The sequence below is a fragment of the Melospiza melodia genome, chromosome 5 (assembly GCF_035770615.1).
Source record: "Melospiza melodia melodia isolate bMelMel2 chromosome 5, bMelMel2.pri, whole genome shotgun sequence".
Lineage (NCBI taxonomy): Eukaryota > Metazoa > Chordata > Aves > Passeriformes > Passerellidae > Melospiza > Melospiza melodia.
The window spans coordinates 18871981-18989497 of NC_086198.1; the positions used below are offsets into that span (position 1 = coordinate 18871981).

General features: G+C 40.5%; 7 protein-coding genes across 9 annotated transcripts; 4 read left to right on the top strand and 3 right to left on the bottom strand.

Annotated features, from left to right (window-relative positions):
* Positions 1–508: 508 nt before the first annotated feature.
* On the top strand, positions 509–42856 carry MCUB (mitochondrial calcium uniporter dominant negative subunit beta). 2 transcript variants are annotated; one of them, XM_063156475.1, is made up of 8 exons: positions 509–553; positions 35159–35234; positions 35497–35667; positions 38861–38965; positions 39155–39315; positions 40007–40210; positions 41574–41690; positions 42656–42856. In XM_063156475.1, the coding sequence occupies exons 1-8, from the start codon at positions 512–514 to the stop codon at positions 42731–42733; spliced, it is 954 nt and encodes a 317-aa protein (XP_063012545.1). In that variant the 5' UTR covers positions 509–511; the 3' UTR covers positions 42734–42856. The 2 variants fall into 2 exon arrangements, with proteins under 2 accessions (XP_063012545.1, XP_063012544.1); XM_063156474.1 differs by lacking the exon at positions 509–553 and adding an exon at positions 1239–1337.
* Positions 42857–43034: 178 nt separating this feature from the next.
* Positions 43035–53404, bottom strand: CASP6 (caspase 6). 2 transcript variants are annotated; one of them, XM_063156478.1, is made up of 8 exons: positions 53302–53404; positions 51511–51552; positions 50718–50760; positions 48883–49029; positions 48378–48454; positions 47763–47938; positions 45500–45653; positions 43035–44896 (listed from the first exon to the last, which is right to left on the bottom strand). In XM_063156478.1, exons 1-8 carry the CDS (start codon positions 53330–53332, stop codon positions 44670–44672), a joined length of 897 nt encoding a protein of 298 aa, XP_063012548.1. In that variant the 5' UTR covers positions 53333–53404; the 3' UTR covers positions 43035–44669. The 2 variants fall into 2 exon arrangements, with proteins under 2 accessions (XP_063012548.1, XP_063012547.1); XM_063156477.1 differs by having other exon boundaries at positions 48883–49032.
* A 3241-nt stretch (positions 53405–56645) lies between these two features.
* PLA2G12A (phospholipase A2 group XIIA) lies at positions 56646–62556 on the bottom strand. The gene is made up of 4 exons (XM_063156479.1): positions 62334–62556; positions 60633–60709; positions 59176–59341; positions 56646–58127 (listed from the first exon to the last, which is right to left on the bottom strand). Exons 1-4 carry the CDS (start codon positions 62554–62556, stop codon positions 58009–58011), a joined length of 585 nt encoding a protein of 194 aa, XP_063012549.1. The 3' UTR covers positions 56646–58008.
* A 2337-nt stretch (positions 62557–64893) lies between these two features.
* CFI (complement factor I) lies at positions 64894–79376 on the bottom strand. Its single transcript, XM_063156480.1, has 12 exons — positions 78991–79376; positions 77036–77315; positions 76254–76398; positions 74754–74932; positions 73627–73737; positions 71945–72061; positions 70688–70726; positions 70103–70206; positions 69392–69507; positions 68414–68691; positions 67229–67330; positions 64894–65337 (listed from the first exon to the last, which is right to left on the bottom strand). The coding sequence occupies exons 1-12, from the start codon at positions 79048–79050 to the stop codon at positions 65120–65122; spliced, it is 1749 nt and encodes a 582-aa protein (XP_063012550.1). The 5' UTR covers positions 79051–79376; the 3' UTR covers positions 64894–65119.
* A 155-nt stretch (positions 79377–79531) lies between these two features.
* Positions 79532–84441, top strand: GAR1 (GAR1 ribonucleoprotein). The gene is made up of 7 exons (XM_063156481.1): positions 79532–79612; positions 80843–81036; positions 81120–81274; positions 82099–82158; positions 82565–82700; positions 83432–83551; positions 83935–84441. Exons 2-7 carry the CDS (start codon positions 80856–80858, stop codon positions 83946–83948), a joined length of 666 nt encoding a protein of 221 aa, XP_063012551.1. The 5' UTR covers positions 79532–79612; positions 80843–80855; the 3' UTR covers positions 83949–84441.
* Positions 84442–84587: 146 nt separating this feature from the next.
* On the top strand, positions 84588–101312 carry RRH (retinal pigment epithelium-derived rhodopsin homolog). Its single transcript, XM_063156482.1, has 7 exons — positions 84588–90153; positions 93499–93689; positions 95266–95365; positions 96042–96195; positions 96557–96725; positions 98739–98917; positions 99807–101312. Exons 1-7 carry the CDS (start codon positions 90048–90050, stop codon positions 99934–99936), a joined length of 1029 nt encoding a protein of 342 aa, XP_063012552.1. The 5' UTR covers positions 84588–90047; the 3' UTR covers positions 99937–101312.
* Positions 101313–101345: 33 nt separating this feature from the next.
* On the top strand, positions 101346–113112 carry LRIT3 (leucine rich repeat, Ig-like and transmembrane domains 3). Its single transcript, XM_063157999.1, has 4 exons — positions 101346–101461; positions 102729–103207; positions 110736–111041; positions 112049–113112. The coding sequence occupies exons 1-4, from the start codon at positions 101346–101348 to the stop codon at positions 113110–113112; spliced, it is 1965 nt and encodes a 654-aa protein (XP_063014069.1).
* Positions 113113–117517: the final 4405 nt, after the last annotated feature.

The following is a 117517-nucleotide window of genomic DNA, read 5'->3' on the forward strand; positions in this document are numbered from 1 at the left end:
AATATAGCTAACCATTTAATCCTTATTTCACCTTTGGGAACTTTATGGATCCTAATATAAATTATGCAATAAGGTACATAAGGTTGAGAAATTAACTCTTAGTTTTGTAAAGGGAAATTACTAAAAAAATTCAGAGAATTTTTGCTACAGTAAATACCAATAGTGATTGTACCACAAATTGATGCCTTTGGGAGTCACTGCCTGCTAACAGCACAGCTGCTCTTCCACTGTTTCCTGGGATCACATTCATTTTAACAGATCACAGTGGCCATGAAATGTGAGTGAATGTCTGCGTGACCTCAGGTCTGAGCTGCTGGAAGTTTCCGTTCCAGAGCTCAGAAGATGAACGCAAGTGGGGACTTATTTAGTCCTCTTGAGCCATCAAGTGTGCAGTTGCAGACTTTTTCTGCGACAGTGGCACTTTCAGCTCTACAGCAGCCCATTTTCTAAGATCCTTTCCTCATCCTCAGGGAAGGTTTTGTTTTGTGCAGCATTGCTTTGGAGGAACACCATGAAGGGTGGAGAAAGCAGAGGAACACAACAAAGCTTCCCGGTACGTTTCCCTGATGCAGTGCCGAGGGTCTTATGTGCTTCAGAGGTTTGTACTGTACATGAAAAGCTGTGTTTGTGAGCATGGAGGTGAGAGCCAACAAATGACTGAACAGGAAAACATTGAGCCTTGCTAATTGCTCTACTGCTGTAAACAAAACTCCGAGCGTGTTCCGTTGCTTTGCTGTTCATTTCTCTGGCACCTGAATGTGTTTATTTCACTGAAACCCAGGAGGAGCAGCGATAGTCCCGTTCCTCCAAAAAAAAAAAAAAAAAGGCAATACTCGGCGACAGAAGAGCCATATGTTCTGGTAAGACAGGCATTAATGCCCATTTCAGTATTTTTTAATGGAAAACCTGTTTCAGTTATAAGAAGAAGAACGACGCGGAGGAGGGGTGCCAGCAGCACCTGTAAGCCAAGGCCGGTGCTCTGGGCACGGCGGGGCGAGGGCAGCAGCGCATCGCCGCCGCCGGGGACCGCCCGAGCCGCGGGACGGAGGGAGCGGCACAGCCCGGCACGGCCCGGCCCCTCCGGCGGCGGGCGGGAAGGGGCCGGGGGAAGGCGCACACAGCGCCCCAGCCGCCGGCGGAGCCGCCCTCCCTCCCTGCGCTCGGTCTCGCCCACGCCCAGCGCGGCACGGCGCTGCCCGGCCCGAGGCGCAGGCCGGAGGGGGCGGAGGTGCGGGACCATGCTGGCGGGGCTGGGCAGGGCGCTGCGCAGCGGCAGGCGGCAGCTCCCGGGGCTGCTGGGCTGGCGGGATGGCTGCCCGCCGCCCTCGGTGCCTCAGGTAAGACGGGGAGCGGGCGAGGATCCCCGCGGGACGGCGGCAGGAAGAGGCGGAATTACCCCTCACGGCTGCTGGCGCCTCGCCCGCCTCTGCCCCGGGGTGCGGCGGGGGCGCAGGGGGACCGAGCTTGGGGCAGGTGTTCCCCCGGCCGGGCTGGGGCCCCACGGGCCGCGGGGCTTCGTCGCTCCCCACGGGCTGCGGGACTCCGGCGCTCCCCTCGCTCGCCCCGGGCCGTGCCCGGCGGGGCGCGGTGACTCACGGGCGGCAGGAGCCGGGGGCTCTGCCCCGGGTGACTCACGGGCTGCTCTGTAAACAGTGAGGAGTAAAACGCCAGTGCTCAAAAAGTTTCTCTTGCGGGCTGTCGCGGTGCTGCTGCTTCTGCCTTGTACGTGAAGTGCTGAAGTCCTCCTGCCTTGAGTTTCTCCGGGCTTTCGGAAGTCCCAGAGGTTCCGTGATTAGGAACAATACAGGCAAACAGACGCACGATGGATTTAAAGATCTGCTGGCGTGTAGGATAGTGTGATATTAAGAGTCCCGAGCGACTCCTAATTGCTGGGAGAGGAGGCAGTTCAGTCCTTTTTTTGAGGTTCTGAACAATAGATACGCCGTGTGTATGCCTGGAGATACTGCTGTGGTGGAGCAGGACAGAGCCCGTCCCTGTGTCCGGGGCCCTCCCACGGCAAGGGAAGTTGCTGGGGTGTGTGCGGTGACAGAAGGAAGTCCAGGGGGATCTGGCGCTTCTTACTGAGCAGCTTCCATAGCCCGTGTCTCGAAACCTGCGGCAGGGTGGAGTAGAGTTGCGCGAAATGAACTTTCTACTTTTCCCCAGTATTTTTTTTTCTCAAACTATTCGAAAAGCCTATTAAAAAATTCCATTGCATTAATTTGCCTCTCATCCCTTAATGCGGATAGCTCTTCTTTGCCTTCTCATGGCTGTATATGAGGACATCTAAGTAGGGAATTTAAGATAAATATTGATTTAGCCTCTTTTATCTTCTGAGGTCTTAGCAGGGGGTGCTGCAAACACCTTTTACTCGCTGAGAGCGTTTGCATTGTCATTCAGCTCACACTGACACCACCTATTCAGTTTGCCACCTCTGACTTCTCCAGGGTACTGCTTTGCAGACAAGCTTCGTGCTTTTCTAAGGCTCTAAATCTAGACTGAAAGCTGATAAAGCTCTAAGAGGAGACACCAAAAATGAGAGGAGAAGGAGGAGGTGGAGGAGGCAAAGCTCTTACTTTGGCACCACTGTCATAATAAGAAAGAGCAAAAAATGATCGTGTCTGTTACTTTGTGGGATGGAACGACGGTGACATGCATTGGGAATTAAATTCCTGCATCAAATAGGTGAAGCAGAGAGATGTGGTAATGGTGAGGAAAAATCTAATTGGGAAAAGTGTTTAATACAAAGATTTGGTTTATTTAATGAGTGGAGATTTTTGGAACAAATTAATATACAATACTTTTTATGGTCTCTGCAGCTTGTTTGATGCTGTGTTTGGTGATGGGAATCAGTCTGCCTTTGTGCCTTTTGGGGCCTTGACTGGAGTTTCCACTCGTAAAGCTGGAGGTGGTATTTCAGTGGCTACCCCAGGTTGTAGGATGTGCACTTGGTCATCACATACTGCAAGTACTCAGGTGTTGATGGGCAGATGTGTGAATGCACAGTGTGTTTGTGTGCTGTGGTTTTGGCTAATAAATACACAGCTGTGGGATAAATGCACCATTATTGCTAATTCAATGTAATTTTTTTCAGGTTTGCAGGAGTACAGCAGGGATTTCTGTCCTAAGGAGATGTGTCATTAATCAGTAGCTTCTCAGCTCCACTTTTAAACAAGAACTACAGCTCTTCCTAAAGCTGTCATTAGCTGCTTTGCCTTTCGGAGGGATGCTTGTACAAATTCTGCATTTTGTAAAATTGAAGGTTTTTTTAGGTGGGTCTTTCTGTATTTAAAGTGATTAGTTGTTAGACAGACTCTAGCTGCCTGGAATGTCCTGGGATTGGTGCTTTGACAAGAATGTGGGAGAAATCTGGACAGCAGGCTATGTGCAAAAGAGAAAAGGGCTTAGCAGCATAGGCAGTTTTTCAAAGTAATTGAAGCATATTATATTGTATTCTTTGGCCAGGCATTCTTATTACACATAATTTCGTTCCCCAAAGGCTGCAGTTCATTTTGCTGGAGTCCCAGATTTGTAATTCTGCAGTTATTTTGCACGTGGTAAAACCTAAAGGTTGTCAACTCTTTTGCTTCCTCTTGACTTGCATGTTTAACTCCTGCAGCTCACGCTGAAAGAAATGCCCTGCTTATACTGTTCTCTGTGAGGAACATCTCCCCTTGCCATATCTCAGTGGAGAATGCATTTGTTAACACAGAATCAAGGTTTTTAATTGCTGGGGGTTTTGTTGTTTGTTTGGGGTGGTTTTTTGTGGTTTTTCTGGTTTTTGTTTCTTGGTTTTATTTAATTCATAAATATTTTAAGCCAGGAAACATTGAAGGGACTGGATTTAATTTATTTTTTTTTTCAGATGGTCCTGGTTAATTTCTCCATAGTGCTGAATCCTTCTGGTCTAAAATTGTGTTTCTTTTTATGGCCATTCACGTAAGTGAAATTTCTAGTTTAGTCTGTGCTATGGAGATCTCTACCAGCATGCCTGCATTGCTCAGGATGGGTGGCAACCATGGAAAATGAAGAAGTCTGGGTTACAGGGTTTTTCTTAGCTTAAAATCAGGTTTCTTTGCAGTCACACAGCCCTGTGTCTTGCTCAAACTGTTTGTATCCTGTGTGAAGGTGCTGGAATCGTGACATTTCCTCTGCAAAAGGCAGCGCTTGCTTTGAGCAAGTATTAGTGAGGGAAGTAAAATGGCAAAATTTGAATTGTTTTCAAAATGTACCTTTATTTAGCATCATTAATTCAGAATGCATTCCATTTCTATGCACAAAATTCTCTTAAAACTGTGCCTCTGGAATATATTGGCAATGGGAAAGATCGTGTGTAAGCTGGCAAGAGCAAATTGCAAAGGTTTCTGTGAAAAACATCATGGATTTATTTTCTTCCTTGATTGGGATATTGCATATGCTTGTTGCTGAGGGGAATTTTCTTCCTAGCTGCAAACTGCAGCCAGTAGGAGAGTCATTGGGTTTATCTGCAGAAAGCAGAGTAGTGAGGGTTTTGTTTTCGGGCTTTTTTTTTTTTGGTCAGTTCCCAACGTCATCCATATCTGTCAAAAAATGTTTTTTTCAGTGCTTTCAGCTGGTAAATTTTTGACTACCCAGTTCCTCAGACTAGCTTAAACTTTTTTCCTGTCCTTCCTGTTAGTTTTTATAGTAATTCTTAGTCTCAAATCACCATAATTCTCCTAGCATTACACCTATCCAGTTTGTCTGTTTTATACAATCTTATAAGCAAGGATCTGAATGGGTCCTTAATAGCCACAGGATGTTCCCATGGAGGTTTTTAATTTTGCCTCTTTCTCTTTTGCATATGACCCATTGCTGGGATTTCTAAGATATTCTGACAGACAGCAACGCCAGGACATCCCAGGCAACTACAGAGAAGCAGATTGTCGTTGAATATCTTATGCAGCCAAATATTTCACATAAATGTGGTTTGAGTCCCTACTTTTTATTTTCAGCCCACTCAAGTCCTTTGGAAATTGATATCTAATTGGAGCCAAGAACTGGGAGTAATTTATGGCTGCTGGGCGTGTTTTCCCTTGTCTTTCCTCCGCTTTGAAAGCCTGGCACAACAAAAGTTAGCTTGTTGATCCAAATCTTCTTTCCTAAACAGAAACCTCCTGCTCATACTGGCATATATCAACAAAAACATACAAACTGCTGAATTGTTTGTTTATGGAAGCACTGTTTATGGAAGTCTTTCAAATACTAATTTCTGAATGTCTTAGAAAAACCTATTTAGAAGATCTCTGGTGCTTCTGCTGCAAAAAATTTTCCCATCTCAGCAAGTTCATTTTTTTGACTTTGCTGTTGTGTCTGTGCCAGAATAGCAGGGTGGCATTGGGAATGGCTGCTAGTCATTTGCTGTTGTCTCTTCTCATCTGGCAGCTGGGAGATGGCTCTATTTTCCCTGATAAATACACTTTCGGGGAGGGATGTGATATGTAGCACAGAAATTAATCTCTATACTTCTGCAGATACTCCCATGAACTGTTTTGCTGTGCCTTCTCTCTCCAGTGCAGATGCTGTAGTTACACAGTGGGCTGTGAGATACTCTTGTGTGTGCACATACAATTACCTGCAAGACACTCATTCCCTTAGAGGTTTGGGAAATTTCTAGAAAACAGCCGCACTCAGGGTTTGAAACACTCATCAACAGTGAGACTTCAAATTCTTGGTGTTGTTTCCCAGTGGGGGAATTGACATAAAAGCAGCTAATTGAAATGTGTAGATCAAATCAGCTTTTCTTTCATAGTGTTGCTTTTTTTTGCCTACTCTGAATGTCAGCAGATGTGTGTCTTTGGTGATTGTGTGAATATGGCAGTTCCTAAGGAAAGGAAATGAAAACCAGCTCTGGGAAGGCTGGAAAGAATGTGGTCATTCTCTTCAGCATCACAAGCCTAAGGAGCTTTTGTGTGCTAAGTCAAGGCTGTGTGATGCTGCAGGAAATGTAAAGAAAACTGAAATGCTGGTCTAACGTTATTGTCCATAGCGAAATCTGTGTAATTTTTAAACAGATTTCTTGAAGAGCTTTCTCATACATGACATAGGAGTGTAGAGTACAGACTGTGCTTCCCAAAGTTTGGGAAGTACATTACTTCAAATATATTCAACAGGTTTGTTGTAAAGGAAAATGAAAATTTATATTACTTCCTGTTGATAGTGACTTTAAAAAAATATTTAATTTAGAATGGGGATAGAAATAGTCATAGGGTGACCCACCTGTATTGGGTGCTCCATGATTAGTAAAACAGATGACAGAAAATGATGCTGTAATTTCATTTGCAGTGTATGCTGTGATCACACAATCAGTGCTGTAATTATAAGTTTTTTGTTGAGATGAAGCTAAGTCTGGCGCTGTTCCTTTTAGCACTCTTAGCAAGTGTGCTGAAAGACTTCACTCACAATCTTTATACCTGCAAAAAAAATAATACTAAACCTCTAGAGGATGTCTGAGAAAATTGCTTTGCAAGTGTCTGAGATGCTCTGAAGATTTACCACAAATCACTGAAGTGCTGAGCACTTCAGGCTGTTGACAAACCGTATTTTAAGAATACGAGTCTCTTCTAATTCTTTTTTTCTTTTTACATTTTGGTGTTTGAGAGCTTATAGGGCAAAAATGTAGACCTTGTCCTAGAGTTTATAATATCCTAATTTCTGAAGGGGTAGGAGAAGAGAGAAAGGGAAATAGAGATGTTTGTGGTTTGGTTTTTGCTTTATTTTGTACTGAGGCTTTCCCCTCTGGAAGTCCTCCTTACACTGTGAGACTTTTGGCATCAGAGAGGAAGCAAACAGCACACCTGTTCTCAACATCTAGTTAAACAGCAAAATTTTCAATTCCCCCTTCCCACTGAGGCAGAATGATCTGAAGGAAAATGAATGGAGTAGCTGTGCTTGAGTTGGGCTTGCTTTCTTTAGGATCGTCTTCATCCTGAAGACGTTCTTAGGAAACAGCATCAAAATGAATTTCTCATTGGGTGGCTCATGGTGGGGAAGTCCCTACATCTGAGAAGGAAGTAAACTCTTCTGAGCCTAGAAGTGCCTCATGGTCACTTCTGTGCCTTTTTATGATATGGTGTTAACTAAGTGTCTGTAAAGGGCATGTATCAGCAGCTCTTGCTCTGGGTTGGTTTCTTATCTCTTTTGCTCTTTTCCAGAAAGATGAAAGGGAGAGGCAGGTTCTCTGTGTTTCTGTCTCATTCTCTGTCTTGCTGTCAAGACACTGAATAATAACCTGGTCATTAGGTTTGCATAGCAAAGAGGTGGCTTTTTATAAGGTCACTTCTGCCATTCATGTGACTACTCACTTGGTTGTTTCTGTATCTCAGAGCAGATCTGAGCAGCCCAGCAATGAATTGAAGTTAACTGTTTGTTCTGTGAACTTGCACAGGGAGGCTGGGAGGGGGACAATTTTCAGGCCTGCAGGTTATTTGTTGTGACATGTTCCATTCTCAGCTCATGCCTGAGTCCCTAGAAATTCCTGCCATCCAGGTGTTGGGAAAGCATGGATCTATCCTCTGAAGATCAGGTCCATTGCTAGGGAAATAAATCCCTCATGTCAGAATGACTGTAGCACAGCAGCTGAAGAAGAGAGGTTAAAGTGAACACTGTTGGGCTGCCTGCCTACTAAGGATGGTGGCTCTTGTCCATGAACTAATTCTCCTTTGTTCAAGTGAGGCTGGGGTGTAGGCAGGCCACTGTCAGCTGTCAGCAGTCAGGGCATGGATAAACAAAAGACTTTGTGCCTGTGTGATGAGGACTGGCAAGCACAACCTCCCCTTAGTGATCAGGAAATACTCAGTACTTCTTCAAATAGAAATGGAAGAAAGATGTTTACTCTATAAATGTGACGTTTATACCTTTAGAAGAGTTGAATTTATCATCGTGAGCACAGGCAGTGCATCTTCAAAGAGACAGAAAAATCGAGTACATTATACACAAGGCAATATATAATTTATTTTTTCCTTCAGATTTTGAACAACTTTGAAAACAGTTTTGAAGCAGTTGTTTTCACATTTACTGTCTCATCATTTTTGATCAAAATTACTTCAGTCCTCACATTCCTGTCAGATGGAGAGAAATAAACTGTCTCCTTTTAAGACTATTTTGTTTATCTGCAAAGTAGGCAGCAATTTCAGCTTCCCAGCATCTTCCATTGTTACCTAAAACTAAAGCGACTACAAATTGATTTAGAGATCACAGAAGCATCCTTAAATGTATTGTATGTTTGCCAGAGTGGAAGAAAAATTACATTGCTTTTCTTCCTGGCAAATCAAACTCCATATATCACGAGGATATCACTTTGGCCAGAGTGCTGTGGTGAGGAAAAGCTCACAGAATGTTAAAGGTTGGAAGGTACCACAGGGGGTCATCTGGTCCAGCCTCCTTGCTCAAGAAGGGACATCTTGAGCACATGGCACAGAATTGCATCCAGATGGTTCTTGAATGTTTCCAGTGAGGGAGAATCCACAGCCTCTGTGGGCAACCTGTTCCAGTGTTCTGCTCCAAGATGAGGGTTATTTGTGCAACGTGGTCACTGGTTCTGCTTGAAATGTTCACAGAACAACATTCCTATGGGTTTGTTTGAGCTTTCTTTCTTCTAGGGCCTCACCTGGCCCTCTCTGCACCTTCTCATGCAGACTGTTATTTATACTCTGTACTGGCTGTTTGTGACTGCACAGCTGTGAGCACCTTCCATTGTGCTATGTGTGGTAGGAATGCTTCTGTAAAACACCTTTATGTGTTTGCTCTAAATAGAAGCATAAAGGTGCCAGGCCCCTGAGGCACAGCAGCATTCACTCTTCTAGGGGCCTTTGTGGCCTCAGCTGCTCCTCAGGCAGCCCCTGGAGGCTGGAGTCCCTCCAGGAGGTCATGGCCACCACAGGGTTCCTGATCCAGGGGCAGACCTGGCACAGGGTGGGTTTGTAGCTGTGGCCCCTGTGGAGGATGCACTGACAGGGATGGAGGGAGGCTGTAGCAGCAGGATAGTCTCCCGGCTGAGCTGGGTGGAGGTGATGATTCATCTGGGAGTGGGGCACAGGTTTTGGCTAGCCTGAGGTATGTGGTTTTAACAAGTTAATTGCAGTAAGATGGGCTGGACTGTCTAAAAGTGTTTTGAGAAGGTGGCAAACCCAATGCATAACCACAATGTAGTTCAGCTTTGTTTCCTACAGATACTGTCTCTGCCCTTCCCTAGACAAGGAAATAAGCTTAAAGAATTCTTTACAAACAAAAATATAAACCAAATAGAAGCTATATATCTGTAATAAAGAAATGCTGTGTGAGAAGTTGAAGTTAGTGGTCTTGCTGACCTGAATGCTGGACCTAAGGCTGGTGATACTGAGCCAGCTAAATGTTGGAAGTCAAGGAGCTTTATCAGTGGCTCAGGTAAATGCTTGACATTTTAAACATAGATAAAACAGTTGGAACTTAAAGGCAGCTGCTTTTCACAGTTGCATTTTAAGAGCTGTGTGTCTGATCTGCATAGCCGATGTGCTTTAGGTAGAAGGGATATTTATGAAATGGCAAAGTGGGGAGCTTATCTTTGCTTCTCAGTGGATACATTTCAATTTACTGGCCCCTCTCCTCCTCTCACTTCAGCTTTTCCGAATTTGAAAATTCCAGATAAAACTACAGGAAGCTGCCAGTTTCTTAAAAGACAGACTCAGTTTTTAAAGTTCATCCTGAGATCAGGACTTCCCGCAGCTCTGTAAATACTTTTCCAGAGCAATACACATGCTAGTATTTTTAACTAAAGGCAGGAAGTCTCCTAAATTTGGGAAGGGAGGGAATTCAGACACAGCAAATAGTGATCTTGAACAATCACTTTTTTCTGCAGCCAGAGGGTATGTCTTTTCCTGCCTTCCCATTTTCATTTGTCTGCTGGATGGCCACAGCTGTGTTGAAACAGGAAAACTGAATCAAGTCCTTGGAGCTCTTTTGTGAGGAGCTTTTGTGCTCAGTAACCAAATACAGTGTAGGGTAGAATCATGTTAGATGGGACTGTTAGATGGGACTTGGCTTCTAGTTCATGCATTCTCTTTTAATCTTAGGTGCTGCTGGCAATATCCTGGGTTCCTACTAGTGCTTTCCCAAAAACTGCTTTCACATGGGTCCTGAACTACTAAGGCGTCAGGTTGCAAATATTTGTGGCACACCTTCTGGCAGTTTGGCAAAAGTTGGTTTTGAAAAGTGTTTTAAAGCCATCATGTGCTTACTGTAATATTGCAAAGCTTAAGCCTTGCTAAGGGTGCCCCACACAGAGGCAGGGAGGGTTGAAAATGGGGAGGTTCCTGGGGATTTTGCCCTCGATAATGACCTGCTGTAGGATGAGTTGAAATTCACTTAAAGAAAATTATAATAAAAATTTTGAGGCAAGATTCCTGCCAGAATATGTTCCCAGGCATTAGTACCACAGCAGCATCTTTTGCAGTCAGTTCTGACTGCTACACTTTCTCAGGTAGCTGCAGTGGATTTCAGTCAAAAGGAATTTTTTGTGAGGCAGGTAACACTCTTATTTTTGCAGAGCTGAGGCTAGTCCAGATTTAATGTGCAGGGACTGAAATTTTCTGTACTGAATTGTCTGTCATTTTTTCCATCTTAATCTCCTGGGTGTGAGATCATTCTTCAGTATTTTTTATTATAGTGATTTTCAGTAACATTATTTATCTGATGCCATAGAGTTTGATAGGCTAAAGGATATGAAAATATAATTTATACTTACATCTGTGTGCTTCTGTCAGAAGCTGAAGGTGTGTACTCAGTGTTTGTAGCCTTTCTGGTAAAATAAAATCAGGCATACTTAGAAGATTGCAGTTGGAAGGCTGATGTTTCAGGCTTGGTCTTGCAGTGCCCTGTGGCTTTAAGCACACTAGAAATACAACTGAGCTGGAGTAATTTAAAGAGATGTCAAATAACCAGGCTCTAAACCTGAGTTTTATATGTATTAAACCATGCATGTTCCTTGGAGTACTGACCCCAAGCTGTTTTGAATGGCAGTGGAAGTGTAAAGTGCATCTATTTTGCTATAGATCAGACCCTGATCCAACTCTAATCTGGGCAAACCCTCACAGTGGTGCCATTCTTCAGCATTTCATAATGCTGCACAATCTGTAGCTTGTTTCCTTGTGAGTTCCTGGTTACTTCTCCTTCTGGAATAGCCATGTCAACTTTTCTCATGAACAGAGATACAACTGTTTTTGGGGATCCCACTGAGGCAGCAGATGAAAACTGTGATCTCACTGGCATTCTAATACAAATACAGCTTTGGGTTGTTGGGAAGTAAGGCCTTGTAACTGGGCTCTCTACTGCTAACAATTACAGCTCTTCTTGTCTCACTTGGCATTAAGTATCAGTAGTTAATTCTTTTCTTGACATATGATAAAAAAGATTTTGTCGGACTTAGGCATACTCGTAACTAATAAAAGAAGTAACTGCATAAAGGTACATAATAAGGTAGAAGCTATCAACAGCTATTAACAGGTTAAAAAAAAAAAGCCCATGTAGAGCATTGATATACTGCTAAAAACTTTGAATGTCATATGACATTTAGAATTCAAGCCCCTAGATACTGCTTTTGACCCTTGTGGTGCCTCTCATTCTAGATTTTGGGTGAGTAATTCCACAGCTCAAGGACTTGAACTCTTTAAATCACACAGCACCCTGTGGCAGCAGTCAGACCTGCAAGACCCACTAGAAGGAACCAGAAGCAATGTGCTGGTTCATAGGCCAGTGCATGCAGCTGTGGCACAAGTTAATCTTACCTGCAAGTGTGCAAGACAATAATAATAATGTATTTCCGTGGCACAAATTTGAAATACTCCATATGCACAAGCAGTGCAAAGTTCTGGGAGCCAGCAGCTATCCTAGGCCTGGAGGTGACAGGGGACCCACCTTATCTGCTGTTCTTTTCTTTTATCTGCAGCCAGAGTCAAAACTGGGCTGGCAGGTCACACATTCTGTTTAAATTAGTTGGCTGCTGGTGTCATAGGCCCTCCCTTGCTGTTGTAGAAGTTAGAGTGTGTGTCATTTAAAATTTAAAAAATCCCTATGCCAGTTTATCACACTCAGCATTGCTGCCCACAGAAACAGGCCAGCGCACTGCAGCTGGCCCTTGGTGTGCCTCCAGCTCCTGCTCCAGGCACACCACTGCTCTTTTATTCCAGGGCAGCTCAAAGCCTTGCTCAGGGGTGAGGGTCACCCCTGCAGTGCTGCTTGCTCAGCCTGTGTTGGGGTCATGGTGTGGCTTTTGGTGTTCTCAAGGGATCCCCTTCAGGGGGAAGCTGCAGTTGGAGGAACTTTGGTTTTGTTCCCTGCTTTCATACTCCTCTCCCTGTCTGCCCTCCACTGATGGAAGCAGAAAAATCCCGTGTGTGTGTGACTTGAGGGAAATATGTTTGAAGCCCAACAGCACATACTCAGAGAGAGAGAAATGTGGAAGAACACTTACTGCAAGGCAGTGGTAAAAGCACGGAATTAATGGACTCTTATGTTTAGCCCAGACTACTAATATTTACTGAGCAGTTCACCTAGGTTTTTGCTGGTTGGTTGTAGCATGCTCTGTCTACAGTAACATGCACTCTGTGGTATTTATAACCCCTGATCAGTGCAGAACTAACCATTCAGAATATCCCTTCTTGTTCAGTATATTTTTGATAGTGTTACTTAATGCCTTTGTTTAAATTTCAGAAGTGTTTGCGTGTTGCCTCAGAGCCTGCAGCAGCAAAAGGTAAACATGGCAATAGGGTTTAAACTGAGTTTCACTCATTCAGAGAGTAAAAGAAAATAAACATAAGGAGGAAACAACCGACAGATACTTATCAGTCTCAAGTGAGGAAAGAGTTTTTTTATAATGTTTACTTATCCATATCAAATCATCTTTCTTGGAACTGGAACACTGAGAAACTATATCCCACTGAAATTCTGTGGTATCAAAGAGACTTTGATTTTCCCTTGTACTTTCTTCCAAGATGACATGTTGCCAAGGTGGTTATGAGTCCCTATTCCTTACTTTTTGTTGATCAGGTATTTTTTCTAATTTTAAACTTTTAATAAGCCACCTAGACAATATTTTTTACTGTGGGAAAATGCTCATAACAAAGGCCTTTAGGACTCAATTTGTTGCTGTACCTTCTGCAGACTGCATTCTTCTCAAGAAGTTTTTTAATGTGAGAAAGATTTATGAGGATCCTTTTACTGTGTTGCTGTGGGGAACTCAGGTCAGCTCCCAATGTCTTTCTTCCTGACAACAAAGTAACAAGACAGTCAGAGAGCCTGGCCAATGCCATTTTCTCCATTTTCTGAGAAGGATGGTGAGATGGAATAGTCCTGGGTATTCTGCTTTTGTATTGCAGATGGTCTTGGATATGCAGATTGGGCTCTGTGGGCACGATTATGCTTTTCACTGTGTCTTGTTCTGAGTGGGCTGCAATATCCAGAAAAAGCTGTCCATATGGGGAGGCTCACTGTGAACCTGGAAGCAGTGTACAGCCTCTCAGTGTGATGGTGCACCTGGACCAGAAACCCTCCTGTGTTGTGTGGGGGGCATGTAGTGTGCACCTATTCACCGGCTGGGAAAGAGAGCAGTGAGCCAGAGCTTGTTTGAGGCTCTTGCCTCAGGATGCAGCTTTTTGTCCAAGTGACAAATTCCCAAGGTAACAGAAACAAAAAAAATTTCTTAACCAAAGCAGGTTATAGGGTACAGAAACCTTTCTCCTCTCTGTATTTCTACCGATGGATGTTGTCCATATCCACTTCAGTCACTCGATGGCAAACAGCTCCTTGAATTTTTTGTGTGTGCGTATTTTTCTTAAATGTCATAACTTCTCAGAAACTTTAGGCACTTATCTGCTAAATAAAATACTGTGGTTCTTTGTACTTGCCGTCCACTGAGATTTGATCCTTTGAGGTCAATTTGAATAGTGGGGTTTTTTCCAAGCTCTTTCACAATCAAAGGATAATACATTCTTTTATAAAAACTGAGATTCTTATCCTGTAAACAACCAATGACAGAAGGGTTTACATAAATAGATTTGGAGTGTGTGTGTGTCAGTGACTTGCCAGTGGATATATTTTACTCTTTGGGATCGGACTTTTTTAATTTGATTTTTTTAACTTGGTCAGCAGTAGTGACCTAAGTTAAAGATTGACTTGGCTGAATGTGAATGGGGTTTTTGCAGAAGGGAATGGGTTTCAGCATCAAATGGATTTTACAACAAAGGAAGTTTGATTATTGCTTTGGTATTTTTTCAGGTATTTTCTGTCAAAGTGTTTCTGGTCTCATTCAAAAATTAAAAATACTTTCCATTTTAGTGTTCAGCCTCTCCTATGTAACAGAAGTCAATAAATTGTACTAGCATGATTTATTATAGATAAAAAAATGTGAAATTTATACCTTTTGAAATATGTAACAAATACTCTAAGTCCTAGATTAGGAAAAAGCCAAGGAACTGGTGTTAATCTTAGTTTGAAGGAAAAACAATCAGTGTAATTATTTACCTGTTTTGTACATATGAACTATTGCTATCCTGAGAGGCTTTGCTGCTATAATCATACTACAAATCTTTTTTGTGGCCACTTTGACAAGCAGGAGACATTATTTGTTTACTTTGAAAATTCTAAGCTTAAAATACTTAGAATAGCATATTATCATCATAGATTCATATAAAGGTTTGGGTTGGAAGGGACCTCAAGGATCATCTGGTTCTGACTCCTGTGACATGGACAGTGACACTTTCCACTTGACCAGGTTGCTCAGAGCCCCATACAGCCTGGCCTTGAACACTTCCAGGGATGGGGCATCCATAACTTCTCTGGGAAACCTATTCCATGTCTATTTGTGGATCATTTTCTGTATTGCTGCTAATGACTCTAATTAATGGGGAAGAAAAGTTTAGTGGATTTTTTAATTAGATACTTCTGTGTGAGTGCCTTATCTATTACTGCTGGCTCAGAAGTGTACCCGTTGTCTTTGCAGAGATGTTTCCTGATGATAGCTATATCAGTAAGTGCTTTTTAATGCTTACAGTGCCTTAGCAGAGCTAATGTGAAAACATTTAAAAAATATGTAACTGCATCTTTAAGTTCTTAATTACAGAGGCAAGAGCTAAATCCAGTGTTCAGCCAGCTGGACAGTAACCACCTCTATTCAGCAATGCTGTGAATCCAGGTGAGCAGCCTGTCAAGAATAGCATGTCAGGTTTTCTTTTGGCAAGTCAAATTGTCTTTTTCTTTTCTAAGGCAGAGGTTAAGAATTCTGATGGGTGCTTAGTGGAAGCCTGAGGTGCTGTCTCTCAAAGAAGAAGGATGCTGCTTCCAGTTAATTGGCACTGTCTTGCCCCTACACGCGGCAGTGGCTCTCAGTTTCTGTTCAGTGCAGAGCTGTGTGTGAGTGAGGAGCTGGGGGCTGATGGGGCCTCTGGATGCACTGGGATGCTGGCCCTGTACCAGCCTGCCAGCCTGGCCTGCAGCACCAGCCCCAGCACTTCTGTTTGCACCAGCACCATGGGGTGCTGATGCCTGCTTTGTAGAGGGGACAGAGGTCAAACTGGAAGCTGTTCTTCCTTGCCCACTGCCAAATGCAACATAATCATCTGTTTTGTTGTTAGCAATGCTAAAGCAAATTTAACTCATGCTCATAAAATGCCTGCCGTGTGAGCCTCATATTTTTAGTGGAACACAGAAATAAAGCAGCTGGTGTAGTAATGAGACCTCCTGCTTGCCATAGATCTGAAGGTATATTTGGGAGTGCAGTCCTGGCATTACTCTTCTTATAATGGTGCTGGTGACAGTTGAACTGGAATTACAGAAATAAATGATCTTTGAAATCCTCTGATTTCAAAATTCCTTTGAAATTAAAAGAACTAAAGCTATCAACTTTTCTCTGCTGAAAACAGTCTAACTAGAGCTTTTTGCTGAAAATCAGAGTTGTGAAAGAAATCTGCTTTGTCCTATGTTGCAGTGGTACACAAAAAGCATAACAAGAAATTGCAGTGTTGCTTGGACCCACAGATGTGTCCAGAAGTGTATTTCCTATCGGCCCTTTGGATCTGATGCCTGTATAGAATTCTAATCCTTATGAATGTAGTCAATTTTCTTAGCAAATAGATTTACCTCTTAGTTAGGACCCTGTGACTCCAGCTTTAGGGGTTTTTTACTGTCTATTTTTTTCTGTGAGCTGCTCCAGTGATCTCCTTTCAGTTTTGAATGCTGATCTGAGTATCAGAGCTTTAGAGGATTCAACTGTCTCTTTTTCCTAAGGGCATCTGGATATGCTAAGTGTAATTCTAACAGGCTGAAGAGATAAAAAAGAGAGAGAGAAGAGGGAGAAGTGATAGATGACAGCCACTCTCTCATTCGAACTCCTTAGAGAAGGAGGTGCCTTGTTCCTGCAGTTCTTGCTGTGTGGAGGAGCTGTGGGCCTGGAACAGACAGCTGGAACAGAGAGTGGCCAGGACTTGTCTTGCATCCTCAGAATGGTGCAAAGGTTAGGGATGCTCTACACTGGATACTTGTCTTTCCTCTAGCTGCTGGGCCCTGGAATTGCCTGATGGCTTTTTCCACACCTTCCTCACCCTGGTCTATGCCTAGCTGGATAACACTTCATCCATAACTGTGAAATGCCATCCCTCTGTCTCCTTCAAACAGTTTCTGAGGCTAAGCACGATTCTCTCCCTCTGTTAACAGTTGGGAAAAGTTTTCTAATCTGTGAAGCTGAAGCTCACAAAGCAACAAGTGTAGAGCGAACATTCAGATGATTCTTTATTTGAAGAGATAAGAGTGACTGAAGTTCATTTCAGAGTAAATGCTGTCGTAATATTTTAGCAGGCTCTGTTGACATCCTTGAGGAGAAAGGTGCTAAATATGGCACACTCTCTGGTTCAGGCCATAAGGGATGAGGAAAGCATGATTCTGAAGTAAATGTAAGGAGAATCATGCTGAGAAGTCTGTTGGCATGGCTCTGGTAGTTAAATATTTACCAGCAGCAGACAGCTCTTAGAGTCTCATTTTTCTTCAGCCATTGTTGTAATGAGGTAATAAACCATGCATGGATCATAGGTTTCCAGGGAAGTGGCTGCAAAGTGTCCTGCTTCTTGAGCAAGGACAGTTAATGTCCAGTTCCTTTAAGAAAGAAACCAGAATACAGTGAGTATTTATTGAGCATCACCAGAAAACAAGTTTCTGATTGAACTGTAGAGTTGGTGTAGCACAGCTGGTTTCATGTGGGGTAGAGATAATTTTCTACACAGTGGCTGGTATAGGGCCAAGTGTTGAATTTGTGTTGATCACTCAGGGCCTCTCTCTGTATCATACATGACTTTTGCAGGTATGGTCCTGAGTTTGATGGCTTAATTTGATATTGTCCTCCTTCCCAGCCCCCCTTATGGTCACTCTGGCTTTTCCCTCTGGACTGCAATCCTGAATGTGCCTGCAGAGGACCAGAATCTGTGTTACATGGAAGGGGAAGAGCAGCAGTGGAGGAACACCTGCTTTGTCTTAACACAGCTGCCAACATCACCCTGCAGCTGCTGCTGCTGAATAGAGAGACTGTGCTTATGTGTACCTTATGTTTTGCATAGGCAGAACACAAGATGATTTCTGAAGTGGCTGATGGTTTTGGTTTTTTTCCAGGCTGTGCTGTCTCACTGGTGCTGAAAACAGAGCCATTTGATAAAAGAGATTAAGAACTGTAAATTCCTTTTGTATCCCACTGAAATCAAATGGCATAGATGTTGAGAGAGATTCTGAAATACACCTAAAATGTGAGATTATTATTTATTGAGATTAACAAATGGTTTATTTTGTAATTTTTGTTGTAATAAATTAAACTTGAAGTCACTTGATACTTCATTTCACTTGGCATTATCTCAGTGCTAGACAAAAAATTGCTGGTCAGAAGAAAGAGGAATGTAAAACCTTTGCTATGCTCTTCCCCATCTCCTTGTGAGGAAACCCACTGAATTTTGGCACTCCTGAATAAAGGTTTTAAATGAGGAATCCCTGTGAATATGCTAGGAAATGTCAATATAGTTGTGTTGCTTGTGTAGGAGGAATTGTTTCAGGGAACAAGAGAAGAAGAGTGTTGGTACTACAGGAGTTGAAATATTATATTAGCGTTCATGTTATAAAGACAGTGGTCTCTGAAGAGAACTCTGAAGCAGTAAATTGGTAGAAGCTGTATAGATTAATTTATGAGGGAAAATGTAAGAATTAAATATGTATAACTTGCCTTAGCAGTGACTGTTGGGGTTCATAAATCTAACAAGCATGAGAGCTATAAGCACATACACCAAAAAAAGAACTCTGCATGTAGTTGGGGCTATGTCTGAAAAGGAAACTTCGAGTATCCTGTGTGTAACTTCCTAGATGGATGTCTAGTAAATATGTAGCAATGAATATCTTGTCTTTTTAGGGTGATTAGAGGTATCTGTTGAGCCTGACTTCATCCCATGACGTTAGTCACATGAGCTGTCAGCGTTATTTGAATCTAGCGTTCATCTAGAGTTAACTGTGCTGTCTTAGGTCCTACAGACAGATGCTGGTATGTAAACCTGACAAACTCCTCACTCTCTTCTCATCCTTGAACACCCAGCTGGGGGAAGGAGTGTCACAATCCTTTTCAGTCTCTCAAATTTACAGGACAATATACTCTATAAACTAAACTTTATTTAATGAGCTTATTGTGAATGAAAGCGAACATATATGTCAAGTGAGCTCAATCCTCTTTGTACAGACTAGTCTAACACGATTTCACTAATTCATCACTTCATTCATCTTTTAAAGCCCTTCCAGCTAATTTGATTATAAGTCTTCCTCAGAGTATAATTGAGCATCTCTGTCTGTGATCCTCAGAACAATTACTTCTTTATGGGCTTTGAAAAACCATAACTGTTTAAATAATCTAAGTTACTTAGAAGTAACATAGGTAAAATTCTCGAGATCTCTCATTTGTAACTTGTGCACCGGTGAGCAAAGTAGTGACCTCACTGGTAGTGCTGATCCTTCCTTCTCCCTCAAAGTGTGGGCATCTTGGTGTCTCCCTGAGATGAACAGAAGCCTCAGCAGTGCAGCTGCTGCTGGATCTGCTCCAAAAGCTTTCTGGGTCAGCTGAGGATATTGGGTCTGTAGCATTTCCTTAGGATTCTGATAAAACTGCCAGGCAATCGTGATGCTAAGGTGGTGGTTGCAGGCGGCAGCGAGCTGCAGATGATAACTTCTCCTCCTTGCCAGGGACTCTTTCACAGACTTTTTCTGCTCTTCCTTGGTGTTCTTCTTTGGGGGTGTGCCAGTTGCATTTTCTGCTGTTTATGGTCCCTGAAGCCTGCAGGAATGACAGGAGTCTGCCTGAAGCAGGCCAGAGTGTGGAGCAGAGCTGGCTTCAGTGTGTGCAGCCCCTCTGTGCTGCATTTGTTGTTTCTGTTTGTTACAGCTGTTTTCTGTGTTTGACAAAATAGCTGAAGCCTATGAAATTAGATCTCCTAAATGCAAGTTGCTGAATGTCTTCAGTACATGTGATCTTTGCAGTGATAGTTGTGAGACCAAGCAGAATCAGAGTGTGGCAGGGATGTCAAGCTGCTGCATTTTGTGATAGCCACTTTAAAGTTATTTGTATTTTGCTCTTTCTGAGTGGAAACCTGTAAAATGGGCTGTGAAAGGGAGTGAAAACATTCTTTCCTTGTTCTCATTCTTCCTTGGGTACCCCTGAGGGATTTTGGTTGTTGAGCTAGCTGAACTGTTGTTGGGCTATTCGGAGGGTTTAAGGGCAGTTCTTGGTTTTGATGTGGTTCTTGTTTCTTCATAGCTGATCTGCTATGCCCTCAAAATACAGGCAGCAGATATTTTGACAACACTTCAAAAAAAACCAGGGGCCCTTGATAAAAAAGAAAATTGTCAACAAAAATATGCACTTACAAAAGAAATGGATTTAGACATCAAAGATTTAAAATTCAAAAGTTATATGTGGATAGTTTAAAATGTGATGTTTGTCTTGGTAGGGGTTTTTTTCTGCTGAGTCTTAAGACGGGGAAGCACACAGCACTCTTTCACATGTGATGCAGAGATGACACTCACACAAACCGGATTTGTTCTTTCCTCTACCTTAAGTTTCTATGTTACCTTTAAGTAGCTTAAATTATTTAAACTGTGTTGGTTTTTGAAAGCCCGTAAATTGTTCTTCGCTGCCTGGAGCACTTGTCTGAGATTCAGAGACAGTCAGTTATACTGTGAAGAGGAGACATACAATCAAATTAGCTGCAAGTTCTGTAAAGATAAGAATATATTTCCTGCCTCCAACCTTCCCCTGTTCTGCTGAGCAGTTTTTTCTAAAACATCTTTTGGCAGGCTCGCTGCTGTGTTGTTGAGCTGCAGATACTGGCAGCTGTTATGTTCTGTGCAGAGGTGCTCTTTGCTGTCTGTGCCTGAACACCCAGCAGTTGCAAATAAAGCAGTGGGAAGGACCAAGATGCCAGGTGCTCGTTCCATCTCATATTTCAGGTGCCAGCTGTGATTGTCACGTAGGGTCAGGCTGTTCAAGCAGAGACATTTCAGAGAATGTGGAGTGAGGAGCTGCAGAGGGTTGTCTTAGGGCACTCCTTTATCATTCCTTGGCAGGTGTCAATCAGCTGCTCTGTGTCACAGGCTGGAAGTGCAGGAGCTACCAGAGCAGCTGCTCCTCAGGCATCGCCTGTGCTGAGACAGGAGCGTGACTTTTTCCATGAGAGGAGCTGAACAGCAACATGAACTAAAGCTAATGGTTTGGTGTAAGGAAGCAACACTCCACGGAGACCTGTAAGAGTTTTTGCTCTTGTTCCAGTTTAATTTTCAGAAAGCTCTTCCTTCCTCTTTTCTACATTTGAGCTGTTTCCTTTTTGTTTAAATGCAGCTCATGAAGTACATTGTTAATTTAGTCAGGTAGTTTACAGTTACTTTATAAAATCCAAATGAATTACAGAGTGGAAAATAAATACAGGTTTTCAGCACTTTGACTCATACAGGTTTGCAGTTAGCTATTGGACCATGGCTAAATCTTCATGCTCCAAGCTGATGGATATTGTTGATAGTTGTTCCAGTTCAGTCATCCATGAAATGTTCACAGATTTATAGTCAACACAGAAGTGAAACTGTCAAAACAACTTACCTGATTACGACAAAGAAATAGCAATCAGAGAACTGGCAGGCAGCTCCTGGGCTGAAGCGTTTCACTTAAGAAATTTCAGTACCATTTGCATTTTGTATCATTTCTGAGAAATGCATAATATACAAAATGAATTTGTGGTTTTTAAAGAATTTTGATATGCCCAAATCTGTTATCTGGCTGTTGCTTTTCATGGTATTTTTCTTTGGAGAAAGAAAAAAAAAGTAAGTAGACTAATTACTTACAACATGTATTATAAAAAATACATGGTGGTGGGTGAATTGCTACAGCTTAACTGCCTGACCCCGTGGTCTGCAGGTTGAATCTCATTTTTTAAAGTTTTCAAAAGAGATTGTCATGTTAATAATAAAATTGAGTAAGTACCAACAACTGGAAACACAGCAGTTGAGGTCAGCTGTTTCCTCTCTGATTTCTTAAACATGGGTCTACTTTTTAGATTAAGAAAGTGAAGTGGTACTATTGCACTTACCTGCTTGGCTTTCATGATCCTGATAGTAGGAACATGATGTGAAAATGGTCTCATCTGGGATAAAAGTATTCTGAGAGAGTGTGGAGAGGTGGAACTATGTTTGTGAGCACCACCAGGTGAACTGAGAGTTGCAGGACTACTGAAGATTGGCAGCAGTGCTCCCAACAGCTTCCTTGAAGCCTTTCTTTTCCTGCCCCAGGCATCTGTCCATCCTGCCCTGCAGAGCTCCAGCAGAAAAGTTGCTTACCCTTATTTCAGAGAGTCTGCCCACCTTGGATTGCTCTTAAGAGTCAGATGTTAAGTCTAGAAACAAAGAAACTAACCCCACAATTTGCAGTTTATTTTTATTGACATCCCAGGCACTGTTAGAGTAAATCCAGGCTGTACAGAGTACCTGTAAAATTTAGGTGATAGCAAAATATAGGTGGGCTCTCTGGGTTATTAAAATGCAAATTGAGAGTGAGAGGGAGGTGTCAGTACAGGAATGGTGTGGAGGCAAGGCTAAGGTACGGAAGGGGCTGTGAAGAGAAAGGCAGCAAGCTGTAGTGCTGTAGGTTGGTGTTGTGATGCTGGTCACGTTTGCCCTGCTGAACTCCCTGTGATAGACTTAAACAGTACAGAAAATCCAAACACCATTGCTGGAACAATGTACCTCAACTTTGTACCTTTAGATCTGTAACATGTTGTGAAGGCTTGAGCCATTTTATAGCTACAGCAACTCTCTTCCCTTCTCTGTCTATCATGCCCTCACTGAAGTGTCGCTTTGTTTTGGGCTGAATTGCTCTGGAACACCAGAAACTGTGGGTCTTGCCTGGTGGGAACTCTCTGTCCTGTGTAAATTTAAGATATGTGCAAAACTGATACAGAGCTAAAAGACCCCTTAACAGCTTTTCTTGATGTTTCTATTCAGGTAGCCTGTAATGGTGTGAGTACAGGTTGCACAGGACAAGCCATCCAAGTCAGATGGCTCACAGACCTGACAAGGCTGTTTCTCTGCAGGTACTCCCCTAGTCACCCTTGCCCACGGGATATGCCTGGTTGAGCTGAGGGTGGGAAGTGTCAGTGGGTCCCCAGATGGTAATGCAAGGACTGCCTGTGTGCCTGCCATCTCTCAAGACTGAGTGGAAATTTGTTTGCAGGTTCAGGAGCTCCAAGGGTTGAGATTGTTTTCTTCCTTTTGTCAATTTAGTGTTTTGATGACCATGGTCAGATGGATTTGGATGAGTGGTGGGATATGTGATGAATATCTCCCAATATGCAGTTGTTCAGCGCCCTGGTAAGTGTGTAAGTGACCTCCTTTAAAGAAAAAACGTAATCTTTAGGGTACTAAAGCCCTTTGGGAGATCCATGAATGTAGCCACAATGTCTGTGTATGTATTCCTGGTTGGTAAGAGTAATGCTGTGTACTTTTGGAAAACAGGATGCCACATTTCCAGGAGTTACAGATTCCAGATAGTGAGGATGCAATGCAAATGTTAATGTTCTGAAAATAACGAGCATGGTTTAGCAGCAAAACAGAAATAGATCAAGTTGAATCAGGCCAAAGTAATATTTTTGTTCCTTACCGTAAGAGAATTCTGAAGTGAACTGGGGAGTTCACTAACCAAAACCCACCTGGTTTTCAGGCTTTTCTAATTTAAGCTATGGACATGAAGGCTATATATATATGTTTATTTATATAGAGATAGATGTAGATCTCCCTATATATATAGGTATGAAATAGCTGTAGAAGTGCCTCTGATATCATTTTCCCATAGCTCAGGGTTTGGATTGGCTTATCTTGGCTCTAGGCAGAACAGGAGCATGAGTCTCTGCAATGTGGCCTGTCATTCACCTTTAACAATGAACATGAAGCTCTGGATAATGATTATAAAGAATGATAAAGAATAAGTATTCTTTGATTTGTTACTTTAATCTTCTAGAGATAACACTGAGCTTTAGACTTTCCCTGCCTTGCCTTGGAAAAATAATTGAGTTGTTAAGTTCTTTGAAGAGAGTAAATGGTTTACTTCTGATTCTCTTCATGTACAGGTGATTATACTGCTTGTACTTGCAGGACATTAATTATGAAACAAAAGTGAGAGTTTATTTTTAAATGATGGTGCTAAAGACATTTTACTGATTAGCTTGGAAATTGCCTGTAGCTGACAGCTTGGTATTTGAAAACAGAAAGAAATTCAGCTATTCACTGTTTGACAAAAGCTGAGTTCTGACTGCTGGACAGTTTTGTAAGGAAATAGGTAATCACACATAATGTAACAGAGGTATGAGATGGCAGGTCAGCTTGACTGTAAGAAAGAAGTGTTTTCTTTCTGACTGCAAGGGATTCTTGAGCAGTCCTTATGTTTTCATGGTGGGAAACCTTTTGCTGTTGTGTCTGTTGCATTTAATCTTTAATTTATATCCTTGAAGCCAGTTGTCCTTGTAAAATTGACTTAAAAGCTGTCTTTCTCCTTTTTGTGAAGGAGTATCTCTGACACTGTGAAAGGTGCAATAATCCATTTCAAATTTTGAAGTTTGACAAACTGGAGGTGGGAGCAAGTAAGGCCTAACTGGGCTCCCAGCATACCAATAACTAACACCTCCTAAAATGTATGTCTTGAATTTGTAAACAGGATGGCACAAAATAAACTGAATGCAGTGATGCCACATGTTTGGTGTGACCATGTAAGAGCTCTTACCTGCCAGTGTTTATGGTTTAGTATCCTCAGTGTCTAGAGCAAAATACAATTACTGGTAAGATATACACATTACCCAAACAATACCAGTTACTTTGCTGATTAATGGAGAGGTCAGTGGTAGGAAACTCTGTGTCCTTGCTGAAATGGAATCCTTTTGCCATATAATATGTAAACGTGAGCAGAAGTTAGGTTAAGTGTCCTTTTTTCCATCTTTGAGGTGCAGTAACATGTGCAAGGTTTTCCAGTAAGCTACCAAACCCAGTAGTGTTGTTTCAAAACAGTTTTTTAAAAAGTAAAAGAAAATTATAGGATGTACAAAATAAGTTCCACCATCTGGAAACAGAGAATGTAAATGATTTGTCCCGTAAAGTGGCCATTGTGAAAGAGGCATGAGGATAGTGAAGGCTGTATTTGAACCCCATTGTAAGGTTGTATTCAAAAGATTTTGGGGCGGGTGAGTATGGAGAGGGTACTGTGAGTTAGGAGTGTTAGTCTCCCAATGTAACATTAGTGAGTCTGGAATTCGGAATGCTGGAAAACTGGAAAGTTTTGAGCTTTCTTTAAAGACACTACAAGAATTGTTTCCAGAGTGAAAAAAAGATATTTTACAACAGAAGCCTGAAGATTACCAGTCTAAGTAGCTTCTTGTAGTCTGCAGGAACCTACAAACAGGAGACATTTCTGAGGCACCTGCATTTAAATGTATCCCAGAGGTGGAGCTGGGTAAGAAGTTCTGCCTTACAATCACTGTTACAGCCATCTGCTTGTGTTGGAAGACAAGATGACTGCATCCAATATATAAATTGGTGTTAATATAGGCTTGAGGAGAAAAACAGCAACAGCTTTGGGCCACTGCCTGCTGGCTCTGTGTGGCGTCCAATTCTTGTTTGCTGTAGTAACATATGGTAAACCGTGCATTCAGAAGATCCAGATTCGTGCCCTGTCCTGAATGCATTAATAGAGGAAGAGGAAATAGAGCAGCTCTTAATTGGCTGGAGTTCAAAGGCTCTGGGTGGAAAGGGAGCAGCTCCCATGCAGTTTTGCTCACTTCCCCCCCGGGAGGCACAGCGGGCACATCGGAACGCAGGTTTTGGTCCATCGGGAGCACACAGAGCCTTTCATCCTCCTGTACTGCTGCTGATTGTTTTTCTTGTGATAGTAACCTTTAGAAAAAAACCACTAGAAATCTCTACAGGAAAACTTCATTTTTGTTTGCTTTGCCTGCTCTGTTGAAAGGGATAAATGTGCAAGCATGTTGTACAGAGTAAAACTGAAGGTCAGACCAATAGCTCAGTGTATCACAACCAGTATTAGTTGTTGATTTCAAAGTTTCATTGCTGTCTATGCTTTATGCTTTTACTTTTGCAGGAAAGGTAAAAATCTGTTTATGATGGATTTGGTGTTGCAAATGAGTTCACTCGGTCACTGGTTCAGCTAAATTATGTTTTTAAAACATTGATGCCAACAGCTGAAACATGGAAGTGAGTAGTATAACCAAAGCCAAAGCCATTTGACCATTTTAGATTAAAAAACTTCTTGAATTGTAGTGGGAGAACATAGATTTCCAAAATTAAAGAAAATTAAAAAATGAAATAATTAAAGAAAATTTAAAAATAGAGCAAAAATGTTTCCATTTTGACATCTGACAACATTTTGGTGTGTCTGTTTGGGAAGGCAATGTTGAGACATCTGTCCACAAGTATTTGGGAGTGATGGGTCCTTAGACACAAGTCATGAAGTGCCAGGAACATACATGGTCGCTGGGACCTTTGCTGAATATTGGGCTAGCGAGGCCTCTGCACTCTTGGCAGCACGTTTGTGTTTTATGCCAGAGTGGTTGGATTTTCTAGATTCCTCTGCTGTGGCAACTTTTCTGTCAGGAGTGCTCTTGAAGCTACTTCTCCCAGCAGAGCTCTCTTTCAAGAAAACAAATAGGTGGTTTTAAGCTTGCCTGCTAGATGAGTTTCGTGGTTTTAAAACTGTTAATGTAGATCTCTGATAAGGGCTTAGAATGAAGTCGTTGTCTTCTGTAAAGTGTTGGTCTTGCTAAACCCAGTTTGTTGTAACTGTTCTGCAAAGTGTGCATGAAGGCTGGAAGCTCTTGAAACTGGTGAGTTTGTAGTTGCCCCTTTGATCTTATTCCTTAGAAACGTTTACTTCCTTTGGTTTTGTCTGATTTTTTAATTTATGTTTCTGCTGTTAGGCTCTGTGGTTTCTGACACCACCTGTTAAAGTTTCTATGAAGTTGTGATGTTAAGTTTGCAGTTGTTTGCTCACTGTGGATGTTCTTACAGTGTCTGCCCTAGACACTTTTAAAAAATATTATTCATTAGAAACTATCAAAAGGGAAAGCATTATGATTCTGTTTACTTCAGTTCTGGTGCCTTTGTTTTCTTGGATTACTTTCTAACAAGGATAAAAAGTGTGTTCTGTACTCCCTGCAAGTAATTTGAGCATCCACAGGAGTGCAGCAGCATATAAAGCTGGAATATAAACTAAGTTCCATTTTGGAATTGCTTCATAACTATCTGTTATAAAAGATACAGATCACTGTATCTACATCCTAATGCCAGCTACTGAGAGAGAAAGAACATTTAATTTGATCTAGTCTGTCAGTTGTTTTGTTGTTCTGCTGCAGCTTTTTCTTTTTTTGTTGTTATATTAGGTAAGAAATCTGAAGAAATATGTGTTTTCCCTTTGGAAAGGTACCTGTTTACAGCTGCCTGCAAAAAACATGAATTCTTAAGTGTTTGGACTAGTCTCATTGCAGACCTTTAAAGAAAAAAAAATATGATGGTTGCTAAAACCATCAATGTATGATATAGACAGCACATTTCTGGAATTGTTGTGGCAGGAGAAGGAGGAGAAACCTCTCTAATAGTGCAACAACAGATAGTCCCAGTATAATTTAGAGCAAATCTAGGTGTGGCTAAGCTAGACATGAACTGTTACTGTCCTCTGTTGTCTTAGATTTGATCCCTAACATTTTCCTCCCCCTCCAAATAATAATTAACAGTCTGCATTGCCAGAAAAAGTTCTGCCTTTGGAGTGATGGTGTTTGGGCAGGAGAAATTGCTAGCTGTGGGAAATGCTCTTCAAGAGAGCAAAGTTTCTCTGCTATTTTACAGAATAGTGCCCTTAAGTTTTCAGGGAGTGGAAGAAAAGCGGTGACACAGTTGAACAGAGGGAGATCTTTCCTTGCCTGGAGCATTTCAGCAGCTGCTCAGCTGGTTCCCTTTCCAAGATCTGTTTAGTGGAGCAATTCTGGAGTGTGTTACCTGCTAGAAAGCTTGCTGAAAATCTGGGTGAAATCCATCCCTGCTGGTAATTCTCACTGAATTTTCACTCACATCTCTCAGATACTAATTCTAAGCCTTGAGTCAGTCAAACTTTCCAAGCAGTCTCTTCTTTTTTAGCCAAGCTATAATGTCCTTAAGGCTTTTGGAATTTGCAATTGAGTAAAGAAAAGCCTGGGGAAAGAATGCCCCTGAAAGAGAAGTACATTCTTGTAGGTATATGAAAACCCAATTCTGTTGAGTTTTGGGGAGGAGGAACAGGGTTATTTATGTTGTAAATAGAAATGTCCATTATAAATGAAAATGTTGATAAGCAGTTCCATTTTCTGAGTTTCATCATCTTTTTCCTGTGTACTACGACCTGCTCAATGCTTTCAATCTGAAGAGTTCTGTGGGAGAAAAGGAAGATTTGGCTGTAACTTTGATAAACATGTAAGTGTATTCATCTGGCTTTGCATCCTTGTGTCTCTTGTTATCTCATTTCAGCTGAAATTTAAACAAGGTTTTCCTTGTCTGGCAATTGGAACAATTAATGTTATTCTTAGAGAACAGTTAGAGCAATTTTTTCTTTCTAAGAAACATGAAAGCAGCTGTGTACATTAAGATACAGTCTTTCTAAGACCTTTGTAAGAAAATGTGCAGAAAGCACATTTTCCTATCTAATAAAATATAAGTGTATTTCTAAAAACAAAGTCACTCTTGTTACTCTTAAAGTTTTCCAGCATTTCCCAGATCAGCTTGCCTTCCCAAAGGGCACAACACAAGAGCAAAGATCTGTTCTGTGGGACAAATTAAAAATCTTGTCTGTGCTGACACATTAATATTTTGACCTAGACTGTTTTGGGGAACAGATGGCACAGCTCTTGAATGTAGGCTTGTTTTTGCTTTTGATAAAGCACAAATACATTTTCATTCTATAATCCCTCCCACTCAAATTCTTAGCCCTGTCTGATTTGCAAACTACCTTTGAAGTGTTGCATCCTATCTTTCCCTCTGAAAATGAAGTAGATTGGGAAGAACAGCAGCTTCAGACAAGCAGACTCATTGAAACCAGATGAAGATGCAATATTTCCAATAATGTAAAACTTTAGACTCAGAAGAGATTGAAGATTTGCTTTTCTTTGTAGAAAGAGAAGAAAAAGTTTTGATAAAATAATAAGACACAATGATGTTGCTTCTAAAAATATACTTGGCCTGTATGGCTGTCTTGATTTTAGGCCTGTTTTTACACTGGTTTGGAGATAAGCTTGTTTTGAAAAGGGAGAATGTCTTTACCTTCAGAGTAGTCCCCAGAAGACACGGCAGGTGCTGTCAGCTGATGTTCATCCTTCTCATCTCAGCCCTTCTGGTGTTGCTTCTTTGCAGTGAGGAGTTACTGAAATCATACTTTGGGTTAAAGGAGGACAAGGCTTAATTTCAGCCTGGTTTACATGTCAGTTTTCTCAGCATCTGTTTTTGTGGCTTGTGAAACAGATGTGGATGGACATCCTGGTGCTTCCCTAGAGCTCTGCATCCACAGGTGCCTGGTGTACCAGAGTCAGATGACCTCAGTGAGATACATCTCAAGAAGAGGGACCTCTGTCCCTGTTGCACAATGGATTCTCTCCCCAGTGTGCCTGCACCCAGTGGATTGGGATGTGCATGAGGGCAGGGAGAGTTTGGGCAGGGAGTGGGTGAGAGAGCACAAAGGAATAGTGAGGGAGCAGAATGCAGCTGGGGGATGCACACCTGCCCAGTGGAGAGTCTCCAGTGGTGGGTTTGACCTGCTGGACCTTCATAAAAGAGGTTCTTGGTGGCCAGTTGCCTCAATGTACTTCTTATCATAGCTGTCATTTTGGTCATTGGTAATGTTTGGCTGATTAAAACTGGTGGCAGCTGTTCTTGGAATCTGAGCAGAGGCAGGAAACGAAAGATCAGCAGGGATGATAAAGGCACAAAAAATAACAGGCACATGAAACCAAAATTGTGATGGCTTGGGCTCTTTTATTGCATTTTAACAGTGCTGTAGGGCAAGTGAGTTTTGAGGAGAAACCATATGAATCCTGTATAGCTCTTGCTTGTTCAAGATCACTGGAACGTACATACTCGTGTTGAAACTACTGCTTTGCTGGAAGAGACCTGCTGGTTACTTCTCTTAAAGTTGGTTTGTACTGAGGAAGGGCTTAAAAATATTGCAGATTTCAAATTAGCTGCATTGAAAGGATTGAAATATCCAGTGTAGTTTCCACAGTGCCTTGTGGAACAGCTGGGAAAAGGTATTCACTGCATTGCCCATTTCAGACAGGAAAGCTGTCTCCCGGGAAAATAAAAAATTTTTTTTTTTTTTTTTTTTGTCGTCCTAGGAAAGGGAAATACTCCCAGGTGTCAAAAGTATCTTCCCTGGCTGAAACTGGTGTATTGGTATAGGTATAGGGGTGTTTTGACAGAATGAGTGATGTGTCTGTTGCAAGGATTTTGTTTGTTTAATTTAATCTAGGCTTCCAGAAATCTGAGTGATGGCTAAATCTGAGTGATGTGCTGTGAAGCTGGCTGTTTTCATTGCGACTGTTGCTGCGTGATCATCTAAATCAGTCCTAGGACCAGCAAAGAAACAATGACAACCCTTTGAGTGAAAGAAGAGACAAATGCAAAGTTAGTAAGAAATAAATCGTCTGAATCTCAAATGGGCAAGATGATTGTAGGTGGTTGTTAGGGCTCCATATGTCTTATTTTCTTGATCATGTAGTATTGCTTACAAAATCAGCACCGAAATTTAATAGCAGGCATCTCCAAAAGGGCCTTAGTGACTCATTTTAAAAAGGGAAATACCTTATGTGTAGTTCGTGTCAACTTGATCGGAACAATGATTCATTTTTGGTTAGCTTAGCTGAGCATGATCTGCAAGCTCAGTAGACTGTGGCAGCACTTGCGTTTTATCCTCCTTTCCCTTGGTTTTAAACCATTCTGAAATGTCTGTAGATTATTCTGAAACTACAGATTGTTAGTCCATAATTAATTAATCTTGGTTGGTTTCCCTCAAAGAATCAGACGGGAGCCGACATCATTCATCTGCAGGGAGCTTCTAAGTGTGTTTGTCAGAAAAACATGTAAGTCACTATGGAAAATATACATAGCTATTTATAACACGTGCCTTCACTGAATGTGCACCTGCCCTCATGTTTCTCCTGCCCTTGCAAGCAGGCAGCATCCAAGGAGGTGACTTGTCCTACTCTCTGCTTCACAGACTGGGTGAGATCAGCACATGAGGAGAACGATGGATACTGAGAATGATGGCTTGTCTGGTGACACTCAGGGAAATGAAAGGCCCCAAAATTCATTCTTAGGCATTGCAACTGCTAGTTTTCCCCTTGAATTGTCTCTTCCTGCTCCTTTCCTGCAGTCCTCTTCAGTAGCTGTGTGAGGGAGCTGTACCAGGTGTTGGACAAGGACTCCAGGAGATAACAGATCTCTCCTCTTCTGCCTGTAGCTCTACATCGCTATGGAAAAGCACACTGCAAGATGTGTTTTATTTAGAATGTGTTTTGCTGCAGTGTAATTAAGGGTAAAATGCTTGTGCTTTGTGGAGTAGGGCATTTTATTATTGGGCTTTTCCATATCAGATTCTTATCATTGCCTCAGAGAGAAGTGAATGAAATGTGGGAGACCATTCACATAACAGTCTGCATTATTTTTTGTGAGGACTACCCATGAGTTTGACTTGAGGCAGTCTCAAAAGGATCTCTCACTGAAGGATTATAGTGTTTCACTTGGTAGTATTGCATGTCCCTTCAGGAAGAGAGCAGACACAGTTGAGCTGACTCTTTTTTGGTTGCTTTCTCTAATAAATGCAAAATACTGGGGACTCAAATGTTGAAGGAGTATTAAGTTTTTTATTGCTGTTGAAATAACAAACAAAAGCTACCATATCTTCCAAGATGCATATAAGCAAGGACAAAATTTCAAAAATATGATTCCTGGCTAACTGCATTTTGATTCAATACAATTTGAACAATACAATGAAAAAGATTTATTATAATATTTTGGTATGGTAAGTCAAAATTAAGTAAACAATAATTCAGAAAGTGTTCTCGGAAAGTGTCCTTATAACATCTTTTTGTAGAATTCCATCTTCAAGATGACTTTCTTGTGTGAAAAATACTTCATTGCTATTCTCTCTCTCTTCCCACTCACATTATAATGTTCTACAAAACAGAAGTTATGGTTCCTGATGAGGTTACTATTTGCATATGTAGTGCTGAGCAAGATCAGAGGCATTGATGTCACCTCATATACTGGTAATGAGACCAATTTTTTTAGACATAACCTGTCACTCATAAAACTCAAAGTGAATTTGAGTTTTAAGTTTGTGGGAACAATCACTCAAAATCATAAGAGGTGGATTATTTGGAACTGCCGGCTCCAGAAACTGCAGTGTAGGGAGGTTCAGTCATTTGCCACTCTGAAAAGTGACAAATACAGTATTTCTATTCCAGTCTCTCCCACTTGTCATGTCTGGCTGCCTGGTTTTCCAGCTCAGTTATGCTGCTGCACAAGTCCCTAAAACTTTGCTGTAAACCACCAGAAAAATGTTGAAATTTCCACTCTTGACTTTTAACAGTGGCAAATTCTCTGCTATTAGAGACCTGAGATGCCCTTAACAGAGGAAGTATGTCTTTACATTGTATATATATTTTCTGGTGTATACCAGCTGGTATTTTTAACAGAATATGTTGGATTATTTTTATCCTGATTAACACTCTATGCCTTAAATTCTTAAGAGTTTTCACTCTCAGGAGAGTCCATGCCTTGAACTGAGTTAAGAAATGAGGCCAACTTCTGCTCTCATGTATTATATATATATATATATATATGTATATATATATATATATAGCAGGTATAGCTGAGGGAGAAGGAGTGTTTCACAGCTAAATGCTGTACATCAGCCTTTGACTCCTGAACATAACTGGGGTTGTGTCAGAGGTGTTTTAGCCAGGTGTCCTGCCACATGTGTGTGCAAGTTGCAGAAAGCTGTAGAATAGCTTGCTTAGCCTTTGTGGGGTTAGAGGAATTAGCCCAGAGGCACACACTGGCATAGAGAAGAGTTGTTAGCAGTATGGTGTGCTCCTTGCAGTATCTCAAGGCTGTGATGCAGTCAGTTCAGGGCACACATTCCTGTTTCAGCTCTCACTGGTGTTGTTGTGAGGGCAGTCTCTCTGTTTTGGTCCCATAGTTCAAGTCTTGTAGCTGCAGTGCTTGCTGACTAACATTTCTTTTCCAGGGGTAGGATAGGGGTCATTCCACCTCTCAAAAGGAGCACGATGATTTGGCTGTAGGGCACAAGCTAATGGTTTAATAACTTCCCTTAAAATGGAGATTTAAATCTGGAAACAGAGGGATAAAGTTAACCCAGCCCTTCATGCTTCCCAATTCATCAACCTAGAGCTAATATGAAAGAGTTAATTATTTGGAAATTAGTTCAACTCCATGGCTGTATGGCTTTTACTTTTCTTATTCTTTGCATGTGATTTTAAGGGATACTCTGCATTTAGACACAATTTAAAATAAAAACCAAAACAGCTCCAGTATATAGAGATTCTTTCAGTGGATGATGAATAGTAATGTCAAATCTAAAGAATAATAGAATGAACTACTGTAAAGATCTTATTTAAATAAATTTGATTTAATAAGTATTTTAAATTGATATATTAATATATTTATTTTGCATTAATTGTTGAATTGTTTCTTCTATAAGTAAAGTATATAATTAATTCCTTTTGTTGGGAATTTGGGTAACCTTCAGATATAGGCAGGGTGCAGTTCATTGCCTGGGGCATGTTGGATGATCAGTATCTAGATACTGATTGCAAAGTTACACATTGAGTGTCATAAAATTAGTTCCTTATTATCCCTTTATATCTCCATGGAGAAACGAGTTGCTGTTGTGTTCAAAGCTGTTGAGTTTTCCTGCACACCGTTCCAAAGCAGATCCTGTTCTGAGGGCTGTCTCCCTGCTCCAGGCTGTGTGTGCCTAAATGTTTTGTGGGTGCAGGTTCCCCCTGCAAATGGGATGAGGGCTGGTGGGCTGGGCTGTGTCCTGCCTGCTCCAGTGAAGGAATCTTGCTCTGCTCAAGAAACAGATGCATCCTTAGCTCTGGGGGGCTGTCAGCATTCCCATGCTCCTGCTGTCTGCCTTTCTTTGAGCAATACTTCTGTGTTTAAGTAATTCTGCTGTTTGGTGTAGGTTTCTGACTGTCTTTGATCAATGAAGATTACAACACACAAATTTCTCAGTATTGAAAACACTCAGAATTACTTACTTTCTTTAAATCCCGAAAAGTACTGGTTCCAGGTAAAAAGTTAGGGCAGTGTCAGCATCTTTGAAACACACAGATTAATTTATAGATTACTTTTTTATTTAACCTAAAAGCATATCCCTATCCAGACAGCCAAGGCTGTATTTCTTTAAAAACAAATAAATCATGTGAATGTTGTGAGCAGTGTTTGGCATATTGAATAGCCAGGGCCTTGTGCATTTACAGTTTTGTTTTCCTGCCTTGTCAGAGAACATTATCTTGCAGACTGAAATGTTTTGGCCTTCAGAAAGATGAGCTATAAAGCTCACCGGGGGAAAAATCGATCCTTATCATCTCTCTCCACCTTGTTTTCCACCTTCCCCAGCTCTCATATTTCAAATCCCAGGCCTTGGTCCCGCCCATGTGTGGTTTTTGAAACCGGCTTGGTCAGGGATGTGATTTCCCTTCTTTTACCTGTTACTCTTAGTTTATAGCAGTAACATCTGCTCTGTGGAATTGCTGCAATAAAATTGTCCCTCTCCTTGTGCAGGGGGATTAGCTGTGGGTGCAAAGGACATTGCACCTTCCACAGCCTGGGTAGACAGCTTTAAGTATTGGGTCTAATCAGAGCAGTTTGTCTTCTGTGTTTTGATATGACTGTGTTGAAGGCTACTGATGGTTCTCCCCAGTGGCTCTGGAAGGGGCAAGCTTTGGCTTTTGCACCCTGCAGGTTCAAAAACCCGCTGACATTGCTGTCCCAGGGCAGAGGTAGTGACCTCAGACCCTTTATTTTATTTGTGATTGTTGTTCATGACTCAGCAGCGAGTTTTCTCTGAAGCCATGCCCTCTGTTGGAAGTTACACTGTGAAATTCTGCCTTTAGGCACCACAAGGTAGAGGTTTTTCGAGTGGCTGTTTTGTGGGGAGAAGAGAGGTTTTATTGCAAGAGTTGCATGAAGCAGTTCAGAAGCACTGCAAATTTTTTTATTTCTTTTTTTTCTCTACTCTTTTTTCCTTGAGTTAATTAAACCACAATAGACAAAAAGTTTTTCTATGGGCAATACCGTAATGCCTTTAGCAGAAATCATGCTTTCTATGAGGATGGTTTCATGTTTCTCACAGAACTGCCAAGTAAGGGGTTTTTCTTCAGGCAGACACCTCTGATGTCAGATCACACGGAAGCAGATCGCCGGGACAGGCTGGGTGCTGCCTTTAGCCAGGTACGCTTTGCATGCTGACTATGCTAAGGCGAGTTCCCTTGTGTCCGTGCTGCAGGTGGGGCTCTGGAGGCACGCCGCAGCCTGGAGGGGCCGGGAAGGAGCACCTTACAGCACGCTGGTGCCATCTGATGGTAAGCTTTCACGGCAACTTTTTCCCCTTCCCGTCGGTGCCAACAAGCTTTGTATTTATTTTATGAGAGTCTGTCTGTGAGGTCACATTAGTTGCCTGGTTTTATATATATCTTCCAGAAATAGAAATACTGTATTAATGTTTTAAAATCTGGAAATGTTTTATGTAATTTTTCTTGTTTATCCTCTGTTTAAAAAGCAGCTTTACATTAAGCTACAATCTACAATGCAATTTTTTCACTTAGTTTTCTTTTTATCCCCCAGAAGTAACTATTAACTACAGACATGGTCTTCCTGTGATAACTCTTACGCTGCCCACAAGAAATGAACGCTGTCAGTTCACTGTCAAGCCAGTAGTGACCACTGTAGGAGCTTTCCTGCAGGATGTGCAAAGAGAAGATAAAGGAATTGAGAGAGCTGAAGTCTTTGCAGTAGGTATGTTGTACTTCTGTTATTCTCTGAGGTGAATGCATTCCTTTTCAAATGGACTGTACTTCTCTTCTGGAGCATAAGTTCAGTCCTCCATCAGGCTTAGCACTGTTGCTGATTAAAAATACAGAATTGAATCTATTACTGGAACTCTCCTTTTATCCCAGTAGTGTCCTCTGTTACCTTTTTCAGTCTTTCTTTCCTTGTCCTCCATGATCATTCTTGAAAGACAACCTGTCAGGCCATTGAATGTGATGCTTGCCAGTTCTTCAGTGTTACCATGAGCTAAAAGAATCCATTTGCCTTACTACAATACAAACTTGTGTATGAAAAACTCAAGAGCTAGGCAACCAGATAATGTGTGCAATAGTAAAGGACAAATTTTTAAGACATTGGGGAGATTTCATGTATCAGCTGGAGTGCAGTATTTCACGGCCCTTGGGTTGAAAGGAACCTGATTGCTAGGGTCAAAGGATAACTGGTATTTTAGCATTGGTGTGGCCTTTCCTTCTTGTAATATCCTGTTTATCCCATTGTCCCAAGTCTTCAGATAATTTTCTCAAGCTTTGCTCACTGTTTTCTTCTATTTTGTCTCTTTGGTTTGCCCATTGATAAAACTAATATTGAATGAACCTTATTCTCCATTTTACCTCCAAGAAAACTTGGTCTGTATTTTGGCAGTGCTCTTGCAACCCCTGCCCTGGTACTAGAGAAGGATTCAATCTTAAAAGTAGAATTAGGATGTAGGTGTTTTGGTCTGAATCTGGTAGAATAGCTACTTGAATTTCGCTAATTAAAAGCATCTATTCCTCCCCTTCCCCCACTCACACCCCTCAAAAGAAAGAAAAATAAGGATACCTACATTTCTACATAAAGTTTTATTTAACAGCAGGTAACACATAAGCAGAATAAAGGGTGGTGTCAATGGAAGCTGGTCTGGTTTCATAGCTGAGTGGATTCATAATATTCTTTTTTTTCTGGTTGATACTTACAGAGGGCTGCAGGGGCTTTTAAATAAACTGAAAATAGATGGATGTTCCCAGAAGGTCTGGAAGCCACAGACCTAAGAGAAGCTGCTTTATTTCCTTTGTGGGCACATTTAGTAAAACAGGAAGATACTCCACAGAGCAATTTATTGATGTCCTCTGGAGCAGTGGAGATGTGATCTGTGTGGATCCCAGTGTGGACATGAGCTTCAGGAACTTCCTGTACACAGGAGCTTTGGTGTTGGGTTTTTTTGGTCTTGTTTTGCTTTGTTTTGACAGTGTCTGCTAGGGAGCAAAACCAGAAAATTCTCTTGAAGATAATTTCCTAAAAGACTCTTTTATCTTCAGAAGCCACTGTAGGAAATGGTTATTGTGAGCAGCTGGCCTTCCTCTTAACACAGAATTTTTTTCCTACAAAGGATTTCTTAGTGGGGTGGGGCAGAGCTTGTGCTGGCAGCACAGGAGTGTTTGGGATTCACTGCTGGATTGCTTTCCTCTCTGCTATGTCAGCAAAAGCTAACTATTCCTGCTTCAGTGCAAACATGGGTCCCTTGAGAAGCATGAAGTAATTCCTGTAAGAAACCTACAACTCCAGCATTTTTGGCATGGACAGGCAGCAGATTCCAAAGTGGAGATGAATTTGAGTTGTTTTCACCTCATCTGATCTGTTTAAACACACCCCCATCCCCTCTGATTTGGGAATACTTAGACTAAAACACTGACTCAGAATAATTCTCTGCTCTGTATTTGTCAAATGCCAGGCAATTGTAATGTTATAGAACAGCTGAGATGTTTAATTCATTAGGAAACTGATACTGTAAAGAGAAACTATTGGTCAAGTACTGAGAGTTGAACTTAAACATTAATTATTAAGGAAAAATTATGAAGCCTTGATTTAGTGTAGACACACTTCTGTGCAATTTAACCATTAAATGAAACCTAATCTTAACTGAAGTCATCAGTGCGGTGTATGATGACTCGTTTTCATTATCTGTGGATTTGATTTTCATCCTGCAAACCTTTTGTAGACAAAAAAAATTACCCTTTACCCACATTGGAACACTCATGTTTAGGTACAGAAGGCTACAAAGTAGCCTTTGCTTAAAGACTGAGAGGAATTTTCTAAAATAAAATACCTCCCTCTCCTCAAAACTTCTTTTCAGTTGTTATAAGATTGCACAGGTTAATAAATCACTGGTGTATTCAGAACATCTAGAACAAAGAGCCTCTCTTGACATTTCTTTTGAAGAGCATTTTTTCCTTAAATGTTATAGAAAGAATTACAAATGTCACCTTAATAATGTGCATGCAAATGAGCCTTGATGCTTTATTACACTAGAAAAGAAAAAAGAAACGAGTGGATAGGCACATTACAATTTTGGATTGAAAGTGATCAGTTTCTGGGTTTGCTTTGCTACCCACACAGAGTGGGCAGGTGAGCCAGCTGGGGCGTTTGCCTGCAGAGTTCAGTAGTCTAAGCCTCATCAGATGGGGCCTGAGGACAGGGTTCTGGTGAACAAATAATTGCAGATGTGGGGTTGGCTGGGGAGCCTTTCTGTAGTGCATGTGTGAGTACAGGTGGAGAGCTGAGGCAGTAGCCCTGTGACAAATATCTACATACAAAAATCTTGGCATTTTGGAGCCTGTTTGGTTATTCATCTTGGGAGTAAAGCTACCTAGCCCTTGGCAAGGGCAGGGGAAGGTGCCCTTTTTGTGTATAGAAAAGGAAAATCATCTCAAACAGCTACAGTGGGGCAGCTGCTCCATGGCTTTTCAAACCCTCTTGCCACAGTGATGTGCCCAGCAGCAGTGGTGTGTGGCTCTGGGGGCTCTTGGGCCATCTGAACCCCAGTGTGCTTCTAGCAGCCACTGTTACCTGAGTAGCAATTCCTGCTAATTAATCCAGAGCTCCTTTTTGGTAGGAGCTGTAAAATTGCATGTAAAATATGTGGGGTACCATTCATGTAAATTTCTGCATTAAAAAAAAAAAGTAGAAAAGGGTTTTCCAGGGCATCAAACTTCACCTCCATTCCCTGCACAGGACAGCACCAAGAATCACACCCTGTGTTCCTCCTGACTGTTGAGTATTTGTTACTAGTTCTAAAAGTAGAGTTGCTTCCAAACATTGTTAGTGCGCTTTTCTGCAGGGTTATCTGCTAATGTTGAAAACTCCTCATGATAAGTGATCTAGAACTGAAATCTTTCTTCTGCAGATGGTAGCAAGGTCTCTGATGCAACCTTAATGGAGGTCTTATTGATGAATGATTTTAAGCTTGTTATCAACAACACAGCATACAGTGTGTCACCTCCTGTAAAAGGTAAGAGCAATCCTTAATCACAGATCATCTCACTTCATTTAGTGAAGTCTCAGAAAACTGAGACCTGGGAGAAAGGTGTTTGGCTTTGTCTTTTTACCTTTGGATGGTCCTGCTTTTGGGGTTGGAGGTGGGGAGAGAATGAAGGGTGTATTCTTGAAATAGTTTATATGACAAATACTTTCTTTTCAGATAAGCTGAGTAGTGAGCATGCTACTGAAATGGAAGATATCAAATCCTTGGTTCACAGACTGTTTGTGGCTCTACATGTAGAAGATCACCAGATCAGGAAAGAGAGAGAATTGCTACAGAAACTGGACCATCTGAAAGGAGAGCTGCTGCCTCTTGAACAGGTTGGAAAGTGGGAGTACTTTTTTTAAACTCAAAAGTTTTTCCTTTCATCAGAAGTAAGTCCTGTGACAGAAAAAACCCAGCATGAACTGGATAGGGTGTGTCTGTTCTGTTTCTTATGTAAAAGTAGCCAACTCAGGTAGAATGCAAATTATTTTCAATTCAGTTCTTTTTTTTCCTGTTGTGGACCTTAATGGGGTAGAAACCACAACAGCTGGAGAAAATGGTCATGAACATGGCTACTATTGAGATTGAAAGGCCATTTGTTGAAATGTCGTTGAAAGTCACCTGTTGCTTTATGAGTTCTCAATACCCATGACAGCAAAAGACCACCATAGTAGGGTTGCCATCCATGGCTTAGGGTAGGGGACAAGAGGACTTCTGCTTTATGAGGGCCAGCCTCGTGTTACCCAGCACTGCCTTGAATGGTAAATGGAAATCAAACAGACATAGATCCCTAATAGAGCAAAGGGGAGATTAATAGCAGGAATTCTTGGTGTACAATGGCAAGAAGATCTGGTTGTCCTTGGACTTCAGTGCTTTTATTTTCTCAGCAGGGTAAGTCAGTAAGAGGTGTTGGTAAGGGATCCTGAGAAAGGATTTGTCCCAGAGGGTGAAAACATAGTTCAGGAGCTGTTCATCAGAGGAGCACTCAGGTTTATTTGAACAGGTTTCTGCATTTCTTTTCTTCAGATGAAAGCCAGAATCATGGACAGTGCAGATGCAAAAACCTCCAGGCTTTTATGGGTTGGCCTAGCCCTGATGTCAACCCAGGGGGGAGCACTGGCGTGGCTCACGTGGTGGGTGTACTCGTGGGACATCATGGAGCCTGTCACGTACTTCATCACCTACGGCAGTGCCATGGCTTTCTATGCCTACTTCATTCTTACCAAGCAGGTGAGTGAGTCCTGGTCTTCTAAATGTCTGCATTATGGAAAAGGAGGAAAACTGAGTCTGTGAATCACAATGTTTGAGCTCTGCTGAAACCAGAACTCAGTGAGTGACATTGCCATCAGACAGGGACTTGTTTGGTCCCTAATGCAGCTGGATACAAACATTACATCATGCAGAATCAAGCAGGTACTGCTGCACATGAACTGTAGGCCAGCTACTGAGCATTACTACTGTTGGTAAGAGTTCATAACCTAGGGAATGAAAGGTGAGGAAAGAAGTCTCTCCTTTAAAATGTTTGTAGATCACTTTGCATAGTAAATGGCACCTTGCTTACTGCAGTAATGGAAGAGCAACTGATAGTGCCATGCCAGTTTGTGAGTGCTGCCTTACAGCAGCAAATCACCCAACAGTAGTTTTTATTTGCTGTAGTTTGTGTATATACACTGCAGGGTACCAAACTGTTTGGAACTCTGGCAGTTGCATTACTGAAATATACTGAAATATATATAGTGCCTGAAAAAATATTATTGCTCCACTCTCCATAATCAGTCCACTTTTCTGTGACTTAGAATGAATGGAGGTAAATATAGGACAGCTGAAATGAGGCAGGCATTGTGTAGAAGCAAAAGGTTTACTCAGATCTTAACTTAGCTTCACAATACAGACTTGTTCTGAAATCCCATTCAGACTTTGAGAAATGTTTCTTTTTCTTGTTTTAGCTCTGTACTTTACTCTCAAAGTGGACATCTTGATGTTGAACTTTCTATGATGCAAAACTCTTTTTTGAAGTATGTGGAAGAGTAACCAGTACTTTCTTTTATTATAACACTAGATCTATAGACCATGTGGGAAATTAGATTCCTTCAGTGAAAAGGGAGATGTATCTGTTTTTATGAAGAGCTGGCTCAGAATGTGAGTTTTACTCACATTTACTGGTTTTTAAGAAGAGCTAAGCCATTCCTACTTTTTGTGAGTAGCTAAAGAGATTACTGCTTGGCTTTTTTAAACAGCTGCCTGTGCCATTGCTTAAGACTTTCAGGTAAGTCCTCAAGAAGTAGTTCCTGAATTTTCTCTGACTCCTTGGAAGTAGCCTCCATCGGCTGAGGTGGCTCCAGTCACGAAGATCACACTGTGTCTTTATTATAAATGAAAATCCCTTCAGACATGATAGAAGTGACTCCTACTATGTGTTTAAAAAACCCTTATGGTCCCCCCTAAGAGCAGAATTTCATATGTAGCCTCTTTACAAAACATACATAGGTGCTGGACAAGGTAACTCTTCCTGAAACAGGCTGAGTTTCTAATCTGCTGACCTCTACTCAGTTTCCTTGCTAACCACAACTCCATGTCCTCCTTCCTTCCCCAGGACTACATTTACCCTCACGCTAAGGACAGGCAGTTCCTCCACTTCTTCTACCGCAAATCCAAAAAGCAGCGGTTTAATGTGGAACGATACAACAAGCTCAGAGACGACCTAGCAGAGGTATTTGAGTGCAGTCCTTCAAGGATGATGCAGCTTATGGCTTAAGACTTCTTCAGTAAACTCTCAGCTAACAGAAAATTGACCTCAAGGCTTGCTGTCAAAACTCTGTATTGCTTATTGGCCAGTTTCAGCTGCTCAGCTAATCATACAGTGTTTGCCTTTGATGTATAAACTATTTCTGTAGGTCATCAGAAAGGGAGACCTTCATGAATTTAATTTAAAACAAATCAGTTTATCAGCATGACATCTATTTCTTGCATACTCTAATTATTAATGTTGCATTTTTGGCCATTTAATACAATAGCTGAATTTATTTTGGGCACAGTATGTTTGCTGCACAGCTGTGGTAGGCCAATCTCCTCCCTTCCTTGGAAGGAGATTGCCTTGTAGAGTGTTTGGCATTTGACATCATAGCCTTTATTCTGTAGGTAAAAGACTTAGATTTAAAGAATATGGGTGACTAGATGGAAAAGGTGGCATGTACACCCAGGAGGAATTTGGTGGCCTTCATGAAATAGTTGTAGCAGATCTCTCACTCCTCAATTATTACTCCTCCATCCCATCTTGACAGCCCTGTGTTCAGTATCTCATAAAAGAAAATGGAAACTACCTCTAACTTTAGCTTAAAACCCGTAGTTCAGGGTGTAATTTCATGTGCTATAATTGACATGATGATAGAGTTTGATGCTCTTTTGGTGGCCTGGGGGTATGGATTTTTAAATTGTCATTTCAGGAAAATAATACTTTGGGGTGTGGGTGAGTGGGTTGATGGGCAGAGTTCATGCTCCTCTCTGGAGACTGCATGAGTCGAGCAGGTCTGTCAGTGTTCAGCATCCTCCCTTTGATTGGTTTGGTTCCTTGCCTAAGACCAGTGCCTTCTGAGAAAAGAAAGACAGTGCATGTGTGAAAGAGAAGAAGACAGAGGCTGCAGAAGGATGAACTCTCCCTCTCTCTTTCATTGGCAGGCAGAAGAATCCCTAAGGCGTCTGCGCCAGCCTCTGCACCTGAGGCTTCCCATCCAGGAAATCAATGACAAGGACTGACTTTGGTTTGTGTATATTGGAGATGCCCTTTCAAAGCTGATATGAACATTCAGTTACTCCATAGCACCTGGGTATTTTTACCACTGAAGTTTTAAAAGTTGCAATAAATAGCTTTAAAAAATATTTGGTTGCTTGATGTTACTTTGATTACTTTGGTTTGGGTTTGTTTTACTTGTCTGGGTTTTTTTTCTTTTTTCTATGAAGAAACTGCTAAAGCAGTCTTCTAAATATTTGTCAAATCTCATTAGTACAATGGGGGCATTTTTACTGCCGGTAAAAGAACAGAACAAACAAGGACAGCTCCTTCAGTACCATTTACTGTGACACAACAGTAGCTCATAGGATAATTAACTTCTATATGGAGTAGCAAAGATTCTTTTCCTGAAATTACTGTTTCTTTTTCCCTGGTCTGTGCATTGACTGCTTGTGACACCATAGGTCAAGTTTAGATTAGCATGACAATTAAGCATTCTTAGTAAGTAGTGCTAGAAGAGTAAGGTATCTCAAACGTGCTATAAAATCATTTGTTTCACTGTTGCATTTTATTGAAAGAATTTATCAAAACATTAAAACATGCATGATTCATACAACATTTAAAAGCAGGTGTAGTAAGATACTGCATTTATGACAGAACATTGTAGATGGACTTAACTAAAGCAGAAGCAATAAACCGATTATTTTTTCCCCAAGGAAAATGGATTAGTGCTGGAAAAGTAAGGCATCTCAGACTTCCTATAAAATCATTTATGTTTCACTGTTGCATTGTATTGAAAGAATTTATCAAAACATTAAAACATGCATGATTCATACACCTGTTTAAAAGCAGGTGTAGTAAGATACAGCATTTATGACAGAACATTGTGTATGGAGAGACTTAACTAAAGCAGAACCTGTAAACCAATTATTTTTTTCCCCAGGAAAGTGGAATAAGACACTTTGCTCAGACTGAGTTCTCTGTTGTCCCTCAGAGGAACAATTAATAACGTTTAAAAAAAAGGAATATTTGGTTCAAGTCAGCACCACAACTACTGCAGCAGTAACAATCCTGTGGTGACCATGCACCGTCACTTTTATGTACACAATGACAGAGGCATGGCTGATCTCCTCCAGGGCCAAGAGGAGGCCTGATGCAACTCCAAGGCCTGAAGTATGAAGGTTTACATGTTATATTTTGTAGAGCTGCCTAGACATGTTCAGCAGCATTAGCTTTAGAGATACAGAAAAGGCAAGCTCACCCTGAGCAAACTGTACATGGTCTCATCTCATTACTGCTGTTTTTCTCCTGAGCATGTAAAGCACCAGAAAACTGTAACTGTGCTTCAAGTATCAATTATATTCAAGTAAAAGGAAACCCTTTATTAATCAACCCTATTTGATTAATCCTTTATTAATGCTATAGTTGTACTCAAGGAATTAAGTTCCTTTTTAGTGTAGCAAGAAAATTATACAGTGTCTAAAAAGCCAAATAAAGCTACAAAAGTTGTGGATTCTGCTGTCCACAAATTTAAAAAGATGCCCTACAAACCATATTCCCTGTAAACTGTGCTCTAGGAGCAAGACAAGTAAATCTAACAGAACAGTAAAAATGTTTTGGAAATAGTAAAATGTGCCATAGTTAGATGGCAATGAGGCAAGACGCTTTTAAGAAAAAAAATCAATTTCAATTGATTTCAATTTAAAGCATCAATTTCAATAAAATCTGAGTACCTTCTAATACTTTGGCCCCAGTCAACTTTTCCCATATTCCCTGAGATGAATTCTCTGGTATAATTCTAGTTTTAAGACTGCTTCAAGATTTTAGAAACTATTAGGTCTGCAAATTGTAATGTTTGATCACAGTGATTTTACACTCTTGTAGAATATTACATCTCCTCAACTAAGATGGTATTCTTTTCTCTCCAGCAGGTAATAGTAATGGTCATCACTGCAAAATAATCTACTTAGATTTTGGATGAAAATACAATTTTTTAGTTAGCATTGAGGCAAAACAAGGAATCTGTTTTTTTAAACCATAGCCCGTGTTCCATGTGCGATCTGATACTTTCCTGTTCACAACAGTAAGAAGTTCTGTGAACTCCCCAGAAGATCCATGATCCCTAAGGGTCTCACACAAATCCTGGATGTACCAGGAGCCAAATACAGTGTCACGATGAGAATAGTAGCCTACAGTAGAAAAAGAACATAAAATTAGATCCAAATGTAAGTAGTGATAACCTCTTGGAAAAATATTTATGAGAGTCACTGTTTGCTAGCTACCATCTATAAGGAATTACTAATGGGTGTAAATCTCACTTTGCCAATTACACTGCAAATTGTAGATGGGAAATGGCTTTGGTACCACTTGTGGTGCTCAGCTAAGAGGAACATGATTCAGGGACTGGTAGCTTTCAGGACTGCACCTCTGCTTCATTAGAGAGCAGATGGGACTGAGGACAACATACATGGGGGACTGGAGAGAACAGCCATGTAGTGCAGGGAAATTTGTAAGCCACCAGAATCCTGGAAAAGAGATGGATGTTGGCTGTCAGGAGGCAGCTCAGCCTCAAGACTGATGACAATGCTTTTGTTTGGCAAACTTAACCTTGATAATTTACTTTGATTTCTTCTTTAGTACACAACATTCTTTCCCAGACAAGTTACTACTTATCAGACATGTGAATCAGATTTACATGGAACTGTCCTCATTTTTTGGACTGCAAAATGAAGACATGTTCAGGGTTGTTACAGTGAAGTATCAGACACGGGATGTAAAATATTGGAACTCACCTTGTGCCACAGAGTAGCACATGATAAAGTCTGCACCAGCAGGCAGAGTATAGATGCCAGCTGCATCCACTTCAGTCTTATTGCCAGGGGATTTACTGCTGTCTGTTGCATCATGAGCAATCACTGCAATATCATGTTGATCACCTCGACAGGCCTGTTGGTGAGAAGTGGTGTTATGTTTGCACCCCTGCCGAGCTCACTGTTAATATTACAATTCTGACACTAACCAGAGGCACTTCTGTTCAGCTAGGTGTGCCACATCATGGCTCTGCCTTCAGAAAGACACATTTATTTCTCTGTCACTTAAGATGTTGGGGACAAACTCCATTGAAAGCTTGAAGATGATCTCAGAATCACTAAGACTGGAAGGGATCTCCTGAGATCATCTAGTCCAACCCCCTGACTCAAGCACTGTTAGCTACAGCATGTTGTCCAGGACCTTGTCCAGTCAGCTTTTGAGGATCTCCATAGGTTGAGACTCCACAGTCTGTGTGGGTGACCTTTTCCAGTGTTTGACCAACCTCACAGTAAAAAAAGTGTTTTCTTCTGTTGAGGTGAAATTTTGTGTTCTCATTTGTTCCAGTTGCCTCTTAACCTGCCATTGGGTACCACTGAAAAGAGCCTGTCTCCCTCTTATTCCCTCCCACCAGCTGTTCAGAACATTGGTAAGATTCCCCTGAGCCATCTCCTCCAAGCTGAACAGTCCAGCTCTCTCAGCCTCTCCTCAGATCAAACATGCTCCAGAGTCCCTTAATGATCTCTGTGGCCCTTTGCAGGACTCACTCCAGTAAGTCTGCATTTTTCTTAATTGGGGAACTCAGGACTGGATATAGTACTTCAGAGGCAGCCTCACCACTGCTGAGTAGAGAGGAAGAATTGCCTCCCTTGGCAGTGTTGAATTACTGCTCTGAAGCACAGCCATCAACACATGCTGTTACACTTCTGCTCTTAGTGCAGTCTCAAGTGTGTTTGTTGAGGGAAGGTTTTTGTGAGAAGTCAGTAGTGATCCCACCATAGTCAGTGGAGCAGAAAGGCTACCCATGGAGGATAACAAGGTGAGAACACACTCAAAAGATACAAAAGAGCATTACTTCAGAACTACCACTAAAAAAAAAAAAAAAAAAAAAAAAAAACAACAACACAAAGAATCTTCTTTACAGTGATAAAGTTTCATCTTGATGTTTCTGATTTCCAGAGGTAATTGCTATGCCAGTTGTGCTTGAAAATAACTCAGCTGATGAACTAAGTTAATTAGCTTTTTGATGAGTATATAAGTGATTCCAAGTATTACATTGACCTTAAATTTTAAATATGAAAGTATTTTTTCCCGTCTTTGGCACCAGGTTAAAAAAAAAAAAGGAAATCTGAATGAGTCCTAATGAAAGGTGAATTATCAATATACTGCTTCTTGCAGCAACCCTGTGCCCTGAAGAAGCTTGCATTTGGGGAAAAAAAAGGTAATTCTTAGAATTATTCTGTAAACTGCTACAATTACAGTCTGCTGGTTCATATATGAGTTTGCTAATTGCAGTCTGGATAAAGATGGGATAAAGCCCTGCATGACCTGGTCTGACCCCATAACTCTGCTTTGAACAGGAGGCTGGACCAGAGACCTCCTGAGATACCTCCCAACTTCCATTCTCCCGTGAACCAAGGGAAGGAACAGGAGGTTACATATGGTCTTTGTCTGACCACTTAGCACAAACAGCATTTCTGAGACAATAAAGCCTTAATCTGATTCTTTGGATTCTACAGAGAGAGAGATGCTGAGTATAGGTCATAGACAAAAAAAAAACAACCAACCAACAACAACAACTGAAAATCACTACCACCACAAAAACCAATCAACCAAAAAGCCCCACAAAAAAAGAAAACAGACAAAAAAGCCAAACACAAAACCCAACTTGACTGAGGATCAAGCAAAGGGACTTGCCTGGAAGGAAGCAATGAAGATACAGAGGGTAGATAGCTTATCAGCTTAGCCTTGGGCTGTGAAGTGTGACCAATAGGAACTGAGCTGAGGCTGCAAAAAACACTGACAGTAGATCTGACATGGGTTTAATTTGTGTTTCTTTTTGTAAAATTACTTATTAAATACAGCTGTAATAATAATAACAGGAGTATACATTAGGGTTCCTAATAAAAAGAGAAGAATCCTTGTCTTAAATGCCTTGTGGAAGGACTGCATCAGGAAAACTGACATGTATTGCAGGGAGACACAAGTCAGTGTTAACTTCACTGAATTCAGAAACAGACATCTTACCTGAATGATAAATATCTTTGGCTTTCCTACCAAACTCTGGCACTTGTCTCCTCTGAACATGTCTGTCATTGTCTGAATGTCGATTTTGTCATCACGGGCATAAATGTGATCATCTTTACCGTGGCTCAGGAACACACACACGAAGCAGTCAGCATTGCTGTGGTCCTCCTTAGAGGCTGAAATAGTCAAGTGGTGTTTAAATGATGAAACACTCTTATTCAGGTCTAAAAAACATTGTACATTTGTATGGTATCATTGAATCCCCAGTCAGTCCTTTTTCAAATGGATGCCATTTTCAGGAAAAGCCATACTGTAGGGATTGCAAGGTGCATTGATTCAGCCTGGCTGAAGGGGCACTAACCATAAAAAGAAGAATGTAATTATCTTCTCCCATCTGCACGTACTGTCTTTCAGCTTTTTGTGACTTAATTAGTTCTCTCACTGAAGCTTCACTTACAATGCAATAAAATAATTTTCAGTCTAACCTTCAAATACTTCTAATGTTAAATTCCTTGTGCACAACAATTTGTTTTAAGTAAGATGAATGGAGAGATTGGAAGAAAAGGTATCTGGGAATTCTGCTGCAATAGTCATAACCAATACACAGTCTCTTACCTTCGTCAATTCTGTTCTGCACATCTTCTGCTTTCAGGTTATCAAAAACTCTGACTTCAAATCCAAGGTTTGTCAAACTATTGTTAGAACAGATCAGTGTTAGTAAAAATCTTGCTCAAATTATATATCAATTGCTACCAACTCAGTTTATTTCCCTGTGGGGAAATTAATATTCTTATGCATTATTTATGAACACAACTACTAAAGTTGATTTTGAATTCAAACTAGTGTCAAGTACAGGTCTAACACCTAAAGTTACTTCAAAAAGTTTGTCCAAAGAAAGTGCTGAACTCACAGGATTTGTGCCAGCAATTTCTGTGACTTAAAAAAAACGTGCCTTGAAGCTTTTTAATTAGAGCTTTCTTCACTCAAGTTGCACTGGTACTTTGTCTGCAAAATCTTCTGGTCACTACTTAAACACAAGATTTAGGTAACTCCTTAATTTGAAGATGATTTCTAAAGTTTAGATTTTTTTAAGGGTTCGTGGAGCAACCAAGTTTCTTACGTGCGATTCAGATTGTCTCTGTCAACCGTAGTCCCACGTCTGTCTCTCAGATTTAACTGCCAAGAAAAGTACTCATGATTGAAGATTAATGCAACTCCTCTTCTTTGATTGTCCATTTTGTACTTCTCTTCAAGATGACGTGATTGTCTGCTGCCACACATGGAAAACATTCTTGGTAAATGAGGCTGTTTCATTAGTTAACACACATAATTTCAGACATGGCTCCAATTCTCCATGTTGTGTGTTTAGATAAATACTAACATAATTGGACAGTACACATTCACTTGCTTGGAATTGTAGCTGTCTGAGATTTACATCAAGTTTTTCTAAGTAAATCAAGTGCTGCATTATAATCAATAGACTATAAACTGGGGATAAGGTGCTAAGTGTAGTGTATCTTGCAAAAGGAGAACAAATGTTTGTTATTTACCCTAATGAAATGAAAGCTATGACAATTTAATTTGACAAGTTTGAGTTGACAAGTTCGTCTAAGTTTCTAGTAACCAGGCCACAAACTCCTGAAGGACAGAGGTCTTTTTAAGCACAGAAAAAATGACTGACCCAGGTTTTAAGTAGTGGACTTTATCATGGCAGCAAACACATAGAATACTTGTGTGTTTGGGAGTAGCATTGTGCAATTTTATTCGTTTATCAGCAATACACATCATAGGATGTGTGACAGCACACTGTGGACATGGCTGTGGAGCCACAGTCATGTCAACACTTGGACCCAAAAGATCCTAAGTGTTGACATGGCTGTAATTAGAAGGATGAAGCAGGCAATCTTTCTGCTTTAGTAGTTCCTGGTGCAGAAAACAGAAACTGAAACACTTCTGGCAACAATGCTGGCAATAGACAGGTCCAGAGTTCAAGATACATGGAATGACAGTCAGGGTCATAGTGCCCTAGGACTGGCTCTGGTCAGAGCTGTAATTTCTGCCATGTTAATACTTTCTTTCATGCTCTGGAATATTCAGGTTTGGTGCAATTACAGGAGAAAGTTAGAATATTTGTCTGCAGATGTTGAAGATTGGAGTTTCTTTGGCAAATGCTTTTGTTTCACAGCAAAATTACCATCATTACCCCTGCTTTTCCACTTTGATATGAGAATTCCCTTACTGAAACATGTTTTTGTAACATATACACAAGAATTCAGACAGAGAACAGGAATTTAACATGACTGTTCAAAGTCAGGGAGGTTCTACAATGTTGGCTGGATAACCAATAAGAGAAGCTGGGTGCTCTATCACATTGTTCCCATTCTGAGTACCAATGATAAAATGCAAAGATTATAAATTTTAGCCTTGCAATTATGAACAATTTCACCTGTACCAGAATTTTTTCAGATTTTGTCAATTTCTCTTCCTTAGGATTTGGCTAGGTGCATGGCTAGTAGGGATTTTGGACAGTTTGGTCACTGGATCCTGTGAATGACCATTTGGGGATAATTCCCTAAATAGTTCTTTCTCTACTCAGCTGTATGGATAAGGCAAAGTTATCAGGCAGGTGGTTCAGTGTTTTCAGGGCTTTTATGGAAGCACTGTTCCATGGTCCATTTCCCCTCCTGCCAGAGGAATAAGTTCCTGTGCTACAATCTAACCTTCTGTCCAGTGGCTCCTCAGAATGTGATGGTATTTGCACATTGCCTAAAGAGAACCCTCCTCATAATCCCTTCCACATGCCTTCAATCTGCAGCTGGTGTAGCTAAAACTACAAACATGTTTTGTAAGTGGGTGGAGTTGAATCAAATCATTAATCATTCATTAACAAAAATCAGAAAGCCCTGCACTGACCTCAGTCCCTTGGCACATCTGTCACTGCCACCAGAACTTTACCTTATATTGAGTGCATCTACTTCTGTGATGTTCTCATTTCCATCTGTTAAAGAAATCAAAAAGTTATTTAGCCAGAAACTCATTCATTAAAAACAAACAAAACCAATTTGAAATTATGCATCCAGCCTTAAAGTTTAGCTGTTCATGTGAACCAAAAGCTCATTCACACATCAGGTAAGTAGGCATGCAAGGAAACAGCCTCATTACTGTTTGTCTGTACCCACAGCTTTTGGAGGCTGTTCTGGAAGTTCTGACTCCAGCAGTCTGAATTTCAGGTGGTCAAGACATGCATATTTTGTATCTGTCTGTGTATCTGTATAAACATATTCAGAGATGATGATTTTATATAACTAACTAGCTTGGTGTATTTTTTTAATGAGACTCTAACTCAATAGTAAAAATTTTACATAACTTAAAAATACATTGGTGTTTCTTTTCTTTCAGTCATGCTGCTAATACAAAGCTGAGCATTCTCTTTGAGGTTGGATGCAACACGAGTCACAGTAGATAGTGTAACAGCTATTGACAATTGAAAAAATGCAAGATTTAAACCTTTTCTTCTGCTGAACTATAGAGACTTTAAGTACCTCCAGTACAGAAGGGACATAAAAGTAACAGTGTGGCAACAACAAGGGATGTGCACATCTTGGGAGTGTGCAGAACTACAGACTTGCAGATGGTTAGGCTAGAATCCTTGTTCCTTTTACTTAAGCATCTCAGTGGGCTACTAAATCACTACTACTAGTGGTAGAGACTAACTATCACATTATGAGAACTGTATATGACACTGTACCTGTGGTGGGTAATATAGGTCTGCTATCCAGCTGGACATGGCCTGCAATTATAAGAAGAGTCACATGTACATGTATTTTGCAAACTACTTTGCACATACAATATTAGCTTTTCACATCCATTTTTCAGATGTTATGAATGCCTTTTGCAAAACTAACATAGCTGTATCTTGATAGAGGACAAAAGTTCCTGCAATCCACCCCTCACCCATGAAACAGGTAATAAAATTTTATAGTCATCAAACTTTAAGACAGAAAATGTAGACAAAGGAGGACTAGAATTCCTGGGCTACAGGAAACTAGAAAAAATTTTTCCTGTTATTTTAATCCTGTTAAGTAACTTCCTAGTCCCAGGTTTTTCATTGTCCCTCTCGCATCACAGCTTCATTCACATAAACACTACTTGAATTATCATGATTTATGAAAAGTTTTCTGTTTGTCTTGCACAGGAACAAGTTTGTTCTAAATTCTGATTGAGACTAATGGGACTACTTATCCCTAATTTCGTGAAGACGGATTGCTTCAAAGGAATCAAAAATCAGGTATGCACTAGGTTACACTGGAATCTCACAAAGTCTACCCCTGGATGCGTTTCCATCTCAACAGATCTACCATCAAGACCACAAAGGGCAAAGCCCTTAGAAACAACCCGACGGCACACAAAAGAATCCCCTTTAAGCCTGGCTGCATCTCCGGGGACCCAGCCCAAGTTTTACTGCTCTGACTTCTCCTGCCCTCCAGTGACACGCCGGGAACCTTCCCCACTTTCCCTGTCCCGAGGCCGTGCCGGGAAGCCGGAGGGGTTTTCCCCTGCGGGATTCACTGCAAATCCATTTCCTTGTTGGCCATCCTTCACCTCCCACCTTCTCGAACGTTCCTTTCCTCCTCCAGAAGGAAGGAAATGTTATAGACACACATTATAATATTGGCTTTTCACAAATATTAAAATGGATTTTAGATATGTAGTGTTAAAGTAACTTTGTTATATAGTTTTTATTTCTGTTGTTAATTAAACTTAGTGAAATAGCTGCTATAAGTACGCTTGTGTAAAATGCCTGCTTGGATGGGATAACATCCAATGGACATATGAAGAAGACACCCGCTCCATGCCAACAATCGGCACTCACCATCTGAAGACAGTGTGGACCAAAGCTCAAAAACTGCAGGTGTTAAAAAAAGGCAGACCCAAATTAAATAGCTCTTGGAATATGTAAACTAAAAAGGAAACTTCAGTATGCATAAAGGAAAGTATACCATGCATAACTGAATTAAATTTCATAATTGCATTGAATCCGCTACAGGCTGATGCAACAGATGTGATGGCTGATGTAGGGAGCATCCCCAAAGGTAAGAGTGGTCTTGCCTGAGGGCCAAGATGCACCTGGCTGTAATAACCTTTGCTCTATGGTCCTTGTTTCCTATTGTCCTTTATTTATTTATTTTTTAATTTTCACGGAGAGTGAACGTGTTTTTCACAGAAATAAGGACAGAAGCAAAGCTCCGCGTCTCCGCGAGCGCCGGCAGCGCCCTTCGGGCGGCCCTCCCCCTCTGGGGGAAGCTCGGGCGCTCCGGCCGGGCAGCCCCGCTGCCCCCGGCCCCTCACGGACACCTCCCGTCCCTCTGCCTCCGGCATCCCCGCTGCCCCCGGCCCCTCGCAGACATTCCCCGTCCCTCTGCCTCCGGTAGCCCCTCGCAGACATTCCCCGTCCCATTCCTGCTCCGCTCCGCCTCCGGCAGGAGCCCCGAGCGGCGCGGCCCGGCCCTTCCCCACCCCGTCCCCTCCGCACACTCACCCGCCCGCGGCTGCCGCTCCGAGCCCGACATCGCCGTGGACGGAGGCACCGGCTGCACACCGACAAGCCACGAACCGAACTCTAGCGAGCGGAAACAAAGCCAAGCAAGCGCAGCCAAGCCCTTCCCTCTGTTCCTTTTCCACGCCTTCTGGCGGTTAACCGCCCCGCCTCAGCCGGGAGCGGCCGCCTCCGGCGCTGGGCGAGGGCCGGAGCCGGGAAAGCCCAGGGTTGCGGTGCTGAAGTGCGCTGTGCGTTTCATGTGATGAGACCTTCAGAGATCGTGGTCGACTGCCCCGGCTTGTACAAAACCAGCGTCCTGAAATATAGTGAGAGCCTCCCGTGCTCAGTTTAAAGTTTTCAAAACTCAAATTCCCATTTGAGGCCCATCGTGTTTTCTTTCCTGTACGGCTCCTGTTCCTCAAATCGGGCACCCACACACAACCCTTGGGAGGTTTGGATGTGTGGGTCATTCTGCAGCTTTGCTCTGTTCTCGCTTCAGTTCTCTTTGATGATTTCGGAACCGTGAGGCGAGGGACAAGGTGTGTTAACGAGTATTCCCGACTGGGAATTACGTGGCTCTTACCGCTCACTGATCAATTACATAACAATCAAGTATCTAAACCAAAGCCAGTGACAAAACCCATTCTTCAGTACAAGAGCTTTACAGATTATACCCTAGAGGGATCTGATTTTTTTATCTAGCCTACTTTTAGATATGAAACTCAGATATGAATGTGCACTCAGGAGAGTGCTGCTACAAACACAAACAGGAAGCAGATTTAGAGCGGAATTATAGGCATTTTTACCCAGTCTGCTTTTACTCTGGCTTCTTGCATGGGTAAAAATCTCAGACGTCTCCCTTTGATTAAAGGAGCCATGGGGTATTTTTAACTGCCTTTGCTTTTTTCTTGTTCAGACTTGTTACCCTCAGACTGCCAGTAGGCAGCTGGATCAAGATAGAACTTTGTTTCAATTGTCTTTGTGCAAACTTTAGTTAGAACATGACACTATCACAAAGTCTGCCTCTTATACTGGGTAACATTTAGACTCCTACCAAACAGGTTCATTTTTTGGCAATTGCAGATCCCGGCTCTCACAGCTCATGCTAGAGCTGCCCCTGAACCCACTGGCAGCCAGACTCCCGTGTGAAGTTCTGCAGCTGCAAAACCGAAATCCAGAACTTTGTCAGCGATGTTCCTCAGTCCAGCAGTTTGCTTAGATCCTTGTAAGATGGAGTTTTCTTCTGCTCTGTTTTGCTGGAGGCTGAGAGCAGGCTCAGCCACTGTGTTGGGTCATTGTAATGCATGAAAGTTTTATTGTGAGATGTGCCTATAGGTTTAGAGACACTTGCAGATTGTAGGTGGGTATTTTTTGGAAAAAGCATTATGGATAGATCAGAACTGCAGTCTGAAAAAGGAACTTTGATTGTGAATTCTGTACAGCATTACTGACTACACAAAAACATGCAATGTTGAGTTAAATGAGCTGCTATCTATAGTGTTTATATGCTTTAATCTAGCATGGAGCTGTTCACTCACTTCCTCGAGTGGGATGAGGGAGAAAATCAGAAAAAAGGTAAAGACAGTTTAACAGGACAGGAAAGGGTGGGGAAATAATAACAAAAGGATATACAAGGTGAGTGACATGAATTACAGTTTCTCACTGCCCACTGATCGATGCCCAGCCAGTCAAGGAGTGATCAGTGCCCTTCCCTGCCAACTCCCCCCAGTTTTATTGTTCATCTGGGATTCCATATGGGATATTCCTTGAGTCAGCTGAAGTCTGCTCCCAAACCTTGTGCACATCAGCCTCCTTGCTGGCAGGGCAGCAGGAGAAGCTGTGCATTATCAACATTCCTCTCATCCTCAATCCAAAACACAGCATTGTATCAGCTGCTAAGGAAAACATTAACTGCCACAAGCAGGACAAGCATTACATTTTTGCATATATTTATAAATATGTAAGTTCTTAAATGGTATGATTGATCCTAGGGGCGATAGCTAGCCTTCATCTTAGGGCTATGGTCTGCAAAATGCATTTTGTATAACTTGCAGGCAACTCTATCAAGGATTTCTGCTACAGGAAAAGCTTGTGCAAAGTAAGGACTACCTGGAAGAAGTGAAATGCCTCCTGTGGTTTGCAAGCAGAACTATCAAAGTGCTATCCAGAAGTATTAAAGCTCTTTGAGTGTTTTACGTGGTTTGAAATAAACTCCAGGAGGCTTCTGAGGTATAATTACAGGTCAGCAAAGGAGGGAACAAAACCCAGCTCTTTCCAACAGTGAAAATTGTCTGTGTTGTCACGGTTTAACCCCAGCCAGTGACTAAGTATATATGTGTACACACACAGGCACACACACACACGTGGGATGGTGAGAAGGAGAATCAGAAAAAGTAAAACTCATGGGTTTAGGTAAGAACACTTCAGTAACTGAAATAAACAAAAATAATAATAAAAATGGAAAGGATAAAGAGAAAAATGTATAGACCCCAAGACAAACAAGTGACACACTATTCAGTTGTTCACCACCCCCTGTCCAGTCCCCAAGCAGCAGATGATGCCTTCTGGCTGACCAGGATATAAACTCCCCCCTTTTTATATCCTGAGCATGATGCTCTATGGTGTGAAATACACCTTTGGGCAGTTTGGGTCAGCTGTCCTGGCCATGCTTCCTTCCAGCTTCTTATGCACCTCCTCGCTGGTGGAGTGTGGTAAACTGGGAAGTCCTGGATTTAAGGTAAGCACTGCTCAGCAACAACTAAATCATCAGAGTGTTATCACCATTATTCTCACTGTATCCAAAACACAGCACTGCATCAGCTACTAGGAAGAAAATTAACTTCATCCTATCCAAACCCAGGATATGCATTAATTTAAGCACCTAGTTTAAGCCCATTTGTACAGAACTCAGCAAGTCATCTAGCTGAATTAGTGGTTTGGACTCATTATGGTACTTCTGTCATTTGAAACAAACAATGCTATTAACATTCCCTCCTTAATGTTAAAAAGATTTTTAGGGTTACAACCATGGAATTCCAGGGTAAGGCAGAATTGTTTCAATTCTGTGATAGGAAATGAATGTCACCAAAGTTAGGGGAAGTACAAGTTCATCTAGCAACGTTTTGCAAAGCTGTACAGTAAAACTTCTCTCTCACCAAAGTTAGGAGAAGTACAAGTTCATCTAGCTAAGTTTCATAAAGCTCTACAGTAATATATCTCTCACCAAAGTTAGAAGTACAAGTTCATCTAGCAAAGTTTTGCAAAGCTCTACAGTAATACTTCTCTTTTAGTGCTATTTCATATCTGCAAATAAGAAAAGAAACCTTGAGGCATGACCAAAGAACTTTAACAGAAACTTTTTGTTTATGAACCCTTACATTCACTGTCATGTACACTAAGCTTTAGTGACAAACAAACCAAAACCACAACTGGTAAAGAAAAACACACAAAATTATATGACATTATAGTCTATAGTCCAGTGAATTTTATGCATTTAATTTCTACTGCCTGTTCACAGATGCAAAATTTTAATTTTCATTCCTTTCCTGTGAATATTTAAAGCAAATTGATTTTTAATGAAAACAAATAATTATCTTTCTAACAGAGGACCTAATGCAGAATTTAACTAAGGACTGACACCTGTAGATAAGCAACAAGTACAGAGAGCAAACCCCAAATAATTCAGACACCAGGTGATTTTAGCTAGAGAAGTCAGAGAGGGAACAAGTGACAGAAGTACAGGCTCATATATCCATCAGCCTCACAGAGGGAATCTTAAATAAGTTTTTTGGGCACACTGATCTTAACTGTGGAACTTGCTTTTGGTTTTCATAACAGACTAAATAAAAGCAAAGATGAGTACAGTAGCCAAGTTGTGCCACAACAGAAATATAAATCAACATATTTGTACATATATCCTTTCCGTGCATATAATACACAACACAAAATGTTTTATTCAAAAACAGAAATTTGATGAATTTTTTAAAAATAACATAGAAACTACATTTCACCATTCTGTCAAATCAAAAGTATATCCTTAGGCTGCAAACTGTTCATTTTACTGGACAGCCCTTGAAAGGATCAACGTATTTGATCTGAAAAGTGCTGCAGAAGTAAGGCATTGATATAGAATCAGGTAGAAATATGTAGTGCATGTACATTGGCTTGGGGCGTTTTCCTGGGTTTTTAACAACAGACCTGCAGGAGCACATACATGGGAGAGAACATAAGGCAGTTGCAGCAGAAATACGCAGGTACAGGCTATGTAAGATGTCTCATATTGGTACACACAACACACTCTCCTGCTGAACCCATCAGATGCTTCAACTGCTAGCAAAGCTAAAATTTGACCTGTATTAAAAATCACCTGAGAATTCAATATAACTCTTTGGTGCCTGTGATGTCCCCACTATGGAGTCTTCTTGGGAACATTACAATGGCACCAGCATTTTACAATGGCACACCCTAGGTGAACACACACCAAAGGAAAGCAATTTCAGTTCCCAAGCTTCTGGCATAAAATGGAGAGAAGGACGACTTGTTTCTTTTTTACATGAATGAGAATATTGTAGTGATCCTCAAATCAGTAAATTCATGTCAGTGTTTAATGTATCACTGTCTGAAAAGCAGGAAGTTTGTAACCAAAGCCTTGCTTCCTTTTGGCCAGATCTTCAGCTTTGTTACACCACGAGATCTCGGTGTCTTCTCTCAGAGATCTGTCTTGCCCTCGTAACGACACATACAAGCAGCTCTCTGGCTGTCCAGGTATGGTTTGCATCCTAAATGTATAACTGCATCAAACAGCAGCTGAACAGTTGATTCACAAGCTGCAAGCAAAGAGTTCAGTTAAAAGTACTCTCAGAGTGGAATATAAAACTAACAGGATAAAACTGTCAAACTGAGAAGGACTCTAAGAAAGAAGCAATTTTTTCTGGGCAAAGCAAACAGATTGTCAAATGAAAGACTGAACCAACACAGAGTGATTTAAGTTTTGAGTAAAGATTTTTTATATGCCAAACAAAATGAAAATTCATTGCATATGGAATGTTTTCTGTGTTGGAAACATACTGAATCTTGGAAGATGAAAGAGTTGGTTTACGTTCTCACTCTCAACATCCCAGTTTATGCAGAGATTGCTATCTTTAACATCAGCTCAACAGAATTGAACAAATATTGACCAGTTCTGACACTGAAGACTAATATGATGATTTATTTACTGTTAGACAAATTTGAGAAGTTCAAACACAAGATTGTTCTAAAAACTTACTGCTCTCAGTGGAGTATTTACTGTGAAAGTGACATTGTCCACGTTAAAAAGTGGTTATGTCATGTACCCATCAGATGCAGGCCAACAACCAGAAGAAGTATCATATGGCCTGTTACTGAGAAACCTAACATTTATTCACCAGGGGACAGCATTAACTACTTCCACTATGACTGTTTATTATTTTAACACCTTATTTCATACAGGGAAAGATTCTGTATTTTCCTACAGTTTACTAACAATCACACATAGAAGTTTAGAAATCACCCAGCAGAACAGTCATCCTACAGCTGTTACAGTAAATGCAAGAATTATACATGCACTTTGATCAAGTTCTATTCCAATACTCATACACCCAAATGGGCAGCATTATTTTTCCCCTAAAGTTAAAACTAACCTTAATTCTAAGTTAGTTTTAACCCTGATCATTTTCCTGTGCTGTGTCACTGCTCTGTTGTACAAGCATCTGGGCTGCACAGCAGAAGGACAGAACAAAGCATCTTCCATCAGCTTATGAAAATGTGGTCTTGCTGCACTGCACAAAGATTCTTTGCCAAGTTAAGCTCAGGTCAAACTCGAAAAAAAAAAAAAAAAGGTTTTTTCACCCTTACCCTGGACACTCTCTGAGATTCCAAGCGTTTTCTGCACATCTCTGCAAATTTTTGAGAGGCAGGTCTGAAACTGCTCATCACAATCATTTTTTTTATTGCCACAAGTATCATAGCATCTGTCGTGGTGATTGCAGCACCTTGTCATTGAAGGGATACCGATGTCAAACTGTGAAGAAAACACACACACACCTCCATTGGTATTCCAGCATAAGAAAAATACAGCCTATGGACAGACTGCAACAGTTAAAAATTAAAACTAATGGGATGAGCTGAGATAAAGACAGTTTAGTAGATGAATCAAAGAAGTAGTACACAGTACACAATTTTAAAATTAAAATTAGTTTAAATTAGTTTTAAATTAGTTTAAATTTAGTTTTTAGGTTAAAATTAGTTTAAATTAACTGCTTAATTAAACAGTTTTAAATTCAAAATTTTAAAAAAAAGTTTGTATCTAAATGCTAGATGCTTCACAGATGAACTGAATTGGAACCATGTGAAAATTGTTTTAATTTTTGTAATGAAAATTCTGATTGATGTTGTGTGGAATTCCTCAGAAAACAGTAATATTTGGCTTCAGGGCCAAAGTCAAATGCAAAGAAGAACCGGAAATGGAAAGAGAACAAAGAGACTTTCAGAACAGACAGAGCATAAAGACACATATTCTACTGGTTTTGGGGTTTTTTTATTTGCAGCCTCAGCATTTAATATAATGTGTACTTGTGTACTACTGTACACAGTAGATGAATAACAAAAATATCCCAAAATAAGCAGTGCAAGGAGCATTCAGCACATTTCAAAGCAGAGGGGACACCAAGCCTGCCTCTGAGCAACAGCCACCTGGAAGTCACACACAGCTCTGCAATGACCCCCTCCCCACCTTCTCCCAGTGCTCCAGATTTTATTGCTGGGCACCTCTACACAGTGAGGAACACCCATCCCTCTGTTCAGTGTGGTCTGCTGCCCAGCTGTGTCCCCACCCAGCCTCCTGCCCTGCCCCAGCCTACACTCTGGGGTGGTGGATGGGCAGAGCTGGGGGGAAAAAGAAAGTCCCAAAGCTGGAGGACAATAAGCTGACTCCTATTTTCTTTCTAGCATTATGGAAAAAGGGTTAGTGTCAGTCAGAAGAGCAAGAGTCATAGCCAAACCCTGCACTCTCACACAGCTACAGCTGCAGTTACGCAATGCTTTCAAGACTGTGCAAACAAAACACTAAACCAAACACTCAAAACCCAAGAAGTTTATCATCATTACATTTTATGCTTGTAATCTTTGAAAATGTTTATGCTAGGTTCGTTTACAATACTAACACTTCCCATATGTTGTTACCAGAGCATGTGTTAGGAGCTGATAAGAACAAGGACCTTGCACATGGATGCTGTCTCAGAAGGGGGAATGGAAAAAATCATCTATATTGAGGAAAGCTGATGTATGAAAGACACAAAAATGGAAATACTTACCTGAACTCCAAACACAGGGGATCCACAGCCATTTGGTGGTGATGGTTTATATTCATAGCGAGGAACAGGCCTTGATCCTGAAAAAGGGGAATTTGTCATGTCTCAAATAATGTTTTTGCACAGGATTTTAGTAGTTTTAAAATTTTTTTTGCACAAGGTTTTAGTAGTTTTAAAACTCACCACAGACATTTGTTTGGCTCAAGACGGTGTCAGTTGTATTTTTAACTTAAACATAAATTCAGGCACCTGCATATCAACAATTCTTTCCAAATTACAACTTAGGGGAACTAAGCAATTTTTTTTAGAAAGGGAGACAAGGCACCTGAGCAAGTGTCAATGTTAGCTTCCTATGTTAAAAAAAATTACTGAAATCCATGTGTTGGTTAAGTATGCAATATCTAGGAGTGTATTAACAGAGTACTTTAGTGTAAATTCATTAATACTTCTATGCTCTATATGCAACTACCAGCAGTTCTCTGATTTTTTTATCTTAGCTGGGTTGAAACATCATTTTTATTTCTACAGCTGTAATATTAATAGAATTTGAATTAGTAGATGAGCTAAACTCACATCTCCCCGAACACTCACTAGTGCAGCAAACCAAGGAATTCTGCATCCCAAGTTAAGAAAGACTGTGTAGTTAATTTGAAAAATGACGCTCCCATTCATTTAAGTAGTGGAAACAATCTGAAGCCACAGTTAAATGTAATAGGGAAAAAAACACATTTGAAAGATGCATACTTCAGTACAGAGTGTAAATGTCACAGCGTCCTGGCCACTCTTGTAAAGCCAGCCACATGTCACCACCAGACTCCTTTCCTGACTTAACAAATAATCTGACACAGTAAACTGGGCTGATGTGATCCCACCACGACAGTCTATGCCAGCCTCCCATTCTGGGAAAAGCCTGGAAAGAAGTCCCATTTCTGGAGCACCGCCTGCCCGGCACTGGGGATGGGCACAGCACGGGGGGCGATCACGGAATGGGTCAGGCTGGAAGGCACCACAGTGAGTCATCTGGTCCAAACGCCCCGCTAGAGCAGGCTCATCCTCATAATAACAGTCTAATAATAATGATGATGATTATGATAATAATAATAACCCTCGTCATCTATCAGGTCATGCCACCTTGAGCTGCCTCAATTATAGTTCAGGTAAATCAGGCGGCTGAAGCGCAGATCACAGCCGTCCTCTGCTGGTAGCAGCAGGACACCAACAGCAGGATGCATTCCTTCCTCCGGCAAACGCGGCTGCCATTAAAACCTGCTGTTCACGCGTCACCTCGAAACAACACATTCCATAGCTCAGAGTTAATAAGCTTTTCTGTCCCAAACCGAAATGCTCAGGAGTGGTGGTAAATAACCAGCCGGGAGAGAGCAACTCTTCCCACCCCAGGGTTTTTCCCTGGACACATCAGCTACATATTTGACAGTAATAAACCTTTCCCCAAGGAAAACGTCTTGGAGACGTTTAAAAGGAGCTACTTAAAAGTCGCCTTAAGAGAACAGCTTACGTGTACACAAGCTCCGTACACGTTACACTCGTATTTAAACACACATACACGTGCAGGAGCTCGCTCGCCGCGGTCCATACACGTATTTATTTATGGGAAAGCACGCCGGGAGAACTCAGCGAGGCTCCCCCGGGAGCGGCGCTGGGCCGCCCTGCCCGGGACAAGGGTCGCGCCCCAGCCCCGCTCACCGTCGCTGCACTTGTACTGGCAGAGCCCGTCCTCGCCGCCCAGCAGGTCCAGGGCCGCGTTCAGGTACATGTCGATCTTGTGCACGCCATTGCGGATCGTCTTCAGCGTCATCCGCCAGTCCGGGGTCTGCGGCGCCTCCTGGCCCCGCGCCGGCCGCCAGGCGCAGGCCGCCAGCAGCAGCAGCAGCAGCGGGGGCAGCAGCGACAGCCGGGCCGGGGCCATGCCGAGCCCGCTAAGCCGCCGCCTTCTCCTCCGCCGCCCGCCCGGCCCGGCCCGCTGCCACCGCCAGGGCCGCCATGGTGCCCGCGGCCCCGCCCGCGCGCCCGCCCGCCTGCGGGGAGGGGCTCAGGGCAGCGCCGCGGAGCGCTCCGTGACCCCTCTGCTGTGTGCCCTCAGCCCTGTCCCCTGTGCCCTGTCCTCTGTGTCCTGTGTACTGTCCCCTCAGCCCTGTGCCCTGTCCCCTCAGCCCTGTCCCCTGTGCCATGTCTCCTGTCCCCTCTGCCCTGTGCCATGTCTCCTGTGCCCTCAGCCCTGTCCCCTGTGCCCTCAGCCCTGTCCCCTGTGCCGTGCGCGGCCCTCCGAACCGGGGCAGCGACAAGCGGGGCCTGCCCTGGTACCCGGCAGCTCGGCGCTGCCCCCGGAGGTACGGAAGTTTGTGACGATGTTGGTGGGAAGGAAACTGACCCGGCCGTGTTTGTACATGAGTGGTTCTCATGACATCGCCAAAAGTGGCAAGGCGAGGTTGAGAAGCGGAGCGAAATAAATGTGTATCTGTAACGGTAAATGTCCAGTCTTGATTTGTTCAAAAGAAAAATCAGACCAGAATGAACTTGCTTACTAAGCACCGTGTTTGATTTTCAGAATTAAAAAAAAAATTATATCTAAATGCTAGATGCTTCACAGATGAACTGTATTGGAACAACGTGAAAATTGTTTTAATTTTTGTAATGAAAACTCTATGTGATGTTGTGTGGAATCTCTCAGAAAACAGTAATATTTGGCTTCAGGGCTAAATTTAAATGTAAAGAAGAACCAGAAATGGAAAGAGAACCGAGAGACTTTCAGAACAGACAGGGCATAAAGACACATATTCTACTATTTTATTTATTTTTTTTTAATTGGCAACCTCAGCATTTAATATAATGTGTACTTACCTAAAGAAATTGATGGCAAAAGTTCTTCACACAAAAATTAAGTCAAACAAAAGAGGGAGCTCTTTGTACATCTCTCCAGTGTTTCCCTTTTTAGGATTTCTTTACCAAGACCCTGATTCAACAAAATAATTTCTGTGTAGGAATGTACTTAAAGGCTTTCGTAAATAGCAAACTTTGTTGAGGGTGTGTGTGTTTGTTAAGAGAAGGAATTCATGCCCTTACTTTAGTTATTTTGGTGACTGATGGTGTCTTTACGTGACAGTCATGCTGATGTGGGTTTTTTACAAGTCTGGAAGATGAAGAAAAGTCAATGAAAATGTAAAAATTGTTGTTGTCAGACTGTGCCGAATTATAGAAGAAATAGCATGACAACAACTGTGTTGTGTGAACATATGCAATTTATTCAGCAGGATAATTTAGAGAAATAAAGTGAAATAGATATTGAAAGTATTTGTCATTAGAATACAGTGAAAAATGTTCTAAAGCTATTGATCATTTTCATACAACTGGCTGGAGCTATGTGAGCTTTGTGTTGAGGCTACCAATCCACAAATCAAATTCTACTGCTTCCAAAAGGATTTGTGCACACTTTTTGTGAGCAGCTCTTGCTGAATGAGAAGGTATTGTGTATAGCCTGATGTTTTCTTTATGATAGCAAGAAGTCTAACTTTGTTTCTGCTACATGGTTTTGTAGAATTAAATCTATGTGTATAAGGTATTGTCTTTTTACATGTTTATATTGCTATATAAAATGTATGTATATAAGAATACAGATGCACATAGAGTGTGTGATAGTGTGTAGAGTAAAACTCTGATGTTGAGATTTTGTTGGATACCTGAAATATAAATACATACATAGAGATCTTAAGATGTAAAGATGCTTTTGATTTAAGTTGAATATTTAAGTTTCAAAATTCCTTTGTTGTTTGTGAGCAGCTGCTGTCAAATTAATAAAACTTAAGAACTACAAAAATTGCCCCAAGCTAGATGATCAGATGATGTATATTGACTAGATATTAATTGTCTGCGTTTGTAGCTGCAAAAAAATACCAAGGAGATTTATTATTTGAGTAATTGTTGCATTGCAACAAATCTCATGGTCACAGGCAATCTGTTGATTAATAGGTGGGCTGAAGTCTTCCTCTGCAATAAGCCTAAAGAATCGAGTGCCAAGCCAGGCAGCCTGCTGAGGGTTTCTGGTGACTTAGACCTCGAGATGACCTAAGTTCTTTAAAGCAGGCTGGCTGCTGTCCTTTCTGTGAAGTTCTCATATTTCTGTGAAGGTCACTTGCCAGTGCATTTTCCAACCACTGCTTCCAGTATCATTATCCCTTTTAGCCAAAAAAACAACAGCAACTGAAATGCAATGTGAAAAGTGGAAAAAAACAATATTACAAGAAAAAAATATTTTAATATCTGCTTTTATTAGAGACCTTTGCAGTGGACTTGTGCCTGTAAAATTCTCTTCCCACAGGCTCTGCAAAAATGCGATATTCAGAGAGTGTTAAGAATTTTCAAAATACATTCCTTGAAGATTTGTACTGATTGTTGCTAAGTTGTGTGACAGCTGATTGTGGAAAAGGACTATTTTTGCATAGGTGATATGAAGGAAGCATTGAATTTTCTGAGCTTCAGATATTGTACCGTGAAATGAGCCCCCTTGATACATGGTGGCTAATCCAGTCATAGTAGCTGGCAACCTGTGTGTACACGCCAGGGTGACCAGCCTCGCCACAGTTCTCACCCCAGCTCACAATGCCCCACACATAGGCCACGTCTTCTGCATCAAAGCACACCAGGGGCCCTCCTGAATCACCTTTGCAGCTGTCTGTGGAGCCATCATAAGTACCTGGGGAGGAAATAAAAAGCAAAAGTAAGTGAAGGTACAAGCTGGCGCACGAGGCAGAGCTCAGGAGATTTTTCAGGTCTGTGTCGCTTCCCGACAGGTGTTTGCCTAATGGTCAGCAGTAAAGATTCTGAGCCTCTTCAAGTCTGTTACTTCTCATTTCAAGTGCAGGGCTTCTCTGTATACTTGTGGCTGGCCCAAATTCCCATTTGCTTTTTCATCAGTCTTGTTTTATGCAGTGCAATAGAGAGGAATTCAGCCACATTGCCTACTGTAAAAAGTAGCCCATAAAAATGGCATGAGGTATAAAGATTTGTGCACTGATTCCTTTGGAAGTGAAGATACCATAATGTGTGTATGCCTGTGTGTCTGCCTTTGGTGTCCTCTCTACCCACTAATCCATTGTCTAGTGTCATCTCTTCAATTATTCTCTTTACCAGCTTTATGAAAACAGGTGGGCAGATGAATCCTGGGATGGGAGGGAGAGCAGCTGTCTCTAAGTGCCCCCACTGCATGGTTGGTCTCAGTGAGGACCTTTAGAAACACCAGGTAGTGCACAGCTCTGAGGCACAGGTGTGCAGGATCCAGTGCCCTTTGTGCTTCAGTGTTCACAAACACACTCATTTTCAGGTCAGCAAACCCAATGTTCATGAAAACAAAAAAAAAAAGAATCAAGATGGATGTGATATAAGCAGAAATGTTGCTACAGAGCTAGAATATGATTTATGGTTTTTCCTATATACTTAGTAAAAGTTAATTAATTTCTAACACCCTTACTACACTTTCCTGCTTGACTGACTGTCCTAGTATGAAGGAAGCACAAGACAAAGCACAAGTCCCCAAACTTTTGAAAAGCTCCTTCTTGAATCTGTACCTTACTGAGAAAGAGTTATGTAAATTGTTCAGAGTTAGGATTATAAATCCTATGAAACAAGAATTTATTGCCTTTAATCAGTTTAATTAATATTTGCTTGTATTACTAACTCCTGTGAGTACCAGCCCTTTATTTTAAAGGTTTTATTTGCATCAGGGAGGGGATGTTATCCCCAGGTATCCCCTTTCAGAATGTGTCTCATGGTACTGTCATTTCCCCTCATGGTAAAGTATGATGACTTGAAATATGTTGAAGAAAAGGGAGATTAGTTACACTTATAAACTAAAGCTGTGCTTAATAAACACAATATCTTACAGATAACACCCTGAATTTATCAAAAATTATTTTGCTTTTATATCTGATTTTAATTTTCTTGTTGAGTAGTTTGTTTAAAGATTGCCTTCACTTTTTGATTTAATAAACAGTTGAAACTATCTGTCCTGTGAGTTGAATACTCACTGCTCTTTTAGTCATATATTTGGCAACACTTTTTGTCACTTGAGAAGCAATAAATGTATATTCAAAAATCCTCATTTTAATACTAGGAGTAGCAACCAGTTTCCCGGACAGACTGATCTAAGTTTGAAAATTATTTGTATTCTCCTGGCATGCACTGTGGTAGAGGTAAATGTCCAAGCAGGTGAATTCTACTCAACAGGGGTGTGAGTTCTAGGACAGGCATTTGCTTAAATATGTTGCTGAATCAGAATCAAATACATTGAAGGCAGGTGGTTCAGTAGGCTGTAAAGTGCTTTTGTATTTAGAAAATATAACTCAAATTACATGCAGAAATTTTCCCAAATAATCACAGAAACTCGTCATGCTGTCATCTGAACTCTGTTTACAAATAAGTGGATAATGGTGGATGCCACAGACTCAGTGGCTGGCATGTAGCCAACAGTGATATTGTGGTGGTTCATTTATTGCCTTTCTTAAGTCTAGAAGATTCCCAGCCAGTAGGTCTGGCCTAAACTGAGAGCTTGATGGTAGAGAAATGATAGTAAGAAAATGGATGCTTACCTGCACATGCCATTTTTTTAAAAAATCGTCCTGGATACAATTCAGAACAATTGTGAAATAAATTAACATTTCCCCACTTGAGGATAAATTGTTTTGTGTAACCTAGAAAAAAAAATCAAAATTTAAAATGACAAGTACACATTAGACACATTTAATATAATAATTTGAAAGTTAGTTATTTACTTATTTACATAATATTATCTTCAGTATTATAAACCAGAAACCTTAAACTGCCACTAATATTTACCCCATATGAATTACAGTGCATTGGCCAGGTAGTTCAAAATAAAAGCACAGTGTTTTAATTGCAGTGTAAACTACAGTGCTTTCATTTTGTGCCATTTTTCACCCTTTCCATTTCCTTGTGTTCCTCAGGGCTTTTTTCCTGTGTTTTCCATATGAAGGTTTCCAGGACCTTGGAAATGGGTACATTGTTTTTTGTGAACTGGAGATGTGGCTGTGATTCATCCTTATTACCCTTTTTCCAACTCTGCTCTATCTTTATGGACCAGTTACTGAAGATATGAGCAAGGTATGGATTCACAAGTCTAAAGAGATGCTCTGTTTTTGTCTCTGTCTGTTTGCTAGCAATTCCCAACTTTGCATTTGCTGGGTGGATGCTGCTGAGTATGGAGAGGAGAAACCTCCCAACCAGTATGTGGTAGCTCCAACACCATGCTGTAACACTCTTATACAAGACAAATGCTTCCCAAATCTTTGAAAGTATGACTATATTTGTGTCTGTGCGGGCATCTCTGGGCTGAACTCAAGCATGGCAGAGACAGGATGTGCTGAGTTTCATGCTGGCTGTTGGGAAGGGGTCAGAGGACAGTGTGACTATGGACCCATGTGAGCTACCAAACAACATCTGTTATATGTCCTTAACAGGTCTCCACAGCTGACAGAACTATTAGATGGACAAAAGGAAAATTCTTCCTTTCAGAGTAGTTTTCATCCAGGTGTGTCCTCTATATCAATATACAAACAGCAGAGGAAGCAGTACAGAAAAGAGAATCCAACAGTGATACCTGAGGGCCAAACCACAGCCTACATTGTCTGTACTCAGCCTCTTCTGAGTGCTTTGTGCATAACTGCTTTTCAGCCTTTTCAAAATGAAAGCTCACCCCAATTAGGAAATGAGTTATACAAATAATACATTCCTGAAGTGAGCACTAAAGCAAATACCTTTCTCTAGTCCCCATCCAGAAATCTTGCATCTGTCACCAGTCTTAAACATATACTCTGACCAGGGCACACAGGCAGGTGTGCTGGTCTCTTCCAGGGAGCATTCTCCGAGCCCAGAACCTTTCAGCTCCAGCAGAGCAATGTCATTTTCATACGTTGATGCATTGTAGTTTTCATGAATTATCACTTGGTTTAGTTTGTAAGTATTTGTCTCTTTGTCATACGCTATTGTGTTCAACATTCCAACCCAGACAAGGTAGAGATGGACCCGATTTGCCCTGGAAAAAAACAGTGAAATAAACACAAGCCTTACATTTCAACTGGTTTAAAGATGTAAAGTGTTGCATTTTATCGAAGTTTATATAGAATAAAAATCTATATTAGATACATATATTTTCTTTCTGGACTTAATGCCCAGGCTTTTCTGAAGTGTAGCAAATTCAAGACAGATGACACATGGTGAGTACTGCAACTAATACAGAAATTGATGTTAAAGCCAGGCTCTGTTTAGTGTTGTGACAAATGGAAAACAGGTGCTTTTGCTGATAAAGGTGAGCAGATGTGGATGGGACTGGCAAATCTTACATGTCTGCTCTTGGCTTTTTCTGGGGAATATATAACCCCAGGGACACTCTCTGGGACAGATCCTGGACTTCCACAAGGTAGACATGGAGAAGAGATCTGTTGTATTTAACTTCAAGCAGAGTGGTTACAATGAACCTTTCCTGCCTGCTGCTATCTGACTGAAGTATGCCATGTCTCTTCAAACTCATAGTTAACTTTTTATCTTTCTATTCACTGCCAAAACCCTCTGTTTTCTCTGAATCTTCCTCATGCTTAATGTGGGTGAGTCAGTGTTTTAAACTGATCTATTCAACAGACAAACAGAAATTAACAAACACATAGCTGAGAAGGGCAGTAGTATCCAAATCAATTTTTCTGCCTTGCAGAAAGAATTTCAGAATGAATTGTTTTTACCTGACACAGTGAGCAGCAGTCAGAACCCAACAGCCACCAATATAAACCCCTCCACAGTACACTGTGGAACCTTCATTGCTGGTGTCTTTAATTGCCACTTGCCAAGGAAATTCACCCTATTCAATCAACAAACACAAATAATGAGAAATCATTACAATTGTAAATTGTAATGATTAGGGCATAAAGGGAAAAACATCTGATTTTAATAAAAGATATGCTCTCCAGAAGTTGTAAATTGGGCTCCATCAGATACAAAGGATATATATACAAAAACTCAGTAATTTTATTCAATATTCTGACTTTGTGCAATATATCTTTACCTCCAGCTTTTAGTCATGAAACCCCTTGTAGTCAGAAAAACAGATGGAGGACCTCACGTGGTTTGAATGCATTTTTGTTATATTCTGTTTCAAAGCCACAAAATTTAACTCCATTACGTCAGAATTGTTATTTTTGGCTGTAGTATTAATCATTTCCCTGAGTAATTGTCAGTGTCTATTTGTACTTCAGTGCTTAATTTTGTAAGTCCATATTTTACTTTATAAACTGTGCTTCTCTTTACTTACATTCAGTGCAATGCCACTACTGCTGCAAAACATGACATAAGCATTGTAGCTGATTTTGTTATTTCCATAACTTTAACAGAAGGAAAATAATGCCCATTTAAATCAATGCTGAATGAACTCATATCTGGTAAAGTTGTTTTTTTACCTTTCCAGCAATCTCTCCACCTACAATTCTTTTCCGTCGAGTTAGTGTGTGATTCCTAACACCGCAGTGCACTTGGGGAAGAAGTGTCTTTATCATTTTTCTTTCTTTAACAAAAAGGAAAAACATATTTCAGAATTCAGGTATACATTCTTGTTAAAAATTTGAGTGCTGTGAATATGCCAGTAGCTGAAATAGCAGGAAAACAAAGACCAAAAATATTGGCATCTCTTTTTGCTTTCAAAATTGCTTGTGTCTGAGCATCACATCACTTCTCTCCATTTTTCAATGCTGCATGCATTCAGGCAAATAATTTTAAGGATGTTCCCCTAGGTTTGCTGAGAGTTTACCTCAGCTGAGGGTTTACCAGTTGCCAAAACATGCAGATGTAGATCCTCAGCTAGGATGAATTATTATGGCATTCCCGAAGTCAGTGAAAAGTGAGACAAACAGTAAGTCCCAGAGTGCATATTAGTAAATTACAAAGTCAGAATATCTGAGTGTTCTAGATCTGAGCAGCTGGCTGGTAGCTAGAAAGTCACTAATAAGAGGGCATGCTGGTGATTTTGGAGGGCTAATTACACTTACCTTTATCCATACTGTTATTTTCAGCATCTTCTTCTTTGCCTGTAGTATTAACAAAATATTTAAATTATCGGCAAACATTTACTTGAATATATGTGCGTGTGACCCGATGATGGAATATATTTTAAATGCATAAGGGCATACTGTTCTCATGGAGAGCAATACTCTCCAGCCTGGTGCCTGCTCTTTTCCTTTTCCTTTTCCTTTTCCTTTTCCTTTTCCTTTTCCTTTTCCTTTTCCTTTTCCTTTTCCTTTTCCTTTTCCTTTTCCTTTTCCTTTTCCTTTTCCTGCCAGGCACTGTTTGGCTGCCTCAGCCTACAAATGACCAGCAGCCAGCAGATACTCATTCATAACTACACAACATCTACTCACTCTCCAAGCCTAGGGACCCCTTCTGCCAGGAAACCCTGAGAAACTGCCCTTTTTGTGCTTGTGATCTCTGGGGAGATGTCCCATTCTCCTCCACCAGAAACAACCAAAATTTCTTCTCCTGGCCCTCTGACCTTTTGAAACTTTCTAAAACTCAAAGGAGCATTAAGTAACAGGTTTTTATTTGGTCTTTGGCCCCCAATTTAGGTTATGCTGATGGGCACTATGTGCCTCCTTTAATAGGGTAAGGGAGGATATTCAACATGAAAGGTAAATTAAGTGCTTGGTGAATCCGGTTTGTCAGCTTTTATTCAAACAAAGTGCCCATTGAATTCAGTCCCTATATGGGGGCTGAGCATTGTGTCTGTTCTCATGTCACTGACAGTAATGTTTACATTTAGAGTTCAGTTTACCTGTACTAATTACCATTTACCAGTAGTTTTTACTTTTTTGGCCTTAGACTTTGTCTCTCTTGAGAGCAAGAAAAACATTCTAATTTTCAAACAAAACATAATCTTTTCAACAGAGGGGGAAAAGCACAGAAGAATTATTATATTGACAAACTTGTTGAATTCCTCATTTGTGAGGAAAGTATTCCTGTTTCTTACACTTTCTTAGGGGATACCAGTTTGATAGCTGGCCACATAAAGAAAAGACATAATCTGCCTTAAGCTTCCCAAAACATCATCTCTTTCTTCCTTCCTTTAGTTTTCTTGTCAGGCCTTTCCAGAAAGAAAGGAGAGAAAATTCTATGACCTTTTCTTCCTACTATGCGTAACATAATATTGGGAAGACTGGTTCTTGCATAATAAACAAAATAGTAATATTCATTGTGTAGCCTCTAGTTAAAATTGAGCTGAATGAAAGAAACAAAAACATCTTTCAGAAGACCTGCACAGATAGCTCCAGCTTCGTCCTCTCCTGTGAGGCAGTCAATTTCTTTGTTGCAGACACTCTTATTTGGAATACAGATGTTTGACCGGCAGTGGAAGCTGTTTTCTCTGCACTCTGTAACACAGGGGAATTACAAATGTAAATCACAGCATGATTTGGTTCAGCAACCTCACACTGTCACAGAGCTTTTTACAATCTAAACCAAACATATATCCATGTTATAGGGAACCTGCCTGTTCATAAAGAGATTACAAAAGCAGGCTCTGTGCGTCTAAACAAAATGAATACTTGGCTTTCCTCACTTTAAAATTTGAAACTATAAGATTTGAAAAATGTGGATCTCTGTTACTACTGCAGCACTGCTAGACTTGGTATCATACCACACCAGTTTCATCCATAACACGTCCACACTCAACCTCAGCCAAAAGATCTCCAATGTTGCCAGCATCACTGATCACCTCAAATGAGGAACTGATGATGCTTGTGCCAAATTCCACCCCCCAAATCAGAGACCAAGCTGATTTTTGGTTGAACGAGCTAAATGCCTAAATGCAGGGTTAGGAATCAAGAGTCCTGACAGGAGAACACTGGATGAAATAACTTACCTCTTCTAAAATTCTTTGTTACCTGAACAGGTATTATGAACCTGAAAACCCCCTTCCTTTTTAATTTTGTGATCCCTTTAAATGTTATCAAAAGCAAAGCAGTGCATGAATTCATGATAGGGTCTTTTGAGCTAATTTAAAATTTGATGTCAATCTCTTTTTAAAGATGTTTGTATCTAACTGAAAATAAGGTAATTCTCTAAAAGTATCCAGATATCCCAAGATGATCCAAAGACCACTGAACTCAGTTTAAATACTTATGTTGATTTCAGGAAGCATTGTTTTCAGCCCATTCAGCTGAAACAGCACTATTTTTGTCATGTGGAGTCCAAATACATGTCCACTAAATATATGAAATCACAAGTATTTATTATTTTTGTTCTAAAATTACTGTGACCATGTTTCCACCATTATCTCATTAAAATTACTTACAATTGCAACACTACAAAATTAAGGTTATGGAGGGATAATGACAGGATTTGTAACCCACATTAGCATTTGGCACCTGAAACAAAAATTTTGAAAGTATTCTCCTGCATTCAAGTCATGCTAGATCCATTCCTCATTTCCAATCAGAACTTTTACAGCTGGAATTGCAGATGCTAAAGGAGTGACTGTTCATGAACAAGCAGTGTGCCAGGAAATCATCACAGATATTCCACGGATGATCTTGCATTAGTAATACATTTAAGGGAGATCTTTTTATGGTTTAAAGATAGTTCATTAGAAAACCAGTGTCTTTGTTTAATTACTATTGTTTTTTTCCAAGTAAAAGTACATTTTCATGCTATAAGGACTAATTTTTTGTATCAATGTTTAGCAGCCTCCTAAATGATCTCATTGTATTTTCTCTTTCTCCGAAGAAATCCAGATTCTCAAGAGATCAACTTGTCTGCTTCAAAATGGTATTTCATGCCTGCTTTTTTGCACTTGCCTGTGTGTAAATTATGGTCAGATTTGTTTAATGTAGTGACTTAATGGAAAAGAGAATTTAGCTGTTACATCACTGTAAAAATTCTTTGTGGGTGGATTTCTGCTGAAATTATTTTGAAACACCTGACAGGAAAATGTTACCTCTACAGCACAGTTCATCACTCAGGTCTCCACAGTCATTGATCCCATCACAGGTTTTATTCAGAGAAATGCACTTCTTGTTGACACAGTGAAACTCCCCATCTGAACAAACTGTGCAGCAAGATGAAAATGAAGTTAGTGTGGAATTTGGTGTAGGTTCATAATTGCCCAGGGAAATGCTCTGCCTGCATGTTGGATTCTGTCAGCAGTTTGGCCCATCAGCAGTAGGTATGCTGGGGCCCAGTCAGGTAAATAGGAAGAATTTTTTATTGCTTTGGTTGCTTTTCACCAGGGTTTCAGTGTGACCTCTCATTTTCTTCCTCCAAATTTGCCAGTAGCATGGCAAAATGGAATTTCATTTCTTCTAATGAAAGGACTGGTGAGGACTAAACCAGAAATGATCAATTCAAACACACTATAAATGATTCAAGGGATTAGGATGATGGAGGTTCCTTCTCTAGAAAGAACTCAAGAGTCTGTGAATAACTGCTTTTGTAAGAAAAAAATGAGAATGAGATGATTCATAGCACTTCTTCCAGTCAGCAGCATCTCAGGCTATGCTCACCAGTGCCAAAGAAAGCTCCCTACAGGGAATGAAAAGCTGTTAGAATTCTAAACAAGGCTTTGATTCCCCCTTTACAGTGAGAAACTGAGGAGTCCTGAAACCCCCACAGAAGACACCAGCAGTTTCCCACTGTAGTCATGTTTGTCTGGCTGTGGTGCTAGTGGTGTGCTAATTGATGTCCCTCTAACAGTGAGCACCACATTGTCACCTGTCTCCTCACCAGTTAAGCCAGGAGAGGTAAGATTCATGGGATACAATATACCTTGATACCCTTGGAAGGGATGGTGGAACAAAGAGAACTAAGGATGAAATAAATTCATTTTATATCTGTAAAAATACTTTGGGGACAGCAGTGATTTTCAAACTTGAAAATTCAAGACTGTCTTGACTCCAGATTATCTCAGTTGTCATAAAGTCTACAAAATGATGATTTAAAGTGATCAAAAGGTTTCAGTGTGGGTTTTCTGTGGCTGAGAGTTCAGCAAACTGGGTCCTCATTGTTTAAAATATACTTAAAAGGTAAAAAGACCAAATAGATATTAAACTAAAAAGATCTACTAACCTCTGAGATTTTCATGGCACTGCAGGCTAACCAGTCCCTCATTACTATCTCTTGATTTCATCTCTATGTGACATTCAGCAAGACTTGTCTCTAGGCCCCTGCAACTTATTTGCAGACAGTTTAATGAATTTAAGGCAGATTCTGTGATGCTGGAAGTGACTTGGTAATATTCAGCACCTCTGTGAAGATAATAATAACAACAACAACAAATTATATAATTTCACAATGGATTGTCCACTGCTTTTATTATTTAGACGTTACACAATTTTCCTCAGTGTCAAAGAATTTTGGTCATGGCTAAGAAAAAGAGCAGACTAGCAACTGGAGTTGTCTAGGGGTAAACAGGAGATGTTTACTTTGGAAGAAGTGCTAATTTTTGCAGGCTGCTGTCCCCAAATGCATATGTAGGTCTATGAAAGTCTCTGTGTATCACGATGGATAGAAAAGTCTCCTTATGTAGCAGAACCTGTGAGCTCAGACCTCTGTCTCTGTGTGGACATGGGTGAGCCATAACTTGGGAACCATCCTGCATGGGGTCAGCTATCCTTGGTCCTATCCAAACCACTGAATGTTGGGCAAGCTCAGGCCACTGCAAGGCTGGGATTGATAAATTTTATCTTTCTTGGTTTTACCTGAGCAGTATTCTCCTAACAGTGTATGATCCCCTACCTTAAAGAAATATGGCTCAAATAAATAAGTAACTAGGGAGGCTTTCAATGAGACTCCACAGCTGAATGCTCTGTCCAGGGCAAACCCCTCTCTGCTATCTGAACATACACTGATCACGACTACCAAACACTTGCTTCTCACCTAGAGAGGCACTGCAGTAGCAGCTTTAGTTTTCTGGGGACTTTTTTTTTTTTTTTTTTTTTTTTTTTTTTCTGGTAAGGTTGGGAAGGCAACACTACCTAAGTTATGTTACATTACAGGTGTAAATTATTATGTACAGGATACAGAGGTAACTCTATAAGGAGCTGAATACACAACTTGGATTATCATTGTGGTTATAGGAAAAAGAACAAACTGTGTGTGACTTCAGCCATCCCTGGAGCCAGAGCAAGCAGTGGCAGCAGGGGTGAAGGAAAAACCCCCATGTTCTGCTCCTTGTTAGTCTGGCTAATGCAAGGGGCAAAACAGAGCTGTACCCTCTTGTCATCTGTCCTGAGAAACCTTTCTCTGATCAGTGCTCACAGCTACTTGGGAGTGGTCCATCCATGCATTTTCCCTAACACAGGCCTGAGAGAACCCCTCCACACTGGTCTTTATTTTAAAGCAAAGAAGTTATGGCTTGTATAGCTGTAGCCTGTAACAGAACACAGAAATCTGTGTTTTGGCTTTCACTCTCAGATGTCAGTTTAGGAAGTTTTATCAGAATATTGTAGCCAATACATAGTTCATGAGTTTTCTGTCTTAACTGTTGGCTGTGACTGACACTTCTGTAAACATCACTACTTTTTCATATCCCCTGCAGTTATCCAGAGATAAATTGCCCAAACTTACAATTCAAAGCCAAGGTGCCTGCAAGCCACGTTTGCTTCATTCATAGTCCATTCACTAGCACACACAAAACTGTCCTCCTTGTGATTCATGGGTTTTACTCGAAGCAAACTTGAATCTCCATGACCCAGAGAGACTGAAAATGTTTCTTAAAAAATAAAAAAGAGAGAAATGAAAAAAATCCCCAAACAAAATCATATTATATAGATGTATCTAGTGGAAAGACAGCACAAAAGCAAATCAGGATTAATTTTGTATTTACTGCCAAAGTTCATATGGAAAGAACAGAAGACTGGGAATCAGAGGCTTCAGGTATTATTCCTGAATTAGTTCTGAGGGTTGCCTTTGTGTCTTTAAGCCTGCTAATTTCTCAGACTATGACAGTTTAAGGACAAACGAGGGCAATGGGTCCATAAGAGTTCTTGAAGATCTACCAAGAGCAGGCTGCATTTTAGTATAATGACCTTCTTTAGGGGATTTTTCATAACCAACCAGGAATACTTGCAGTGAGAGGGCCACATCCTACTTCTATTACCTGTGTTGCAAAATGCCTGCAGCAGTCTGTGTAGCAAAACCAGCAGCAGGGTGACCTGGGCCTTTATTTTTTTATAAAAATCACTTTATTTTTTATAAAAATCAGCAGATACCCCCCACTTTCAGTGACTTTTCATTTTCTGTTTCACGCTGTCACTGGTGCAAGAAAATGAACAGACTTTCTGTAGATAGTGTAAGCATCTCCTCCGCCACCCCTGATGGATAGATTTTGGAAAAGGAGGGGTGAATACCTTCAGGCTTGCACGTTCCCCTGTGCAGAAACTTTGCTTTGGGCTGCTGGCACTCGTAGCTCTTCAGCTGACAGTAGGTACGGAAGTTCTTCCCGCCGCTAGAGCAAACTGCAGAGCCGTTCTTTGGGCACTGGTAGGGGAGCTTGCACAGGCACCTTCCCTCCACACATCGTTCCCATGGCTGACAAAAAACTTTCTTACAGGACTTGTGGGTGTATTTGTTGCCCAAGCATTCTTCTATGAGGTAGTTGTCTTGCTTAGCTGGCTGGGCAGGTTTAACCTGTGGAAAATTGTTTTCTTCAGCATTAGAGGGTGCTGAAAAAATAATAAATGCTGCTGTAAAAAATATTTTAAATGAAAGCAAGATTAGGGACTGTACCAAGAGTTTCCAGATCCCTTCACTGACCTCAGCAAAGTGTCCATTTATAAGCCTTCTCCCACCTAATCAGAACTTCCTAAATACCATTTATAGAGTTTATTCCCTTGTCTTTGGCCACCTCGTCTCTCTCACTTTTTCTGAACTCCTTTTTTCTTTTTGGATTATTTACCGGGTGTGATCTTCAGTCTTACTGATCTCCCACAAACTTTATACCCTTTACTTTTCAAACATCAGCTGAAGTGCCCAGCAGACTATTAACATTTCTAAAGGCACTGGTTTATAACACATACCAGCAATGGGATGGTAAACAGATTAAAACATGAAGGAATTTAAGCACCAGAGAAAGAGAAAAATAGCAACTTGGTTTTTTTTTTCCCTAAGATTTGTTTTATTGGCCTGGTTGACTTTGGATTTCAATATCATGTGTAAATATTTATGAATTACTTACTAGCAAATGAATCCATAATTAATCATTTGTTTTGCAGAGTCCACATGACTGCTCAAGTAACAAGTACCTCAAGTACCTTAACAAGTATCCAAAAGCAATTTGAAAATTAAGTGCTCATCCCCATCAGCGTCTTTCCTGTGTCTTGCACAGCAGAGGGTTTGCAGGGTGGCTGCTGGCCATCACTGCACTGCAGGTACAGACTGTGACCCTCCCTCTGATGGCCTCTGGGTGAGTGGCACCTGTGTTTGTGCAGCTCTCTGCTGACTTCAGTGCTGGCTGAGTGCTTTTGCTTACTAAAATCCGTGGGCAGGATGAATCTTTGAACATGGAAAATATATATGGATGGCCTCTGTGTAAAAATGGGAGAAAAACATTAGTCCTCAAATGTGATTTATCAGCTTTGACTGTGTCAACTGGATCAATAGAGCTGAAGTTTAAAGTTCTCATGAAGAAATCCTGCCACAGTAGAGTCGGGGAGGATGTAGCTCAGGCAGAATTAAATCCAATACCTCTCCTTTTCACGGCTGTATAATCTTATTAAATTCTTCCTGCTGTTCTTGGGTCAGTAGGATCCAAACTGTGAGCCAGATCCGCCTTGGCTCAACTCCCATGTTGTGCTAGATGTTCCTCCTCAGGGGGAACAGCAGGTGCTGATTTTTATCTCAGAACTTCTCTGAAAGCTTGGATTGTGCTGAATGCCCAGCCCAGACTGGCTCTCCTGGACACTTCAGCCCAGAGAAGATCTGCAGAATTTGCTGCCATATCACAAGATTGCAATACCATTTCTCAAAAACGGGAGGGGGAGGGGTGTGGAAATTGCAGCACCTTTCTGTGGTCAGCCATGCTTGCAAATTTGGTTTAGGATACGATGATGATTAAAATCTTTTCCACAAACCTGTTAGCATAAGCCCCAGGTAGAATCAAAGCATTAAAGAGAAATAACAGACTTCAGACATTCAGGCTGGGCTAAAACAAATGTATAAAGCACAAATTCTATGAAAGGAACTTTTTTAAAAAAAAAAAATCAATTTGCTTTGCTTTTATAACAATAAACTGTTTATTAAAATGTTTTAAAACATTTTTAAACATTAAAAATGTTTACTGCTAACACAATAAAACATATCTTACCTCTGATCCACAAAGACAAAAGAGACACAAGAAAACCAAGCAAATTGGGAGCATTCGCATGATGAAATTTTATTTCTCTTCCTAGACAAATTCCTCTGGCTGGGATTCTTTTGAATGTCAGCTGTTAGATCTGGGTTTAATTTTTAACCATTAGAAAAATATTTTCAAGTGTATTTAGAAATAAAGTACAGGATCCTCAACTATTAACCGATAAATCTGATCTCTCCAAAAGAGCCTGCCTTAACTGATTTTATCGGAAGTGGATGGCGAGAAAACAGAAGCAAAGCCCTTGAAGTAAATGATTAAAAGGAAGCGCTTGTTGGGACTGCACTTAGCGCAGAGGAGCCCGATCGATGCCTGCCCGGCTCGCCCGGCAGTAGGCGTTGCTGAGAGCGGGGTTACAGCGCTGCCAGGACCGGCGCTGTCACACCCGGGTGTGCGTCCCTGCCGAGCCTCCCGTGGCTGCCCCGCCCATCCCCGCTCGCTCCGGGCGCGCCGCCATTGCCGGCAATGGACAGCCCTTCGCGACACTGTCGGCCGGCCCGCGCCCTTTCACTTACGGCAGCCAGCCCGGTTTGCGGCAGCGCGGGTGTTTCCGGGCGGGCGCGACGCGCACGTGCAGGTACGTCTGGCGCTGCCGTGTCCGTCTGTCCGTCCGTCATCCCTCAGGGAATGGCCCCGGCGGCTGGGGTCCCCCCGCTCTGGCTGCTGGCCGCGTCCCAGGGCCCTGTGAGGCGCTGCGGGTGCGCGCCCAGTGCGGCCGAGCCCGAGCAGTGCGGCCTCCTGAGGGAACCTCCCGAGGTTTAACGGGGCCGAGAGGAAGGGTCGGGAGAACCCCTGATACCAGCACGGGCTGGGGGAGGAGCAGATCAGCGCAGCCCTGCTGAGATGGGCTCGGGGTGCTGGTGGGTGACAGGATGGACATGACCCAGCCATGGGCACTCACAGCCCAGAGAGCCAAACCTGTCCTGGGCTGCATCCAGAGCAGCGTGGGCAGCAGGGCAGGGAGGGGATTCTGCCCCTCTGCTCTGCTCTGCTGTGCTCTGCTCTGCTGAGACCCCACCTGCAGGGCTGCATCAGCTCGGGGGTGCCCAGCACAGGAGGGACGTGGCGTTTCTGGAGCAAACCCAGAGGAGGCCATGAAAGTGGTCACAGGGCTGGAGCGCCTCTCCTCTGCAGTCAGGCTGAGAGTGGGGATTGTTCAGCCTGGAGAATAGAAGGCTCTGGGAAGATTTTAGTGCCTGAAGGAGGCTACGGCAGAGCTCGAGAGGGACTTTTCACAAGGGCACATAGCGGTAGAATAAGAGAAGACAGTTTTAAACTGAAAGAGGGTGTGTCGAGATAGGATGTGAGGAAGAAGTTCTTTACTGTGAGAGGGGTGAGACACTGGAATAGGCTGCCCAGGGAAGCTGTGGATGCCCCATCCCAAGGCCAGGCTGGATGGAGCCCTGAGCAGCCTATGTGGAATGTGTCCCTGTACACAGCAGAGGGGTTGGCAGAAGTTGACCTTTAGGATCCCTTCCAACCCAAACTATTCTATGATATTCTCACTTTGTGCCACTTGTGGGGCTGGGGACTGCCATCAGATGTGGCATCTTTATACAGATGAGTCAAAGATGACTAGCTGATCACTGCTAGCCACTTTTTGCAGTCGGATGTTGCAGTGGCTGACATCCTAGGTGCAAACTTGATTTTTCATAGGCCAGCATGTTTTTAGTGAGGTTCGAAAAGGTCAAACCATTAAATTAACAAACCAGGCTGACAGGAGACTGCAATTTGTACAGCAAAGCACATGGGACGCACCTTTTATATCTTAAACGACTGATTTTTTTTTTTTTTGTTCCCAATGCAGGAAACAGTAGAGAATGTCTTTTCGTGGAAGAGGAGGTGGAGGAGGAAGAGGAGGTGGCTTCGGCCGAGGAGGAGGCGGCGGTGACAGAGGTGGCTTCAACCGCGGCGGGCGAGGAGGTGGCTTTGCACGGGGAGGTGGACGAGGAGGCTTCAACAGAGGAGGATATGACCAGGGCCCTCCAGAAAGGGTAGTTTGTAAGTTACATGGAGAAACTTCTTTTATTATTTTGCTTAGATTGTCTGCTCCAGCCCTTTAGCTTGTTTGCTCTTTATTTCAGTGCTGGGAGAGTTCATGCATCCCTGTGAAGATGACCTAGTTTGTAAATGTAAAACAGAGGAAAACAAGGTGCCTTATTTCAATGCCCCAGTGTACCTGGATAATAAGGAGCAGATTGGCAAAGTGGATGAAATATTTGGACAGCTGAGAGACTTTGTATCCTTCCAAAAAATGTGTGACTTACAATATTTGTTTTTTAAAAATTGATTTGATATGAAATGGGATTTCTCTAGGATTTTAAAATAGTTCAGAGTTTGGCTACCAGTTATATGTGAGTCTTGCTGCAACTGTACGTGCTTCATTTAAGTGCCTGTCTTAGAGCTTTTTTGATATGACAGAGTACATGAAGTCAATCAGATTTTCACTCTTTAGCAGTACTGATGATGTGCTTTGGATCCATGGTGGTTCAGCTTGTTACTTTTTCTGGCTAATTGACCAGATTTTCTGCTGTAGGTTTCTAAGCCATAACATAGGTGGATCAAGGACTTTTAGGTTTTTTGGTGTATTAGGGGACCTTGCTCATGCTCCAGCACATTATTTAATTATAAAGGGAGTTTATACTGAGATGTCCTGTGGCTCATTGTCACGTTTATTACTTTTCCTGCCCATAAAAGTGGGATGTGCCAGGACATCTGTGGCAGAGCCAGCCTGACACAGAGACACTGGGTACATTTTGTTGTCACTGCCAGATGGACAGAATCCATGACAAAAGCAGGATAGCTGAGGGAGTAACCCAGTTAAGACTCAGCCTGTGTTGGTTGTTTGAGCACCAGTCACTAGCTATGTGAATTTTCCTCTCCCACATTAAATGTGAAGTAAAATGTGCAGGTTTGAATCACCTTTAATTGCAATTGTGGTAAAATTTAGCTGAATTTATAAAATACTAACTTAGAAAATGTCTCAATGTTCCTTTCATGGACTGATCAAAATCACAGTTTTGCATGTTTTATTACTGCAATGCTCCTTAAGGAAACCAACAGTATTTTTCAGTGAAACTGTCTGAGAACATGAAAGCCTCTTCATTTAAAAAAATGCAAAAGGTAAGTCAATCTCAATAACAGAATTTTACTGAATGCCATCAGTTAGCTAAGTCTATTTGTCAGCAGATAGTAAAGATTTATTAAGATTTAATAACTTTAAAAGCAAATTGTCCTATGTAAACAAGGGAATTAAATTCCTCATCCTTTCCAGTTCTGTGTTTGCCACATTACTCCTTTTTCTTGCCCCATGAGAAAAGATGCAACAAAATCACACAAATATCACCAATATTTTAGTAGCTTTTTAATTCTGGGATTTACTTCTTGTGTGCTTTCTCTCCTTGGCTTTTTGCAGAGGACAGTTTGACCTAATGGGATAACACCAAATTGTGGATATTTGTAAAGGGAGATATTAATGTGCTTTTTAGTCTTGGTATTTTGAAAGCTTAATGGAATTCTCTTCCTGCAGTTTTACATTGATCCAGCAAAGCTGCTGCCTCTTCAGAGGTTTTTGCCAAGGCCCCCTGGAGAAAAAGGTGCTCCCAGAGGAGGTGGTAGAGGAGGACGTGGTGGTGGACGTGGGGGAGGAAGAGGCGGTGGTAGAGGTAAGATCACAAGAATGAGAGCTGCGGGATGTTGGAGTTATTTGAGATGCCATGGGTTGCTTTGGTCATTTGTTCTGTGGAGTATCTGTGTTTTGTTTCCTAAAGCTGCTGGTGAGTACTTGAATATCAACAGCTGTATTGCAAATAAAAATGTTTCTGCTTGACTGTATAGAAAAGGCAGCGATACCTTTCAGGTGGCGAGACTGGCTAAATAACAGCTCCGAAGCATAGGGAGGAGGGAATGCTGATTTGTAACAAAGACAGAAAGCTTTTTGAACATCACCTGTGATGTACTCTTCAAACAAAGCTGAAGTTTATTTTTTCTTACATCACAGTTTCTTGTCTCTTTTCCATACCCTGCCTCTATGCAGCAAGGGACAAGTGTTTCAAAGTGGTTTGGTTTGTTTGGTTTAGTGTTGAGTTGTAATTAATAGATAATAATTACTAATAGCTGTAATGAATTTACTGGTTTATATGTGTAGTTCATTTTTTATAGTCTCTTTAGTATTTTGGACATGGTATATCAGATATTTAGCAATACCTAAAATGCTCCAGATGGTCCCTAGAAGAAGCAGGCTACTAGTAATTGACCTGGTAACTGTCCAGCAATTGACACTTTCTGGTTTTTTGTTGTTGTTCATTTCATTTCATAAGCTGTCTATGAAATAAATTGTTGTGCATAACCAAGAATTTACATGCTTCTCAAAGGGTAATTTCTTTCTTTTGTTTAGGAGGATTTGGAGGAGGCAGAGGTGGAGGAAGAGGAGGAGGATTCAGAGGAGGCAGAGGCGGAGGAGGAGGAGGAGGAGGAGGATTCAGAGGAGGAAGAGGTGGTGGAGGAGGCTTTCGGGGTGAGTGTAGGGTTTTTACCTTTCCATGAAAATAATAGCTCCTAAATAAAAACTTGTAAATATTAAAAAGCTTGTAACTATTAAAATAATTTAAAGCTTGTAAATATTAACAGAATGTTGTGATTTTTAATGTCTTATAGTTTTTAGTCTTATATTTTTTTTTAATGTCTTATAGATGTTTATGGTTCTATGCGAGATATTTCTGTGCATCCTGGTAGTTTAAACTGAAGCACAGTACTCTGCATTTGTTGATGCATGTGTAAAAACCATGTTCGTTTTTTGCATTTTATTCTATCAATTCATTCAATGTTATGTATAGAATTTGCTTGAAACACAACTAAGATAAGAGTTGTTTGATGTATTTTTCTTTTCTCTTAAAATAGGAAGAGGACATTAAAAATGGAGCCATGAGTATCTCATTGTCTTATCATGTCATCTGCAGAAGCAAAGAACCATGCAAAATTTTGTAAAGGACCTTGAAAATCTTTTTATAAAGAACTTGAATCTACAAATGACAATTATTTTTACACTTCATGACTGTTGATGGATGCACGAGGAGAGTGCAGCCCCAGGTGAAGAGCTGAAGATTGCTCAGTGTAAACTTTTGTAACTGAGTCACGATTTGATGTTATTCTCAAACTGTTTGTCTCTGACAAGCAGTGCAGTCAGTGCTTAACTCCATGTTGGAGTTGGGAGTAAATAATCAGTTGAAATGAGTTTTCAGAAGACCCTGCAGGTTCACTGCATGCACATACTTCAGTGTGAACCAGTGCATGACTGATCCTTGGTTCTCATTCTCCTTTTATATTGAATCTTCTGGACATGCCATTTAAACAACCTTTGTGAACCTTTTTTTATAAATTAAATTTCAAACTTTTGTGTTGATAGTTTTTTAAATGCATAATGTATAAGAGAGAAGACAGCAGAGTATATTTTGTGAATTTTTCTGTATAAATATTAATGAAAACCAAATGCATTAAGATGTGGTCCTCTTAGAAGGTGCTGTCTAATGAACAAGACAAGATTAATACTATACTTCAGTCCTCTAATGGTATCTAATTACACTGATGTTAAAATGCTAAGGGTTTTTTATTGGCCCTGCATCTCCCCATTAGCCTGTTTCTGTTGAGGTTTTGATGTCCTGGTACTGCACCTCTGTGTTTGTGTAGAGCTGAGGTTAAATAGCTCATCATAGGGCTCCTCTGCACACAATGCTTTCAGTTATGTATTGCTTAGAAAGGCATGACAAAGTCTGCATGGGCCTGGTGTCTTTAAATGGATGGATAATGAGGGTTGTTGGAAAGATAGGGACTGTGTCTTCCTAAGGATGGAGGAGACAGGGGTGCCTCTGCTCTGGAACTTTGGAAATAAAATAGGTGAAAATAGAACCCCCTGGATTTCTTTCAGCTGGAGCCAGGAGTCTGTTCACAGACTCTCCTACCAAGCAATTTTCAAAAGGGGTCTGTAGAATAATATATGTGCAAGTATTTTGAGCATCTTGTTCAGTGTGAAAAAAGTTCCTTTCAGAATTGATGGCACTCTTATGCTTTTTAGTTGATGAATGCAGTAACAGGCAGTTTAGTTAGCTTCCTGCTTAACAAAGGCAGCAGGTAATTTCTCAGTACCAGGATTGGACAGTTACTGCATGTTTTAACAAATGTGACCATTACTTCCAATAATGTCAAACAAAACTTGAAAGAGTGAAAAAACAAACAGTAAAGAATTCATTTAAATGTGAATAGATGCTGCAAAGGATAATAGATAAAAATGTTTTACAGCTTAAAAAAATTAAACACAGAATATTGAATTTGTGCTAGGTCTGCTTTTGTGAGAAGAACCTGGCTCTAATTTTAACCCCAGGAAATGAGGGATTCCATGGGGTTTTTTTCCCTGGTATTGCTACAAGCCTAGCTTTAGCCAGGTCAGTTAAATCCAGAACTGAGAATCATTAGGCTTCTGTTGCTGTGCAGTGCTAGGCCTAAGTGCCTCAGGGCTTTGACTCGAGGCTTTGTAAAATTGCCTTTTATCTAAATTCTTTGCAAGTAATTGCATTTTGGGCATTCCACATTGCAGCTGAACGACACAAACCAAGTGCACCTGCGGTGTCAGTACTTCTGTCCTGTTTGCAGCTGGTTCCTCTGCTGTGCTGGGTTTCCTCACTGATGCTTCAGTAGTGGCAGCTGGCTCGGGTACTCTTTCCTTACTGTTCTGACTTTGAAAGACTAACATAACACAGTCCTCACTCTTGCACCCAAAGTCCTCACTCTTACACCCAAATCCCTGCTGCTCTTTGCTATTCTCTAGGGACATGCTTTTATCCAGGATGTCAGAAGGCTCGTGCCATGCCTGTGGAGTGCAGGGTGTGCCAGGCAGTGTTGGGCTGCAGCAGCGTGGCCTGGCAGCCCAGGAGCAGGCGAGTGTGCCGAGTCTCTCAGCAGATGGAGCAGTGAGTCAGCCTCAGGCACTGCAAGGGCAAAGCAAAGGCTCTGACCTCTGTGCAGAGGGGCTAAACAGCAATATCCATTGCAGCTCTGGAGGAAAGATTGGCCTCTTGGATATAGGGAAGGGAGCATTATGGCATGGCCTGTACATACAAACAATGCTGTTTGGATTTTATGCAAATCAAGGAACATACAAGGAATCTCTCCGGATGTGTTTGCCATATGATGATGCCTTTTTTTCATTCTCCATTCTGGGGAAGGGAGGATTTGCAAGGCACATTAAGTCCCTGTTCTGTGTTGTCTTCCCTGTGCCATGGTGTGACCCTGCCCTCCTAATATAAGTAAGGTGCTAACAGTAACAGATTAAAATTCAGTCTCAAAAAAATGAAGATGTCTTGCCTGCAGTGTAATGCTGTAATGAACTAAGAAGTTCTCTAATTTAATGACACCTTTCTCTCAGTCTTGAACTTCTAATTCAGATTCTGTCTGCGAGTCTGTCCCAGTGTTCCTGATCTTAGTAAGTGAAATGTTCTGGATTTATTTATGTGCATAATTACAGATGCTCTGTTGCTGCTGCTGCTGCAGAGAATAGGAGAGGGGCTCACAAGTACTGTCACAGAAATAGGCGTGTTGGCAGAAATGGTAAATTTCAAGTAGTTGCAGTGTCTGGGGAAGAAAAGTCAGAGTGCAATCTGAAGTGAGGGGAGTGGGGGTAAGGTGTTACTGTAGGCTCTGGATGACAGTTTGGTGTTCCCTGTATTTATATTCCCCTTTCTGGTAGCACATAGCTGAACCGTGTAAATATCTTTTCATCTGCCACCTGCTCCAGCAGCACAAGATGGGTTGCTGTCCTGGAAATTCCTTTGGAGCTCAGGTGGGCTTCAGAGCAGCTCAGTACACAGCAGTAGTGATGTCACCTGCGTCCTCCTCCACTCCCATGGCAGTGTTTGACCCAGGTGTAGGCTCTGACTTTGAGCTGATTTTGAAACTGACACCAGGTGCATCACCAGGATCAGATTGCCTATAAGTGTTTAGAAGACCTGGAGCCTTTTGTCCATGCCACAGCAAAATTTTGGAGTATTTGTTTTTTTTTTTTGGGATCCAAATCCTCCTTAAACAGGGTAATACATAGTGGTGTGTTATAAGGCTTAAATTGTTACCTAATGAGAATGGCTTTAGTGGCCTTGCATTCCTTGTGGAGTTGTTTATTTTGTTTTATGCAGATGCTGGGATAGGATGGCTCAATGTAGTTCAGAGATTTGCTATATTATTTACAGAAATTTGATGAAGTGCAGAAAATAATTGGGGTATTTTAATGTGAATCTGCACCACTGGCAGTTGTAGAATGGGAAGGATTTTCTCTGGCACTGACTTGTACATGTGGATGTTTGCCTGAAGAAATGGTGGACTGTTGCACATAGACTGGTGCAAAGTAATTTGCAGTTGTGTAAAGCATTGTCTTGGCAAGGAAGAGCATTGTTTAAAAAAAAAAGCATAGCTATTATGTGATGTATGGCAAGTAAAAATCTTAGTGGGGTCATGCATCTTTCAGGGCTGTCAGCTGAAAATCTCTGTGGAGTGAAACTTTTCTAACCAACAGTTTAAGTCCAGTAAAAGTCTTTGAGAATGAGGAGAAAGAAGTATTCATTTGTTTTCCTTGGGGTTTGAACCATTTGCATCAGTTTTGGAAAAGGTTAAAGGGACGTTTGGCCGTAGAGGGCCCTCCAGTGGTGGAGGGCATAGTAAACATGGGTGGGTTTGGGTTTGGGATGGATTTATAGCAGGGTTGCTGGAAACAGGAAGAGGTTTGGGGTTGGTTTTGGTTTCCAATTAGATTATTTTTAATGCAAAAGGTACGTTTCTCTACTCACATCGTTCATGCATTGGTATATATTTTACACATAACTGAAAGCAACTTGCTAAACCTCTAATTGCATTGCCCCACATATATAGAGAGATACCTGCAAACTGAAGAATGGATTTTAACAGAAGTTACATTTTGCTACTGATCTGGGACAGGTGGGAAGGAAAAGGGCACTTTATAAGGTGCCCCTCTGACACCTGTAAAGCTATGTTATTGAAGGGTAAAAACAGCCTGAGGTTTTGCATTTTATCTTCCTATATCAGAAATAATAAGCAATGTGGTAAGACATATATCTGGCTTAGAAGCTGTGGATTATTTTTCTACTTCAATATTTAATTTCCTGTTTTATCTTTTTGACTTTATTTTATGAACTATGGTGTTGCAGAAGAAGAATACTTTTGATGATGTCTGCCTTTAGTTTTGACTTTTCTCTGTCAATTCTAGTGCAGTAAAATTAGTCAATTTGAGAAGAGACAGAAACAAATGGTAGATAGGAGGGACTGCATGTATTAGAAAGCTCTATTTAAATCAACAAGTATAAAATTTCTTTTGTTAATTGCTACTGTACATCTGGAATCCTATCTGAGTAAAAATAGTAATGGTTTGCTTTTTTGAGATACTCAACATTGCAAGCTCTCACTTCTGGGGAAGCTGCAAGATCTGAGGTGCTTTTGAGAATCTTGCCAAAGTGTCAGAGGAGGAAAGCAAAGATATCAAATTATTGCCTTGCCAGATTTTTAAGGGCATGACAGTGTTGCATGAGGAAAGTGGCTTCATTGCCAAATGGATCATCTTTCCTTTCAGAGCCCTCCCACCCTGTTCCTGCCTAATCCTCTTCTGACAGGAAAAATACTGTAATAAGACAAACACCCTGAGAGCTGTGAGTGTAGATGTGGGGCATTAAAGGGAATGTTTGCTCGCAGGATTGTGACGTGAGATCATGTGTAGTAATGATGACTAAATGCTGTGACTGCACAAGGTTATGTAAAAATTTTCTTACCTTTATGTTAAAAAAAATGATGCAGGATGTTTGTTTTGGAGAAGTGAGGAGTGGGAGGGAACACTCTGAGTATTTCACAGGTTAGAGAAGCGAGAGCTCTTCAGGTATACTTTCCATGGCATGACTGTATTCTTTGTCACTGCACCCTTACTGCTGCTCAGGAGGCATAGCCCTAGCCTGGGACCTGCTTCACCTACCACATACAACTGAAGAACCACTGGTGCTCATCTTTGTCACTTTTACACCCAGTGTGAATACTGACTGAAGGCAAAAACTGTATGACTGAGGGGGAACAGTTGCTTTCTGATGCTCTGTGTAAGTCCTTTGGGCAAGGACTTATGGCAGCTATTATTTATGCAGGGTTTTTAAAAGAGTCTTTGCTTTGGTGTGCTGGTACCTCATCATTGGAGGGAAGAAAACATGAGCTTTTGCTGCTCAGATCTTTGAAGAATGTCTAGTTAGATGCTTTGAAAAATTTGCCCAAAGTAAGCTCACATGTATTGTGTTTAGGAGAGGGAGGCATATTCAACAACTGTTTTCTATAGACCGGGCTATTTTAGAGATGTAGCAGCTGAGTTTTCTGGAAGTCATGCTTCACTTAGGAAAATACTGGAATGTATTTTTCTTGTGTCTTTGTCAGAGTTTAAATCAAACAAAGAACCTTGAAGAAGTAAGTCTTTAAAGATTTGAAGGGATGGGCTTTAGAGTAAATGTATTCTGTTTTTAAGGAAACTGACAGTTGTCTCTTCATGCTGTACTGCAGGTTTTTGTGCTTTGCGTGAGGATGGGAATTAGTTCCAAGCCAGGCTGATGATTGATTGAACTGAGTCAACTTTTGTTGAGGTTTCCAAAGCATTGCACAAGAGGTTTGAGGGGAAAAAGTTTGGGGGCATGTGACAGTTAATCTCATTAGCAGTAAGAATGAAGTTTAAGCACACTGTTCAAAATTTACTCAGTTCTGTGCTGCTCTTTGTTTTAATTAACAATCTCTTGCATAGATTGGGAGTGTAAACTTCTTTCCACTTTAGTCCAATTAAATCATACTTGGAAGCTGTCAGTGGTGGGGGGAACTCCTCCCTACCCCCCTTCTTTTAATTGTTAAGTGAGTCTGTTGAATAATGGAAGAATTTGCCTGACAAGGTTTTGTAGTGTTTAGTCTTCTTGATGAATTATTTCAGAGGATAGACGACAATGCATTGGAATGATTCCTCCAATTCCTCAGAAAGTGACAATGAAGCTCATTCAGCCTTCACACAGACTGAGCACAACATAGTTGCAGCTTACTTAATAACAGCAGGTATGGGCATTGGCAAATTGTTGCATAACTTTTTAAAATAGAACTTGTAGATCTGAATGCTCATTTTGTACAGTAATAGGGATGGTATTTCTTTTTGTGTTAGACAGCTGTCTGATGGCTTTTCTCCATGTTTACTGACAAGTTAGCAATCAGCTGCCTGACTGAAATATGCAAAAACATTTAAAGGGTGCAGAATCTAAGTTTTCTGCTCTATATTTGAAGGCAGCGTTGTGTCTCAAAAAATACATTTTGTTGATATGTAATTATAGAAGAGAGTGAGAATTAGTTTCTGCCAGCTTGCAAAATGGATAAAAATAGGGCATAGCTGTCACATCTTGCATTTTTCTGTGATGTGCTCTAAGCTATCTTGAGGTTTCTCCTGGACCACATGTTTGTAGCAATATATGTGTAGTCTGAGCATGTGAGCGGGTGTCTGTTAGGGGGATGTAAGGGGAAGGGTTGGAATGTGACTTAGAGGGAGGGAGCTGGTCATTAATCAGAGAAGAGCAGATTCCAGTTGCAGCTGTATTTTTCACCAATGACACGTGTTGGAAAAGCATGCTGTGAAGCTTTACATTGTGTTTTATCCCTGTGACTGCAGTGGTCTTTGGCTAAACTTGAATGATCATAAAATTGTTCTTATTCTCTCCTTAAAAACTTATTCATTGTATAACCACAGCTTCTTCAGTAGTGCTTTTCTGAAGCAGTGACTGCCATAGTAAGGAAATATCCAGCTAACCAAAACCGAAACCTACTGTGTTTAAAAACAGGCCTTCTGTACCTTTATTATGGAAAATCAAATCAGTTTACCCTTTATTCATTGACTGTACCACAAATTTTTCCAAGTTGTAGTTAGATTTTAAAATACTGTAAAATATTAATGTATTTTACATTTATATGAAATAGTATTGCTGATGGTTGCAGTTTATTTAGCATATATGTCTGAAGTGATGAGTATCAAATGGCTGTGCTGGAAAAGTGTGTATTTTTGGATGCAAAGACAATAATTTATTTAAGGTCTTTGGAGAAATTAATAGAACAGCTACACAGAGCAGTAGGCTTCTTAAGAAGCTGTAGAGATAAATAATTGCCAAGTATTGGAAGCCTAGATATACATCTTATATTTTTATTAACATTGATTATGTATTATGTAACAAGGTGATATTTTCAGATAGTTTTGACCAGCTGGTCAAACAGTTCGGGATCAAAGCTATCATTGGTGATCATAGGGTATCAATGGAATTAGCCAGAATCAAGCCAGCTCTTCTTTCTTAATCTTGCATGGAAATTAAATGTCATGGGGAAAAAAAAGTTGGATTACTTTGCAGTTTTAGTTTTTTTTCAATTTTTTATTTCTAATTACAGTTGGGGAGTCTAATAAATCTTTACTTTCTTGATGAGAAATGTTTTTGACAATGAAGTCCATAAAATATTTGAAAGTATGATTGATTGCTTTGCACCAGCCTTACCACAGCAAATTTCACATCTGGAAGATTTAAGCCTTGTTAATAGGCAGAAATGTTAAAATTAAAAAGAAGTCTGGGTGCAGTGTTCATCATTATGCTGCTCTTTGAAAGATTTAAGTGTTTCTCTCTTGTTTTCTGGGAAGGAATTGGTTGTTAAGCATTACACTGGTCAGTGTATTCAATTTTGTTATGACAGCAGGGATACTCAGGCTGCAGCAAGCTCTGCTGCCTCATGGATGTCTTTCTGCTTACAGTGGTGAATGCTCTGGTATCTAGATGCTAGCTGGAAAGGTAAAGTCCATGTTATACATGTACCTGGTATTTTTACTTTGATGCTACTACCCAACGTTGACATGTCTCACCCTAAACTGTCCCTAACCACCATACCTACACATTCCAAGGGATGGCAGCTCAACCACTTTCATGGGCAGCCTGTTCCAGTGCTTGATAATCCTTTCAGTGAATAAATTTTTCCTCATATCCAAAAGTTCTCTTCCCTGGTGCAACTTGAGGCCATTTCTTCTCACCCCGTCACTTGTTTCCTGGGAGAAGAGACTGACCACCACCTGGCTTCACTTCTTTTCAGATGGTTGTAGAGAACAATAAGGTCACCTTGACCCTTCTTTTCTCCAGGCTGAACAACCCCAGCTCCCTCAGCTGCTCCTCATAAGATTTGTGCTCCAGCACTTTGACCAGCTTCAATGCTCTTTTAATGAACACTGCTTAACTGCTACCTGGAGAAACTTCATTCATTTGCTTGACCTGTTCCTCAGAAACAAAGATAATTTCTTGTATCGATGTGTTTTTTCTCACTTTGTTCAAGATGGAATCCGTCTTTCGTCTTATATTTTGTTTTTCAAAACAAAATTCTTTTTTTGCTCTATTATTAGTTTAATTTAGTGATAATAACATTTTTAATTAATACAGGTTCCACTTTTTCTTCCCTGTTTTTCACTGCCTCCCCTCTCCCCCCCTTACTTTTAAGGCTGGACTCTGAATTATTAAATTTAACTGTGTCTAGAAGGATCTTTTCTTCACCCTGAGGATACGAGTTTACAGTCCTGTTGTATGTCTGGTTTAATTATTGGTAGCTGTAATATCTGTTAAAACTTGCCTCATAAGAAGCCTGCATTATTAAACTTGTAACTCTCCTTTGCTCCCTCTCTCCCAAGAGATGATGCTATCTGTCAACAGGAGACTTGACAGAACTAGCACTGCATGTGGATTTTTTATGTGGTGTTCATTTCAGATCAGATCCTCAGCTCCTTGTTTATTTAAATTTTAGGAGCACATAGGATCAGTGTCATTCCTGAAATGTGTGAGTATATGAATATGATAGATGATGGCATCTGTGGGGCCAAAAGATGTTGGACCTCCAACAGGAGACCTGCACCTGAGAACAGACATCCTTGGTGGTGTTAAAAGAGAGATAGCTGAGGGGTAATTATTATTTTGCCTCATTTGATTTTAAAATTACTGAATTTCAGGGGTTGGCAGGGGCCTTCTTCTAGATCAGGTGCATAAATTTTTTTTATTACCTTTTTTTTTACCAGTCACCAACCTGGATTCTTTACCATGGAGGTCAGCACTGTACTTGGTGGCCAGAGTGTGTCAAGTGTAATCCTAGATGCATTTGAATTTCTGCTCTGCTTGTTGTCATTGCATCAAAAGTCTCGTTGGCTGAATGCATGTGAAGGTTGCCTAATTGGAAAAGCTTTTTTCTCTTTTTCAGGTGTCTATCTTCTTTGCAAACTTGTACTTGACTGAAAATAAATCTCTTTTGGGACTTCCATATTACAATAGGCTGCATTTTCTTCTGCATGTGTTTTGCTGGCTGGTGTGTACCTTTTGTAAAGTTTTCCTTTTTCTGTTTTTACAGGAGTGATAAGCATTCTCAGTAACATTGTTGTGTTAGGCATCTTTGTTAAGTACAAAGAGCTTCGGACAGCAACCAATGCAATTATTATCAACTTGGCTTTTACTGATATTGGTGTTAGTGGCATTGGTTACCCCATGTCTGCTGCCTCAGACCTGCATGGAAGCTGGAAATTTGGATATACTGGATGCCAGGTATTGCAATTCAGTTAGAGGGAAAGTTTCAGCACTTAAAAGCAAACTGAGAAATAAGTAATGGCTCTGCCTCGTGTTATTTTAAGGGATAAGGTGGAGATGCAGAATGTGACTCTGGACCTGAAGCTGATGTCCTCTGATGTCAGCAATTTCTGGAGATGGTACTTTGTGTGAATTTCCCTTTAAGCTTATATTTACAATCTGAAAACATTAAAGTGTAACCTTGTATCTATCAACTAGGCATTTTAAAATAGCTTTAAGGAGGGTTACAAAATCAATTCCTGAAATGAAGATGATTGTAGTAGCACAGGTATATTTGATAATTTTGCTGAGAGCTAAAAAAACTTTGATAGTGGCTACTATTTTGCTGGTGAGGTTGACAGATCTTGGTGAGTTGTTCTTGGCAAATTCATGTCCTTTTTGGATGGGACTAATAGGATATCCAAAGTGAAGGCCTGTAAGGTTTTTAGTCTCCATTAAAGATTTAGCCTACTTTTAAGAGCTGCCTATTTTTAAGAGTAGACTGACTGAAAAACATATACTTCCATAGCAGAGAGATGGTGGCCTTTGCTCACTGTGTATTGTGATTTTAATTTACATAATTGATAGATTGTTGGGCTTAAGTGCCCATGAATATGAGTAGTAATGTGAAAGCATGTACTGAAAATGTGTCATAAAGCAAACATTTTGGACATTTATCTAACAGATGCTTATCGCAATCTGACATCACTTGCCTCAGTAGACACTACCTTCACAGTCAAAATTCAGTCATTGTTTGGCAGGAAGCCTCACTTTTAACATTTTTGGGTCTGGATTGACTTGTGGTGTGTTCAGGTTGATGAGAGATCTCACTGATTTGAGAGTTAATTCCACTTGAAGCACAGCTCATGTCAACCTAAACCAAATGATTCCTGTGATCTGAGATGGCTGAATGCCACCTGTTATAACTGCTGGTGGCATGTGCTCTGACTCAGGGCTCTGTATTACTGAGTGCCAGTGGTAACACAGCCCTCCCAGTCATCCTTCCTGGTCAGGCTTCCCATGGGATGACCAGGCAGATGCATTTGGAGCATGTTGGGGTTGCAGCATGTGTTGTTCTGTGCAAAAGATTTGACACACTTAAAAATGGAGCCTGAGGGAGTAAATCAGTGGGCCACATCTGTGAAATCATCACAGCAGATGAAAGAGTGATAATTCAGAACCTCATGTTTGCTAAAGCTGTAACTCTTTCTGATGGACCAAATGCTCCTCAGGTTTCCTTAACATATATTGGAACATGAAATAACATGAAATAAACCCCTCCAAACTCTGAATCTCAAGATTTACTTATTCAAGGACAGTGTTTCTTTGATTTTGAGACTTTAGGATTTCTAATGTGCACACAAGCAGATGCTTTTGAAATATTTACTTTCTAATGAGCCACCTTCAAATTGTCTGCATTGAAATAAGACCTTTAAGACCTTGCTTATGGAAGAGAACTCTGGTTGAATTGTGTTGATTCAGTACACAGCTTTGTGCTTGCATCTTTGAAAGGTTTATCAGAAATTGTTTTCTTGCTTGTTTGTTTTAATTTCAGATCTATGCTGCCTTAAATATCTTTTTTGGGATGGCGAGTATTGGTTTGCTGACTGTTGTTGCTGTTGATCGTTACCTGACCATCTGCAGGCCTGATATAGGTACTGACTTAGGGTCAAAACTCAGTCACTGTTGGGAGGAATAAAATTCTGATTTGATTGCATTGTTTTCTCATGAATGACTCCATAGTTACAGCGCTGGGCAGAACTTGAACCTACAGTACCTGGTTAAGTAAGTTACCTAGTTGGGATACTGCTCATTAAAGTGAAAAATTCATCATTAGGATGTTACTCTGTTTATAAATTGTGTTTTTATGGCCATTTTCAGTCTTTAGAGGGCCACATCTATACACTGAAGCACACAAAAAGCCTCTGGCTGTGTCAGGTTTTGACCTCTGTCAAGCAGGTGTGTGCCTCTGTTAACATCCCCTGGGTGTTTTTCTCTCCTCTGTTGCAGCTGTGTTGTAACAGTTAATTCCTCCCCTGCAATCTTCCAAGGATGTACTTGAATGCAGTGTTGCATAATAAGCTTTTGGCGTGGGGTTGGGATCAGGTATTACCTGTATGCTGAGTTGGAATGGGTGATGGTGTTCAAGTGGCTTTAAAGGCTGCAAGGACTGAGATGTGAGGCAGCAGAATGAAAACAGGTATGCTACAGTGTTTGGGACTGGAAAGGGTCTATATTAGCTCCTTATGTGCTTGTTGGAAGCCACTTGTCGCTCTAGTTTGACACTGGGAAGAAGCAGCAGATGAGAATTGTGTCTGTGCTTGGCTGCAGGAAGAAGAATGACCACCCGTAGCTATGCCACTCTCATCCTTGCTGCCTGGATAAATGCAGTCTTCTGGTCTTCCATGCCTACTGCAGGCTGGGCCAGCTATGCTCCCGATCCCACTGGGGCAACGTGCACAGTAAATTGGAGGAAAAATGATGCGTAAGATTCCCCCTCACGCTTTCTTTTGACTTTGCTGCCTCACTGGAGTCTAAGATTGTTCAACTCACTGCTGTAGGAGCATAACTTCTTTCTGAACAAAGTAAAATTTTTAACAAAAATTTAAAACAATAGAAATAACATAGTGCAAGTCTAGCAAAAAACCCCATAGGAGCTGAGATATTGTTCAAAACTTCAATACTTGTACTTTCTAATAAAAAAAAACTTAGCTAAAGAAAATTTTCCTTATTATTTTAGATCTTGTTGCAAAATGTCATAATCAAATCAAAATATCAAATTCTTTGGTAACTTTTCCTGGATGGCTATTTGTAAGTTACTTTATTTTGTTTTTCTGTCTTATCAGGTCCTTTATTTCCTACACAATGAGTGTAATTGCTGTTAATTTTGTTGTGCCCTTAACAGTCATGTTTTACTGTTATTACAATGTTTCCCGGACAATGAAACAATATGCCAGCAGTAACTGCCTGGAGAGCATTAACATAGATTGGTCTGACCAAGTAGATGTGACAAAGGTAAATGAGTGCATGTTTTGTTTCAAGCATGTTCTTTGTGCTAAAGTCCTAGTTGCAAAGGGATGATGCAGTCTTTTAAGTATTTCAGTTTCCTACATTCCCCCTTTTATACTAAATATTAGCTGATACTAAGCCTTGGTGAAAACGCTTAGCTTGACTTACCACACTAAATTCTTTATTTTTGGTCTAATACCCTTTCCAGATGAATAGCTGCTTTGAAGGCTGGGAACACTGAATTTTCCTTGCTTCTCTCCTCTGTCATTACCTAGAAATATACCTCCAAGGTGCCCTAGGAGAACTTTTATTCTGTGTCTGCAGAGTCCTTAGGCTTCCTGCTTGCTTCACAGATGTGTCTGGTCTGAAATGGACTGGTCAACTCTCACTTGAACTTGTGGCCTAGGAATGAGAGTGCATTTCCAGCTCCCGAGCTGTGTAGTTCCAGTCCCTTGTTCTTTTCAGTCTGTTGAGCTTATCTCTTATGTAAGCAGTAGCAAATGTGAGTTATGGCCTGAAATGATATATCCTGCCTGGACGGTTGACATTCTTTTAATGTATAAAAGTCCTTGAGAAATCTTGAAGTTCACCAGCTCCTTTGATTTTGTGTAAAAATGTGATTTATGGTTGGGCATGATGAAAAAGTGAGAGAGAATTGGACAGAAGAGTATGTACCTATGTTTTTGAATTACTTATCAGTGCAAACAGCATTCCTTGGAAAACTTTCTCATTGCTAAGTTCTGAGGAATGGTATTTTTACCTAAAAAGAGTAATTTGAGTGTTTTACTTTTGTGAAGAACTTTCAGAATACTTGAAACTGAAGATTCAGGTAAAAATTTAGACTCATGTTTGTGAAGAAAATGCATTTTTCCTATTTTGCAGTTGAAGACACTAAGTTCTAATAAAGAAAAGGAGAAAAAAATACTTTGGAGTTAAGCAATGTCATTGTTTAGAACTGGACTAGTATGTGCTTTTTGAAAATTAGCCTCCTCTAAGTTTTGTATGCACCAAACTTTTAAATGAAAGGGTGCTTTCTTACATTTTGGTATTGTGTTTACATTTAAATAGGGATATTCTGTGAGAGTCACTGCTTGTGTATTGATTGTCCTCTAGAGCAGCTCATACAAAGTAGCTGTTTATTTCTTATTTCTCATTTTGTTCATCTCTGAAAGACTAACTAGTGATGTAGGTGAGCAGCCCTGGGGTGTGTGTGCAGCCCTGCAGATTTGGTTGGTTTTCTAGTGGTTTGTTTTGTCCTTTTGATTCATTTGAGGTTTCCATTCCAGTTTCCACTGCTGATTCATGTCCCTGACAAAATCCAGAAAAGTCTGTCTCAGCTGATGACCTCTTCTACCCTCTGCTACCCCTAGTTTGTCAGGTCTGGCTGTGGCATGGCATGTCCTGGGGCATGAGCCCCAAGATGCCCAGGTTGTTCTCTCTGCAGGTGGGCAGAGAAGACATGACAGCTCAGATACCCCCTCTGTATCATTCTTGAACATGTCTATAATACTTCATTAAACCAAGCAGAGACTTCTGGATTCCTCGACTATATGTCGTAGAACATTTGCTTTCTTTTATTTAATGGTACCATAATTAAGCCTTATGAAACACTTTTATTAACAGCCAAATTAAATATTTGGCTTAAATTTTCGTCTCTGCTCATATTTATTGTTTGCAATAGCACCCCACAGTGACTTGTTAGGGAGGTCATAATTCATGTGTGAAGTCCTCTCTGGTAATTTAAACTGCTGATGGGCAGATTCAACATAATGAGTAGTGCTGATTTTGAAGGAATATTGTATGTAATGAAATGCAACGTGCAGCGAGGTGTGCTATTAAGTCCCCAAAGCAAGATTTTAGTGTAAACTGTCAGAATGTGTCAGGCATGCTTGTTTATATGTTTTTTAATTCAGGATAGCTCTGTTTTCACCTAGGTGTGTGCTTTTGTTATGATGTTTTGCTGTGAGGTCTTCATCTTGAGATAATATTGGTTATGTATCTGTTCCTCTCGTTTTACAGATGTCTGTTGTGATGATTATCATGTTCTTGGTGGCATGGTCTCCATATTCTATTGTGTGTTTGTGGTCTTCCTTTGGAGACCCAAAGAAAATTTCTCCTGCAATGGCCATCATAGCTCCTCTCTTTGCAAAATCTTCCACATTCTATAACCCCTGCATTTATGTCATTGCAAACAAAAAGTAAGTTTTCTGAAATATGTCTATTTCATGATTTTAGCATATCATCTGAGTATAGAAGGATCACCTGTAAAACATGGCAAGCTGATTAGTGAAGAGCAAAGGGTACGTCGCTGTTAATTTACTGAAGATAACCTTTTGGACAGGAAAGCCTAAAGTAAATTGTTATCATCATCATCACAACATCCTGAATTGATACATATTTTTGAGAACATACTAACATAGCTTTTGAAAGTCCCACTTGTGTTTTCTCAAGGGGATTCAGTACAGAATTTAGGTTGCATCAGTAGTAAACTGGTTTTATTGACTGTGGCCTAAGTGTGTGGTCTTAGTGACATGTAACTGGTGTAGATTTTCGTGTTTGATTTGGGATGTATCATATTCCAATGGATTAGGATGGATTGACCCTTTTCATTAAATAGGTTAAGCCTATTCTGATTTGAGCAAGCATAACAAATGCTCTAATCAAGCCAGTGCCTCTGACTGAGGACTGTGTTTTGCAAAGAGGCATTCTTCCCATCTCTGCCACCAACCTTCCAGCAGAGCCTGTGAACTCTGCCTAGGTGCACATACCTGCTGAGTCAATGGAAAAACATCTGTTTTTTTCCCATTCTGTGAGTTCATCTTTGTTATGGCTGTATGCTCTCCTGGGATAAACAAAAGCTGCTGTGATCCCTATTTAAGAAATGAAATTAGCTTTACACTCCTGTACCTGGAAGTGTAAAAGACCCAGGTCCTTTTGAATGCCAAATACATGTTTTTTTATTAAGTCCATTCTACTAAAATTGAGAACTATTGCAACAGTTAAGACCATCTTACCAAAATTTTCCCTCCTCTTTGGTTCTCCAGCTAATCTCTGATCTTTCTGTTTCCCCTTTTCTGCCCTTGGCAGGTTTCGGAGGGCGATCCTGGCAATGGTGCGCTGTCAGACAAGGCAAGAGATAACCATAAACAATGCTTTGCCCATGAGTGTGTCTCAAAGTGCACTGACATCGCAGAACTCCAGTCATTTGCCTGCATAAGTTACATGGAAAGGAGTGAAATCTGGGTTCAAGTTAATTCATCTTTTGGACAATTTCTTTTTGAATAATAATCTTTCCCAGCTAGCTGGTTTGTGTTAGTCGCAGTAATCTTTTTAGAGAAGCTAAGGAGACAAAACCTGCCAAGACTTTAGTTTTTGAGAATGAGGTTAATTGGTCCAATATGTCTGTCCCAAACAAAAAAGGGTAGCAAAGTGGCCACTGTGACTCTTACAGAGCTAGACAAGGTGACAAAGGGGCCAGGAAAGACAGAACTGCAAAGTTCTTAGGTTCAATAATCCCAGATTTTTCTTATGTATTAATTCCTTTCATGAGGTACTTTCCACCAGGTTCCCTTGAAAGTTTTTCAGATTTCAAATATTCTGAATACTCCCTATGGCTATATGACTTGGTATATGTCCATACCTATTGTCCATGTTGATATGCTTTGCAAAGTTCTGTTTCTGTGAATATGTTAGGGTGTCAAAATATCTACACTGATCCCATAGTGTAAATATTTGGTTTTGGTTTTAGGGTTTTGAAGAAATTTCAGCATATTTAAAGTATTTTTAAAAATTTGACTGATAGAACCAAATTAATTTGTAGTAAAGACAGCTTTTGTTTTGTAAGCAGCATGTTTCTTTCTAGTGCTTGTGACTGCACAGCAAATCCTGAAAATGTGACAAAATGTACCCTAAAGCTTCTCACTTGGTTGGTGCATAAAACTGAGTAAATATTTATGGTAATTTCTCATGACTTCTAAGTCAGTCTTATGTTTATGTAGGTCTGATGTTTGATTTTCAAAAAATACCTTTGTCAGTATGAGCAGTGGATTTGTTCAGGGTGAAAAAGATGACTGCATAGATTTAGCTTCAACTATTATGTGTGTGTGCATATGCAGTTTGGCTTTGCAATGTAAAACTTAAAGGATATATGTATTTTTGGCAAAAGCCTGTTTTTATGGGATTTTTTAAAAGCTCTGGAATCTAGGCTTCCTATGAATTTGCCATTTTCAGTATTAAAGAAAATGCCGTGCAATATCCTCATGGTGTACTAGATTTCCTTCAGGAACTTTGGAACACTTTATAGACAGTATAATATATGCACTGCCTCTTGGAAGAAAAGAGATATTTTATTACACACTAACTTTACAATCTACACATTAAAACAACCTTGGAACATGGCTGGATGTGATTTGAAGCAGTGTGTTCTGACAGAGTAAAGAGTGAGCTGCTTTAACTGATGGCATTCAGGACACATTTGAAGGTTAAGCAACCACAGATCTGGGCTAATCTGTTGTAATCTGCTGTTACTAAATGGATGGCTACATTCACATTTGTAGCACACTGCACATGAATGCCTAGGAGTAAAGCTTTCACATTTCTTCATGTCAGTTCTTCTGGGAGGAAGCCATGTATCTGTTTATTTGCTTCTACCTCCTAATGAGTTTTTTTGAAGAAGTTCATGGCTTTTGTCCTTCACAATGCACTTGCGTTTACCATGGCAGAAGTGATGGCACTGGAACAAGGTATATATTTTATTATTTGTTATATATGGCCATTTATAAGAAAAAGTGTTGCAGAAATTGGAGATAACATTCTCAGACATTGCAAGTTATTTCTAGCATAGTTGCAAGGAAGCATATTTTACATTAGCACTCCATGGCTAGCAGCATTCCTGAACAGGAGCAGATGGTGATTATGGCTTTGTACTTAGCAAATAGCTACTCTAAACCTTCATTTTCTGCAGGAGGCAATTTCTTTCTGCTCCATGATATTCCTACTATTGCAATGTCCTTTCTATTTCTACAAACTAGTTAACTAGTGTAAGGATTCTGGTTAAATAAATACAGTAGTTTCTTTTTCTTTTTTTTTTTTTTTTAATCTGCAGTAAATTATGTAAATTTTGATAGTAAGAAGATTAATTTGAAATGTGGTGACCTGGTATTGTCGTGTCAATTTTAGGAGATGCTCTTTGTCATTGCTATTTATTGTCACAGACTATCTAGAATAAAGCTGCATGAGGAAAAAGTCAAATAGAGAAATAATCTAGAGAAAAGGGGGAGTAAGTTAAGGATAGACTTATTGAAAGCAGAGGATCTTTCAAGCTAGTATGTGCAAACAATATACCCCAAAGAAATTGTTTCCTGAAATCAAATAACTGAAAATGCTGAGAAATCCCATTTCACTGAAATCATTGTGAGCAGAAAGTTCTTTTCATCTCTATAAAGCAAGTAATTTGTACATAGACATCAACAAGAGGGCCAGAAAGCTCTTCTTTACTGTATTTTCTTTGGTATATTTAAAATTTTCAGTTGATTCCAAAAGGTAAGTATGGAAAATACTTTGCCTCCTCATCATACAGAAAAATTAGAGATTAGTAATCTGAATTTTGAATTTTAATATTTTTAATTAGAGGCATGCATTTCCCACTTGAGACACATGCATGTATTATTCCTTGTACAATGGCTACTGTCTTTCAGTTGTCAGTAGAGTGAGGGGTGGATAGAGGGTGGTGCTTATATACTTTAGAATAAAGCAAATCTAGGTTTCATGTGAAAGGATCAGTTCTGGTTTGTATTCTTTTTGTGTTTAGAGACTCCATGTTTGTGGAGTTTGTTCAACTTTTAAATGCAGAGGATTGTTATTGATTTCTGTGTTCTTTGTTCTGTTGTAGTGTTGCAGAAAGCTACAGCATTTGCATTTAATTCTGAAATTCAAATTTCTGCTAAATAAATGCAAATATGTCTCTCTCCCTCTTTTTTTTCTCCTTTATTTTTCCTTCCCTGTTGCTAGATCTGTACTCTGTAATGACCCTGACATGTATGAGATCCCTGTGAATGTTCCTGTGGACACTGTAAAGCTTCGTATAGAGAAAACTGTCATACGAAGGATTCCGACTGAAGCCTTTTACTACCTGGTAGATCTCAAGTACCTGTGGGTCACTTACAACTGTGTAGCCAACATTGATATCAGCAGCTTCTATAACTTGAAACAGCTGCATGAGCTCAGGCTGGATGGTAATCTGCTCTCAACTTTCCCTTGGGAATCCCTGGCTGAGATGCCCAATTTACGGACTCTTGATCTCCACAACAACAAGCTGACCAGCATTCCCGCTGATGCTGGCCGCTTCCTGAGAAACCTCACCTACCTGGACCTATCCAGCAACAAGCTGACCACCTTGCCATCAGACCTCATGGACATTTGGCCCCCCTTCTCAGGAGCTATTGTGTCCAAGAACACAGATATTCTGGTGACACAGAGAGTAATCTTGGGTATGTTGAGCAGCCCGTCTCATTCCTTACCAAAGTATACCTGAACGTTAACTTCCAAGGGAGAACAGTTAGAGAACCAGCCTAGGATTCAGGAAAGGGGGTTTTACCCAGGTTACTCTTGTGGTTTGCTCTGTGCTCATTTATTCATTTTCTACTGGTAACAAAAAAACATAATATGAAGATGGTGACCTCCATGTGTGTTGTTACCTCAAAGTTATAAAACTGAAGTAAAAGCTGTGAGAATCCAGATCGCGGGAATACAGGCCATTCAGTAGCTATATAGAGGACTTATATTGTGTTTCTGATGACATTTCCCTCCTCTTTCTTTGTGTTTGCAACTGTAAGCATGTCCATCTGCAACTGCTTTTTTCCAGAGACTCCCAAGCCAAGCAAGCAGCTAGAGCTGATGCTCTTATAAAGCCTGTCCTGTGACCCAATGCTGAAGATAGTGTTGGTGGCTTAGAAGAGGGCAGCTCTGGTCTCCCTGGGACCTCTGCTGACCTTGCATTACTCTAAAGCTGACTGATTATCCTGAAATATTTTGCAATTTACATATTGAATATGAGAGAAAATAGGAGTCTGTTCCCTATTTATTCATGGTACTTTATTTTTTAGTATCTAAGATAAATATTCAAGAATAATTTGGTCAGACTGATTTTTTTTCATAATTTGATCCCCTTCTCTAGCATGCAGTTGCATCAGTTCTGTTTGTGGCACTGTGCTTTATCTGACACTTTATCTCCACTTCCAGGTCTTGCCAGGGTAACCCCTTTCTCTTTTTGAGTCTCAAGCTGGAACAGTTCTATCAATACTGTTCTTCTCTATCACTGTTTACACAGAAGTGCATATTTTGATGCGTTTGTAGTGCAGCAGGTGGAAGGGAGGAAAACCATCTGGCTGTATCTACTGCAGTAATTCTATAAGCACTTGTAAAGATCTGTCCTGCATTGTACTGACCAATATTTCCAATTCTTGATCTAAACTCCCATTTGTTTAGCTGCTTTGTTTCACAGCAGAAGCTGCAGCTTGAAACTCTCATTCAGATAATATTTTATATAAGTAATTTAATAGATGCAAGTAGGCTGCATGGCTTCATAAATATGGTAACTGTAGGTTTGCATGATAAAGGGTTTTGGTTTATTCAGACTTTAAAAAAATAAAAGACTAAAAGCTGTAAAAGTAAGTCCATCTCAGTACTCCTTTCCCTGTCCCCACACTGAAGACTACAGGAGGCTGTAAAGTGGGAGCTGATTGTGCTAGATCTAATCTTCATAATCTCATGTGGGAGTCCCAGAGATTAATTGGTTTCCTTATCCTACGTAGCCCTCACCACTTCAGGCAAAACTAAAGGAACTTAGAAAATAAAATAACACAAAAATCCACCAAAAAAATCTTAAACCCTCACACACTCTTCTCTCCCTTTAACTCTGGGAATCATCTGCAGCCTTCCTTGGTGCAGGCACTTTTCCAGCCTCCTGTAGTCCTGGCAAACCCTCTGGTGCCAGCATTGAGTTCTTTGAAGGCTTTGGATGTGACCTTTGGACCATTTTCTATTATGAACTACAGCTGGGTTTTAATAAAGGCCTCCAGAGAGTTACACACACTGGGTTTAGACAGAACCTTTCTTCTCCTGGTGGTTTTTTTCCTGTTAGGTACTAAGGAAGGCTCTGTACAGCCATTATAGATTTGCACCTGTGAATACAAAATGCCAGCTGGTATTTTCCTTGTCTTACATTGAGTAAATTTACCTTGGGTAAGCTGTGAATCAATTAGCTGAATTCTTTTTTTTTTGTGGACATGATAGTTTTCCTATGGGGGTGTTTTCTTACTCACTATTAAGTTTCTTATGTAGCAAGCAGACAGACAGTGCTTGCTATGTAAGAAACTTTATAGTGAATAAGAAAACATCCCCTTTCTCTGGAGATTAGAAAGTGCAGTGCTCTTTATGTCATGGGTTATTTTGACAAATTTATTTAGACTCCACTTGGTATTAGTGCTTCCTTTCTGATGGCCCTCCTTTCTCCACTGGGCTTGCTGGAGAAAGAAGTGCATCCCATCGATATCCTCCTCCTCCCCTGAGCCAGATAGGGATCACAGAGATATGTGGTCAGGAAGGACCAAGCCTACAGGGATACAGGTCCAGAGGAGCTGAGCCATTCTTCTAAAGTCAGTGCTGTTCTTAAAGCTGTGGCCAGAGCACACCAGAGCCTCCCATGGGCACCTCCTCCAGTGCTTATCTGTCTGTCAGGGTAGTGAGAAAGTTTCTCCTAATATCTAACCTCAATCTGCCTTACTGCAAACTAAGCTGATTACCTCTTGTCCTACAGGGCATGGACATACAGAAAAACTAATCATCTCTTATTGTAAGCTTTCATAGGTTTTCCTTCCCTGCTTGCCATCCTAACTAACCACACCATTTCTTTCACCAGCTTCTAATATAATGTGGAAGTTTTTGTGGTTTTTTTGCTTGTTTGTTTGGTTGGTTTTTGTTTGAGTTGTTTTTTTTGGTTTGTTTTTTTTTTTTTTTTTTTTAAATTTGGTTTGGTTTTGTTGGTTTTTTTCATTTGTTTAGTTGTTTAGTTTGGCTTTTTTTTTTTTTTTCCTGTGTGTGGTATTTTCATTTTCTTTTCATTTTCTACCATAGTTACTCGTTCCCTTTGGACACCTTTAGGTTGAAAAAACGTTTCTCTTAAAATGAGATGCCCACAATTGCATGCTTTGATGCCCAAGAGTGTTCTATGCACTCCAGCCCTCTCTAGGGGAGCATTCAGCCTGACCTGTGTACCTGCATGGAATGATCACTGCAGCCAGAACTCTGCTGGAAGCTGAATCCTGTTTACCAGAGTAAATAAATGCTGTTTTTGTCTAGTCAGGAACACAGCAGTTGGATTCTAATTAGTATAATCAATTATGACTTGAGCTGTCTTCGCTCCTGGTTCTTGCAAAACAAGATTGTCATGTGCATGTAATTAACAAGATCAAAAACAGCAAGGCCCTAAACTCATATGTTTGTGCAAATGTATTTTTAATTTTTTTTAATACCAGGAGGCAATTTTATCTTCAGTGTCTTGACTGAGCATCAAGACAGTTGCTTGAATGAGAAAGTTCAGGTTCCCCATGTTTACTTCAAGGACTCTTGGAGGAGCCAAAGGCTACTTTTGCTAGAGGACTGGAATGTTGACATCTCCTTATTCCAGTTCATCATCTCTGTACCAAGAGGTTTGGGGTTTTTAACTACTTCCCACTGTATGATGTTCCTCTGTGTGTGCACTATGCTAAATGAAAGAGGCTTGGGGAATGATTCTTGGCCCTTTGGCCAAGTGACTCCCTCTGGCTCTTACCCACACAGTTTAGGTGCAGCTCTCTTTAAAGCTGGCTGTCTGTTCCACACTTTGTAAGATTTAGCCCTTGGTTCTCTGTGGGCTCTACAGGATGCTACAGTGACTCTCAAATGTAATTCTGGGAATGGGGGTGTTTTTTATTAAGTCTAACCTGCCTGAAGTTATGTGAGAATTGCATTGGAAATCATTCATCTTTTGGATGATTTCAGCTTTTGGAATATGAAATAGCAGGGATATGTTGTATGCCTGAAGGGCTGACAGACATGCAGAATAGTTTGGAGGTACAAAACCTGCTGCACTTGCTTTGGGGGAAACAACAGGATAGAGAGAGCCATCCTTGGTGTGGTCTCATCCACAAGCCTTTCAGTGAGCAAGCCCTGGAGTGCCAACTGTCCCTGGACTCATGTCTGGCTTTGTCTTGGAAAGTGCCCTTTGGAACAGCTCAGAACAGAGCTGTGGAGTGAGCTGAAAATTAAACAGTGCAAATGACTGGGTGAATTCCTGCAAATTCACTGGTGTGAATTCCTCTGGCCCTCTTGGTTACCTCTGGAGCTATAGCCTGATACTTTGATCCAAATCACAACTATATTTCAGCACTGGCTGCTGCACAGAGATTTACATTTCTGGCAGGAATGATGGCAATAGCTTTTTCCATATGGTGGATTCTAGTGAGTCATTGAGAGGAAGAGAAGAGTCCAGTATTTGACAGAGTAGCAGTTATGTGAGATCTTGTCTCTGTTGCGTGCAGAGGTGCCAAAAATTTGGAATACTGCAGGTCCATCAGGCTCCCTCCTGTTAAACTGAGCCACTGGGTAGATATTGCTTTTCCTGAAACTACTCCCTTAGCAATTGCCATGTGGGGAAAATACTGTGACACAGTGTTGGATATGGAATTTACTCTTTAGAACTATGGATCAAAATGTGTAGGTTCAGTTGGAAAGAGCCTGGGGTAGGCTGGCCCAAGCTGTGGTGAGTATTTCTATCAGTCCAAAACTTGAATAGTTTACATCTTGCTATTTTGCAGCAACTAAAAATCAGTAGGTTACACAAGTTATGGTCTGGGTCTGGTTACTGATTAACAAAGCAAATTTTGCTCATAGCTAAAGTCCATATTGACACAGCCCAGGGAAACCCTGCTTACTGAGGAGACTACAAAAATGTGCATGCACAGGCACACATATACATAAGTTTGCCATTGTACGTGCAAGCATACATATGAATGTGTGAGAGTAAATATAAAATATGCTAAATCTAGAATAAGGGGTTTTAGAGCAATTTATAATTAAAAATTAATATTAAAATAGCACTGCATTGGTATATGACTGTGCATAAATATTTATCAATGTTTGTTTTACCTTGGCTAGTATTTCTTTCTCAGATTAACAAGCTGTCTTGATATTTCTACAAAAGAATCCAGGGTTTATAAAGATAATCTCTTTCCTCAGATATGTGCACCATCAGAGATTTATCATTATTTTAATTTTTGCTTCTTAAGAAATTATTTCTTTCATTAAAGCTCCCTAATATTTTCAATTTTCTAATTCTGCCCCCCCATCCTTTTAACATTTTCTTTATTCATTCATGTGTTTGCTTTCACTTCTAACATCTTGTCAGCACAAACTATTGAATGAAGTTCAAAATGCCCCTTGTAGCTTGGAAACTAGGTTTACATTCACATTTCTGTTCTCTTCAACACTAACTGAAGTATAATGAAATTCAGTGTTTTATCTTGCTTCCAACTCAATAGCGTTTTCATCTTTTCATTTTTAAAATTCACATAACTTGATGATTTACAATGGCTAGAAATAATGTGAATACTGTCAGGTACTGGCAAAACAAACTGAGGGGCTGTGCTGTGGGGGCAAGGAAGGAACTAATGTAGCTGTATCTATTATATTTGTTTGTATAAATCCTGCTTCTTTAGGCAGTTTCATCAGGAAGCATGATGGATGGGGAAGATGAAGTGGCTGACTGACATAACTCTTCTTCTGCCCCACAATCAGATGGTCAAACCTGTGTCCAGGCTAGACTTCACAGCCATCCAATCTGAAGACTGTTCATTGTTGCTTCATCATTCCTTTCATTTTGTCATTTTCTGATACCTATTATAATGACTTGGGCTTTTCTTTAGGACACTGGGAGAATATGCAAGCTGTGTAGGTATATATATTAGGAAAAGTTTCTTCACTGAAAGGGAGCTCAGGAAAGTGGTGGAGTCACCATTCCTGGAGGTATTTAAAAGAGATGTAAATGTGGCCCTCAGGGTCACGGTTTAGTGCTGGACTTGGCAGTGCTGGGTTAGCAGTTGGACTTAATGGTCTTAAAGGTCTTTTCTAATGTAACCATTCTTTGGTTCTATTTCAAAGGCTTTGAGTGCTTCAAGTAGGTTAAAAACAGTAATAAACCCCTTCCTTTCCTGCAGTAAATTTCTTAACATAGTGAGGAAAATTGCAAGAAAGTGAGAAGAAAAAGAAAATTACCAGAGCATTGTCTCTGACTACCGAGCTTCCCTAATTGAAAAGATGAGCACAAATAGTTACATACCTGTGCCTGATTGAGCAGAATTTCTGTGAGCACAAGCAGTTGATGTACCCAGATATAGAAAACACTTGGATAGTATCTTTTCTCCTTATAAATTTGTGTGTGAAGTTCACAGGCAAAATTTTTATGTTTTGGTGATTTTTTTGAGGAAAAGCAGTTGCTCCTTTCCTCACTTTCCTTTGACTTCTCCTTCTCTGTTCCCCATAAACAATAAGTAGTGAATAGATGTAAAATCTCTTCTGTCTGGAAGGGATGAAATTGGATTGTGATGTCAAAGTCATGGAATCTCTTCAGGTCAAGTGTTGTTTTAAAGAGCAGAGATTAATAGGGGTTTACCATAGTTTTAACCAATCACTACCATTGTGCTTAAAATAACCTAATCTTGGTCTGGTCATAAAAGGAAGAAGTAGTTAAATATTCATGTATTCTTTCATCTGCAGGTTTTCCAGAACAACCCATGATTTTTTCCAATAGATGTTTTGATGATTCTTAAAATTACACTCTGAAAAATATTTGCAGGTGTTTGGGGCTCTTTTTTCTTTCAACACTGGTTTGACTTATATGACTTGTTTATTGTACTGATCAGTAAATTCAGTAGTGAGGAGTCCTTGCATCCCTTATTTCAGACCATAAGTTTTGTTTATTAGTAGTACTTGGAGAAAATGAGAAAGGCATATTCAAAAGTATGAGTCCAATAGGAAAATAATTGAACTCCTGAGTGATATGCTGTGTCGTATTTTACCTGGTGAAGCCACTGTTCCTCTATGAAAGTCAACATAGCGGGGCAATCAATACCAGCTGAGGATTTAGACTGATATTCCTCAGAAATGGTTATTCTCTTCCAACGTCATAAATTCACAAAGAGGGAAAAGCTTCTAATTAATAAACTTGAAGCAAGAAGCAAATGTTATTGGCTCTGACAGAAGAGAGATGGGCTTCTTCTGTGCCATCATAAAAATATTGTAGTCATTATGTTGTGTGTGCTGCCTCCTATTTTCTACTCTTCTGTTATTCTTCTTGAATATATTTCAGAGGCTGTAGTGAAGATGACTTCTAACAATACTGGTGTGGTTCAGAGCCAGATAAAAATTTTGTTGGCCTAAAACTTTTTCTCCTTAGCCTTTATCCCTTTTTCTCAAGGGGCAGAGATGTTGGTGTAATCTCTAAACCCTTAAATCATTGTATTCTCCTCAAGCATTGAAAAAAGGGTCAGGGAAAGTCAAGCTGTCAGAGTCTAAAGAAGGACTAAGAGGAGAGGAGAGTGACATGAAGCAAAGAGAAGCTGTCTTTCCAGGAGGAACAGGCTGGTGAAAATGTACCATCAGTCTTAAGACATCTTTTCAAAGTGGTCTTAAATGTAGTAGATAAATAGCAAAGTTAAGCACAGGTAATGCCAGCACATCACTAAGCTCCTGTAGACTTCTGTGAAGTTGTTTAGTTTAATAAACATTCATACTGTTCTCCCTAACCTCTGAGAATATTCCTCCACCAACCAGCTGAACAAAACCACAAGTTGAAAGAGAAAAGATTAGCTCAGGTTGTCCTTGATTGTATTTGGTGATAGTCATGTGTCATACTGTAATCACAATATCCATATATTGACTGACAAATTTGTTTTTCTTTCCCCACTTCCCTTCTTGCCTCAGGTTTTCAGGACAACCCATGGTTTTGTGACTGTCGCATTTCAAAGCTAATTGAGTTTTCCAAAATTGTGGACACCTCCGTTGTACTTCTTGATCCATTGGTTTCATGTAGTGGACCTGAGAGCCTGGCAGGAATCTTGTTCCAGAGAGCTGAGTTAGAGCAGTGTCTTAAACCATCGGTGATGACCTCAGCAACAAAAATCACGTCCCCACTGGGCAGCAACGTCCTTCTACGCTGTGACGCCACGGGGTACCCAACACCACAGCTCACTTGGAGTAGGTCAGACAATATTCCAGTCAACTACACAGGTATAACTGCTCTTTTATAGGAAATGGGAGAACTAAAAATTGTTGGGTTGCTTGCGCTTTGAGATCACTGTAATGAGTAACAACAGACCATGTGTTGTGTCAAGCTGGCAATCGTATCTGTGCAACAGCTGTTACGAGATTCTCTGTCTAGTTCTGGGTCTTACCATACCCAGCAGACTGTTTTGGTTGTGGATGTGGTCTGTCACAAGAACAATGTGTGTGGAAGGGAGAAATGGATGAAGTGGGGGAAGGATAAAGGGAAATGGAGTTTGAGTTAGTTGGACCCTAACTCAGAAGCTAGAAAGGAGAGTTTTTTGCTGGAACCTGTTTAAAAATATTCATGTTAAAAAGGCCAGTGAGGCCATAACTGAGCAACTTAAAACACAGCATTATAAACATAAAATTTTCCAAATTCATGTTTTCTGTGTGCAAATGATGCAAGGCATCATTGTCTGACGTCATTCTAGCTGCTATGACAGATACTTAAGCAGTAACTTAAATGTAAAAAATGCTGCTTGCTAATGCCAAGTAGTCAGTAGTTATCATAGGTCTGATGAAGGTAAGAGAACTGAAATATCTTAGGACAAAGGAAATTTCCAATAGAATTTTAAATGGGTAGCATGATAAGTGTCACAGGAAGTCAGTGGGTCTTGTATTTAAGAGTCAATAGCAGCTTTAAGACATTTGATTTCGCTTTATGTGGTTTTTTTTCTTAGTGAAATTGCAAACTGTATTCTAATTACTCTAGACATTTATTTCCATTTGACCCAAGCTGAGCACTTCTATTTAATAATAGAGCACGGCTGGGAATTCCATAGTTTACTTTGGAAATTTGGTTTAGGTTTTGTTTTTTTGTTGTTGTTGTGTTTTTTGGACTGCTTGCGTTTCATTTTTAACATTTTCATACATGTAATTCCTTCTGGCAGAAAGGTAAGATATATTCTAATAATGTTTACTTCCTCTTTACTTCCCATTCATAATGTTTTACTCTTTGCATTTTCCCATAGTAATTCAAGAAACTCCTGGAGAGGGTGTCAGGTGGTCCATAATGAGCTTGACAGGAATTTCATACAAGGACGCAGGAGAATACAGATGTAAAGCCAAGAACTTGGCAGGAATGTCAGAAGCTGCTGTGACTGTCACAGTGGTTGGTGTAGTTACTACAACTGTGTCACCACAGAAGTTTGGGAGGAAGCCAGAGGCTGAGAGGCAGAATACAACTCAGGAGGAATCCAAGCAGGAACCCGAGAGGACAACCACACCTCTTCCCATCACATCGACCACCACAGCTCTGGTGAGCACTGAAGGATCAACCAGCATGACACTTACTGACAGAAAGCAATCCAGGCTCATGCTAGATGGAAAGAAAGTTTCAAAGGCAGTGACAAATGGAAACAGAAAGCAGATTGGAGAGTTAAGCAAGAAAGGTGAGGATACTTTATTGAGTGCAGCAGGTATGGCTGAGCAAAATGTTACTGTGAAGAACCTAAGGGTGATCAGTGAATCTGATGAAAGAGTGACCTTAACTTGGAAAACTGTCAATGCCACAGGCAATTCTGCTGTGACTGTGTTATACTCCAAGTATGGTGAGAAAGACATGTTGCCTCTCAGCACAGATTCTAACAAAAACAAAGTCACAATTGATGGTTTGCAACCTAGTACTCAATATATGGCATGTGTCTCACCCAAAGGCGTGCCACCTACAAAAGAGCAGTGTGTTGTTTTCTCCACTGATGGGTTAAATGATGAAAGCAGCTCTGAGTTTTCCATTCTGATAGTGGGCAGCAGTGCAGCATGTGTGGTTGTTTTACCTTTGATATTTTTCTTACTCTACAAAGTTTTGAAACTTCATTTGAAACCGAAATCTGCAAAGGAAGCTGAACTTGCAAAAGAGACTTATGTGCAATTTGAAACACTGTCGCTGAAGCCTCGAACACTGGGTGCAGGAGACCAGCTCTGGGCACGGAGGTACACAGATGAGTCAGAAAGACTTCTCCTTTGCTCTAGGTCAAGCATGGATTCTCAAATGACCTTCAAAAGTGAGGGCTCCAGGTCTGAGTATCTGTGCTGAACATGGGTCAGGGTGGAGATGAAATAAATAATAGGTAAAATTAATTCAAAATGGCGATGCTGTGTCTGGAAGCAGGTTGATGCTAGATGGTGGTCAGAATACATTATCTGATGTAATAGAGTCTTACTGGGTGGTGGTGGGTAGGAGGGGGAATAGAAGAAAAATGTTGCCTGTTTATTTTCTTACTTTTTATGTTTGTGATTTTGGATGTGAAGGAGTGATGTTCTTCCAAAGAAAAATACAGCATGAAATGGCTCTATGGTTAAAGATATTTTTTAATTTTATTAAAACATTTCTGTTTTCTCTCATTTTACCATATGATGTGCTAGTGGCATGTATCAAACATGAATCACAATCTTCTCAAAGTTGATGTACTTCAACATAATAGGAAAACAGTTTTAATACTTCTATTGTGATCAAAACTTTATTTGAATCTACAACTTTTCTTGTATCTTGGGTTGAAGTATTCTCAGTCCAGTCAAGACAGAAGTCACAGTTTATGGGCTCTTGAGAGGTACAATACACATCTTATTGTCATTTTGCAGATGTTGCCCTCTTGCAGAAGGCCAAAGAAGCTTCTTTAGTGTCCTGAAGTAACTAATTAAGTTAACTTACATCAGATGATCTTATTGTAAAATCTCAGCCTTAGAATTTACTTGGATGTGTCTGTCTATATACCTCAATTTCAGAAACCTCTGTACAGAAAATTCTGTGGTACTGTGTAATACAACACACACTCTTATATGTAAATATATGACACAGATATTGCACAGTATTATGTACTACACTGCAGTAATATAATACCTTTTGATATAAAGTAAGAGGAGTTTTTGTCCTTTGGACATGTTGGATGTGAAGTTTAATGAGCATAGTGAAAATTAATTGTGAATGTGCTTCCCTGTGTTTAAAAATCAGAAATTAATAGTGACAGTGAATTCAGGATTGTCTGTTAATGATAATAATGAATAGTCTATTCTGAGGCTGCTTTTTTTAATGCCTAAAATAAATAAGAGAACTTTTGTTGTTCTAAGTTGAGATATTATATTTAGAAGTATGTATGAATTGTGAGCCCTGGTTTTTCCTGAAAATTACAGCTATGTTGTTTTCTTGGACCTTCCTATGCCTAGAGGAACTGTTTGTTTTGCTAGGAAACTGGGAATTGACATTTTCCAGAGGGAGAAATATTACTCAAAGCTACAAACCAAAGCTCGGTTTGTCAGCTTCAAAACAGTAACATTTCTTGTTGTCACTAATGTAGGATGAAGTTTTGCCTGCTGGAATGCTGACGAGCTTGTCTTGTAAGGCATAGCTTGGTGAGAGGTGTCAAAAAGCCTCTGACACAAAATGATGGCAGGAAATGAACACACTGAAAAATCTCTGTAGCACCTACACCATGGTGTCTAGTGACCAGGATTAGTAGAATGAGTATTTGAGACTCTGGGGCCTGTAATAAAAAAGCAGGTGGGATTTTCAAAAGTGCAAAATTAGCTTGCCTACTTAGATTGATTTTTGGTTGGTGTTCCTTTCTATGTTACAAGCATGTGTGATTAAAAATCAGTCTTTCTTCTTTTTCCATGAATAATTTTGATTGCAATGAAAATGGTTTTATCTTTCTAAGCTGTTTAACTTTGGCAGATTTGTTCTTTTTTTTTTTTTTTTAATTTAGGATTTTTTAGGGAAAAGACATTCTCGGTGTGTCAAAACCAAGGTTCATCTGACATGTTAATGACAAACCAGGTTTGTGCAGGACCTGAAGTGTTACAATATTTGCCTTCTATTTTCCTGATAGACAGTATAGTTGGTAGTTGTTGAAGGTTTTTTGTTAATGAGAACAATTGTTTTGACTTTTCTTTTTTTCCTGGAGAGTATTTGATTTCAGGTTTCAAAGCTTTAAGTCTGATTCTGAAGTTCACTACCAATATCATGTGACTTGCAGGTATCAAACTGAGGTGGTGCACAGTTCATTGGAGAGAGCTCACTTGGGAATGTTAAACCGTTGGGTTTGACTAATCCTTGTGTAATTAGCATGTCCTAAAGTTAGAAACTAATCTCTGGCCACATGGGCTATCAGTGGATCAAAGATGAAATTTACTATCAAGAGCATGTTCTTTCAAGAAAACATGTTATACCTTATTTTTTCCACAGTTCTTGTGATAAAAGAGTTACATAATCCAGACATACTTCTGTAACCCATGTCAAAACACCAAATGTGCTGGGGAATTTAGGCAGGAATTTGACACATAGGGCAAATCACACAGTAAAGACATTTGCACTATCACCTAGAATTGGTTTAATTAAAATGGTGAAGAAATACTTTGCTAACAGATGTAACTTTTTATGTCAATTGTTAATGATGGAACCATTGTGAGATACATTTTGTAACCCATAATCATTTGTATAATGTCTTCTGAAATGCAGCACTGGATCAAGCATTGGTGTGAACAGTGAGGACTATAATCTGTGTAGGAAAATTCTGAGAGATTTTAGCCTGTGTTTATGTGTCGCCTTTCATGTATTTTGCGCTTTGTTTTCTGAATTCATCCTGCTTTTCCCAAAAAGGTTAGACATCTTTTTATACATTACCTACCATGGGTGTGTCAAATCTGGATGACTAATGAAATAACTGAGTAATGTGAGCTGAATTCTAAGTAAACCTCATTTTTACTTAGTGTTTTAGTGAGCGTAGTACTTATCATAATACTTTTTAGTACTTTATCATATTAAATCATAATCTTGGCTTCAATGTGCACTTACTAAGCCAAACTTAAGGCATCTGTGCATCTATTTTAATCCTTGCCATTGCTCACAATGGGCTTTATATTCCTTGCACCATCATCAGAGTCTCATACTTTTCTCAGGGAGGCAATTAAGAGAGAAAACTTTAATGTGTAACATGAGAATGTCTGTAATAGCAAAAGCATTCACATTTGGGCTATGTCTAGGGGGCTAACAAAGCACATTTCAAACTCAATACCTTTTCAAAGAAGTAAGTAAACCAGAAGTTGTTTTCATGTGAAAATAAAAAATTGTTTTTGTACAAGGCAGTGTGCATGCCTGACCCTTTCATCTTTGTTTATAGCGTTAGACAACATGTGATGAGTGTAGGTGTGGGGACAAAAGGAAGTCTGAAAAGAAATGAGAGAAAATGCAGAATGAAGGCTAGAAACAACAGAAGGATGATGTCCTAGAGAATTCTGTGACTGTGTGCCACAATGTCCTTTACTTGCAATTCTGCATTTGCGTGGCAGGGGTGCTGGGGCATCGGCAGACAGGCAGCTGTAAAATGATGCATGAAGATACTGCTGGATTATTGCAATGATTGGAGCTCTACACATGCCCAATTTTGACAAGGTGGAGGCAGCTATAAAACTGGAGTGTGGGACAATGGCACTGGGAGAATGTGAAGAATGCACTTGAAGCTGGCCTTGAAGTCTGCCTGTGCCCCAGCGAAAGTTGTGAGAAGTTTTTGGAGAGCATTGCCTTTAAACTGAAGGTAGCTTATGAGTCTATTGCAAAAAAGAGGGGCATGCATCAGCAACAGTTCTGGAGAGACTCTGAAACCAAAATATACATACACTGCAATCATCCATCTTGATCTATGACTTTGTTTTAAAAACAACCAGTTTGTTAGATTTGTGGCTGGGAGGTAAACACAAACTTGAATCTTCTTCATGACAACAGATGAAATTTCAAAATGAACTTTTAGAAAAATATCTAACTGTGTGTAGATTGGAAGCCTGCTGACCTGGGTGCCTTCTCTCACAGAATTCATTGCATTGTTCTAGGTGTTATAGGAAGTCACAGAAGCTCCAGGTCAGCATTGTCATGTCCCTTTGTTGAAAATGAGAAGTTCTCCATAGAAGAGAATCTTTATTTTTTATTTACAAAAAACTGCATTTTTTTACTCTGAATTTCAAGAGATCAGAGTTCTCTTCAGAATGGAGGCACAAATAATGTGTCATTTTTATATATCTGAAAGACTCCCTTGCTAAACAGAGGAAAATCAAGCTGAATATCAGTCTGAAACAGCCTGTATGAAGATTTTTTTTTTTTATTTTAACAAAGCTCTCTTTCTCATAGGTGTTCAAGATAGGAATCATTTCAATCAAAAAGGCAGAAAGCAGCTATGAAAAAAAAGGATATGATATTTTCCAATACAGAAGTAACTGCACCTTTCTCCATTTTCTATTTTTTATGAAAAACCATCCTAACCTAGTGTTTTAAAAAAGAATGTAAAATTGCTGCAGCAAGATCAATAGCACCTGCCAGGTATATATTTTAAGTATATTTGTTCTAACTTGAGGTCTGGTATTTCTGAAAAACCCTTGATTGACTTAAGAGTATTATGAAAGGAGCTGACTGTGCAAACAACTACAACTAACCTTTCATAATAATGGAATACCAG

What these genes read in the sequence shown, in the direction of transcription:
- CASP6 (XM_063156477.1), bottom strand. Translation starts at nt 53,332, where the DNA reads ATGTCGGGCTCGGAGCGGCAGCCGCGGGCGG. An exon ending in AGAGACAATCTGAATCGCAC is followed by an intron (nt 48,455 to 48,882) that starts GTAAGAAACTTG and finishes TTCTAACAATAG; the next exon opens with TTTGACAAACCTTGGATTTG. An exon ending in GTGCTACTCTGTGGCACAAG is followed by an intron (nt 44,897 to 45,499) that starts GTGAGTTCCAAT and finishes TTTCTACTGTAG; the next exon opens with GCTACTATTCTCATCGTGAC.
- PLA2G12A (XM_063156479.1), bottom strand. Translation starts at nt 62,556, where the DNA reads ATGGCCCCGGCCCGGCTGTCGCTGCTGCCCCCGCTGCTGCTGCTGCTG. An exon ending in CCAGTACAAGTGCAGCGACG is followed by an intron (nt 60,710 to 62,333) that starts GTGAGCGGGGCT and finishes CCCCTTTTTCAG; the next exon opens with GATCAAGGCCTGTTCCTCGC. An exon ending in CCCCTGTGTTTGGAGTTCAG is followed by an intron (nt 59,342 to 60,632) that starts GTAAGTATTTCC and finishes TTTTCTTCACAG; the next exon opens with TTTGACATCGGTATCCCTTC.
- RRH (XM_063156482.1), top strand. Translation starts at nt 90,048, where the DNA reads ATGCATTGGAATGATTCCTCCAATTCCTCAGAAAGTGACAATGAAGCT. An exon ending in TTGGATATACTGGATGCCAG is followed by an intron (nt 93,690 to 95,265) that starts GTATTGCAATTC and finishes TTTTAATTTCAG; the next exon opens with ATCTATGCTGCCTTAAATAT. An exon ending in AATTGGAGGAAAAATGATGC is followed by an intron (nt 96,196 to 96,556) that starts GTAAGATTCCCC and finishes CTGTCTTATCAG; the next exon opens with GTCCTTTATTTCCTACACAA.
- GAR1 (XM_063156481.1), top strand. Translation starts at nt 80,856, where the DNA reads ATGTCTTTTCGTGGAAGAGGAGGTGGAGGAGGAAGAGGAGGTGGCTTC. An exon ending in TTGGACAGCTGAGAGACTTT is followed by an intron (nt 81,275 to 82,098) that starts GTATCCTTCCAA and finishes GGAAACCAACAG; the next exon opens with TATTTTTCAGTGAAACTGTC. An exon ending in AGGAAGAGGCGGTGGTAGAG is followed by an intron (nt 82,701 to 83,431) that starts GTAAGATCACAA and finishes TCTTTTGTTTAG; the next exon opens with GAGGATTTGGAGGAGGCAGA.
- MCUB (XM_063156474.1), top strand. Translation starts at nt 1,239, where the DNA reads ATGCTGGCGGGGCTGGGCAGGGCGCTGCGCAGCGGCAGGCGGCAGCTC. An exon ending in AGCTGCTGCCTCTTGAACAG is followed by an intron (nt 39,316 to 40,006) that starts GTTGGAAAGTGG and finishes TCTTTTCTTCAG; the next exon opens with ATGAAAGCCAGAATCATGGA. An exon ending in TCAGAGACGACCTAGCAGAG is followed by an intron (nt 41,691 to 42,655) that starts GTATTTGAGTGC and finishes TTTCATTGGCAG; the next exon opens with GCAGAAGAATCCCTAAGGCG.
- LRIT3 (XM_063157999.1), top strand. Translation starts at nt 101,346, where the DNA reads ATGTATCTGTTTATTTGCTTCTACCTCCTAATGAGTTTTTTTGAAGAA. An exon ending in GACACAGAGAGTAATCTTGG is followed by an intron (nt 103,208 to 110,735) that starts GTATGTTGAGCA and finishes TTCTTGCCTCAG; the next exon opens with GTTTTCAGGACAACCCATGG. An exon ending in TATTCCAGTCAACTACACAG is followed by an intron (nt 111,042 to 112,048) that starts GTATAACTGCTC and finishes ATTTTCCCATAG; the next exon opens with TAATTCAAGAAACTCCTGGA.
- CFI (XM_063156480.1), bottom strand. Translation starts at nt 79,050, where the DNA reads ATGCGAATGCTCCCAATTTGCTTGGTTTTCTTGTGTCTCTTTTGTCTT. An exon ending in TTTGTCTTTGTGGATCAGAG is followed by an intron (nt 77,316 to 78,990) that starts GTAAGATATGTT and finishes AATTTTCCACAG; the next exon opens with GTTAAACCTGCCCAGCCAGC. An exon ending in GTGGAGAGATTGCTGGAAAG is followed by an intron (nt 69,508 to 70,102) that starts GTAAAAAAACAA and finishes TTGATTGAATAG; the next exon opens with GGTGAATTTCCTTGGCAAGT.